General features: G+C 36.6%; 5 protein-coding genes and 2 non-coding genes across 9 annotated transcripts in view; 3 read left to right on the top strand and 4 right to left on the bottom strand.

Annotated features, from left to right (window-relative positions):
• The first annotated feature begins 11,678 nt into the window (after positions 1 to 11,678).
• Positions 11,679 to 11,750, top strand: Trnad-guc. Its single transcript has one exon. It is a non-coding gene; the product is annotated as a tRNA-Asp (tRNA).
• Positions 11,751 to 20,146: 8,396 nt separating this feature from the next.
• On the top strand, positions 20,147 to 24,426 carry LOC123663923 (uncharacterized protein K02A2.6-like). The gene has a single exon (XM_045598565.1). It carries the CDS (start codon positions 20,235 to 20,237, stop codon positions 24,285 to 24,287), a length of 4,053 nt encoding a protein of 1,350 aa, XP_045454521.1. The 5' UTR covers positions 20,147 to 20,234; the 3' UTR covers positions 24,288 to 24,426.
• Positions 24,427 to 45,305: 20,879 nt separating this feature from the next.
• On the top strand, positions 45,306 to 77,072 carry LOC123664092 (transketolase-like protein 2). The gene is made up of 12 exons (XM_045598705.1): positions 45,306 to 45,423; positions 47,109 to 47,326; positions 49,489 to 49,639; positions 53,694 to 53,921; positions 55,125 to 55,312; positions 57,418 to 57,489; positions 58,318 to 58,441; positions 68,385 to 68,533; positions 71,635 to 71,752; positions 74,094 to 74,205; positions 75,494 to 75,613; positions 76,900 to 77,072. The coding sequence occupies exons 1-12, from the start codon at positions 45,328 to 45,330 to the stop codon at positions 77,070 to 77,072; spliced, it is 1,749 nt and encodes a 582-aa protein (XP_045454661.1). The 5' UTR covers positions 45,306 to 45,327.
• A 3,386-nt stretch (positions 77,073 to 80,458) lies between these two features.
• On the bottom strand, positions 80,459 to 121,584 carry LOC123664124. Of its 3 annotated transcripts, none has more exons than XM_045598729.1 (3): positions 121,343 to 121,584; positions 84,503 to 84,572; positions 80,459 to 83,499 (listed from the first exon to the last, which is right to left on the bottom strand). In XM_045598729.1, the coding sequence occupies exons 1-3, from the start codon at positions 121,383 to 121,385 to the stop codon at positions 81,540 to 81,542; spliced, it is 2,073 nt and encodes a 690-aa protein (XP_045454685.1). In that variant the 5' UTR covers positions 121,386 to 121,584; the 3' UTR covers positions 80,459 to 81,539. The 3 variants fall into 3 exon arrangements, with proteins under 3 accessions (XP_045454685.1, XP_045454684.1, XP_045454686.1); XM_045598728.1 differs by lacking the exon at positions 121,343 to 121,584 and adding an exon at positions 98,859 to 98,932; XM_045598730.1 differs by lacking the exon at positions 121,343 to 121,584 and adding an exon at positions 98,127 to 98,547.
• Trnad-guc lies at positions 105,883 to 105,954 on the bottom strand. Its single transcript has one exon. It is a non-coding gene; the product is annotated as a tRNA-Asp (tRNA).
• A 1,184-nt stretch (positions 121,585 to 122,768) lies between the features above and the next one.
• LOC123664068 lies at positions 122,769 to 125,209 on the bottom strand. Its single transcript, XM_045598686.1, has 4 exons — positions 125,063 to 125,209; positions 124,411 to 124,437; positions 123,571 to 123,816; positions 122,769 to 122,993 (listed from the first exon to the last, which is right to left on the bottom strand). Exons 1-4 carry the CDS (start codon positions 125,105 to 125,107, stop codon positions 122,847 to 122,849), a joined length of 465 nt encoding a protein of 154 aa, XP_045454642.1. The 5' UTR covers positions 125,108 to 125,209; the 3' UTR covers positions 122,769 to 122,846.
• A 2,862-nt stretch (positions 125,210 to 128,071) lies between these two features.
• The window catches only part of LOC123663865 (adenosine 3'-phospho 5'-phosphosulfate transporter 1), a 12,118-nt gene continuing 10,992 nt past the window's right edge, over positions 128,072 to 129,197 (bottom strand). Inside the window, exon 9 of the mRNA XM_045598510.1 lies at positions 128,072 to 129,197. This exon is cut by the window's right edge and continues 127 nt beyond it. Coding sequence (XP_045454466.1) covers positions 129,187 to 129,197 — 11 coding nt within the window. The 3' untranslated portion in view covers positions 128,072 to 129,186.

Below are 129,197 nucleotides of genomic sequence, written 5' to 3' on the forward strand. Positions count from 1 at the left end.
GAAGACACTTGTTTGAATGAATAAATAGTGTGTATATAAACATAAGTACTAAGTGCTAAATTAAATAGGATTAATTATATAAATATAAATACTAATTACTAAATTAAATAGGATTAATTACATATAACATAACGTGTACAAATTATTTATATTTAACATGTGTAACAAATTAATTAAGATTAATTATATAATATTAATTTAAAAAAAAAAAAATTACATATATGGTGATAAATATATAAGAATATATATAAAAAAGAAACAAAAAACGAAAAAAAAAAAAAAAAAATATCTTACTAACAGTAACCTAGGCTAAGTGTATATTGTAAGTAGGCCAGTAGGCCATAAGTGTATATATAAGGTAACTAGGAAATAAGTGTACATATATGATAACTAGCATATAAGTGTAAATATAAACTTAGATAATAAAAATAACAGTATAAATACAAAAATGTCAAGAAATGTACACAGCTTCTACCCCTGGATAATTGTAAGATAAAAGTGAAGAAAAGGGAAAAGTAATAATAAATAGTAGTAATTATATATATAAGTAAATTAAGTTAGGATAACTTTAAATTTTGGTCGGTGGACTCACGTGGCATTAGAGATACTAAGCTTAGTTTAATTAGTCTCTAAGTTACATATGTAGGTGCCAAGGTAATCGAGAGTAACAAACAAATAATTGGAATAACAAGAGCACGGGCATTATAAGCCTGTGGATATATATTATTATAAAAAAAAAAAAAAAAAATATATTATATATGGTAATATTATATATTTGTTTAGTATAAATAAATATGTTTGAAATTAGAACTGTATTTTAAATATTCTATGTCATATCAATTATTTCTAATACGAGGCCTACATAAAATATTATTTTCACATATGTTGTTTAATATGAGAACCACTCTGATGTAATGGTGCCTTAACATTGGTTTTCATTCACATATGCATTCGATTCCCTTAAGGCTTGCAGTCTGAACGTCTGTCTCAAAGAGCACGTTCTGCGGTACCAGATTTCATTTTTTGTATATCTCCTTTCCAACAAAAAAAAAATAACATATGAAATAGCATACGTTAATGAATTATAGTTTAGTTCATACTTATTGTAGAATTGAATGTTTCAGGATATGAAACAGACTCCCAGTGTCCTAGACTGTAGAACATTATTTCATATATAAAAAACCCTTATAGATCAATGCTGTATAATGTAAATGTGCTTTTAACGTGACATGCAGATACGAGACATAAAAATGAAAAAAGTGCATTCTTAAATAAATTATAGTTTAAAAAAGCTGAAAAACCACGCTTTTATAGCTAATCGAACTAAAAAGTAGAAAATAAGTTTTGATTACAAAGAGTTTATATTACAGTAGTAGAAGATCGAACAATCGATCATAATTAATTACTTCAAAATAAAATTATAATAAAATTATTATGAGAATAGTTCAATTCAGAGTAAAAACGCGGGGTGCATTTTACTATATTATCATAACTTTTAACTATGTTTTTATAACTCTCCGCACATAGATCGTTGCAAGTAAAATAATTATTACATGTAATATATCAAGCACCCCACGCTTTTAACTCTGACTTGAATGATTCCCTTAGTAACTTAAATTTTATTTTAATTTTATTTATCAAGATAAACACAACAGCTACATAGAAATATATCATGGCTATATCCAAAGCATATGAGTTCACACCATTATTGACGTGAACTTGTGGAGGCCTATGTCTAAAGCACAAGATCAGTTGCGCTATTTCTCTGGTTTTAATCATACCTGCCATTCAAATCAATAAACAAACTAAGTATAAGGAGGTATTTGTATATTTAAAACATAGAATCGGCATAGCGATTCAACGGGGAAATGCTACCAGCATTATTGGCAAAATTCCCCGCGGATGTGATTTGTACCATAACTATCTGTAAATACCTTAAGTTGTGAATTGTAAATATGTATAATGTTTAATAAACTATTGTTATTAAAAAAATACAACATCTATACACTGAAATGTCATTGCTACAAACGAAGCATACGCTATTTGTGCTACATTTCTAGTAGTGAGCGTATTTACCCGCTAACAAACGCACCACGCGTCCTCCAAGCGGCCGCCCATTCAACCCCCGTCAATTAGTACACCTTTACACCCAGCCATTGTACCCTTGTATAAACTTGTATTTTAGTCCTTAGTTCAAGCGAGTAAGAACTCGTTTCCTAGATATTGTGTTCAAATGCAGTTAAATAAGTTTATGGCTTGTAAAACTTTAGCCAATTTATTAAAACTCGATTATATATGTAACGAATCATCATTGTTATGTAAATTTCATAGTTCTTATAGGGTAATTATTATATTATTAATATAATAATTATACCTATGCATAGGCTATAGGTATTTTAGGTTTAGATACGTAGAATCCAGAACCATGTCCATTCAGGTAATTCACGTGCGGAAATCAAGATCGATTCGTTTCGAAAAGTGTGATCAGGCGAGATGAATGGAAGTTGAGAGGTATATACATAAATTAGTGAAGATAGAAAGAGAGAGAGTTACTTTTCGTTTATTTACGTATACTGTAGGAGCTAATAAGTTTTAGTTCAGTCATGTGGTATAAAGCACACTCGTTTTTTTTTTTAAATTAATATGTATAAATATTACTAGAAAGATTGATTATTTCTCCATCTTAATTAATTGTTGCAGATTTTTATATTGTAGAGGTAGCACAGGAAGTATTTATTTATTTTACAAAAATATTGTGCTGTGTGGCTACGGCTCCAAAGAATATAGCCACCCCCTCTCTTCCAGTGGGTGTTGTAAGAGGTGACTAAGAGATAACACAGTTCCACTACCACCTTGGAACTTAAGAAGCCGACCGATAGCGGGATAACCATCTAACCGCTGGCTTTGAAACACACAGGCCGAAGACGGGCAGCAGCGTCTTAGGTGCGACAAAGCCAGCCCTGCGGTCACCAACCCGTCTGCCCAGCGTGGTGACTATGGGCAACACCCATGAGTTCAACTTGTGGAGGCCTATGTCCAGCAGTGGACTGAAATAGGCTGGAATGATCAATGATGATAAAAAAAATATTGAGTGGAGAGAGTATTATTAAGCAATTAGCAAGTTGAAGAGGCAGTGGGCTGGTCATCTGTGTCGCAGGACCGATGACCGTTGGAGCAGACGGGTCCTGGAGTGGAGACCGCGTCTTGGTTAACGCAGTGTGGGACGTTCTCCGGCCCGTTGGACCGACGATCTACGTAAGATTGCCGGTGTAGGCTGGATGAGAATTGCGGAAAACCGGGATGTCTGGCGCGAACTTGGGGAGACCTATATCCAGCTGTGGACTGCAATAGGCTGAACTGATGATGATGATGATGACTATGAAAATACCTATATTTCTTAAGAAAATAATGAAATTTACAAGATAATGTACCCATTAAAGAACCTACATTGCTTATTTTTACTCCAAGGGTTTAGGTCTTCTCTGTACAAACTTTTACTAAGTATGCTGTGTTTTTGTTCGTGTTGATTTTATGTAATGAAGCCAAATAAAATACATTTTCACAATATAATTGCACGGATAACAGGTGTTCTAATTTGGATAGTTATAAAAAAATACAAATAACAATTTTAGCAGATTTGTTTAAATCTCTGTCTTTTATAATTGATCTTATGCTCATACAAAATTAATATTTCTGAAAAAATCTTAGACTTGTGTAAAGCAGTATAGTGAATTATCCCTAATCTACATATTAAAATAATTCTTATAATTTAACACTAAAAAACAAAAACAAAAAAAAAAAAAAAATCAGTGCGCTTTAGACCACACGACTGAAATAAAACTTGTTCAGCTCCTACAGTAATATACGATACGTAACTCTCTTTCTTTCTACCTCACTAACTTCTCACTGTCAACTTCTGTTCGCTTCGCCCGTTCACACTTTTCGCAACTCTCTCGTCACGCATTCATCAGTTCACTCCCCAAGTCAAGCGTGCGTAAAGAAAGATGTTTTACTTCAAAAATCAAATAGTCTAAAGAAGGTGGAACAAAACTAAAACATGTTAATACTTTTCAATACAATATCCGCGAACGTTTAAACTTCGAACAATAAAAAACGAACTTCACAGATATGAGGAATCGACTGTGCCAATCTACGTTTTAGAGTGAAACAGGGCTACGTGTGACAGAGACAGCAGGTAATGGTCGTCTCTGATTGGCTAATAAAGTCGTCTAACACCGCCCGCTCCCGCGAAGCGACCCACGTGTTTTTGTCAGATGTTGTTGTCCACTGTACAGAGCGGACGTGTTTGATATTGCGAACTTTATTAAGTTACGCTTTTTATGTTTTATCTATAAAATAATTTCCTATTGATATACAACATAATTAGTTCGTAATAATAAATACAGTAAAATATACCTACACAAAACGATATGACGTGTCTAAATCATTTTTAACCGACATCAAAAAAGGAGGAGGTTATTCAATTCGACCGTATATAAATATTTTTTTTATGTATGTTTAGGGATAATTCCGTCGTTTATGAACCGATTTTGATAATTCTTTTTTTGTTGAAAGGAGATATCCCTAGTTTGGTACCATGATAAGGAAACCAGGATCTGATGATGGGATCCCAGAGAAATCGAGGGGAAACTCTCGAAAATCCGGATAACTTTTTACTGGGTGTACCAATTTTAATGATTTTTAATTTAATCGAAAGCCGATGTTTATCATGTGGTCACATTTAAATTTCATCGAGATCTGAATACAAGTTTTGGAGTAATCTTTGATAATGCGTATTTACTTGAGTATTTTTTAGTCTACCAACGTTGTACCTATTACTTGTCGATGTAATTGAAGTCGGTTTTTTTCGTTTGCCAGCAAACAATTATAATAAATTAAGTTAAAGGTCTTTTTGAAGCTCATTGCTCTAAATCTATCCAAATCTAGCTCACGCCTCAAGCTTAATACAGTGAACGCTAGTTATTATAATATCTATTTGATAGTATTATCATTACCAATTAATTATATTTCCCTGTCACTCAAATACAGTTTGATAAGGACGTTTTATTTATTTTCTTTTTGAGATCGATTTGCACTAATTCTGGTGTTGCAGGCGTCTATAAGCTACGGTAATGGCTTACCATCAGGTGAGCCGTACGCTTGTTTGCCGACCTAGTTGTATAAAAAACAATCGTTATGTTGTCGTCCAGTGACCAATCGTCGTATAACCGGCATTCGCAATTTCGATTCTCTTTTAAAGATATATACTGAAACTTGCGCAGCTATTTATTTCTGATCTAGGTTTATCTCTTTTTAGTAGTAAAAACGCATTTAATTAAACCTGGAAGCTTAAAAGCTATAAAAAATTACTTAAATTAATATAGAATAATACATAAAAATTTAATGGCAAAGCAACGTTTGCGGGGTCAGCTAGTAATCATATAATATTCTAACACTACTCGTGTTTTTAATTAATGAACAAAACTTTAAATCAAATTAATCTTATCCCCATGAAATATGACACAGGCCCACCATTATCTAAAACCATGTCATTTTCTACATTATTTAGTTTTTATCGTCGCTATGGCGGCACTTACTTAAAACTAAAATATAATCATATCAATGGAGACTGGGCCGCATTTGTTGAAATCAAAAAAGTCCGAACCAAAATCCCTATGTGCCACCAAGGGGCCCCCTGAAAAAAGAGACGATCGTCGAGTCATCAAAGTATTTTAATGACTTATTAATGTTACTGATTTTTTTTATCACATAATAGCGTCCACGTTTTCAATAACGGTTATTTTTATAGAATCAGCTTCATTTCTATAGTTAGTCATAAGTTACAGCGCTATCTATACTAATATTATAAAGCTGAAAAGTTTTTTGTTTGTTAATTTGAGCGCGCTAATCACACGAATCATTGATTCGGTCACCAACCCGCCTCACTGTGTGCCTCGTCTGCCCAACGTGGTGACTATGGGTAAAACACATGAGTTCACGCCAATTTTGGTCCTAAGTTATGGAGGCCTATGTCCAGCAGTGAACTGCGATAGGCTGAACTGATGATGACTGATTCGAATTGAAAAATTATTTTTGTGTTATATCATCATCATCATGTGTGGTTACGGTATTAAAGAATATAGCCACCCCCTCTCTTCCCGTGGATGTCATAAGAGGCGACTAAGGGATAACATGTAACTGTGTTACATGTTATCCCTTAGTCGCCTCTTTACCTGCCCTTTTTTTGCCTGTTTACTACCTTGGAACTTAAAAAGCCGACCGATGGCGGGATAACCATCCAACTGCTGGCTTTGAAATACACAGGCCGAAGACGGGCAGCAGTGTCTTCGGTGTGACTATGGGTGCTACAAAGCCAGCCCTGCGGTCACCAACACTAACCCGCCTGCCCAGCGTGGTGACTATAGGCAAAACACACGAATTCATACCATTAATTTTTGGCGTGACCTTGTGGAGGCCTATGTCCAGTAGTGGACTGCGAAAGGCTGATGTGATTGATTGATGAAAATAATATTTTCCGAAAAATAATTTTACGTAAGTGTCTAAATTTTAATGTACCATATTATTAAATGCATAAAATTTTAAAAAATAATTATTATTCACCGAAACGCCCCGAATACGACAACACAACTTTAATGTCAATCCGGCCCTGCCCGGCGGAGGGAACGATCCCTACAAAAACGTATAATTAAGTTAAGATGGATAAATGAAATCGCGTCGCTCGATTAAACACGGACAAACAAACAAAATGAAATGATATTATTATTATATTAATGTTATTACTTATTTTATGCATTCATTTCGTGTCACAGAGGGGACTTTTGCTGTAGTTTTGTGCGTTTTGATTTTATTTATTTAAAATAAGTTAAGTACTAAGTTGTCCTTGGATTGGTTTAAAGCAACATAGTTTGATGACTAAGTTATGATTACAAAAAAATATAATAACTCAAAATTTTTTTCTCAATATTTTTCCTATAACCAGGTCGGCAAACAATCGTAGGTACAGCTCACCTGATGTCAAGCGATTACCGTAGCTTACGTCTTGGGGGTCAGCAACACGCTTGCGATGCTTCTGGTGTTGCAGGTGTCTATAGGCTACGGTAATCGCTTACTACGAGGTAAGCCATACGCTTGTTTGCTGATCTAGTTATAAAAAAAACCCTAACCAGTATACTTCCTAAGGATAAATAACAGGAATGAACGCGAACCAAATTCCCGGTTGATCGTAATTAATAAAGTTATTGGTCAATTCAAGAGTGGTTCCGTCCGGCTAAACGATAAATACACAGCGCAGGTGCGCGGGTGCTGGCAACTTGCGCAATTAACACGCGGACACCGCGGGCCAGGCACTAACACATGTCGATACTTTTAATTTGACTAGATGTCTCTTGCCATTTCGTTCATATAAATATAATAACAGTACTACACAAAAGAAAGTTTTTTTCAATGAGTACTTATCTGTGAAGTTTTTTCCGATTTTCCTGCCTTTCCGATCCTGCTAAATTTATATTTCGAATCGGTGGTAGCCTCACTTCAAATGTTTTTTTTTATGTCACTAGGTCGGCAATCAAGCGTACGGCTCACCTGATGGTAAGCGATTACCGTAGCTTATAGACGCCTGCAACACCAGAAGCATCGCAAGCGCGTTGCCGACCCAATCCCCAATCCCCCCAGGAGCTCTGGTCACCAACAGGAACACAATAATGCTTGATAACAGTATTATTTAGCTGTAATCTTCTGTAAGGTCGAGGTACTACCCCAGTCGGGCTGCTCCATATTTTGAGCAGGAAATTCCTGCTGTGCCCTACCTAAATGTAATTGATTTATAAAAAAAAATGTAATTTTAATATGTAAAATGACAATTAAAAAGTGCTTTCAAAACACACTTGAATGAAGTCATTTTGATTTTGACTACATAATATATTTGAAGTTTAATTTAACTACTAATAAGGGATAAGAATTTTTACTTTTTTTTCAATAGTTAAATAAACTGTAGGTACAGTGCTTACCTGAGGTTTCTTCTTCTATTATATCGACAAGTTAATTTGTGTTTAGACATTCCATTATAGAAAACTTTAACACTTATTTCATATTTTAATAAATATTTAAGTACGAGTTACGCATATATTTATTTGTTTTATTTCATTTTGTGTATAAAATTTCACATTCGTAGTTTCTACAGATTTAACAATTTAACTTTAAATAGTATTAAAAATAATTATAACGTAGATTCAAATAACAAATATATCGATAACTAACAAAACATTTCACAAATAATTAACTCCCCATCGATACAAAATCTCTCACATCACTAGAACAGTAGAAAGCTACCTAAGCGTTCATTTTCCATCGAATGATCCCAATTCCGCCCCTATTCCGCAGGTATATATCGGTAAATGAAAAACAATAAATATCCTCCCCCATCAACCCCCCTCTACTCTGGCTTCCAAGAAAGCGCCGCGGCTCGATTAAAAAACTTTGATATTTTTTATTATTTATCGATACCTGATGATGTTAATGTGCTAACGAATGTTTGATATTGCATTTTTTTTTTTATTTGTTTGTTTTATTTATCGCCAGTAATAAAATTTTGATTTAAAGAGGTTTTAGTTCTTTATTATTTATTCGTGCTAATTAACGTGGAGAGAAAAATTAATAGTCAAATTTTCATTATCATTATGGAAAACATTTTATAGAAATTATTAACGATAAAAAAATTATAGCTGTGATTTAAATAAATATTTATTTTTGTACTTATCAATTAATATACTAGTATACTAGTATGAGTGTATGATTAAGAGTTTCGTTTTATTTTTATTCATTTATTGATTAAGTGGTCGTCAATACCATCAATAGCAGTTGATATCGCCAATATTCTTTAGAATAAATACACGAAGAACATAGAACGGTGCTGTCAAGATGACCTTCGTTTTATAATAAACACTAGCGACCTCTGTCCGTCCATATTGTTTTACACGAGAAGTAATCACCAACATATCAACATATATGCTAAAACCTCGTCCGAAACACGCTGCATCTTATGGTATAGGTATTATTCAGTTCGCTTCAGCCTGTAATATCCCTGTAATATCATGTACTGTGTGGCTACGGTACTAAAGAATATAGCCACCCCCTCTCTTCCCGTAGGTGTCGTAAGAGGCGACTAAGGGATAACACAGTTCCGCTACCACCTCGGAACTTAAAAAGCCGACCGATGGCGGGATAACCATCCAACTGCTGGCTTTGAAATACATAGGCTGAAGACGGGCAGCAGCGTCTTCGGTGCGACAAAGCCAGTACTGCGGTCACCAACCCGCCTGCCCAGCGTGGTGACTATGGGCAAAGCACATGAGTTCACGTTATTTTCGGCGTAAACTTGTGGAGGCCTATGTCCAGCAGTGGACTGTATAGGCTGTAACGATGTAATGATGTAATATCCCACTACTGGGCATAGGCCTCTTTCCCCGTGTAGGAGAATGATCAGAGCTTAATCCACCACGCTGCTCCAATGCGGGTTGGCGGATATATTGCCTACTATGAGTAACGATCGCTATCAGGTGTACATGATAACAACCGGGACCGCAACTTAACGTGCTCTCCGAGGCACGGTGGGGAGACCCCACAAGAACTGCACAAACACCCAGACCACGGCAAACACCTGTATGGCCAATACAAATGTTTGTCATGTGCGGGGATCGAACCCGCAACTCCCGACGCAACAGGTACAATCCATAGCTGGAACCGTTGCGCCAACGTGGCGTCATTATTATTCAGTTACGATTATTAAAATATCTATAACAAACTCCAGAATCTGAAATAAAAAAAAAATATCAGAGCCTACTCGGTAGTAAGTAGAAGTTTTTTTTTGTAAAAGGGATTTCAAGTATTACGACGCGTTGGCGCAGCGGTCATGGCACTGGCTGTTGCGCTGGCGGTCGCGGTTGAGATTCCCGCTCACGACAGACATTTTTATCGGCCTAGGCGTTGTGCTTGTGTATCGTATGTGTTTTCAGACCCCCAACACAAGAGAAAATCCTACTGGGGGCCGTTTAGTGTGAAGCGTTTATAAATTATTAATTAATTGGAACGAAGTTCCTTACGGCAGGCTTAACATTTGGCTGGGCGACCGAACTGAAAAAATATGATACTAAAACCGTAAGAAAAATATATAATGGAAGTGAAGTAATATCAGTCACACGACTGTATAATATGACGTTTGTAAAACTAAAATATTACTAGTAAACTTTTTTTTTAAATTATTTATGTAATTTTATACTGTCCACAAAAATAAATAAAGACACATGTTTTTTTATTTCACTTAATAGTTTTTATTGATTAAGTATTAACCTTGGTGACAGAGCCGTACTTTTCGTCCTAATTATACGTAATCGTCCCGACAATTTCTTGTCAATTAGCGAGCGAACTCCGGACAGTTCGGTCGAGTCCGCAAATTACGAGAAATAACAACAGTTGCGTCGAGTTTGTTGTTCGCTGTTGTTAAATACTGTTCAATTCGGCGGGATCATTTGCTGGGGTTTATAATTGTTGTTACGACTTGTTTGCTAATGATAACGCGTTGACTCGGAGTTATTGTTGTGTTTTAATGATTTAACGATTAGAATTAACGTTTATCTGTTACATTTTATGTAAATTATTATAATTGTCAGTTTTTCGAACACGAAACAGTCTCTTTTCGAATCTTCTCAGCGGAATCTTTATTCCGTAATTGACATTAATAAAAGATATAATACATGATTATAAAATGACGATTTAAATGTATTTAATATTAATCTACTTATGCTTACAAAATAAATTCTACTGTTGATAATAATAATATTTTTTTAAAGGCATTACAATAATTAAATTTTTTTATTAAGTTGTTTCCATTTAAAAAAATTACAGGACCAGATTCAGGTTCAATTCATAAAATGAAAGCAATAACGGTGTGTTCTTTGCTTTGGGTTACATCGACATAAAATAAAAAACAATAATAATAGAAGATCCAAGCTAGAGGCGAAGTTCATCCAGATGGGTGGCTTAATGGCTAGAAATTGTTTTATACTAGCTGTGCCCGCGACTTCATTCGCGCGAAAGATCTGGAAACTCATTACTTTTTTTAACAGCGTTATCCTGATCCCGTGTGAATTATGGGATAAAAAGCATATTTTGCCATGTGACCTCCTCAATGTTATTTAGCATATATATAGGGTTGTCAGCTAAATAACGCTGCTTTCAAGCAGTGTTGTGTTCCTGCGGTAAGTAAGGTGACTATAGCTCCTGGAGGGATTGTGGCGTGGCATCGGCAACGCGCTTGCGATGCTTCTGGTGTTGCAGACGTCTATGAGCTACGGTAATCGCTTACCATCAGGTGAGCCATAAGCTTGTTTGCTGACCTAGTTGTATATAAAAAAAAGTTCTGGTTTGAAAGACGATTGCCGAATATAATATAGCCTACCCAGAACTATAGAAGGTAATTATTTAATTTTTATCCATTAAGCAGACGGGTGGAGATCACGTTTAGTTCGGATCTTAGACTTATAGAAACTTAGACTATAAGAAAAAGTTGAAAGAAACGTTAAAAAATTTGTAACTTACCAATTTTTTTTTCTTTTTATTAAAACAGTTTCAAGGGTTTATTAATTTCAAACTTTATGATATCATCCTCGGTAGTATAGTGGTCAGTATCCCCGCCTGTCACGCGGGAGACCGGGGTTCGATTCCCCGCCGGGGAGGTTTATACTTTTTTAAACCAATTGAGAATTTATTTGATGTCTTATTCTTTTTTGTCTTTTTCTTTTAAGTTATACATTTTTATTGTATATTATTAGTCATTCTGTCACGTAGACTTCTCTAGATTTTTCTGGTAAAGGCTAATGCGCGCATAGAATAGCAAAATACAGCGTCAAGTAAGTGTGTATTTAGTGCGCCGTGACAAAGAATATCTATCTATCTATAAGAGATTTAAATTAGTACAATAATGAGTAATATTATAATGTAACAATGAGAAGGTTTATAATAAAAAAAAAATTTACACTCAACGGTCCTCAGAGGGATTTTCTCCTGTGACGAGGTCAATTGGCAATGCAAATGTTTATCGTGACGATCGAACCCGCGACCGCTAGCGCAACAACCAGTGATGTGACCGCTGCACCAACGCGTCATCAAAAGCAGGAATAAGAAGAAACACAAAGCAAATTGTGTACGATATTTGTTTAAAATTTTATATCAATGCATAAAAGATAAATTACAATTTTGAAATTGTAGTACTTGTAACAAAATTAAGTAAAAGGTATTGGCAGATTAAATTCAGTTTTGAGCCAAAGTGTCGAGACAAGGGACGACGATTAGCAATATTGTAAGCTTCCGGAACACTAAGTGCAGAGAAGTGCTAAGCGTAGAGCTTGCTAATTTTTAGAGCGGACATTTGTTATTTTGTAAGTGCAGCGACAACATTACCTGTTGTTAAATTGTAAATAGTATATTACAAAAGATCACAGCTAAATAATGCTGCTTTCAAGCAGTGTTGTGGTCCTGTTCCTGTGGTGAGTGAGGTGACCAGAGCTCCTAAGGAGATCAGGGCTAGAGTCAGCAACGCGCTGGTTCCAAAGCTCCTGCTATCGAAGGCGTCCATAGACTACGATAACTTACCTAAGCGCTTGTTTGCCACCGTTGTATTGCCATTATTAAAGGCATTGTCTGCACAGTCAGGGAGGTATAAAGTTTTTTTTTTTTCATTATTATTATAATATCGGAATGTAGTTCTTAATTCTTCTACAACATATAATTATATTTTAAAATCACTCCTATATTGCAATAATTAAGTAATTTTGAGTCGTAAATTTTTATTTTACCGTCACGACATCTGAAAACCAACAAAATTAAAATACTCTATATCATTGTGATACAACAAAAAAAATTAGAATTGTCGACTGAACTTTGGAAAGGATAGCCGTAAACATAGTCAGAGAGGGTTATAAAGTTAATTGGAAGTAGTTATTCATGCGCGATTATGGTACTATCCTGGTTCTAGTCTGTAATATGGATTATCTGTTCCCTCTATAACTTTTTATAGCATTATCATACAAAAAGAAACATGTCGATCTGGCCGCTTAAAATTGCGATTTACGATTAGCGTCCACGACCACGCGTCTTGGCGGCGCCACCGTCGCCACAGACACTAACTCAAGCTCCCTCTAACCCAATTTACGTACACAAGTTAAGTGTTCCTGCGGTTAACTCGGAAATGGACCTCAATGCGCTTTTAATGGGCACTGGGGATATATTTTTTGATTAGCGTACGTACGTCTGATTTAGAGTTTGTTTGTTGAACGTTTGCGAGGTGTTTTTCCAATGATGCCAATCGGCAACATCGTTTGCTTGATGTAGTGCTGGGAGGACTTGATATATATTTTCGAATTGGTTAGACGATCTGTTTCCTCATAAGTTAACCAGTTATGATGCAGCTGTTACTACTGCCGCGCTGCTAAGCTTATGTATGACTAACATACGCTGAGTTGCACGAAACAAAATTAAAAAAGTAGAGATTAAACTAATTTAATCAGAAGAATTTCATACAATTCTTCCGATTAAATTAGTTTTATCACGATCGTGCAACACGACGATAACTAGGTAATTTACCCATATGGCCATAACGTTCGGACTAAAATTTTAATTATTGCCAACACAAAAAACAGTAGGTATATAAAATAAGCAAGTTGCCTACTTAACTAAACCTTTATTTAATAAATTAACATTAATTGCTTCTCACATATCTAAGGGATATCTCCTTAGATACTATAGAAACATAACAAAAATAAAACTGTCACTTCTAACTAAAAAACCACCCACACCCCCTCCCTCTCTCTAATTACAAATTTGCGTTAAGTATCGCTCCAGTTGAAAGCCAATGAATATTCATTAGTTGAGTATTTTACAATATTAATCCCATAAAAAATCGGTTATACCATCGACGACTGTAGCTGTAAATCTCGACCTCTATAACTCAAAGGAAAAAAAACACCTCATCTACGGAATGGATGCGAAATAAGTTTCAATTCTTCGATTTCCAATTTCGGAACAAATTCGTTCCGATATTTATTGGAGAATCGGAATAATCTTTAATTCGCCCTTTGCTCTGTTTTAAAACGGTCGACGTTTATATATTGCGAGCTAATTTGAACTCTATAATCTATGCGTAAAGATATAAAATCGTGTGTAAGTGTCGAAGTGGGAGTAGTAAAAGTGGGATATATTTATGAGCTTTCGAAGGAAATTCTTTCTGAATGTTTGCATTTATGAAAATATGCTCGATTGAAAGGGGCTCGATTGACTTATACAGGTCGTTTAACAGTTTATTTATTAGTAACGATTATAACTAATTTTATTAATATCATAGCTAGCCTATATGTGCCTGCAACACCAGACGCATTTCAAGCACGTTTCTGACCATACCCCCAATCCCTCCAGGAGTTCTGATCACCTCATTTACCATAGGAACATAATACTGCTTTAAAACAGTATTATTTAGCTGTGATCTTCTGTAAGGTCGAGTACTTCCCCAGACAGGTTGCTCCAAATTTTGAGCAGAATATTTCCTACTGTATCCCACCTCAATTAGAAACTCAATGTTAATCATATTTACCTCATTCACCTCACATGTCGCCTTTTTTGTTAATATGTCTCTATCACTCTATGACAACACTATTAATACTTAATACCAACATTATATATTATCGAAATTCGTAACTAGGTAGTCTTCTATTGGATTTCAACATTTTTTTTAGATATATAGTGAAAATGCGTTTTTAATTCAACTAATTTTACATTTGTATTGATTTTTATCACTAAAACAAACTATTTTGAAATGACTATTTAAACATCTTATTTATTAACCTACATGTTTTAATGAATTTATTCTACAAGCAGGAATTGAGTTTCCATTATTCGTGTAAATTACCCTAATATCAGATGCTTCAAAACATCGCCCTGTACACTCAGCAACGTTACCGATCGCTGAGGGTAATTTATACAGGATCGGGGGCTAAACGTACCCCCGCTCATTACTGCTTAAGACTTGTAATCACTTGTGTACCCGGTATTGCATTTGTTTATTAGATTTCTTTTGAACTGTAGTTTTCTTACAATTTTTACCGACTGCAGGCTTAAAGACATTGTTTGGAATGTATGCCTACTTGAATGGCATTATTTTGCTAAAATATAGAATAGTTAACTCTATCCAATTTGCTTTCACAATACTGTGAAAATTTTTGATCAGTTTTTCTGTTAATTATAACAGTTATCTATATATTAATAATAAAAACTTTGTACCCCTTTTTACGAAAATTGCGCGGACGTAGGAGTATGAAATTTCGCACACTTATCTATACTAATATTATAAAGAGGTAAAGTTTCTAACTTTGTTTGTATGTAGGGGGTAATCTTCGCAAATACTGGTCCGATCACGAAAATTCTTTTTTACTAACAGAAAGCTAATTAAGGAGTGACATAGGCTATATTGTATTGTGATTGAACAAAAAATTTAATGAAAAATATATATATATATATAAAGTTCTCGTGTCACAATGTTAGCTACAATAGGTGTTCCTGCGAAACAGGTGGACTGATTTTTTTGTGTGCATATCGGGTAGGTCTGAGAATCGGCCAACATTTATTTTTCATACAGCTAAGTTATAAGGGGGGAAGGGATTAAGGGGGGTTAATGTCATATATGATAAAACAACGTTTGCGGGGTACAATGCTAATATTTTTTTTTAAATTACGCATAAAAAATACATTAAATCAATAAAAAACACTACACACACTACCATGTATTTGACACACGCACGCATACATACTCATTTGTTTATTATTATAGAAGCAGAGTCATTGACAACAGAACCTTAATAATGTTCAAATTATAATTTAAATTAATTATGGTTAATTTTTGACCACTAGGCGACCACTAGTAGATATAGTTAGGTATAGAGAGAAACATGTTCTCGTTGGTTTTCTTGTACTGCTAGTCATATTGTTTCTCAATGTCTTCGCAATAGCTTTTTTATGGTTTCTCGATGGCGTACTAATACATTTACAAATTGAAATTTTTAAAACAATGGATGTCACTGGCCAATTTTATAAGAACACTATCTAGAAAGCAGAATCGCTCGCCTCAAATCGGAGTAGTTTTTATTTGTAATATTTTTACGTATTAACTTTTTATATGCTACAAAGTGATAAGAAGTGCACTATCTATACTTAAGACATAAAAATAAGGCATAAAGCACCATACAAGTGGTATCCATAAAGGCACAAGAAAATTTCTTGTGTTGTCCACATCTTGGCCGCGCATCATCACTACATGGTATAAAACAAAGTCGCTGTGTACGCTTAAATCCTTAAAACTACGCAACGGATTTTGATGCGGTTTTTTTTTTTAATAGATAGAGTGATTGAAGAGGAAGGTTTATATGTATAATACATGCGTAATATAATAGAGGAACATTGCTAGTTTTTGCAACCGTGCGAAACCGGGGCGGGTCGCTAGTAGGCTTATATACTTTTTACCCGTGCGAAGCCGGAGCGGGCCGCTAGTGGTACATAAATGTCTAGTTATAAAGTTATTAATCAAAAATAATAATTAAAAAAAAACAAAAAACCCGCCTGCGTGAAGAACAACTAATAGAAAATCAACTGAAAAAGCTGGAACAAGATAAAAACTCAATATGCACATGAAATAAATAGAAACAATATCAAACATTTTGTGCTTCGAAACTTTATGCAACGTCGTACACAACATGCAGTCGGAGACATGCTCAAAGAGAGAATGATTTGACTTATCCTTCAATTTCATGGAAATATGAGGTAGTAAAGAATATTACATACATACAAGATACGCGCGAAAAACATGACCCTTCCTTGGCAGTCGGGTAATAAAAACCTAGCAAACAATTTCAATTAATTTCAGCACTTAACGAATTTAAAAGAAATCAAATAAAAAGTTAACGATAAAACGTTTAAATCAGCTTCTAATTGTCCATATCGTTAAGATGACAGTCCGAGAAGTGTTTCAGGGGATTTTTTTTCACTCTAATTAAGGGGGGAGGCGCCGCGTGCCGCTGGCGGGTAAGAATAAATCATCTGTACTTATTAAAACTACGAATCGAACCTTGAAGGAACCCACCTCTAAACACGAGACGCGAAAGAAATTCAACCGTAACTTGTAATGAGTAAAGTCGAATTTAAACTGAAGCTATCAAACCAATTGTTTGTAATAAGATTGAAAAAGTAATTCTTTTTAATACAATCGTTAGGTGCGACTGTGAATGATTGCTGTTGGTGGAAATTTACGGCGCGATCGGAGTTACGATATTAATTTTCTTTTTACTAATGCAATGAAAACTTATGAGTTCGGGCGTTTATTTTTTATGATCGATGAGTTTCACTTTGGATCGTAGACTTATACCTATTTTTACTCAACTATTTCACAACTATGTCCTGTTGCTTCATCTGTGATGATTTTTATTATAACTTGTTTTTTGTGTGTCGTAAGGAAGATCATTATCAATCAGTAAGTACCTAGACTTTAGTGCGACAAAGCCAGCCCTGCGGTCACCAGCCCGCCTGCCCAGCGTAGTGACTATGGGCAACATAGATGAGTTCACGCCATTTTTGGTGCGAACTTGTGGAGGCTTATGTCCAGCGGTGGACTGCGATAGGCTGAAGTGATGAAGTATCTATGCTTTCATCAAACAGGGCGTGTAATGTATTTATAATTTCATCAAAACAGTCTAGTTAAAATTATTACCTCAATAAACAAATACTTAAGCTCTTTCCAATATTCATACTAATAATTATTACGTAAGACTTCAACGCTTTTTAGAAATCTATCTTCTTGTACCTACAAAAGACAGACGGGTGTACAAAAATGCAAACTGTCACCGTTTCGGCTTTTATATTGATAATAGAAAACTCTCCAAAAAAAGTTTCAAAATGTCTAGAATGTACTGAATTAGTCTGGATATCATTTTGTTTTAAGTATGATAATTTAATTTAGGTATAATACTATACACGGGTAACTTTCAGTGTATGAAGATACAGATATGCCAAAAGGTAGAACCTTCATAGCTAGCACCTTCATAGCTAGCTACAGTAAGTACTTTATTTGCACACATTACACTAAAGTAGCCTGCGCTCAGTGTTGAGATTTTATACAAATATTTGCAGTTATTTTCTTAGCAGACACCATAAAAAAAAAACAATTTTCCAAATCTAAGCAAAACAACCAAACAGTCAAAGAAAGTAATAAGTAATAAATTAACCTTTGTGTATCAAATATTAACAAAGATTATCAAATCTTTAAGAATATTCAGCGAAGCGTTAACCAAAATCACAATAATTCATGAAGTCACGTCTGGTTCAGACCCTAACATAACATAACATAACAAGATCAAAGCCGCTGATCACGGGCAATCGAATCAAAACACAGGTAAAATATCAAACGTCCCCTTTCATAGCGAAATGGCTTTTTTCTAAATAAAAACATAGCTACCAAACTGTTTCTATTTTCCTAACATCTGTAAAAGGTACCGACTTAAAAATACTCATCAAACGATACAATATAGACTTTAATACGTTAGAATAAGGAGATCGGCGGTGATTTTTAGGTTTGCAGGATTATCGGTACGAGATTGCATGGAGTAGCGTGTGTGGCGACATAAAATTTAAATATGGCGCACGGCGCGCTATGAAATAACGAATTATATTATGACAAATAAAAACAATGGAGCTATAAAACGAAATTATTGTAAATAGGAAGTCGGTTTAAGTTTGTAAGATTTTGAAAGATAACATTTAAATAAATTCTTAAACTGTATTATTAGAGTAAATACCTGGTATGGCTGCGGCTGTGATGAAATGATAAACCTATTGTTTAAATATAAGAGATTCTTTATTATTTTATCAGTTAAGATGTGATTTTGCTAGTTATTAGTTATAGCTAGACTGTTTCATTTACTTCTAAGTATCTTGAAAGTGGTAAACAAAAAAAAATCCCATCTTATTTTGGATTTCTAATTTGGTTACGCTTCAGCCTGTAATATCCCACAACTGGGCATAGGCCTTTTTCCCCGTGTAGGAGAAGGATCAGAGTTTAATCCACGCTGCTCCAATGCGGGTTGGCGGATATATTCCCTACTATGAGTAACGATCGCTATCAGGTGTACATGATAACAACCGGGACCGACGGCTTAACGTGCTCTCCGAGGCACGGTGGGGAGACCCAGAAGGACTGCACTAACACCCAGACCACGGCAAATACTTATATGGCCAATACAAATGTTTGTCATGTGCGGGGATCGAAGCCGCAACCGCCAGTGTAACAGGTACAATCCATGGCTGTGACCGTTGCGCCAACGCGGCGTCAAAGCAGTGGGAATGCACAGAATGAATGCATACTTGCATGAATGCATCTGTATAGCAACTCTTAATTACAAGTCTCTAAAGATATAGTTCCATGATAATTGTGTTTGCTCACAAACGAAAAAAACTGACTTCAATTACATCGACGAGTAATATAACGTAGATCGACGAAAAAATAGTCAAGTAACTACGCGTTATCAAAGATTACTCGAAAAGTGGTTATCAGATCTCGATAGAATTTTAATGTGACCACATGATAAACATCAGCTTTCGATTAAATTAAAAATTATCAAAATCGAAACACCCAGTAAAAAGTTATTGCGGATTTTAGAGCTTCCCTCGATTTATCTGGGATATCATCATCAGATCCTGGTTTCCTTATCATGGTATCAAACTAGGGATATGTTCTTTCCAATAAAAAAATAATTATTAAAATCGGTACACCCAGTAGAAAGTTATGCGGTATAATTCAACGTAGATCGACGAAAAAAGCGTCAAGTAAAAACGCATTATTAGATATAGCTCGAAAAGTTATTGTTAGATCTCAAATAAATTTAAATGGGACCAAATGACACAGACCACCTTTCGATTAAAAGAAAATTTGTCGAAATCACTCCACCCAGTCAAAAGTTCTGAAGTAACATACTGTTGTGTATGCGCTTACCGCGCGCTATATGTATAACGGTCAGTCAGCTGTCAATAAATCAGTGTGCAACTAACTAGCTTGTTTGATTGACGTGTACCCGCTCTGTTTAAGTATCTAACACGTGGCGACGAACGAACTTACGTAGGCGTTGAAAATGGCCACTGGAGGAGTATTTGGTGTTCTTTCCACTTTCGATCACCTAACACAAGAGTGGAGAAGCTACAAATGCCGCATAAACCAATGGTTTATAGCGAACGAGATAAATAACGAAAATGACAAATTAACTATCAAGAGACGGGCCATTTTGTTAAGTGCGTTAAGCGAAGCGAGTTTTAACCTAGTTAGTGACCTGGCGCTACCTCGTAAGGTGGAAGAATTGCGTTACGATGAAATAATTACACTTCTCGACGAGCATTTTACACCGAAAAGGTTCGGGTTTGCGGAGAAATCCATTTTCTACTCCGCAACTCAGCGCACAGGTGAAAGCCACACTCAGTGGGCGGCCCGGTTAAGGGGGTTAGCCGCACACTGTGCTTTCAAGAATTTGGAAGAGGCCTTGCTAGATAGGTTTATCATGGGCATGGCAGCGGGACACGAGAGGGACAAGTTGTTTGCCCAGGATCAGCGGGAGCTGACCTTGGCGAAAGCCATAGATTTGGCAGAAAGCGTGTGCTGTGCGCGCCGGGCGTCGTCGTTGGCGGCGCCGAGTGCGTGTGGCAGCGCCGTGATGGTTCCGGATGGCGTGTTCAACATCTCCAAGAAGGAAAAGTGTAGTGTGTGCGGGTTTACTAATCATAAATCTAACCAGTGTCGCTATAAAAGTTACAAGTGTAAAAAGTGTAACAACAAAGGTCATTTGTATAAAATGTGTCCTAACGACGCGAAGGTGAAGTACGTCGGGGAAGGTACTGTGGATGACGGAGACGACGGTGAGTGCTTATACAATATTCGATGTGTGACGGGCAGGCCGATGACAGAAAGCGTTCGGATCGGTGGGCTGGTTTTAGAGTTTGAAATAGATAGTGGATCAGCTGTAAGCGTTATTTCCCACAAAACATATGTGTTGTATTTCAAACGATTACCGTTGTCAGTCACCAATAAAAAATTGTTTAACTATAACGGCGGAAACATTGAAACTGTGGGCGTGGTTTTATTGCCAATATCGTATAAAGAGCGCACGCGAGTCTTGTCTGTGTTTGTCGTACGATATGACGGTCCATCGCTGCTTGGGCGCGATTTCATACGGGAATTCGACCTCGAGTTAGTGATGACGCACTCGAGCGCACCTGTGCACGCTGTTTACACGCATGCGCTTAAGGGAAGTGATTTTAATGTCGCGGAAGATTTATTTAAAATGTTTCCTAAGGTTTTTTCTGATAGTCTCGGGTCGTTTAATAAATATACAATTAAATTGCATTTAAAGCCAGATGTAAAGCCAATATTTCTTAAAGCTAGACCGGTGCCTTATGCATTAAAAGAAAAAATAGATAAGGAACTAGATCGACTATTAGGGTTAGGTATTTTAAAACCGGTGGAACACTCGGAGTACGCATCGCCTGTGGTACCGGTGTTGAAAAAAGATGGTAGTATCCGTTTATGCGCCGATTACTCGGTTACAATTAACAAACAGTTAATAATAGATCAGTACCCCTTGCCTACTGTAAATGACTTATTATCTAAGCTGTATGGAGGCATTAAGTTTAGTAAAATTGACTTGTCTATGGCATACAATCAGCTTAGGCTATGCGAGGAGTCGCAAAACCTCACATGCATTAATACACATCGCGGTCTTTTTAATTTCACTCGTTTGGTTTTTGGGCTGGCAAGCGCACCAGCCATTTTTCAAAGAGCAATGGAGTGCTTGCTCGCCGGAATAGACGGTATCATTTTTCTATTAGATGACATATTAATAACTGCCAATGATGACGACCAGCACAGACAGCGTTTAATCACCGTGCTTCAGCGATTGGATGACGCTGGGCTGACAGTACAAAAAAGTAAATGTGATTTTTTTAAAGATGAAATATCATATCTTGGCCACATAGTAGACAAAAACGGGATTAGGACATCACCTGAAAAAGTAAAGGCTATATTACAAGCTACTAAGCCGGAGAGCGTGTCACAATTACAGTCGTTTTTGGGACTTACGAATTATTATAGGAATTTCATACCCGACGCATCGTCTGTGTTGAGTCCATTGTATAATTTATTAAATAAAAACGCGAAGTGGGAATGGACCACGGCTCACGATAACGCATTTTTAAAAGTAAAAAATATTTTATCGTCTGATAGGACTTTGGCGCACTTTAACCCGAACGCTAGGATTATTTTGACCGTTGATGCGTCGCCGACGGGGCTAGGAGCTGTATTATCTCAAATCGATAAGGATATGATAGAAAGGCCGATATCTTACGCTTCTCGAACGCTTTCACCGGCGGAAAAGAATTACGCGCAGATCCAAAAGGAAGCGACAGCTATTATTTTTGGCGTAAGACGGTTCCACCAGTATTTATACGGTAGGTCGCAACCCTTCGTGTTAAGGACAGACCACAAACCCCTGCTGGCCATATTCGGACTTCACAAAGGGATCCCCGAAATATCCGCTAACCGTCTCCAACGATACGCTATGTTTTTGGCCGCTTATAATTATAGTATCGAGTATATAAGTAGCAAGCAGAACATAGCGGATTATTTATCTAGGGCTTGTGAGGTTACCAATACAAGTATGCCACCACGGGAAGGTATGTCAGACGAGCTCGTCAATTGTGACGAGAGGGCGGCCTATGTTAATTTTGTTATCGACGGTGATCTACCGGTGACGCTGAGCGACCTGAGGCGTGAAACCGCTACAGACGATTGCTTGTCGCGAGTCAAGAGTTATGTATTAAACGGGTGGCCACGGAAAATTAACGATGTTAATTTAAAACCTTACTTTAATTGCCGAAATCAACTATCATACGAAAACGGATGTCTGATGCGGGGACATAAAGTAGTTATTCCGATTACGTTGCGAGAGACAGTGTGTAAAGAAATGCACAGCTCACATTTCGGGGTCGTGAAAATGAAAGCGGAAGCTCGCAAGCGGCTGTGGTTCCCGGGTGTGGACAGAGCGCTGGAGCAGCTGGCGGCGGCGTGCAGCGTGTGCGCACAGCTACGCCCCGCACCGAAACATGCGCCGCTTGCACCCTGGCCACTGCCGCCGCTTCCATTTTATAGAATTCATTTAGATTTTCTGGGACCGGTTAACAACTTTATGTTTTTAGTTATTGTAGACGCTTACAGTAAATGGGTCGAGTGTTACGATATGACTTCTTCTTACAATTCAAAAGCTTTGATTACTAAATTATACGATTTTATGTCGCGGTTCGGAATTCCACACACATTGGTGAGTGATAATGGTACGTCTTTTACCTCTCATGAATTTAAGCACTTTTGTCTGGTTAATGGTATAAAACATATGTTATCACCTGCATATCATCCCTCTAGCAATGGACAAGCTGAGAGCTTTGTGAAAATTATTAAACGGGGGCTCAAAAGTATAATTTTACAGGGTTGTAATAAAAAAAATATTGCAGAAAAGCTGGCTAAATTTCTATTCGACTATCGAAACTCTAAAAACAGTACCACCGAAAAGTCGCCCGCGGAATTAGTGTATGGACGTACGTTGCGTTCACGGCTGGACCTCTTAAACTCGACAGCATTAGCTTCGTCATCGTCTCCCTCACCCACAGCACTCACTCGAACCGTCGAACACAACCAGTCCTTACAGGCTAAACATTATAAAGGTACAAAGAGACAGAGCTTTAAAGAGAACGAAACGGTTTGGGTTACTAAGAATATAAGTAATAATAAAAAAATTTGGATTGAAGGAATAGTTAAGAGAAAAGTCGGACAAGTATTATACAAAATATATGTACCACATCTGGACTGTGTGATAACAAGACACATCGACCAAATCAGATTACGATTGTGCGACTCGCAGTTAGATAACAGACGTTGGGACCCAGACGTGGTGCCAGACTTAATGCCAGCGGGCGGTTCATACTCCGAAGCTATCGCTCATCCAGAATGTGGAGGAGAGCCTCCGGTGGAACCATGTCAAGAGTCGTCTGCATCGGAGGAAGCGACCAACGAGCCGGTAACACCTCTCTGTACCGCCCGTTCCAGGCGTCAGGCAATAAGTCCGGTCTTTTCAACACCGACTTAATAGTTATAGTTAGATTTAAGTAAACAATATTTTTCTTTATATTATCCTAGCTATAAGAGGGAGAGATGTTGTGTATGCGCTTACCGCGCGCTATATGTATAACGGTCAGTCAGCTGTCAATAAATCAGTGTGCAACTAACTAGCTTGTTTGATTGACGTGTACCCGCTCTGTTTAAGTATCTAACACATACATAATAAAAATATAGTCGAATTGACAACCTCCTTCTTTTTTGGAAGTCTGTTAAAAAGATCTTACTGAGTTATGGCATAGCAAGAAATATCCTGCTTAAAATCTGGAGCTGTCCGATTGGGGAAATATCTTGACCTTACAGAAGATCACAGCTAAATAATACTGCTTTCAAGCAGTGTTGTGTTCCTGTGGTGAGTAAGGTAACCAGAGCTCCTCAGGAGATCTGGGGTAGGTTCGGCTACACGCTTATGATGCTTCTGGCGACGCGGGCGTCTATAAGCTACGGTAATCGCCTACTAACTAACTATAATATGTTTTATATTGATTTATTGATTTTAATATATTTAATTAACACATAAGCACGGTGTACGTAAGTTTTATGAGTCGTAACGCACGCAGGCTGTGGTTTTGTTAAGGTAAATATTTTTGCGCGTTTGTTGTTCGAACATTCGGAGCGCTCGTATTATTCAAATGCGAACCAATAAGAGAGCATTTACGGCCATCCATAAAACTACAATCCAACCGTACGAATAAATATCCGACCTCTGTAACTTATAACCTCAGAGACAAGGAATGAGAAGGAATGGAAGAGGACTAATCAAATGCTTGCAATCATGAAACACATATATTTAAACGCATTTGTTATAAAGAGGGAACGGAAGAAATTAAGTAATCAGTAGAAGAGAGTAGGTTAAGAGGAAGAGAGAAAGGAGAAGATGATGATGAAGGGGAAGAAAAATAAGTAAAAATCAAATTGTTATTTCATTGCAATTTTAGTATCTATTTTTTGTATATTCCGTTACATTTATACCTAGCATACTCAAAAACTTCATTGTAACTTCTAGCGAACTCCTTTTACATATTAAAGTTTTGATGGAATGTGTAGATATTGTTAAAAACAATTTAAGATTTCAAAAAGCCTGACAAAATTAAATATTTGGCTTGCTAGGGACAATGTTTACAGATTACGTCTAGATTTTCATGGTACAGTTTGTATATAAAATATCCCTCTGTACATAAATATCCAAGAATTCAATTAATTCAGACAAAGTCAATCCGGTTTAGACTCCAGTCTAACCGGGATGGTCACGCAGAAAGACATGTGTGTATTTTAGAAAATAGTAGGCTTACAAAATTCCACAAATAAAATTAGTTTTGTTTCGTCCATAACAATGGCGAGAAGTTTTTGACTCTAGGTCTAATTACAATTTGACAATCCTACATCCAATTGTTGTTTTTTACTAGATCGTTCAATAAGTCCCGAGACTAACCTGGAAATGGCGCATATATTAAAAACTCTTTTGATTTTTAAAAAGTACTGGCTATCAATACAAGAATATGTGTCAAATTTTTAAAAATGGAACAATAAAATTATTGATTTTGAAACATTTAAGTGACGCTACGGTTGTAATTTCGATACAATGGAAAAAAACGAGTTTCGCGTGTTGATAAAACATTGTTTTTTAATGGGAAAAAATACCGTTGAAGCACAGCAATGACTTATAAAATGTTATGCAGGATCAACTCCCTCTAAAGCAACCATTTGGCGGTGGTATGCCGACTTCAAACGCGGTCGCATGGACACCAATGATGGGGAACGCTCAGGTCGTCCAAATGAAGCAGTGACTCAACAAAATATTAACCAAGTCCTCAAAATCGTATTGGAAGATCGGAAGGTAAAAGTGCGAGAGATAGCCGAGATAGTGAAGATTTCAGCTGGTAGTGTTTTCGCTATTTTACATAAAAATTTGGCCATGAAAAAGCTTTTTTCTAAGTGGGTGCCGCGTTTGCTTACAACTAATCAAAAGGAACAACGTATCAATGATTCAGAGCGATGTTTGGCGCTGATGAATCATAATAAAAAGGATTTTTTACGTCGGTATGTAACAATGGATGAAACCTGGATATATCATTTCACTCCGGAATCCAATCGGCAGGCAGCGGAGTGCAGAGCGGCTGGTGGTCCAAAGACTCAGAAATCGGCCGGTAAGGTTATGGCGTCTATATTTTGGGATGCGCATGGAATACTTTTCATCAACTACCTTGGCAAGGGGCAAAATATAAATAGTAACTATTACATGTGCTTATTGGAGCGATTGAAGTACGAAATTGCGGATAAACGGCCTCACATGGACAAAAAGAAAGTGGTATTTCACCAGGACAACGCGCCTTGTCACAAGTCCGTGAGAACGATGGCCAAAATTAACGAATTGGGCTTCGAATTGCTTCCTCATCCCCCTTATTCGCCAGACTTGGCCCCCAGCGATTACTGGCTGTTTGCAGACCTAAAAAAAATGCTTCAGGGTAAGAAATTTGACTCAAATAGTGAAGTTATCGCAGCAACGGAGGCTTATTTTGAAGCCAAAGACAAATCGTTCTACACACATGGGATAGAAAAGTTAGAAAAGCGTTGGAGGGACTGTATCGCTCTTGGAGGAGACTATGTTGATGAATAAAAATTAATTTTATAAAAAAGACCTTTTTTTAGTACTTAGTCTCGGGACTTATTGAACCACGTGTTAAAACGCAAGAAAGTTTTTTGACTTCACCATTTCTAGGAGTCAGACATCCGTGTACGGTTACAATAATACAAGCTATAAGGCAGTTACGGGCGGTAACCCGTCGTTGAAACAACCGGACGCGGGTTAATTTTGCACCTGTACATATCCGATCACGATTTTATGTCAAACAGACATCCTAACGAACAATTCTTATGTGTCGTAAAGATTATGTTACATAAAGTATACAAATACAATACAAACGACACCAGGTAGGCTACAATAGGAAATATCTTGCTCAAGAACTGGAGTTTGGTATATTCTCAATTTTACAGCAGATCACTGCCAAATAATGTTACTCACGAGTCACGTGTCTTGTTCCTGTGGTCAGTGACGTGGCTAGGGCTGGGAATGCGCTTTGTTGATAGAAATGGTAAGGTCAATAAAGTGCTTACGATGCTCCTCGTGTGGACCATAAGCTTACTTTCCACCCCAGTTGTATAAAAAAGTTGGAAATGACAAGAGACATCAGCAAATTAAATAGGCTCGGAGCTAAGTAGATTTTAATTTGCGTAGGGGAAGACTTTATCTTTTATCAGACTAAAACGTGTGTCGACAAGATGATTTATAAATAAAATTTTCTTTAGCCTTTTAATTCATATATACAGGTAATAACATTCATATTTTATTACTTTACTACACAAATAAAGCAAACAATTAAATATTTCTATTTTGAAATAATGTTTCAATTTTTTTTTTTTCATTTATATCACTAGGTCGGCAAACAAGGGTACGGCTCACTTGATGGTAAGCGATTACCGTAGCCTATAGATGCCTGCAACACTAGGAGCGTCGCAAGGGCTTTGCCGATCCCATCACTAATCCCCAGGAGCTCTGATCATCTTACTCACCAACAGGAACACGACATTGCTTGAGAGTAGTATTATTTAGCTGTGAACTTCTGTAAGGTTCAATGATTAATTCTTTTGCGATGTTGCCAGCGTTGCTTATTAACTGTGCCCTGCCTCAGTTTTACGTTTTAATGAGGTGTATAATAGAAACTATATTTATTTCTTCGAATACTGCTTTTTGGTATAAAAGAAAAATAGAAACTAAAATTAACTTAATTTATTCAATCAAAATCAATCAATTAATCAATTTATTATATCAATTCTTTATTTCGACAACTACATATTTATGAATTATAATTACAGTATTTGTCGTAACGATTCTGTTAATTCTGTGACTAATTAATCAGTTCTTTTATATTTTTGTAGCCGCCCGATTGCCGGGAAAGGCCTCTTCACTTTATTTAGGAAGGGGTGGAGCTTAATCCACAACGCTGCTTTATTGCGGGTTGGCGGATATTTTCTATCTACTACTATGAGTATCTACTATGAGTAACGATCGGTGTCCTGTGTCTATAAAAAAAATTAAATCAAATTGGATCAAGGATTTTACTTACTGAACGCTATCACGGTAAAACCAGATGGTTTAATGAAATATCAAAAATATTTACTAAAAACTATGGTTGAAACTTTTGAAAGAAATTATGTCAGTCATTAATTAAGGGGGGATTCATGAAAGAATTTGGAGGTTTTCAAATGCCGAGTGTACTGGCATCTTTTCTCTAAAGCCCGGCAACGCACCCACAACTCATCTTATGTTGCAGACGTCCGGGCGACGCTAGCAATTTAGCATTAGATGGCTTCGTCCGCTCGTTTGCCGTCATTGTTATAAAAATAAGATGCTCATGCCCAGAGGTTTATGATAAACAATATTCGTCTACCCTAATAGAATAAAAGTGAATGAGCCTATACAACCTTCTTATAGCTTGGTACGTTCGTGGCAAAATGGTCGCAGTTATCATTTATTGTGACACGCTTTGTAACACATCACCACTTTTCTTTGAGAGCATTCACAACGGCCTTTGGTATGTCCGGCATATGTGTGAGTTGCGTGACCTATAATATTGTCTTAAATCCTTTTTCCTACAAGTCTCTGTACAGACAGCTCTTTACGACCCCAGACCGCACATTTGAAGATTACCCTGTTACACGTCAATCTACGAAATTACTGATTTATCAGCGTGAAGCTGATGTCCAAAGCATTCGCAATATTCTTATCCAGCATCACATCTCCAGAGCGTCAATCTTACTCTCCTCACTCTTTTATAAGATCATCGTCATTGGTCCATAAATTCTTATCGGGAATATCTCGAATATCCTCGAAATATCAGCAATCCTCAAAATTGCACTTGACTCAGTTTTTTAGCAAGTGTTATTAACGTAATGCTTTTAACGTATTCACTTCTCAATGTTACTTGATCGTGAAACTCAATGAAAATAATCGGTAAAGTTTCGTCGGTCAACATACATAATAAAAGTTTAGACGAGTCACACCTGTCGTCTGAATAATAAAATTGATATCTCATAGAGCATACATACAGTTGAAATTGCGGCCGTAAAATTTCAGCTATTGTAATATATAACGTATTCTATATATTTGTATAATAATAAATGGCAACTTACAGATTAAGAGTTAAAAATTAAGTATTTTGGGCAGTTATTACATCACATAAAAAACATATCAACCCTCACTCCTTCAAATTATTATTATTCATAGAGTATGAAAATGTGTTTTTATCTTTTAGCGCAGTGGTCATAGCATCTGATCGTGGCATCTGAAACGTCGCTGTCATTTTAATTTTAATTGACAATAATAGTAATTGCTAACTAGTTTCAGCCTCGCAGTCCACTGCTGGACGTCAGTCTCCCCAAGTTCGCGCCAAACTTTCCTGTTCTCCGCAGTCGTCATTTAGCCTCCACCGGCGGTATTACGTTGTTCGTCAGACCAACAGGCTGGAGGACGTCCCATACTGCGTTTGCCAACACACGGTCTCCTTTCCAGCACACGTCTACTCAATCGGTCCCCGGTCCAGCCCATAGGCAACAGCACAATAATGGACTGTGAAAGCTTAAAACCTTACACCATGATCAATGTTTCCACAGATGGGCCAGATGTGTTGTGGTCTTAAGGATATCCGCCACTGTATTATCAACTAACTGGGGATTTTAGAAGGTGATATATTTATATGATAAAGTCAAACCGTTTTTATACATATATACGAGTATATAACGGCAACAGCTCCCTCTTTAGGCTCGATCGTCCTTTCGAGCTAGTGTGTGTAGATACTAAGGAGAAAATTTACTCTTCTTATGCACAAGTAGCTCAATGGTAAAATTAGTCGCCATTGGATGCCTAATTACTAAAACACAGTTCGAACGCCATTTTTACAAAATGTTATTGGTACTACTAACCCTTTATATAAATAATATTGATCGATAACTTACCCTATTAAACACTAGTATAGTACCATAATAGCACCAGAGATGTGTACACAATTACTGATAAATAGTATCGAAAATTGTCTAGTTACTAGATTCTGGTAATGTGGTACATTACTCGTAGCTATTCTTTCAAACAAAGTCTCAAGTACTTAGAGACCAAATCCCTCATGTCGTACAATAAATTAAAACATTAATTCAAGTAAATACTACAGTTGAACGATAGTTGTAGTCCTCAGTCGGGCGAGCTCCGGACGCGACGCCCAAGTTTTTGCGACGCGACAAGTGTAACACCCTACATGATTCCACTTCACTACTTATTTGAATAATATTGTTTTACATGCGAGTACAAAACGCGTCTATGTAATTAAATAAATAAAATGGTAGAATATTGCCGCTGTATCGTATCATTTATTACTGAGGTAGGGCACAGCAGGAATTTCCTGCTCAAAATATGGAGCAGGCCCGACTGGGGTAGTACCTCGACCTTACAGAAGATCACAGCAAAATAATACTGCTTTCAAGCAGTATTGTGTTCCTGTTGGTGAGTAAGGTGACCAGAGCTCCTGGGGGGATTGGGGATTGGGTCGGCAACGCGCTTACGATGCTTCTGGTGTCGCAGGTGTCTATAAGCTACGGAAATCGCTTACCATCAGGTGAGCCGTACGCTTGTTTGCCGACCTAGTGACATAAAAAAAAAATCAAACTGCTCCAATGCGGGTTGGCATATATTCCCTACTATGAGTAACGATCGCTAGCAGATTTACATGATAACAACCATTTATTTTCATTAATTTATGCATTTTCTATAAGAATTAGAACGTAGACATTTGTATGTAAATTAATCTGTAGCGACATCTATCTACGAACTTAAAAACTGATGTATCCTACTTCGCGGTATTGAAGTTATCCACCCAGTAGCCCACCAGTCTCAACACCTGTCTGGTCGGAGGATCCTCCCTTTGCGATGGCGGACGAGGGGCTCAACACCCCGGTTCTCGCATACCCTCCAAAAATCAAATGCTACACACCTGTTCAGAGTTTTCCTTTATGTTTTGATTGTTTACAGATAATAGCTAATTATCCAGTCTGCCCATCGTACTACCCAATCTGTATTCAAGTTTACATTGAAATATATATGTGGTGTACAATAAAGAATAAATGAATAATTGTGTTTGTTCACCAACAAAAAAGCCAACTTCAAATTACATCGATAATTAGTGAAATGATACGCATTATTAGGGATATAACTGAGGTAGGGCACAGCAGGAATTTCCTGATCAAAATATGGAACAGCCCGATTGGGGAAGTACCTCTACCTTACAGAAGACCACAGCTAAATAAAACTGTTTTCAAGCAGTATTGTGTTCCTGTTGGTGAGTAAGGTGAACAGAGCTCCTGGGGGGGATTGGGGATTGGGTTGGCAACGCACTTGCGATGCTTCTGGTGTTGCAGGTGTCTATAAGCTACGGTAATCTCTTACCATCAGGTGAGCCGTACGCTTGTTGTAAATAATCTCAGAACTACCTCTTTCAAATTTAAACAGGACCACACGACAAACACCAGCTCTCGAATAATCAAAATCGTTACAACTAGTAAAAGTATAGCCATATAATATAATAGCCTATACTAATATTATAAAAGTGAAGTTTCTAACTTTGTTTGTTTGTAGGGGGTAATCTTCGCAAATACTGATCCGATCATGAAAATTCTTTCACTAACAGAAAGCTAAACTATTCAGGAGTGATATGGGCTAAATTTTATTGCTATTGAACAAAAAATACAGTGAAAAATAATAGTATATGTAAATCAAGTCGGAGAAATGCGCGAGTGAGGTGAAAATTTAACTATATATTTATATCACAAAAATAATTAACGCCCAACGAAGTGGGCACGGATCAGCTGGTAAATTATAGAAACGTACAGTTAAATCAAGAACTACCTCCTTTTAGTTAGTAAATAGTAAACATTTTCGCCTTGCCTGTACAAGAAAGTGTGGCGCTGATGTCAAATTGATAGCCCGAGATGGTCTCCACCGTACAAATCGTACCCTCCTTCATTACGCGCTACTTAAAGATGGGCTTATGTTTACTAGTTACATGTGCGTCTTGGAGACATGAGTTTATAAGTCCAAAGTCTTAAGTTTGTGAATACTCTTTAATACATTAAGAATGTTATTTGAACATGCGTACGTTTGTAAGGCTGTGTGGTTACGGTAGTTAGAATATAGCCACACCCTCTCTTCCCGTGGGTGTCGTAACAGGTGACTAAGGGATAATAAAGTTCCACTACCACCTTGGAACTTAAAAAGCCGACCGATGGCGATATCTATCCAACTGCTGACTTTGAAATATACAGGCCGAAGACGGGCAGCTGCGTCTTCGGTGCGACAAAGCCAGTCCTGCGGTCACCAACCCGCCTGCCCAGCGTGGTGATTATGGGCAATACACATGAGTTCACGCAATTTTTGGCGCTAACTTGTGGAGGCCTACGTCCAGCAGTGGACTGTATTAGGCTGAAGTGAGTGAGTGACGTTTATAAGTTACACATTCAGATTGTTTTCAATGACTCTAAATATTTGTAGCGACATATTGTTTATCCTTCATTTTGGAGTAGAACAATCTGTTTGATAAAGTTTTAACATTTCTTACATGCAGGCTTTAATCTACTACTGGAGAATTTAATTTTAGAGGATAGATTTGACTTAACATAAAGTATTGATTCTTTTGGGATTTTTTTATAGAACCGTGTCGACGAACAAGCTTAAGGCCCACCTGATGGTAAACGATTACTGTAGCTTATAGATGCCTATAACACCAGAAGCATCACAAGCGCGTTGTCGAGCCTACCCCCCATCCCCAAGGAGACCTGGTCGCCTCACTCACCACAAGAACATAACACTGCTTGAAAGTATTATTATTTAGCTGTAATCTTCTGTGAGGTGCCCATTCGGACTGATGAACCTTTTTGTTAGTAAGTATATTGCATCATTATACCACCAGATATAGGTACATACACACATGTTCAACTGTATATTGCATCGTTATCGGAATTTTATATTACTAGGTTCCTTAAAATTTAAAAGCCTTAATTTGCTTTTGTTTCTCAATTTATACTTTCATTAGAATCTATAAATATTGTAACATTACATCACAACCAGAGCAAAAACTTTAGAACAGGTAAATATTACAAAAAGAGCTATTTTATTATATGTTATGTTTTACGAGAATTTATCAAACGCGTCTTTCCCATGGTTAAATATAATATTTTCTATACTGCATATTTTTGAATAAACATTATGATACTTATAACATTTTTATTACGATTAAAACCCCAAATCCACCACGTTAACAATGTTTGCTCAATTTGACCTAATGGCTAAGTCTATTTCAAACACTCGATAACATGTGAAACCATAACGGAGCAATGACAACGAATTACATTGTTTACAATCACGTGTAATTGCTTTTAACCCTTTAGTTTATTAACTGTGGCACGTGCACGCACGCGGCTCGCACGTGTCCGCGCGTGTTCGCACGCAGCTCGCACGCGCACGGACGCGGGCTCGGCGTGTCGGCGTGAAAACAAACACGCCAATCATGTTATAACGGGATTACACGAGTGATCGATGTTAGCAAATTAATGTGTAGTTATCGAATTCATTATATTCAATGGGAATGTAATATATTTTTAGTGGAATTGAGGAATTGGTAAATAAAAATATCGCAGTTGTTCATTTTATTATTTTAATTCTTTGTTATACATTACGTAATAATATTACAATAAAATAGATTTAATACTAACAGAATCTCTAACCAACAAACCTAGAAACAAGCGTTGTAGAATATTAGACGTGTTCCGCTTATAGGTACGTAAAGTAGCATTTTGAGACGTTTCAAGACACAAACAATGCATGCGTGTCAAAATGTAACATTTAGAAAATTATGCATTTATGGCAAACGAAAAAAAACCGACTTCAATTACATCGACAAGTAATATAAAGTAAGTAGATGAGAGAATAGTAAAGTAAGTAAGATTACTCAAATAGTTGTCATCAGATCTGGATCAAATTTAACGACAAGCACCAGCTTTCGATTAAAACAAGAATCACCAAATCCTTACACCCATTGAAAAGTTATGCGGTATAATACAACGTAGGCCGACGAAAAAATGGTCAAGTAAATACGCATTATTAGATATAATTCGAAAAGTACTTGTAACCTTTCGTTAAAAAAAAATCATCAAAATTGGTACACACAGTCAAAAGTTCTGAGGTAACATAAATCTGGGGGCACGGTAGTGCCCCCGCCAAGACGAACCAAAAAAAAAAAAAAAACGAAAAGCACTACCTATCTTTTCTCGAAGTGCTTCGTCGTTTTTTTGAACCCTCATAACTTGGGTTTGGATTATACCGGATAAACAAAATTCTCAGGATATGATGTCAATAGTGGACTTATTAATCATATAAAGTTTCAATTGCATAGCTCTTATACTTTAGATTTTATTGATATCTAAAAAACCCCGATTTCGTCACTCACTGATGATCATCAAAATTCTTAGAGTACTTCCTGAAGTCCCAGAAAGCTGAAATTTGGTATGTAAGCTAGTATTAGTACACAAACAACAAAAAAATTCTAAAACTTGGAACTTTTACCCCCTAACCCCTTAAAATAGGGGATGGAAGTTTGTATGAGACTTCCGCAAATTTTGATGCTAGAAGTCTGAAAATTGATATAGGGACTCCTTGTTACTCCTTGTTATAAATAATAATAATAAAATACATAAAAAACAAAAATCGGTTATAAGATAAATATTGACTTTAGTAGTATTAAAGCACAACAGGCAGCTATAGTCGAATATAATCGCCTAAAAGCCAAGTATCGCCCTGATCTATCGCTTATTACAAACAGTAAACCAATTAAGAAAACAGGCAAAGATAGAGAGTGATCTATGAAAAAAGGCACCTCTGATTTGCAAGAAATACACCCCAAAACAAAGAAAGAAAAAATGAACAAAATACCAAAATATTGTCATAAGCAACTTACAAAAAGAAGTGAAATCCCAACAAAAACATTTTCATGTAAAATGTTGCCAAGACGAGATCATATGGCTCACACTGTCAAAAAGTTATCAGATCTCATGTAGAGCCAAGCTTCTAACTCTACACGCCCTAACTCTACAAGCCCTAACTTCACAAACTCTACACCTAAGTCAAAATATGTGGCTTGGCCGTTTCGCTACCGTCACGTGGTTATAAGAGTGGTTATAGGCGTAAGGTGAAAAAAAAAAAAAAAAATATATATATATATATATATATATATAAATTTAATATATATATATTCTCTTTTTATTTTTATTTGTATTATTCTTCTTCTTTTTATTTTTTCTTTAATAGAACTATTGTATAACAGAAAAGTAATAAACAGTGAATAAATTTTTCACCTTACGCCCACGTGACGGTAGCGAAACGGACAAGCCACATATTTTGACTTAGGTGTAGAGTTTGTGAAGTTAGGGCTTGTAGAGTTAGGGCGTGTAGAGTTAGAAGCTTGGCTCTACATGAGATCTGATAACTTTTTGACAGTGTGAGCCATATGATCTCGTCTTGGCAACATTTTACATGAAAATGTTTTTGTTGGGATAAAAAATTACACTCGAAATGACAAATTCCTCCTTTTGTGCAAGTCAATTAAAAAGAAAGGTAATTTTTGCGACACGCTCATTTGTCACTTTCATTCTAGCATTTAGTTCAATCATCAATCAACCATTACAGCCTATACAGTCCACTGCTGGACATAGGCCTCCACAAGTTTACGCCAAAAATAACGTAAACTTATGTGTTTTGCCCATAGTCACCACGCTGGGCAGGCGGGTTGGTGACCGCAGTACTGGCTTTGTCGCACCGAAGATGCTGCTGCCCGTCTTCGGCCTGTGTATTTCAAAGCCAGCAGCTGGATGGTTATCCCGCCACCGGTCGGCTTCTTAAGTTCCAAGGTGGTTGTGGAACCTTGTTATCCCTTAGTCGCCTCTTACGACACCCACGGGAAGAGAGGGGGTGGCTAAATTCTTTAGTGCCGTAGCCACACAGCACTTAGCATTTAGTTAGATTACATCAAACAACAATCATTTTTAGTTATAAAGAGTATAATAAAACAACAATCAAAAACCTTACTACAGATAAATCAACACACGTTTAGATAAAGTCAAATGAGCCAAAGTTTTAGGTATCATATCAATTTCACACGCCCCCAAAACGAGGTTAAAATCACAACAAATCACGTAGTAACCAAATAATAGATCAAGAGAACAATTTCAAATATTTATTATTCAACAAATGACCGGCGAATGCATCCAGGAATGTGGTAATAGTTGGTAAACAGTTCCGGGCGTATTCCCCAACTGACTGTCGAGGCTCAAAAACTTTGCCGTCTTCCAATTCCTAATGTAACCGGATGCGATAAATAGATGTAACGTGGATGAGACTGGTTCAAATCGTACTACAACTTTGAAATGGTTTATTATTCAATTATGGTATAAATCGTGAAGACGAAAATGCTGGCAGAATGACGATTTAAATCTTTGACAGAATGTGCTCGTCGAAAATAATGATTAAAAAAAAAGTTGCATTATACAAATAGAAATTAATATATATAATTAATTTGTAAGAAAGTATAGTAACTGGTAACACAATGGTTTGTTTAGTTTTTAATATTTCTTTAACTACGTTGTCGAAATCGGTCCAATTAAACGAAACAAACAGTTATATATTTCAGAGTATCGAGAATCCAGAGATTAAATACCGACAGTTTTATTCATATCAGAGTTTGAAATTAGCGCTAAAATGTTTTTTTTTTTTTATGTCACTAGGTCGGTAAACAAGCGTACGGCTCACCTGATGGTAAGCGATTACCGTAGCTTATAGACACCTGCAACACCAGAAGCATTGCAAGCGCGTTGCCGACCCAATCCCCAATCCCCCCAGGAGCTCTGGTCACCTTACTCACCAGCAGGAACACAATACTGCTTGAAAACAGTATTATTTTGCTGTGGTCTTCTGTAAGGTCGAGGTACTACCCCAGTCGGGCTGCTCCATATTTTGAGCAGGAAATTCCTGCTGTGCCCTACCTCAGTTAATATTTTAAAACTAAAATGCTAACTTAGTAACTTACGTACTACATAAACTAATTTCTTACTGATAAATTATCTACATAGAATCTAAGCTTGAAATGTCTCTGTCACATGGAGATATTAATTTAAATTAAAAAAAAAATTTAAAAGAACCATCGGATTTTTATATTTACAATAGCCAGTTGCATAATCATAACTGCAACAAGACGTTTAAAACCTGGCATTTGTCATTAGCTGACACGTCACTTTAGTCAAATCAGCAACAATTATTTAAGACCAATTAAAAAAAATGTGACTTCTATTGTAAGTCACAACTAACCGCCTTTGTACATCTTTCTTCGTATGTATCCCTTTTTTGTAAAATTTCTTTGTAGTGTACAATAAAGAGTATTTATTATTATTATTATTATTATTAACCTATGGCATTACGACAACATACCACTTAAAAACACCAGTGAACTAGTTCATAATATGCTATTGAAGAAACTTACAAAAGCTCTGGACTTGTACATAATGTTAAATCGTGAACGTCATTTTTTTCTTTTCAGCAGAAGTAACGAATGTCAACCTAAATAATTACTGTAAAAATCAAATAATAAGCTGCAACAAATCCTTGACTGAAAATAAAAGTTAAAGCATAAATAAATCCACACTAATACTAAAATTTCATCCAAAATAATTTTAAAATATTATTGCTTTTCTTATTTCACAAAAATAAACATTATTAAAAAAAAACATTATCGAAATTTCAAATATAAATGACATAAAATCAAAAGCTATGTCCACAATAACAGTTCGACCGATCTTTGAATTGATATTCAATTCGGGCCGGCGGAGAAAGATCGCCGCGGGACGAGTGCGGGATAGAGCGGGACGGGCGGGACGCAATTGAATTTGAAAACAGAACCACCCTCACACACCCACATCCCCTATACACCCGGTGTAATCATTGTGTGACAAGATTTTTCTAACTATACTCGTAGATATAATTTTAAATATTCACTTTAATACACTTTTAATAATATTAGATTACATTGGAAATACGTTATAATTAGATGTATTTTTAAATCTATTATAACCTAGTAGACCCAACAGGCGCTGATTTATCTTGTGAATGATATTTGCGTTTAAATAATTTATAAATTTTCTGGGCTTGTCCACTTTCTACCATGTATTACAAAACTTATAAAAACAGATTTTTTCCCAGTAGCTCTACATTCAGCGATTCACTTATCGATCACTTCTTTGTTTATATAAATAATTATAAAATTTATGGTATTGTTCTAAATAGCACATTTTTTTTTCTGTATGGTGATTACAAAAAAAAAGTTTATTAAACGTTAAAAACATTAAACAATTTCAAATGTCAAGTATATAAAACAGTTTCACGAAACTAACCCCCTCATCGGTCTCGAGCTCACAGGCGTGATGGTCACCCCAGCTGCCCCCTGGCCAGCGCCATTCCCTGTCCATAGACAACAGTTTTATTGTTTTTATATATATTTATCCGGGCAACGGTGTTTTTACGTTGTTCCTCATCTTTGTTACTCGTTTTATGACGTAGCGAAGGGCAAGGTGGACGGGATATGATGCTATGATAATATTATTATGGAATCATTTATTTTTATTTTATATTACAATTATATAACTTTATCGGTTTAATGTATATTTTATATATATTTAACTAGATCGGCAAACAAGCGTATAGCTCACCTGATGTTAAGCGATTACCGTAGCTTATAGATGTTTGCAACACCAGAAGCATCGCAAGAGCGTTGCCAAGCCTATCCTAAATTTCCCCCAGGAGCTCTGGTCACCTTACTCACCAACAGAAACACAACAATACTTGATAACAGTATTATTTAAGCTATGATCTTCTGTAAGGTCGAGGTACTTCCCCAGTCGGGCCGCTCCATATTCTGAGCAGGAAATTTCCTGCTGTGCCCTACCTCAGTTAATTACCTACGCTTTAGACTAAAGAATAATATTTTATTAGAGATATATTAGATGTTTGACAAATTATGAAGTAAATTAAATAATTATTTAAAGCTCGGGCATTAAGCTGTAACTCTTACGTTACTCTATATTCGTTCAATTTCTTAATTTCTCAATTTCGCAATGTTTCTCTGTTATAAATACCAATAAAAACTGATAATTATCTTGCATCCAAGTGTACGTAGGATCTAATTAATATTACAAAAGGACTTACAATTCAGAAATCCGTTAACAAAGGCTCTTCTTTATAAAGTTCTAGTAGATTTCTAAATGTAAAAAATCGAACCAGATGAAAACAATTGTAATGAGAGAGATATATAAATAAATAAATTATTTATTTCCTTCACTTTAATAAAATAGATAAAAAACGATTGTCCTTTATACCACACGACTGAAGTAAAAACTCTGACTGAAGTAGCTCCATCTAACTTATATTCTCTCAACTTCCGTTCGTCTCGCCCCATCACACTTTGGTAACGCTCTCGTCATGCATTCATCAGCTTACCCCCCAAGTCAAGCCTGCGTAAAGAAGTTTTACTTCAGTCGTGTGGTCTAAAGCACACTTGTTTTTATATTGAACTACCTTCACATGTGTTAGAAAATTATTTAGTAAGATTTCCCTCGAGCCTGTAATATCCCACTGCTGTTCATAGGCCTCTTTCCCCATTTGAGAGAAGGATCAGAGCTTAACCACGTTGCTCCAATGCGGGTTGGCGGATATATTCCCTACTGTGAGTAACGATCGCTATCAGGTGTACATGATAACACCGGGACCGACGGCTTAACGTGATCTCCGAGGCACGGTGGGAAGACCCACAAGGACTGCACAATCACCCAGATCACGGTAAACACCTGTATGGCCTACACAAATGTTTATCACGTGCGGGGATCGAACCCGAAACCGCCAGCGCAACAGGTACTATCCATGGCTGTGACCAAATGTGACCGTTGAGCCAACGCGGCGTCAATACAAATGTAATTTGTAATTATTATAAGTAAAACCTACGAAAACTTTTGTAGAAATGCTTTTTTGTACGTTAACCAGAAAACTATCCTCAATATACAAAGAAAAAAAATCCTCAAATACTGTAATGTCCATACAAAGTCCGTAGTATCAGGTGAAAGAGAGGTCTCGATATGATACGTCAGCGATTCCTAACAGAATAGCCTCCCTTGTTTTATCGGATATTTAGCAAACTTACATTGCACATAAACCACTGCAAAAACAACCTTATATACTAATTTATAAGGTCTAATTATCTGCAAGTGTATATTTGCAAGATGAGATCAGAAATAGCCGTGTTCTTGTGCTTATCAATTCAATATCACGTCGCTTTTGATCGCATCGTTTGACTCGTTTACTTGGTTCTTTTGTTATTCGAGAATACGCGAACATACATTATATGAATATATTATATAATCATAACACTCTCTTGTTATTTTTATTATGAAATATATAATATTTATATATTAAATAATATGAAATATATAATTTTGATAAAATGTAAAAAGTACCTACTATAGATTCATCACTTCATCGCTTCAGCCTATCACAGTCAACTGCTGGACATAGGCCTCCCCAAGTTCGTGCCAGACATTATGGCGTGAACTTATGTGTTTTACCCATAGTCACCACACCCGGCAGGCGGGTTGGTGACCGCAGGCCTGGCTTTGTATTCGGCCTGTGTATTGAAAGCTAGCAGTTTGATGGTTATCCCGCCATCGGTCGGATACACTGTAGGTTAATCACGTAAATAGCGAAGTTTTAGTTCTAACTTCACCCAATTAATAACTAATAATATTACACATTCAGACACCAAACTATAAGATTTAGACAGAATTATAAAAAAGCATCTACATAGTAATGAACCTTGTCTATAACTAAATATGATGTGGATTTTTACAAAAAATATTTCAAAAACTAGTGTGTATAATGTGCTAATTACTAGTAAATGTTAATGATCTATTGTCAGCAATTCGAACATTTTGTAAAATGAACAAACAGGAAGGTATAGACATTCAGAATAAATATGCGAATATTTTCGTAACCATAAATATATAAATACTTCAGCTGATATTTCGTTTTACAGAGAAATTTCTAGAAACTTTTGTTAACAGTAAAATACATATTTTAAAATTTTTTAATTAAAACTACTCAAGAGAGGCAATGTTAAGTGATTTTATAAATGAAATAAATTTTTGTACTACATATTATCAGGTATACCAATTATTTGTATACGCTATAATTATAATAAATGCGTGTACGGTTTTACTAATGTCTAGTAGACGGTAGAATGGAAAAAAAGTCGGTAAATAAAATTTAAAACACCTATAAACACCTTTTAACTGCCTATAAGAATATAGATTATAGAGGTTGACTGGAAGAGATCGCTCTTTTAGCGATAAGACCGTCTTTTGTACATGTCAATATTTTCTTTCTTTCGGTGTAATTTTTTTTCTCTGATAGTGTACAATAAAGAGTATTTGTATTGTATATATTGTAGAGAACGAGGAAAGTTATACGTTTTATTTTCTTACTAAAAACATCAAACGATGAGAATATAATAAAAATTGTTATATGAAGAACCATGATAAAGTTTCAGACGCTACTTGGAACGCCATCTATCATGCCGTGTAGAAACTTGGATATAACTTCCTTGGTAAAAACTGAAGCAATATAATATTATTGCAATGATACGCAACGTTAAATATCAACAAAATAGATTTAACTTTAAATAACTGATACAAAACATAATAAAGTTATTTTAAAACTGCTTAAGAATTAAAATACCACAGTCTCACTCAGATAATTATTATGACTAAGTTACATTTTCTATTTATTTATTTTTATGGGATTAAATTTGTTACCTAAATAATTATACCTAATGTAATTCAGTGGACACAAAATGTTATATATTATAGAATACTTTATCGCTCAAAGATAGAATTAAAACAAACGTTCAACATCAAAAAACAAACTTCGGCGACCCGCTCAAAATATCTAGATACAAGATGGCGCTGCCCGCAGACTAGTCGCCAGTTTTTGTGTCAAAAACTTCGCTCATTTTGTTTTTATGAGGCCACCGCTAGCCGACTGCTGTTGCCCGTCAGTTAATCAATCACTGTTTATCTTGCTGTCATACCAAATTCGACTGTTTTGTGACAAAATATCGCTGAGAGATTCTTGATTAATATTTTACAGCATCTTGTGTCATCTTTCCCTAAGCTAAAAACTAAAAACTAAAAAGATAGTTCATAACTTGCTATACAGTCCACTGCTGGACAATATGCCTCCACAAGTTCGCGCCAAAAATGGAGTAAACTCATGTATGTTGCCCATAGTCACCACGCTGGGTAGGCGGGATGGTGACCGCAGGGCTGCCTTTGTCGCACCGAATACGCTCCAAACCAGTTCAAAACATTAAATTTTTTTTTTTTTTTTTAATTTAAGTAAAGAAGCTTTACTTAGAATTAGTTTTCGATTTTATTCTTTTTAGTAATAATCAAACTATTGTTCAAATTTGTTAGTTCATAATAATAGACTGAAATAGTCTGAAACTATTTGTATACCTATACACTATGTGTTATACGGTCTGCCTAATGGTAAGCGACTAATTAACCTATGGACGCCTGCAACATCAGAAGCAACACAAATAAGTTGCATAGGGTGCATCTAAGAAATTCTGCGTACCTATCTTACTAAACACAGGGACAACACTACTTGGGAGCAATATTGTTTTGCTGCGATCTTTTGTAAGGTTGAGGTACTTCTTCAGTGCTAGCTTCAGATTTTGACCTAAATATTTCATACTCTACCCGATCTAAAAAAAAATTATTCCCAGTACCAATATCCTTATTATTAGGTTTTTAAAAAAGACGATATAAGTAATAATAAGTGCTGTGTGGCTACGGCACTAAAGAATTTAGCCACCCCATCTCTTCCCGTGGGTGTCGTAAGAGGCGACTAAGGGATGACAAGGTTCCACAACCACCTTGGAACTTAAGAAACCGACCGATGGCGGGATAACCATCCAACTGCTGGCTTTGAAATACACAGGCCGAAGACGGGCAGCAGCGTCTTTGGTGCGACAAAGCCAATACTGCGGTCACCAACCCGCCTGCCCAGCGTGGTGACTATGGGCAAAACACCTGAGTTTACGCCATTTTTGGCACGAACTTGTGGAGGCCTGTGTCCAGCAGTGGACTGTATGGGCTGTAATGATGAAGTAATAATAAATATACAAACATGCATACAGAATAAAACTAAAACACTACTTGCTTGTTTTAGTAAGTACCTACCTACTTAATTAAAAAACTTTTAGAATAAAATTACCTATGTTCGAAAGGTATTAACATACTACCTATTAGATGATTAAAAGACAGTTCTAATAAGAGTAATAAGCCTCCTCGATTATAATTTTATTATTTATTAAGAATATAATCAATATATTTAAACTTATTCAAAGTTGACTTGTTTGACCTTGGTAACTCTTACATCATATTAAGCAATTTTTTTATTTCGACGCATGTTCATGTGTTACATTTTTATTTTTACTAAAATACATTCTAAAACAAAATCATATCGAATACATATTGAATAATAATCATAATAAAAAGTTTTTGAATAATAAACGCTGTTAAATATAACACATTTAAAATTTAAATGCATGTATTTTCCAAATATTTTCAAATTGTTTCACCGGCCGGCTAGATTTGACTTATTTGACATTGACAAGTGAAATGACTTGACCGATTGACTCCATCTTTCATTACGACGAGCGCGTGCGTCGTGTGTGATCAGTGGTTAGAAACTTGTTGTTAGTTTATTTGTTTTGTTATTAAAAAAAAATCATTTCAAAATGAAGGGTGACAAAAATGTTGATATCCAAGCCCTTAAGGATATGGCTAACAAGCTAAGGATCGACAGCATCGTTGCAACAAATGCTTCGAAGTCCGGGTGAGCTATAACCTCAATTCTTATTTACCGCTCCATCGAAGGTCTAATGAAGGTTACTAAGTACCAATACTTATTGGAATCTTATTTTTATATTCTTATAGGGCCTTATGATTATTTTTACATTTAAAGCATATTGTTCTTACTTTCGAATAATAATTCAAACTGCACCGGATGCACGTGTGGCCCTTGTATCGAAGTCGTATAGGGTCATATTTAGCAATTCATTAGTATAATTTGAAAAGTATGTATAGAAAATGTCGAATTGGAATATTTTTTAAAAATAAATAACTACCTATCTAATTAGTATTTTTTGTTTTATAAAGTCAATTATACAGCATAGCCTATTTTAATTATAAATAGCATAAATATATAATTTGCATTGCATAACATTTATCTTTTAAATCATACCAGTATCAATTGATTAACTTTTTTACTAATTTACATTCATCCCGTCAAGGACTAGTTTAATAATGTAAATATCTATCTATAAGATGTCAATATCAATAGCAAGAATTTTTTTTTTTATTTGTGTAGCTGAAAAGGCCTTAGGATATAAGGTTCATGATTTAAGAATAGATTCACAAGGATGAATGCCAAAAATTGTATGATGTAGGATTGTCAGTCTTCTTATTTATGAGAGTTAATTGACTATTTTAGTATTGTTCAGCTGAAACTTGTTGTGGATAGAAATATTAAGTTTGGATAGTTTTGTAAAGGAATGAACAGAGGTGGGACAATTGCAAAGGAGACAAAAAGTTTTCTACTTACAATTTATAATAATCTCTAATACATTTCAATAAAATCAAAAATGACAAAAAGAAAAAAAAAACATGTTTGCCAATATTTGTACCATGTGTGGAAAAAATAAATACTGGCCAATAACTAATTTATATTCTCTCCTAGTCACCCCACGTCATGTGCGTCGATGGCCGAGATCATGTCAGTACTGTTCTTTCACACAATGAGGTATAAGATCTCGGCTCCCCGTGATCCCTCCTCCGATAGATTTATACTTTCCAAGGTAAGAAATTGTTATGTACCATTATTTTGATGTATATAATTTTATTTAATACCTTTTAACTGTTATATGGTAAAAAAAAAAAAATTTCTTATAAAAACATAAACGAAGAAAAAATTACTTTATATTAAATATGAAATAAAAATTGTCACTTCACAAATTATAACTCAAAATACAAAATTGTTACTTGTCATTGAGAAAATAAATTAGAAAAATTGAATTGGATTTTGAAAAGTGAATTGGATTTGAAAAATGGAGATTTTTTTTTTATTATTTTTTTATTTTTTTGTTGTAATACCTATTTATTCAACTTCTAATTTGTCTCAACAATATTTTCAATAAATATTTTCATCAAAGATGTCAAGTTTTTTTTACACAATGTTTTAACAGCAATTGAGGAAATAATGTTGTACTAACATAATTGTGTTTGCTCGCAAACGAAAAAAAAAACCGACTTCAATTACGTCGACGAGTAATACAGCGTAGATCGACGAAAAAATAGTCAAGTAACTACGCGTTATCAAAGATTACTCAAAAAGTAGTTATCAGATTTCGATAAAATTTATATGTGACAATATGATAAACATCAGCTTTCGATTAACTTAAAAATTATCAAAATCGGTATACCCAGTAAAAAGTTATTGCAGATTTTCAAGAGTTTCCCTCGATTTCTCTAGAATCCCCTCATCAGATCCTGGTTTCCTTATCATGGTACCAAACTAGGGATATCCCCTTTCCAACAAAAAAAGAATTATCGAAATCGGTATATCCAGTAGAAAGTTATGCGGTATAATACAACGTAGGTTGACGAAAAAAGCGTCAAGTAAAAACGCATTATTAGATATAACTCGAAAAGTAGTTGTTAGTTCTCAAATAAATTTAAATGGGACCAATTGACCACATAAATGGACCACACACCACCTTTCTATTAAAACAAAATTTGTCGAAATCGGTCTACCCGGTCAAAAGTTCTGATGTAACATACATAAAAAAAAAAAAGAAAAAAAAAACAGTCGAATTGAGAACCTCCTCCTTTTTTTTGGAAGTCGGTTAAAAAGAAACAAATGTTTATAATTTTTTTTTTTTTATCTCCCATTATACTTCAATCTGTCGCCACAGGGACATTGATCATAGGGTAAATTGGAATTGTTAAACTTTCTATCCATTTAGAAACTTTTTGTCCTTGATGATTTATTTACCTACTAATTTCAAACAATTTGATGTTCAATTTAATATTACATTTCTTATCATCAAAAGTATTTTCAAATCTAATCTTACATAACTGTGACTGATAGTAAAAATTTCGGCGAAAAACGTAAATTAATGAATAACACAATGTGTTGTAATATTTTTATTTATAATACTAATTACTATCAGAAATTATTATTAGAAATTACTATCAGTATGGGTCCAATTCAAGATCAGTTGGTCCAGTTGGACTCGGCTTCATTACCACAGTGTATTTTGTTTCCTAATATCCAGAGAAGGTTCACCCCCCACCCTCGACCTTCCCATTTTATAATGGACAAAAAATATTTAATAAACAAGTATTTGTATGTACAATGAAAGGTTAGGTTCATCGCCAGTCCTCGGATCAGATGCTAGTACATAAAAATTCCATTAACTTATTTTCTAATGGTTGATTATCTTGGACAAATACAGTATTGTAAAATGAATGAATTCCCCAGGGACATGCAGCACCAATCCTATACGCAGCATGGGCAGAAGCTGGACTTTTCCCCGTCGAAGATTTAAAGAATCTCCGTAAAATCGATTCTGACTTAGAAGGTCATCCCACACCGAGGCTGAACTTCATTGATGTGGGCACTGGCTCCCTCGGACAAGGGTTGGCCGTAGCCGCCGGTATGGCTTATGTGGGGAAGTACTTCGACCAGACACCATACAGGTAAAGTTATAAATCTATACTATTCTTAATATATACAAATTGCATGTTACGTTTTATATTTTCTATTATATATACTGTTACCAGATCATGAATATTAAAATGCCTTCTTTTTTTTTATTACGTAATCAGTCAGCGATGTTATTGACAATACCTTGTTAAAAATAATTTAAGAAAAAAATTGTCGGAATTATAATAGCTATATGGTTTTGAAAAAAAAAAACATGACATTCTTTTTTCGTCATATATTTGATTATTTATTCAAAGATGTTTAAAAAAAATTGAATGTGTGATTATTTAAGAAGTATCTTATGAGAAGTTATTGAATAATTATATCGGAATGTTGACTTTTGTTTCCAATATTACTTACAAGATTAATCCATTTAAAAATATATATAACAAATAAAGCTATATTAATTTTTATTTATACATTTTCATTTGTTTATCTGTTGTAATATAATATGTACTTATATATATTACCTAAATCAATATTATGAAGTGGAAAAATTTGTTTCTAATCTCTAAACTAATTTTGACTAGCCCGTTTGCGCAGTTTGTAGTGACCCTGCTTTCTGTTCCGCGACTTGCGGGTTCGATTCTCACCTGAGTATGGGTGTAATATTTGTATTTATGTATATATTATTTCTATGTATATTCATCAAAAAAATAAATAAATAAATAAAGCCATAGCAGTCAACTGTTACCTATAAGAAGCATTAAGTTTATAAAACAGAATGGAACAGACGACGATTTATTAAACGGTTTTATTTAGCTCACCCCGTTTGTTTTATTTTTTATTTATTATTTATTCTTGGGTCAAATTTAGTAATTCAAATTTCACCCTCTTCCTGTCAACCGATTAATCTGAAATTTTGTATACACTTTGGATTTTGGTGACAATACAATTATGTTTATTCATTATCATTATAAATTCAAGATGGCCGCCGTTACAAAATGGCGGATAATTTATGTTTTATTAATCCCATCAATATGGGTATCAAATGAAAGGGCTCAACAAGCAGAATACAATATACTATAAAAAATTGAAATCCAAGATGGCGCCCGCCACAAAATGGCGGATAACGTAGGTTTTATCAATCCCATCAATATGGGTATCAAATGAAAGGGCTCAACAAGCAGAATACAATATACTATAAAAAATTGAAATACAAGATGGCGGCCGCTACAAAATGGCGGCTAACGTAGGTTTTATCGATCCCATCAATATGGGTATTAAATGAAAGTGCTCAACCAGTATAATCAATGTACTATATAAAATTAAAATCCAAGATGGCGGCCTCTACAAAATGGCGGATAACTTAGGTTTTATCAATCCCATCAACATGGGTATCAAATGAAAGGTCTCAACAAGTAGAATACAATTTACTATGCAAAATTGAAATCTAAGCTGGCCGCCGCTACCAAATGTCTGATAACAATTTTTTATCAATCCCACCAATATGGGCATCAAATAAAAGGGCTTGACAAGAAGAATACAGTGCACTATACAACCTCAATATTTAAGATGGGCCTTGCAATAATGAAGCACTAAATGAATTAAACAGAATGCGAAATAAAAACTAAAAACTAGAAAATAAAAATAGGTAAAAACACTTTTTAAGTTAAACGGTTTTATGTTAAACATACATTGCAATGTTTAAGATAAATGTACTAAAAACCAAAAAATAATAAAATAGATACAGTCGTGGGAATTATAAACATCATAGACTAGACTAAAATAAAACCGTGGGGCACGTCAATTGTCTACAAGTTGAAACATCTCTTTTATTTACATGGAGTGTATAACTATTGGAATTTCCATGAGCAAGAAAATAGTAAGTAATTTCCTCACCGTCTGCGGGCCAACTGCCTATTTTAACGACGAATTAAACGATTCTTCTATCGCACATTAAGTCGATAATTTGTAGACAATTGACGTGCCCCACGGTTTTATTTTAGTCTAGTCTATGCATATGTTTATAATTCCCACGACTGTATCTATTTTATTATTTTTTGGTTTTTAGTACATTTATCTTAAACATTGCAATGTATGTTTAACATAAAACCGTTTAACTTAAAAAGTTTTTTTACCTATTTTTATTTATTATTATTTAGTACATCTATATATGTATAGTATAAATTAAAAAATACCAAGTGTATTTCAGAGTATACTGTTTGGTGGGCGACGGTGAGGCAGCGGAGGGCAGTATATGGGAGGCTTTACACTTCGCAAGCCATTACAAACTGGATAACTTAGTTGTTATCTTTGATGTTAACCGACTTGGACAGTCCGAGCCTACTTCCCTGCAGCACCAGGTAAGATCCGATGTGACTTTTCTAATTAAATTGTAATCAATGCCTACTAGATTGATTTTTGTATATGACATACTGTAAATTCATTTATATATTAGCATTCAGCCTGTAATATCCCACTGCTGGGTATAGACCACTTTCTCCATGTAGAAGAATGTTTGGAGCTTAATCCACCACGCTGCTCCACTTCGGGTTGGCGGATATGTTTCCTACTATGAGTAACGATCGCTATCAGGTACTAATGATAACCGGGATCGACACGGCTTAACGTGCTCTCCGAGGCACGGTGGGGAGACCCGCAAGGATAGAAATCCAAACTAGAAAAAAATATTTGTACAAATACACATATCAATCCCGACCAGGAATCAAACTCGTAAACCATCAGTGCTTCAGGCGACTTCTCGCACCACTACACCAGAGCGGTTGTTACACAATATAATATAATAGTTTACATAATAAAGAAAACATAAAATGAACTTACTATTAGGACCTGTTTGACCAGTTGTGGATAACACTATCTGACGGATGACAGTCTCCCACAGTAAAAAGTTCATTCCTTATTCGTTTTACCATCGAATTCTACCATATTTATGAGATATTTTATTTGCAAATATTAATCTTAAAATTGCAGTATTGAGGAGAAACAACCTACTGACCTATTTTACCTTCCGCTGTCAAAGTCTATTCGTATCGTCATCCGTCAAATAGCATTATGAACTGGTGAAACAGGCCCTCATTAAAGTAATAAATGTCTGTATTGATTAGTTAATCGCTCGTTCGATATATCGGTCGCTGTTTGTACATTTAAATTATGTGAGAAAAAATATTATTGGGACCTTTATCAACGCAAATAGCCCCCAAAACAATGATTTCAGAATTTTTGTCTGTTTGTCTGTGTGTTTGTGCACTCTTATCTCAGAAACGACATATCCAATTCACATGCGGTTTTTAATAATATATCGTGGCAAGCCTACCTTAATATTTAGTGTTTGTTTCATGTCAATCGGTTCATAAAAACAAAAGTTATGCCAATTAAAAGAATCACGTTGAACATATAAAGTCACTGTTCCACGCGGACAAAGTCGCGAGTGCAGCTAGTTAATTTTTTTTTTTTTTTTTATATAATCAGTGTTGTAATACAATGTAATTCAAATGGTGGTACTTGTATGTTGTGTTTTATCACATCTATTATAGTCTCAAGAATAACGAGTCTTTGGCTATGCGTGTTTAGTTACCGTATAAAAATACCCTTGGATTAAATGACATTTTGAAATAAAACCTCTTTACAAACGCTTGCGTGACTTGGATTATTTGTAAGTTAATTTGAATCATACTAATGACAACTGGAATTTAAAGTGTGACAAAGGAACCTCCTTACTGAGACTCTTATTTATTCAACCACCTGCGAAATTGTTCATTTTGGAATCAGAATTAGGAGATATTTAAAAATTATTGGTTATCGTGCAATACTGAACGATCAATTTAATAAAAAAAAAAGACTAGTGTGAGAACTTCATCTAACTTATATCTCACTCTCAACTTCCGTTCACCTCGCCCGATCACACTTTTCGTAATGCTCTTGTCACGCATTCGCCAGGTTACTCCCCAAGTCATCGTGCGTTAAGAATTTTTACTTTTTTTTATGTCACTAGGTCGGTAAACAAGCGTACGGCTCACCTGATGGTAAGCGATTACCGTAGCATCGCAAGCGCGTTGCCGACCCAATCCCCAATCCCCCCAGGAGCTGTGGTCACCTTACTCACCAACAGGAACACAATACTGCTTGAAAACAGTATTATTTAGCTGTGATCTTCTGGTCGAGGTACTACCCCAGTCGGGCTGCTCCATATTTTGAGCAGGAAATTCCTGCTGTGTACCTCAGTTAAAACTTATCTTTACTTCAAAAATGATCGAAATATGTATAAAATATTAAACGCGGCAACCTCTTAGATACAGTGATTAGATAACAGCTGACATTCACCTCTCGACTTTTACCCAACTCACCTTATCGCTAGTCTGTTATTTCATAATATATTGTTTTTCAGTTATTTATCTCGCCGAATTTTTAACCGACTCCAAATAAAGGAGGAGGTTACAATTCGATTTTTTTTTTTTTTTTAATTTAGTTGTGGTAACTTAAAACTTTTTACTGGCTGGATCGGATTCGATAAAAAAAATTTAATCGAAAGGTGGTGCGTGTCATGTGATCTTAAGATCTAACAAGTACCTTTCGAGATAAATCTAATAATGCGTATTTACTATACTTTTTTTCGTGAACCTGCTCTTTATTACTTGTCGATGTATATTGAATTTGGTTTTTTTTTCATTTGTGAGCAAATACAAATCATGATTACAAATGAATAATAGAACAGTATCGAAATTGTCATGTTTTTTGTCAATAAAATCATGTTTTTTTTTTGTAATATAAATGTTATATTTGAATAAAAAAGATAGTTGAAAAGGGATCAAATCTTATCTGAACCATTTTAGTTACTCTTACAATATTGTATGTATTCTATCAATACGAGAATCTAGTTATGTAAAACTTGGTCAATAAAAGCATAAAAGAATGGTAAGTTACACACTTGAATACTTGTGTATGTTTACTGACTTAACGTATATTTTGTAGCAATACCGTTTTTATATAAAAAACTTTTTATTTTTTTAACTGAGGTAGGGCACAGCAGGAATTTCCTGCTCAAAATATGGAGCAGCCCGACGGGGGTAGTACCTCGACCTTACAGAAGATCACAGCAAAATAATACTGGTTTCAAGCAGTATTGTGTCTCTGTTGGTGAGTAAGGTGACCAGAGCTCCTGGGGGGATTGGGGATTGGGTCGGCAACGCGCTTGCGATGCTTCTGGTGTTGCAGGCGTCTATCAGCTACGGTAATCGCTTACCATCAGGTGAGCCGTACGCTTGTTTGCCGACCTAGTGACATTAAAAAAAAAAAAAAAAAAAATAAACTCGAAACTATGAACCAATTTTTATATTGATCTCAATATTTGTTATGGCGAATTAAATGTTTATTATTATACGGCTTTAGTGTGTATTTATCGGTAAGTTCTATAAAATACTAGTAGATGGCGGTTTGGCATATCTAAATTGCACAGATAACCGGTAGATGGCGCCGTATTTATATTTCTAGATTTTAGACAGCCCGTTTAAATATAGAATTTCATCATCATTACAGCCTATACAGTCCACTGCTGGACATAGGCCTCCACAAGTTTACGCCAAAAATAACGTGAACTCATGTGTTTTGCCCATAGTCACCACGCTGGGCAGGCGGTTGGTGACCGCAGTACTGGCTTTGTCGCACCGAAGACGCTGCTGCCCGTCTTCGGCCTTTGTATTTCAAAGCCAGCAGTTGGATGGTTATCCCGCCATCGGTCGGCTTCTTAATTTCCAAGGTGGTTGTGGAACCTTGTTATCCCTTAGTCGCCTCTTACGACACCCACGGGAAGATAGGGGGTGGCTAAATTCTTTAGTGCCGTAGCCACACAGCACAATAGATTATATATATAGAATTTACATATATTTTAATAAATTATAATTATTGAACCACAGTAACGCGTGGCTGGGTTAACTAGTGATATTATAAGCATTGTCACCTATTCAAGAAATATATTCAAGAAATATAGCCACGTGTATTAAATTAGAATGAATTAGTAGGTTTATTCCAATTAATATGACGTTAAACAATGATAAGTAAATATTTCTAATTTATTACTCAAAATAATCAGTATGTAGCAGTAGTAGAGTTTTATATTTGTTTCAAAGTTTGATGTTTATATGTGTTAATAAGAATATAAAAGATCAATCATAGCTGTAAGAAAAATTATTGGTACTAAAATTTATTCCCATTGAAATACCTTTTTCAAATGGAATTAAGCACACTATCAGTAGATTTCTTCTAAATTCTTATACTCCTATCTTAATTGTAATAATTATTCTAAAATTCTAGTTGCTAAATTAGTTATGACTACGAGTATTTAACTTACAAAATTCTAAAATTAATATAATAACTCCAAGATTTAAATTTATTGTTCCTCAGATGGATGTGTACGATGCGCGTTTAAAAGCTTTCGGTTTTCACTCACTGGTTGTCGATGGACATGACGTCAGCGAGCTTATCAAAGCTTTCGACGAAGCAACTACAGTTAGCGGCAAACCCACCGCTATAATAGCCAAGACTTACAAGGGCAAAGGGTTCCCTAACATTGAAGATAAGGAGAACTGGCACGGAAAGGCCCTGGGTGCGGAGGGAGAAAAGATCATTAAGGTAAGAAAAGAAATTATTATTGCAAGGTTGAATAATTTAGTTCTAAAAAAGATTTATTAATTGGTTTTGCTTCAGATTTAATTTGTTTAGGTATTATCGTCTTTACTACTACAGCTATGATGGGTTAAATTGAAATTTATTGACCTGCTTAAATTCCCTAAAGATACAGTCGAATAAATAACCTTGTTATTGATAGTGTGCTACAAACTGACTTGATATCCTAATTCCTTTGATTGTCTTTTACAATTCTGCAGGTGCAGATAAACTTTATTATTTTGAAGTGTGTTAAAATCTAACGTCAGTTGACCTCTGCCCCTCACCTCTAAACCACCTATACCTGCTGGTGAATTTTATTATTTTAATTGTGCTAAAAATCTGACTTCAAATGACCTCTTGCCAACCTCCCTCCTCCCAAAGCACTTGCAGTTTCAAATGAGGAATTCCAAGTTATCGCTGCCGGTGTGGGTCGCTTACAATCTGCTAACAATCTGACCTCGATTGACCTCTAGCCAATTCCGCGTCCGAAATATTTGTACAAAATTGACTAGCCCGTTGGCGCAGTTTGTAGTGACCCTGCTTTCTGCTCCGAGGGTTGTGGGTTCGATTCCCACCCCGAGTCTGGGTGTAATATAAATATTTATTTATATAGTTATATATGCATTATTTATAAGTATGTTTATCGAAAAAAAAAATATATGTAGCTATATACTAGTCAGCTGTTACCTATAACACAAGCATTAAGTTGCTTACTTTAGGAACAGACGACCGTGTGTGTATTGTCTTTAAAAAAAAATACACAAATCCTCCCCGAGCGGGGATCGACCCCGCAACTACACCAGAGCGGTAGCCCGCGTGACACGCACCTTTTTTTTTTATGTCACTAGGTCGGCAAACAAGCGTACGACTCACCTGATGGTAAGCGACTACCGCAGCCTATAGACACCTGCAACACCAGAAGCATCGCAAGCGCGTTGCCGACCCAATCCCCAATCCCCCCCAGGAGTTCTGGTCACCTTACTCACCAACAGGAACACAATACTGCTTGAAAACAGTATTATTTAGCTGTGATCTTCTGTAAGGTCGAGGTACTACCCCAGTCGGGCTGCTCCATATTTTGAGCAGGAAATTCCTGAACTGATTTCAAACTGAACAAATTTCTGAATTCCTGAACCTCAACTGATCTTCCTCCCCCCCCCCCCGCAGCACCTGCAGGCCCAGATGAAAGACCCGCGCGTGTCTCTGCCGGTGCGCGCGCCGGTGGCCGAGGCGCCGCGCGTGCACCTGCGTGACGTCACGCTGTCGTCCCCGCCCAGCTACGAGCCCGGCCAGAAGGTCGCCACGCGCCTGGCCTACGGGCACGCGATCAAGAAGCTCGCCGATACCAACATGAGGTGAGTGCTGAGGTTACCCAGTTTTTTTTTTTTTTTTTTCTACAGCTAGGTTGGCAAACAAGCGTACCTCAGCTGGTAAGCGATTACCGTAGCTTATAGACGTCTGGAGCCAGTACTGCGGCCACCAACCCGCCTGCCCAGCGTGGTGACTATGGGCAAAACACACGAGTTCACGTTGTTTTTGGCGTAAACTTGTGGAGGCCTATGTCCAGCAGTGGACTGTATAGGCTGTAATGATGATGATGATGATAGACGTCTGCAACACCAGTATAAAAGCGCATTACTGACCCTATTTGTATTGTATTGGGCTCGGTTTTCCGCATTTAGACGCGAAGGTGGTCCATTATGCGTGAAAAGAGGGCTGACTAGTTCAGGCAGCCCAGCTCCTTCCAGAAGCTCAGAAGCCTCCTGGGGCGTTCACAGGCTTCTCGGAGCGTCCTTATTTCCTTAAGGATTACTGACCCTATCCCCAATTCCCCCAGGAGCTCTGGTCACCTTACCAACAGGAACAAAACACTGCTTGAAAACAATATTATTTAGCTGTGATCTTATGTAAGGTCAAGGTACTACCCCAATCGGGCTACTCCGTATTTTGAGCAGGAAATTTCCTGCTGACCCTACCTCAGATGTCCATGATAATTAATAAACGCTTCACACTCAACTGCTCCCAGTAGGGTTTTCTCCGGTGTCGGAGTCCGGAAACACAATACACAAGCACAAACACCCAAGCCACGGCAAATATGTTGATATGGCCGATAAAAATGTCTGTCGTTCTTATGCCCATTACTCTGAAATATATTAATTGTTTTATGTAGAATGGTTGTTATTCATTTTCTTTATGTTATATTGAATTAAGAGCCATTTCACAATTTTACGCTCTGCAAGTTTAGGTAAATTTGGTCGCATCGCGCGAGTCGTACGAGCCGCGCGATCTTTGTGCTAGTACGTATAGTGTGACAACCAAAAGACCATCGTGATCATTTTCTGATGTATAATAAAAATTATAACTATGGTATAAAATGTTTTTTACATAATTAATTTGTTAAAAATTTCAAGTATGTTATATAACAACAGTCAATAAATTTAAAATAAAATTAAAAAAATCAATTTTATGAAACAATTTTTTTAAATTGATTTAGTTTTTTCAGTTTACGAATGAATCTAATATTTACGATATGAATAAAAAAGCATTTAATGACATCGACACCGACAAACATATTAATTAACAAATAACAAGACAAACAGATTGAAATGCCTATTTGTATTGATAGTGTGAGAAAAGAAAATTAAATTATACATTTGTTTACAGAAATTATCATTATATTATTTTACAGTCATTTTCGTAATATGTTTATTTTATTTATATTTTATTATGAAAGTATCAAATGCGTTTTATCCGCTATAACAACAGGCGCTTGGCGCGTGTGAGCGAAAGAGACGGCTGCGCAGAATTTGGCGTGGACCTTACCTCTAAGAGCGCTAGCGCTCGACTGATTTACCGGGCTTGATGCGTGGCAATATATACTATCTTTTTATTATTTAATATAAAATGTATTAAAAATAATTACATCTTTTAATTATTTTTTTTGTATTCCTTAATGATGTAAGTTTACTTTGATGAAGATAGTTCGTTAAAATTTCTTAGTTTTCTAAGAGAAATATCGCTTTTAAAATTGTACTTATTTGGAAAATATTCGTAACTTTAAATTTTTTTTATCGTTTAATAGAGATACAAATGGAATAAAAATCTATGATAGTGGACAACAAAATTATATTCCACATATTATGATATATTTTTTAAATGGTTTCAACGTAGAGGTTATTGAAAAGTAGGACTTCAAAGTATACATTGCGACCGTTTACCCAGGGAGGAGGCTGATGAAAAGGTTAATAATTTTATACACATAATATAAATCAAAATTCTGATCTGACTATGGACTACAACAAAGGTTGCTCTATTATATTTCAAGAATATAAATTACATTATTGCATCCAACACTGAGATTAACGACGTCAAAATATTACAATTTCGCGGATTGTTACCGATTTTTGTGAAATGGCTCTTAATAACAAATATCTAATTAAATTTATTTTTTCTCTCACAGAGTAATCGCTCTGGATGGTGACACCAAAAATTCTACATTCAGTGACAAGCTACGCAACGCTTATCCAGAAAGGTATTTAAACAAAAAAGTGCTTGAGTTGAACCCTGTTTTTAAAGAAAAAAGTAAATTATATATGTGTGTGTATGTGTTTATGTGTGTATGTATTTGTGTGTATAAATATGTATGTGTTGGTGTGTTATGTGTGTGTATATTATATTTACTATATAATTTTTTTTAAATTTGTTTTGATGCTGCATTTTAGTCGCCTTATATCTGTTATACTGTTATTATTTTGTTATTTCCTACCATAAGTATATTCCTGTTTTCCTGCTGTTTATTATTTGTTTTTAATATGTATATACATTTTTTTAATGTTATCACTGTCCGTGCTGCACTTCTTATTCTTATTGTCTTTATATACATGGTGCTCACTGAAAGTTAGTGTTGGGACAACGATGTCTCAACGATACTGAGTCCGATTGGTGACATCATATTTTTTTATTTTATGTATAGCTTTGAAATAATAGAATATTAAGATCAAATTTTGTTGTATTTTTACCGCATGTAAGCAGTGTTTATTGTTTGTTACCAATAAAATTTATTTTATTTCTATAAAACGAAGTCTAGTTTTATGTATTTTATTTGATAACGTTGGTTTTTAATCACAAGTACAATATGAGGCATCAACTTGTCTGTCTGAAGGAAGCTTGCCTTGTACAACTCTAGAAATAAAAGTTTAAATGATAGGCTGCTAAGTCCGCTGCGTTCAAAAATGTACAGATAATATGCCTTATAACTCAGAATGGCTTAAATATGCAAATATGCAATTGCATATAATCCGGTCATTATTTATGAAACACATAATACATATGTTTCTTAATCCGAATTTCACACTAACAGGTACGTGGAGTGCTTCATCGCAGAACAGACGCTGGTGGGCGTGGCGACGGGCGCGGCGTGCCGCCAGCGCGCCATCGTGTTCGCCTCCACCTTCGCCGCCTTCTTCACGCGCACCTTCGACCAGGTGACTAGTGACCCCCCCCCTGCATGAACCACTACTGCACCTAACTCACTAAAGGCACGCGGCGTGCCGCCAGCGCGCCATCGTGTTCGCCTCCACCTTCGCCGCCTTCTTCACGCGCACCTTCGACCAGGTGACTAGTGACCCCCCCCCTGCATGAACCACTACTGTACCTAACTAACTAAAGGCACGCGGCGTGCCGCCAGCGCGCCATCGTGTTCGCCTCCACCTTCGCCGCCTTCTTCACGCGCACCTTCGACCAGGTGACTAGTGACCCCCCCCCTGCATGAACCACTACTGTACCTAACTAACTAAAGCCACGCGGCGTGCCGCCAGCGCGCCATCGTGTTCGCCTCCACCTTCGCCGCCTTCTTCACGCGCACCTTCGACCAGGTGACTAGTGACCCCCCCCCTGCATGAACCACTACTGTACCTAACTAACTAAAGCCACGCGGCGTGCCGCCAGCGCGCCATCGTGTTCGCCTCCACCTTCGCCGCCTTCTTCACGCGCACCTTCGACCAGGTGACTAGTGACCCCCCCCCCTGCATGAACCACTACTGTACCTAACTAACTAAAGCCACGCGGCGTGCCGCCAGCGCGCCATCGTGTTCGCCTCCACCTTCGCCGCCTTCTTCACGCGCACCTTCGACCAGGTGACTAGTGACCCCCCCCCTGCATGAACCACTACTGCACCTAACTCACTAAAGGCACGCGGCGTGCCGCCAGCGCGCCATCGTGTTCGCCTCCACCTTCGCCGCCTTCTTCACGCGCACCTTCGACCAGGTGACTAGTGACCCCCCCCCCTGCATGAACCACTACTGCACCTAACTCACTAAAGGCACGCGGGGTGCCGCCAGCGCGCCATCGTGTTCGCCTTCTTCACGCGCACCTTCGACCAGGTTACTAGTGACCCCCCCTGCATGAACCACTACTGTACCTAACTAACTAAAGCCACGCGGCGTGCCGCCAGCGCGCCATCGTGTTCGCCTCCACCTTCGCCGCCTTCTTCACGCGCACCTTCGACCAGGTGACTAGTGACCCCCCCCCTGCATGAACCACTACTGCACCTAACTCACTAAAGGCACGCGGGGTGCCGCCAGCGCGCCATCGTGTTCGCCTTCTTCACGCGCACCTTCGACCAGGTTACTAGTGACCCCCCCTGCATGAACCACTACTGCACCTAACTAACTAAAGGCACGCGGCGTGCCGCCAGCGCGCCATCGTGTTCGCCTCCACCTTCGCCGCCTTCTTCACGCGCACCTTCGACCAGGTGACTAGTGACCCCCCCCCCCCTGCATGAACCACTACTGCACCTAACTCACTAAAGGCACGCGGCGTGCCGCCAGCGCGCCATCGTGTTCGCCTCCACCTTCGCCGCCTTCTTCACGCGCACCTTCGACCAGGTGACTAGTGACCCCCCCCCTGCATGAACCACTACTGCACCTAACTCACTAAAGGCACGCGGGGTGCCGCCAGCGCGCCATCGTGTTCGCCTTCTTCACGCGCACCTTCGACCAGGTTACTAGTGACCCCCCCTGCATGAACCACTACTGTACCTAACTAACTAAAGGCACGCGGCGTGCCGCCAGCGCGCCATCGTGTTCGCCTCCACCTTCGCCGCCTTCTTCACGCGCACCTTCGACCAGGTGACCAGTGACCCCCCCTGCATGAACCACTACTGTACCTAACTAACTAAAGCCACGCGGCGTGCCGCCAGCGCGCCATCGTGTTCGCCTCCACCTTCGCCGCCTTCTTCACGCGCACCTTCGACCAGGTGACTAGTGACGAGCAAAGTCATTTATAATATCCTCAATTATATATAATAACGCTTTCTTTTTCATTTAATTTTTTGTGTTATGCTTGAAATTGTCTTCCCTCCGTTTTATAATTAAATGGCTATCTGTGTCCAATAATGTTAAGGCGTTTTTCATTGTGGTGTTTTGGGAAATACTCGACTACCGTCAAAAGACGGAAATTTTCTTTAGCTGTTTGTAAATGTCCTGCCTCATTCGTGCCGTTGATCTTTGATCAAAACTGCTTGATATGATTCCTACAAGAAGGAGTTTAAGTCGTTTTTCATTGTGGTGTCCAAAAAAAAATTCGACTACCGTCATATCACGAAATTTTTAAGTGTTAATAAATGTTCTGAACTCATTCGTGTTGTTGATCTTCGATTAATAAGGGCTCATTCGGTTTGTAATCGTTACTCTACAATATACCGCTTCATTCTATCGCTACACTAACCTCTGACATACTGCACTAACACTCTTCTAGAGCTCTGGCTCTTAAGCTTCCACAACCGCCATCATAAGACAAAAATATTCTTTAACTGTTTGTAAACGTCCTGTCTCATTTGTGTCTTTGACCTTTGATCAGAACTGCTTGATATGATTCTTACAAGAACCTACCGCTTCATTCTGTCGCTGAGCTCACCTCCGTCATATCGTACTAACGCTCTTCCGGAACCACGGTTCCGCCGCTTCCGCAGTGGCACTATACGCCTTCTAGGATTGCAGCTCTTCGCTGTATTTCAACGCGTCAGTGCGAGAGTAAGTCGTGTGTCGTACTCACGCGGCCGTTGTCGGCCGACGTGGCCAGTAGCACTCGGACAAACGAGCTTTCTGACTAAACCAAGCGCTTAATGCCACTAACATTGCATAATTATTGTGTTGTAAACATGGGTGCTATTCTATGTGGTGTTTATTAATGGAATCAAAACTTAATCAATTCACATTTGTGCTTTATCTCCATTTAAAGTTTGTACTTTCTGAGCCTCATTATTTTTACTGATTTTTGGCATATGTCGACTAACTCGATGTACTATGTCAAAACTAAGTTGTTATTTTTCCATACTCTGGGATTTTCGCTTTCCCCTTTGTTTGTCTGTCCTTGTGGGTCTTCCCGCTGTGCCTCGAAGAGCACGTTAAGCCGTCGGTCCCGGTTGTAATGAATTTTCGTGAATTAAAATTTTATGTGAGAAAAAAACAACAATCCTTTCATTGTAAATTATAGCGTTTCTAGACGTTTTATGCATAACTAGTTTACTAGAGTAGCTCATATATTAAAACAAAATAAAATTTAAAAAGGACCAAAATAATTTTTCAATTGGAACGTGATCTATAACAGCTATAGGCCTCCGTTTGAAGGGCCGCCGTTAGCTGTCGAACATCTTTTATTTAGCAAATTTAACCATCTCTATCTGTTGACGGCGATAAGGGTTGTTTATTGCTTGTTAGGTTTAAGCACAGTAAAACGACGTGTGGACTCTTTGACTGTTTATTTGTAACTGATGAAGTTCAAAAATTTAGAGATGCAGTGGACTGTATACTTATATATAATTATAACTAGGATTAGATGCTATGCTTTTAAACATTCCGCCCACCAAAGGATCTATCCTTTCAGTGACATTACAAAAATAAAACAAAAAACAATAAACTATAGTTGAATAATGTGCGTATGACATATTTTGACTTAATAACAAATGAAATAGAAATCACAATAAAAACAAAGATATTATAAAATAAAGATATAAACGATAAGTATTAATATTGTGTTTGTAGTATTGCATTTACAGCTCCTAACCGCCCACCGTGCGATATTGTTTAATATTAATTTACTTATGTAGTTTTACGGACAAGTAGGTTATTGCGAAGCTAGGAATGCTCACTACGTACATAAAAAAGTAAGTAACTTAAGATTACATTACATCTACATAACTAATATAGGCACATTATTGAAAATGTATACAATTTATAGGAATTAAAACTAATTTTGTTTAGGTAACATACATAATTTACTCACTGGTCGTTTATAGACACCGTTTTTACATTTAACTGTTACAACACGAGTAATGCCATCTGGGCCTACATGCTTAAGAATGATTTTACCCAATATCCATTTACTTTGAGGAATATTATCTTCCTTTAGAATGACTATGTCATCGATTTCTGGTTCAGGATTCTTTTTATTCCATTTATATGTTTGGTTCAAGTTCACAAGATATTCTTTGTACCATCTGTTCCAGAAATCGTTAACTATTTTTTGTGTTAGCCTCCATCTATCTAAACTAGAAATATTACTATTTGTATAATTTTCATCACTTAAATTTATTAAAGGTTCGCCAATCAGAAAGTGACCGGGTGTCAGCGGAAGGGGGTCATTAGGGTTATCACTTAGTAAAGTTATTGGTCGAGAATTCAAACAGGCTTCGACTTGTGCTAGTACTGTGGCTAGTTCCTCATAAGTAAGGGCAGTATCCCCAATGACTTTTCTAAGATGAGTCTTGGTGCTACGCACGCCAGCTTCCCAAAGCCCGCCAAAATTAGGTGCATGAGGAGGTATAAAGTGCCACGTAGTACGCTCTAGCGCTAACAACTCTGCTATCTCACCAGGAATGGTAGACTTGGTATTATTAAACATATCTCTTAGCTGTTTATCTGCACCTACGAAATTAGTACCGTTATCACTGTAAATATCGTGGCATTGCCCTCGTCTCGACGTAAAGCGTCGGAATGCCGCAATGAATGCCTTAGAAGTCATGTCGGTGACGGCTTCCAGATGTATGGCACGCGTTACCATGCAGATAAATAGGCATATATATCCTTTGTAAGATTTACTTCCTCTACCTGGTGAGAAACGAATGTTGATGGGACCTGCATAGTCCACACCGGTTGATTTAAAAGGTCGGTCGGCCTTTACTCTTACGTCAGGTAACTGACCCATTAGTTGAGTGGTATTCTTCTTAGAATACCTAATGCAAGTAATACACTCACGGTAAATTTTCTTTGTACGGTCTTTTGCTCGTAAGATCCAGTATTTTGATCTCAAATAATTAAGCATAACTAGAGGACCACCATGCATTGTCCTAAGATGTGCTTCTTTGATTACTAATTTACTAAGATGACTTTTCGCAGGTAAAATGATCGGATGCTGTGTATCATAAGCTATTTGAGATCTTTGAAGACGTCCGCCAACTCTTAGTATTCCATTGTTGTCTAGAAAGGGACAAAGGTTGCGTATCTTACTCTTTTTCATCACGTAACCATGAGACTTTAACTGCTTTATATCATCGCTAAATTCAATAGACTGGACTTGTTTAATACAGTTATTTAAAGATTCTGTTAACTCCTTTGGGGTAATAAATTTAAAATAAGTTTCACGTTTGTCTTTAGGTAATTTTAAATTAATAAATCGTCTGCAATATGAAATTACTCTTAACATTTTTGATAAACTAGAAAATTTTGTCCAAATAAATTCTTCTTCGGTATTGTGTATAACATTTAAAGACCTAACACGTTCTTCTTCTTGTGTATCTTCGATGTTAGTAACACCGATGCTCATATTTAGGTCCGACAACCATACCGGTCCATTCCACCATAGTGAATGATGTAACAATTCTGAACCTTGTAAGCCCCGTGACGCACAGTCAGCTGGGTTGATATCTGTAGATACATGCCCCCATCGCTCGAAATCTACAGTGTTTAATATGTCTGATACTCGGTTGTTTACAAAGGTACTCCACCTGCTGGGTCCACCCTTCAACCAAGCTAGTACAATAGTGGAATCGGTCCACGCAAATAACTTATTTTTTGGTACACACAGCACTTGTGATGTTTCTAAAATCAGTTTAGCTGCTAATGCCGCTCCGCAAAGTTCCAATCTAGGAATCGAGATTTGTTTTTCAATTGGAGCGACCTTTGTTTTGGACGTTATTAGATTAACGTACACTCGTTCTTCGTCTATGACTCGCATATAAACTGCTGCTCCATATGCGGCTTGAGATGCATCTGCAAACACGTGCAATTCTATACTTATTGCGTTACTATAGTGTAACCATCGTGGTATACTCAGGTTTTTGATGTACGCTAAATTCTCACGATATCGATTCCATTCTGCTAACAAAATTTTATCAATAGGTTCATCCCATTCTAATCCTGACTTCCACAATTTCTGCATGATAATTTTTGCGATTACTACAACGGGAGCTATCCAACCCAAAGGATCATATAGCTTAGCTATTTCTGAAAGAATATGTCTTTTAGTTATAGGTTGTTTAGGCTCTGGCAAGTTTACTGTGTATTCAAAACAATCGGTGTCTCGATTCCAACTTAGCCCTAATACTTTAACCACACTATTAACCTTTAAAGGCAACTCATGATCATCACGCTTATTTTTTCCTATGTACTGTAAAAGAGCTTCACTGTTGCTACTCCATTTTTGTAGCTGAAATCCCCCAGAGTTCATTAAATTGTTCATCTCGTTGTAAATATTCATAGCTTGTTCCTCTGTGTCACAGCCTGATAATAAATCGTCCATGTAGTAATCCGTTTTTGTTATTTTTGCAGCAGTAGGATATTTTAACTGCTCCTCATTGGCAAGTGTCTGTAAAGATTTAACTGCAAGGTATGGTGCACACGCTGTGCCAAAAGTCAATCTTAAGAGTTTGTAGTGTTTAATAGGTTCTTGGGGTGAAGACCTCCATAATAGTCTCTGATAGTCTGTATCTTCATCTGCCACACGAACCATTCTGTACATTTTAATTATATCTGCTGTAATACAGATTCTGTGAGTTCTCCATCTCATTAATATATGACGTAACTCTTGCTGCAATTGAGGTCCAACACACAAGTCATCATTTAAAGAATAGTTATTAGACCCCTTGCAAGATGCGTCGAAGACTATACGAAGCTTTGTGGTTGACTTGTCCTCTCGAACCACGGCGTGATGAGGAAGATAGACAGCTGTAGGCTTATCAATTTCTGAAGAATCGACCTCTACCATGTGCTTTAAATTAATATATTCGTCCATTACCTTGTAGTATTCTTCTCGAAGCTTAGGATTTTTAGATAATTTTCTTTCTAAGAAATTAAACCTTTTAGCAGATATTTCTCTTAATTCACCGTACTGACATTGTGGATCTTCGTTTTTAAATGGTAACCTTACTACAAATCTTCCTTCTTCGTCTCTCACAGTTGTGGCATCATACAATTCTTCACATTTTTCTTCTTCTTTTGAGAATTTCTTACGTATATTGTTTGGTTCCCTCTCTATTTCCCAAAATTGTTTCAGCAGATCATCGTCTTTTACCCGTGTATGTAAACTTGTGATTTGTTTTCTTGCTGACATAGTTTCTTGTGTCATCCTGCCAGACACCACCCACCCTAGGATTGTATTTTGTGCCACTAACTTTCCCTCAGGGTGCTTGATAATACCATCTAACAGTACGTCGCCATAAACGTCAGCTCCAAGTAAAATGTCAATTTTACCCGGTGTTATGAAATCTGGATCTGCTAAATCCAATTTCCGAAGTTCTAACCAATTAGGATGTTTAAGATTACTGGTAGGTAGCAGTGTTGTTAGCGTACGCATGACATACGCGTTTATTCTAATAGGTTCATGGGGATGATGACGTGATTTCACACAAAACGAAACCATATGTTTGATCCTCGTTTGCCCTTCACCTACACCGGACACCCAACCAGTCACTGATTTACGTGTAAGACTTAATAATTGAACGGTTGCCTCAGATATAAATGACCCTTGTGATCCCTGATCTAGCAAGGCTCTGATAATATGTTTACAACCATTCTTACTATTAACTAACACCTTAGCAGTAGCTAATAACACAGCATTGGTTTGTATACGCTCACTTAAAAAATTAGACACAATATGCGAATCATTAAATGTAGGATCGGACTTACCTATCGTCGTGTCACGAACTGTACCTGTAGCCGTGTTTGTTACTTCGTTAGGCTTCTCGATGATTTCTTCTCTCTCGAAGTGAAGAAGAGAATGATGCCGACGACCACATCGTTTGCAGCACGTCGACTGTCGACACTTGTTCACCGAGTGCGATGGTACGAGGCAGTTGAAGCAGAGTTTATTTTTCTTCACATTCTCTTGTCTTTCTTTCATTGACATATCGACGAATGCTTTGCATTGATAAATGTGATGCTGGCTTCCACACAGTACACATTTAATTTCACGCTCTTTTCCTTCCTTGGTGACATTCACGTGAAATGTTTTAGGCTTAGATGCTGGTTTCAGTTGTGATGTTTTTGACTTACTGATCTCGATCATCTCCAAAGATCTAAACCTAGACTCCAAAAAATTTCTCAAGTCTTGCCAAGTAGGTAGATCGCTTTTGTTAGTGCTCAACTGTTGTTCCCACAGTCTTAGTGATTCTGGATCGAGCTTGGACACGGTTAAATAGTTAATAATTAAATCCCACTTATCGGTCTCAACGTCTAAGTTCTTTAACGCCTTTAAGCATGTTGAAGTTGTGTCTACCAAATGTCTTATAAAACTCGCTGACTCCGTATGTATGTATTTTTGCGCAAAAAGAACTTTTAAAATTGCATTACAATTATAACGCTTGTTGTTATAACGTTGTATTAACTCGTTCCAAGCATCGGCGTAGTTTGCATCTGTCGTAGAATAATTGCGTAAGATTACTTCTGGTTCTCCTGTTAAATTGCTTTTCAAGTAATGTAGTTTCTGTGCTGGAGATAGTTTTGTGTTTTTATTGATTAGAGAATTGAATAAGTCATAAAATGTTTGCCACTCCTCATATTTGCCGCTGAATGTTGGTATTTTGATTTGTGGCAATTTAATATCACTGTTGTCTGAGGAAGAGGAGGATGACCCTTGACCTACAGAAGTACTAGGTATTGGAGCTTGTCCTGCAGCATCCAGGAACGGTTGAAGAGCTTCTTTCATAGCCGACTTATATTGCACGTACATTTCTTGAAATAGTTCGTATGACTTTTCTATAAAGTACGGATTTTTTCTTTGTTCGTCACTGGTAATGGATAAAATAATATTTTTATGTCCGTCTTTAAAGTGAGTCCAAAGCTCTTCAAGCATTTCTAGTCTCGTTTCTAAATAAGGTCTCTTTATCCTATCCTTCGGTGTCTTTTTGTAGTTTTTCTCTGCATTCTTTAAGTTATTTAATAATTCATTTTGATAAATCAAAAGATCTTCCATCGTAATATTCGTAATATAATTTCACACGGTAAAAATATAAAGTTTTCTATTTATAGATGTGGAATGTTCACAAAAGTCGGTTGAGTTACACACTGTTACGTAGCACTTATAGTTAGTTTTTTACCGTAATCCGGTCACACACTGAATATTATAAGCACTGCAGTAACGTTCTTGTTTTTGTAGCCGTTTAATATTTTAAAACGAAGTCAAAGTCCAACCACTAATATAACAACAAACAACGAACGCCTTTTAATTTCTTATCGCTATTTTTTTGTGCGCGCTAGTCTGCCGCAGATATGCAACAAAAAATCCGAATCGAAATAGGACCAAATGCTGACGGCGATAAGGGTTGTTTATTGCTTGTTAGGTTTAAGCACAGTAAAACGACGTGTGGACTCTTTGACTGTTTATTTGTAACTGATGAAGTTCAAAAATTTAGAGATGCAGTGGACTGTATACTTATATATAATTATAACTAGGATTAGATGCTATGCTTTTAAACACTATCAGCGACATATTTTGCAATAGTTACAATTTTTCGATACATTTAGGTCTAAAGTGAAGATATTATATAACATAGGTCCGAGTTCCTATCCCTGTGATACACCACCCTAAATTCCTGAGATAGGATTGCGATCAAGAATTTTTTCAATTTCTGAGATAGGATTTAATGATACGTAGTTGAACATATTTAAATTCTTTCTCTTAATTTAAAGTCTTTGTTATAGACTACCAAATGCTTTGGTACCTTAAAAGGTAGTGTAATGGTATTTTTTTTAAAGCAGTGCCTAGTAGGTGTTTCGTAAAGGATTAATGCATTGTAAAACGTCATTTTCAATGTCACTGAGAGTTAGCGTCAGTTGTTTCATACGATTTCACGCTCCCTATTTTTCTCATATAACGGGCCTCGTATAGTTGTTAGCGAATCAATTCTAATAAATATCCGCGTCAACTACTCAGATCCGCATGGGAGCCATCAGCCAGAGCGACATGAACCTCGTGGGCTCGCACTGCGGGGTCAGCATCGGCGAGGACGGGCCGTCGCAGATGGGCCTCGAGGACCTCGCCATGTTCCGCGCCGTGCCCACCGCCACCGTCTTCTACCCCTCGTGAGTGTTCACAACCCTTCACTCTACTGTACACCGTCGCAGATGGGCCTCGAGGACCTCGCCATGTTCCGCGCCGTGCCCACCGCCACCGTCTTCTACCCCTCGTGAGTGTTCACAACCCTTCACTCTACTGTACACCGTCGCAGATGGGCCTCGAGGACCTCGCCATGTTCCGCGCCGTGCCCACCGCCACCGTCTTCTACCCCTCGTGAGTGTTCACAACCCTTCACTCTACTGTACACCGTCGCAGATGGGCCTCGAGGACCTCGCCATGTTCCGCGCCGTGCCCACCGCCACCGTCTTCTACCCCTCGTGAGTGTTCACAACCCTTCACTCTACTGTACACCGTCGCAGATGGGCCTCGAGGACCTCGCCATGTTCCGCGCCGTGCCCACCGCCACCGTCTTCTACCCCTCGTGAGTGTTCACAACCCTTCACTCTACTGTACACCGTCGCAGATGGGCCTCGAGGACCTCGCCATGTTCCGCGCCGTGCCCACCGCCACCGTCTTCTACCCCTCGTGAGTGTTCACAACCCTTCACTCTACTGTACACCGTCGCAGATGGGCCTCGAGGACCTCGCCATGTTCCGCGCCGTGCCCACCGCCACCGTCTTCTACCCCTCGTGAGTGTTCACAACCCTTCACTCTACTGTACACCGTCGCAGATGGGCCTCGAGGACCTCGCCATGTTCCGCGCCGTGCCCACCGCCACCGTCTTCTACCCCTCGTGAGTGTTCACAACCCTTCACTCTACTGTACACCGTCGCAGATGGGCCTCGAGGACCTCGCCATGTTCCGCGCCGTGCCCACCGCCACCGTCTTCTACCCCTCGTGAGTGTTCACAACCCTTCACTCTACTGTACACCGTCGCAGATGGGCCTCGAGGACCTCGCCATGTTCCGCGCCGTGCCCACCGCCACCGTCTTCTACCCCTCGTGAGTGTTCACAACCCTTCACTCTACTGTACACCGTCGCAGATGGGCCTCGAGGACCTCGCCATGTTCCGCGCCGTGCCCACCGCCACCGTCTTCTACCCCTCGTGAGTGTTCACAACCCTTCACTCTACTGTACACCGTCGCAGATGGGCCTCGAGGACCTCGCCATGTTCCGCGCCGTGCCCACCGCCACCGTCTTCTACCCCTCGTGAGTGTTCACAACCCTTCACTCTACTGTACACCGTCGCAGATGGGCCTCGAGGACCTCGCCATGTTCCGCGCCGTGCCCACCGCCACCGTCTTCTACCCCTCGTGAGTGTTCACAACCCTTCACTCTACTGTACACCGTCGCAGATGGGCCTCGAGGACCTCGCCATGTTCCGCGCCGTGCCCACCGCCACCGTCTTCTACCCCTCGTGAGTGTTCACAACCCTTCACTCTACTGTACACCGTCGCAGATGGGCCTCGAGGACCTCGCCATGTTCCGCGCCGTGCCCACCGCCACCGTCTTCTACCCCTCGTGAGTGTTCACAACCCTTCACTCTACTGTACACCGTCGCAGATGGGCCTCGAGGACCTCGCCATGTTCCGCGCCGTGCCCACCGCCACCGTCTTCTACCCCTCGTGAGTGTTCACAACCCTTCACTCTACTGTACACCGTCGCAGATGGGCCTCGAGGACCTCGCCATGTTCCGCGCCGTGCCCACCGCCACCGTCTTCTACCCCTCGTGAGTGTTCACAACCCTTCACTCTACTGTACACCGTCGCAGATGGGCCTCGAGGACCTCGCCATGTTCCGCGCCGTGCCCACCGCCACCGTCTTCTACCCCTCGTGAGTGTTCACAACCCTTCACTCTACTGTACACCGTCGCAGATGGGCCTCGAGGACCTCGCCATGTTCCGCGCCGTGCCCACCGCCACCGTCTTCTACCCCTCGTGAGTGTTCACAACCCTTCACTCTACTGTACACCGTCGCAGATGGGCCTCGAGGACCTCGCCATGTTCCGCGCCGTGCCCACCGCCACCGTCTTCTACCCCTCGTGAGTGTTCACAACCCTTCACTCTACTGTACACCGTCGCAGATGGGCCTCGAGGACCTCGCCATGTTCCGCGCCGTGCCCACCGCCACCGTCTTCTACCCCTCGTGAGTGTTCACAACCCTTCACTCTACTGTACACCGTCGCAGATGGGCCTCGAGGACCTCGCCATGTTCCGCGCCGTGCCCACCGCCACCGTCTTCTACCCCTCGTGAGTGTTCACAACCCTTCACTCTACTGTACACCGTCGCAGATGGGCCTCGAGGACCTCGCCATGTTCCGCGCCGTGCCCACCGCCACCGTCTTCTACCCCTCGTGAGTGTTCACAACCCTTCACTCTACTGTACACCGTCGCAGATGGGCCTCGAGGACCTCGCCATGTTCCGCGCCGTGCCCACCGCCACCGTCTTCTACCCCTCGTGAGTGTTCACAACCCTTCACTCTACTGTACACCGTCGCAGATGGGCCTCGAGGACCTCGCCATGTTCCGCGCCGTGCCCACCGCCACCGTCTTCTACCCCTCGTGAGTGTTCACAACCCTTCACTCTACTGTACACCGTCGCAGATGGGCCTCGAGGACCTCGCCATGTTCCGCGCCGTGCCCACCGCCACCGTCTTCTACCCCTCGTGAGTGTTCACAACCCTTCACTCTACTGTACACCGTCGCAGATGGGCCTCGAGGACCTCGCCATGTTCCGCGCCGTGCCCACCGCCACCGTCTTCTACCCCTCGTGAGTGTTCACAACCCTTCACTCTACTGTACACCGTCGCAGATGGGCCTCGAGGACCTCGCCATGTTCCGCGCCGTGCCCACCGCCACCGTCTTCTACCCCTCGTGAGTGTTCACAACCCTTCACTCTACTGTACACCGTCGCAGATGGGCCTCGAGGACCTCGCCATGTTCCGCGCCGTGCCCACCGCCACCGTCTTCTACCCCTCGTGAGTGTTCACAACCCTTCACTCTACTGTAATGAACCTTGTTCTTTTTTGCTTTGAAATTGAAAATTAAATAATCGTTACATTTCCAATTTTCTGCGCAGTTTTTATAATTTTTATAACCTTCGATCGAATTTAGGTTTTGTATTTTTAAAATAACCTGAAGAATGAACATCAACAACCGTGTTGCAGCGACGCGGTGTCGACGGAGCGCGCGGTGGAGCTCGCCGCCAACACGAAGGGCATCTGCTACATCCGCACGTCTCGCCCCGAGACCGCTATCATCTACAAGCCGGATACTGTGTTTAAGGTCAGATACTGGTTTTTATTCCTTAACTAGTAATACCAAGCTTACTTGAAACACATTAATGTATCAATATCGAAATTTTAGAATATTTAGTGTACGGGTTAACGCACATTGAGCAATATGATTGTTTTGCTAATTAGTAACCTCTTTAATTTAGCTGATTTATTACGAAATTGTTATTTGACTGATGCAGATTTCTAATGAAATTGATATTTGTTTGCTACGAATGACGTCAAATGACGTCTGTACTTCTGCCCTTTATATACTCAAAATAATCTTAATAAATTTAGTGTTTGATCGACTTTCATTGGGTTTGGTTTCCCTCATAACCTTTCCTCACATGTCATCTCTCCCTCAACCATAGACTGTTACATACATTTAGAGTGAAGTTTTTGATTTGAATAAACTAAATATGCGGTAATGTGATATTTACACAGGCTTAATGATTTGCAATTGTAGTCATAAAACAAAATGTAATGCACCTCAAAATTTCACAAAGGGAAGTGAAAACTGTTACCGCCGTTTAGTCTAATCACGGCAGTACTGCTCTGTGGTAGCTTGTAAATGACCCTTCTTAGAAGCCTTCTCGTAAAACCTTATAACAACTCTGTATGAACATCTGCCATGCTTGGTGATGGAAAAATATCGTTAGAAAACATGCATGACTTGCCAAATTTTGGCAAAATTTCACGTAATAGTTACTAGACCTGTTACATACTTTATCTGTTACTAAGTCTTTAGGTATATTAAAGCCGCATTATAGACTCATCATCATCACATTATCATCACACCAGCCTTTCGCAGTCCACTACTGGACATAAGCCTCCACAAGTTTACGCTAAAAATGGCGTAAAGTCATGTGTTTTGCCCATAGTCACCACGCTGGGCATTATAGACTGCATTAACTAAGTTTAAGTTGTAACTTGATTGTGATTTCATCTGTCAATGATTTAGTACTTTTCATCTATACATAAACAAACATGATCTAAATTGTATTTGCAATCATTTTTCTGTTACCTTTTATCATTATCCTTGATTTGAGTCATCAATGTACATTAAACTTTTATTTAATTTCTGCGTTACGACCTTGCTTTATTCTATCATATCTTGCATGTAATAAAATGGGTATATGTGCATAATGGTGTCTATTGGTTTTCAGTCTTCAACCTAATGTCTTGTGATTTAAATTAACATTCTTCGAAACGTTTCTTTTCTTACAATAAGATTGGTATGTTTATGTCCACTAATATTAAGTCGCTTTTCATTGTGGTGTCCAAAAAAAAAAATCGACTACCTTCATATCACGAAATTTTTAAGTGTTAATAAATGTTCCGAACTCAATGTGTTGTTGATCTTCGATCAATACGGGCTCATATGGTTTGTAATCGTTGCTCTAAACATACCGCTTCATTCTATCGCTACACTAACCTCTGACATACTGCACTAACACTCTTCTAGAGCTCTGGCTCTTAAGCTTCCACAGTCGGCATCATACGGTGAAAATATTCTTTAAGTGTTTGTAAACGTCCTGTCTCATTTGTGTCTTTGACCTTTGATCAGAACTGCTTGATATGATTCCTACAAGAACCTACCGCTTCATTCTGTCGCTGAACTCACCTCCGTCATTACCGTACTAACGCTCTTCCGGAACTACGGTTCCGCCGCTTCCGCAGTGGCACTACGCCTTTTAGGATTGCAGCTCTTCGCTGTATTTCAACGCGTCAGTGCGAGAGTAAGTCGTGTGTCGTACTCACGCGGCCGTTGTCGGCCGACGTGGCCAGTAGCACTCGGACAAACGAGCTTTTTGACTAAACCAAGCGCTTAATGCCATTAACATCTCCATTTTACGTAACAAATGCGTCTAATTTTCTGTACTTATCTGTCTAATATGGGTGGGGTTGTGGCTACGTCTAAGTTATCTTGCTTTTTAAATAACCTATAAATTATTAATTTTTTAGTTTGTATTCTATTAATCAATTCCAGATTGTGAATAGGTACGTTTTTTGTCCATAAATTGTCTTTTTTTATGATGACTTTCCGTTCATCTTTGTTTCAATAAACAGAAGGAAGTGTTCTGGATCTGTGCTCAAAATGGGCATTCCACAGGGATCAATTCTATGTCCTTTTTCTTTTTTAATATCATTATATAAGTGATCTGCCATTTCATGTGAAAAATGTTTGTGATATTATAGTATTATACGCTAATGATACATCGCTTGTTCCTAAACTTGACATGAAAAAAAGAAATTATAACGACCAAGAAAATCAACTGAACAACGTTGCCGTCAATTCAAAAGCGTTTATCGTGACTGAGAAAATTTAATAATTGTATAATAAATTGTAGGTGGGAGAGGCGAAAATAGTACGTGAAAGCCCTCAAGACAAAGTTCTATTGATCGGCGCTGGAATTACTTTACACGAAGCCCTGGCTGCCGCTGACGTCTTGCAAAAGAAGGGTGAGTGCATTTTATGTTGATATAAACGATATGTGTCAAAGTTGCTTTGATTGGAAATTTTATTTTAGGTCTTTAAAATTTCTCGATAGATTTTTTGTTTGGTATTGTTGTGTAAACAGTTAATTGGTAATCATTATTTAAAACTAATCTCATGTCTTGTGTGCAAAGTAGAAAGTTCCTTTTTAGGGTTCCGTACCCCGTCTGTCTGTCTGTCTGTCTGTCTGTCTGTCTGTCTGTCTGTCTGTCTGTCTGTCTGTCTGTCTGTCTGTCTGTCTGTCTGTCTGTCTGTCTGTCTGTCTGTCTGTCTGTCTGTCTGTCTGTCTGTCTGTCTGTCTGTCTGTCTGTCTGTCTGTCTGTCTGTCTGTCTGTCTGTCTGTCTGTCTGTCTGTCTGTCTGTCTGTCTGTCTGTCTGTCTGTCTGTCTGTCTGTCTGTCTGTCTGTCTGTCTGTCTGTCTGTCTGTCTGTCTGTCTGTCTGTCTGTCTGTCTGTCTGTCTGTCTGTCTGTCTGTCTGTCTGTCTGTCTGTCTGTCTGTCTGTCTGTCTGTCTGTCTGTCTGTCTGTCTGTCTATCTGTCTGTCTGTCAATCCGTCCGTCCGTCCGTCCGTCCGTCCGTCCGTCCGTCCGTCTGTCTGTCTGTCATGATCTGAACTGCGATAGCTAGACAGTTAAAATGTTCACAAATTATCTATTTCTGTTGCTGGTATAACCACAAATACTAAAAATAAAATAAAAATTAAGAGGGGTTTCCATACAACAAACGCGATTTTTTGTCTATTTTTGCTTGATATCAATAAATGGTAACAGGTAGGCACTTGAAGTGTTCACAAAATGCTCAATTGTATATTTACTTTAATAATAAATCATAGTTACGATAAAAAAAAATATTTAATATTACTACAAAAAAATATTTTATACTCTCATACAACAAAAAATATTTTCATGCCGCTTTTTGCCCGATATTAAAATCAGCATCAGGTAAACGCTTGAAATATTCACAAAATATTTAGCTTTAATTAACAATTCAATATTTTACAGAACATTTATTTATATTTAGTGCAGTCAATGGTACGGAACCCATTGTACGCGAGACCGACTCGCACTTGGCCGATTTTTAACACTTTAAAATGAAAATAATTGATAAAAATTATTTACAATATAACATTGAAGCTATAGCTGTGATGATTCTTTAGAAGATACAATCTTGCTTGATATTAATGTGACAAGAAAGTAAATAGTCGTAAAAGTTATCAAAAATACATGAGGTAAATTATTTTTTTCCCCTGTGCAGGTATCTCGGCTCGTGTGATGGACCCCTTCACCATCAAACCTCTGGACGAGGAAGCCGTCCGCAAACACACCAAGGCGGTCGGTGGCAGAGTGGTGGTCGTCGAAGATCACTACCAAGCCGGTGGGTAGACTTACGCTTCAGCTTGTAATATCCCACTGATGTTCATTTTTGTTCTGCAAAGCATATAGAAGATGTTTTTGAATATCATATCAAAAATTGACCGCTCCAGCGGGGATCGAACCCGCGTCTCCGACTGGCCGTGTCGGCGCTCTAGCCAATTAAGCTATGGAACGATGTACCCGCTAGATCGAAATTTTTGATATGATGATTTTTATTTTCGGTTTAAGCGAACCGTGGCGCCGTCTATAGTGAGCTCTTTACAGAAACCCGTAAATATAGATATGAAGAAGAATATAGAATATGTCTGGAATACTAGAAGCTTCGAAAGCGCGTTTTCGACCCTACCTTAAATCCGTCCAGGAGCTCTGGTCATCTTACTCACCACAGGAACACAACACTGAACTGAAAGCAGTATTATGTGGCTGTGGTCTTCTGTAAGGTAGAGGTACCTCTCCGGTTGGGCTGCTTTAGATTTCGAGCTGAATATTTTCTGCTGTGTCCTATCTTAGTTAAAATAGAAGCATAGGTCTCTATGTAGGAAAAGAATCAGAGTTTATTTCACCACGTTGCTCCAATGCGGGTTGGTGGATATATTCCCCTACTATGAGTAACGTTATGAGGCGTATATGATAACAACTGGGACCGACGGTTTAACGTGCTTTCTAGGCTCGGTAGGGAGATTCATAAAGACATAAGGTCTTAAATATAAAAAATATATAATAAGAACGAATTCGCAAACCGGTTGGTGTTTTAGGTGTCTATTCGCAACACTGCACTGGTGGTTGCGAAACATGAGGCTTACAAATTTGATGTGAATATTTATTTGTGGCGTTGTATTTCGATGTTTTTTATTTTTTATTTTAAATCAAGTTTATTGTGGTGATGTCAATTTTGTGTTAAACGATTTTCGCATGAAATAGTTTAACTTCGAGTTTTTATTTAGTTTAGTAATTATTTAATTATTATGTATGCGGAATTTTAGTAATTTTCAACCCTCCCTCTTCCCACTGCTTATGCAAACTTTATTATATATATATATATATATATATATATATATATTATCTATTCAGATATGATAAATGAATATTGCTCACGTGACCACCACCTAGACCCCTCGGCATGTCGTCTAAAGTAAGCTAAAACAAACTCTCAGTGTTAACGCAATACTTGAACGCCTCTAACGTGACCACCACTCAGAACTCCCAGTATGTCGTCTAAAGTAAGCTGAAACAAGGGTCTTTGTTAACGCGATACTCGACCGCCCTCTAACATGTACCCCTGTGCAGGCGGGCTGGGCGAGGCGGTGTTATCAGCGCTGGCTCTGACCCGCGACGCGCTGCTGCGGCAGCTGTGCGTGCGCGCCGTGCCGCGCTCCGGCCCGCCCGCGCAGCTGCTGGACCTGTTCGGGATCTCCGCCAGACACATTGCAGCTGCTGCCGAGGAGCTGCTGCAGCTGTAGGCCGCGGGCATGCAGCTGGGAGACACTTGTAAGGCATTTCAATCCAGCTGTAGGCCGCGGGCACAGCTCTACGACCACCTATACCTACCTACGGGACACTTTTAATAAGAATTTTAATCCATCGCACAACTCCACGACTATCTATCTATACTTAGGAGACACTTTTAGCGGGCATGCAGCTGTAGGCCGCGCTCTACACCGGGAGACTGCCTACCTGTCTACACCTACCCTCGCTCTACACCGAGGAGACACTTTTATAAAGCATTTCAATCCAGCTGTAGGCCGCGGGCACAGCTCTACGACTGTCTATCTATACCTACAAGACACTTTTAATAAGAATTTTAATCCATCGCACAGCTCCACGACTATCTATCTATACCTACGAGACACTTATAATTTTATCTTACAGCTCAAACTTGCTAATTGAAATTTATTATTAATTTTACTGAATCGAATGTCGTATATAAAACGTGTAAAACTCTGACAGCTTAATATGTGGGTGGTGTATAAAGAGGAATTGTGGTATGACACTTTCTTTATAAATGTGTTGAAAATTACAAATCTGACGAAACATAATTAGGGTATCGTATAACATATGTACCCACATTTAAAAATTTATTTTTTGTGACATTTCAAAATTCATCCCATCCTCTTTATAACCATACAAAATATCGTTTATATACTTAAAACTATTATGTTTAAATTTATATTGCCTCAGTATGACCGAGACGCACATATAATTGAGACAACATAATGCACACGATGACGGCATCAAATACCAAGTTTCCGTGGTTTTGTTACTGTTCTGTATGATTTTCGTGTCCTATATCAATCGTTTACAATCTACTATCACATTCAACTATTAAAGTAGTAATAAATTTATTTATTTTTTAAACCATTAATCAATAGAAAATCTATAGTCTACGGAGTCTCTAGATTTGATCGTCCTAAACAATATAAGGCTGATTATATGTGATACTGTAAAATTATCTTGTGATAACAATGATCCGATGAACCAACGTTTAGTGTCTAATATAATACAAGAACTGTAACATCACCACTGACGCCATGGAGGAGATTGGATTGTAACATTCCTGAGAAATCATTCCTAAACATCCATGAACACTTGATTCTACGGGACTTGGAGTTTTCTATTATCTATAATCTATAATATATATAAAAGCGAAAGGTCACTCACTCATCACGAAATATCCGAAACTATAACACCTACAAACTTGAAATTTGGCAGGTAGGCTCCGTAGGCATCCGCTAAGAACTGATTTTACGAAACTCGACCCCTAAGGGGATAAAATGGGGGTTGGAAGTTTGTATGAAAGTACTATGTTTTTGAAGAGACTTAAAATTTAAAATGTATGCTCTATAGATGGTGAGGAGGTGTCCAAATAATGCATCGTAATCTATATATATATAAGAAAAAAATCACTGACTCACTCATCACGAGAACTCAAAAACCACTGAATGTTCTATCCATCCAGGTTGGACAAAGATAAAATTTGGCAGGGAGGTAGATTATAGTTAGCAGACGTCCGCTAAGAACGGATTTTACGATATTCCACCGCTAACGGGATTTAATTAGGGGTGGATAGTTTGTATGAAACATATACAGCCTGAAAATAAAACTAAAAATGTGGTGTATAAAAATAACTATTAAATTATACGTGTGCCTTTCAAAAATTTACTCAGTTTGATAAGCATTTCAACTGATTGATTTCAACTTGAACGATTGACTGAAATAAAAAAAAAATTGCGTTAAACATCTTAATAGTAAAGCATATCTTTTCATTATAAATCCAAGTTCCCAAAAGTGTATGTGATCGATTCGCCCAAAATCTACTGAACGGATTTTCATGCGGTTTCACCATTGGAGAGAGGGCTCCACCATTGACAAGAGGAAGGTTCACGGAACGGCTAAGCCGATTTTGATGAGAGTTTCACTGGAAGTTTGCCGGGAAAACTTTGTGACATACTAATTTCAACGCGGGCGAAGCCACGGGCACAGCTAGTTCAAGCATATTTTTAACAACTGTTTTAACCCCCTCCTAACCCCCCCTAGTGAAATTTGGTGATCTTTTAGACTACTAAACATTCCCCTAATACAATTTTGTGCAAAGTTAAAATTTAAATACAGATATATTACATCAATTTTTCAAAATATAATGTTATTAAATTTTGAAAAATTGAGTATCGTGATATAACCGTGTTATATATATGTAGGAATAATAGCCATTTATGTTTTAGTCGTAGTGATCACAAGCCTCAAATATAGCACTCAGGAACAGCCACAAATTAATATTTCCTAAATGCCGGCTCAAGAACAAAAGTAATTCCTTTATAGGAATGTCTATCTTAATATATAACAAGATTCTGGCTGCGGTTCAGTCTCTGCCTTTACTGAAGTTTAAAAAAATTATCAAGCGAGCTTTATGTAGTAAAGCCTATTATAATATCAATGAATACCTTAATGATGAAAAGGCTTTTTCATTTTTAATAGAGTACCGAAATTTTTTTCCCTCCGGCCTTTCTTCTCTCGGTCGACACTAGGGACATTATTTTATTTATTGTAATATTTAATAAAGCCGAGGACATATAGGAAGGTAATGTCTACCGAGACATTAGAAATTTTTGAGTAATATTGTGACTAAGTTAAGGTTGCCTATAACACTGGGTACGCTACCTACGTTTGTAATGTTCCTAATGTTAAGATGTCAATTTTTATTTTATTGCTTGATATTTTGCTACTTTAACTTTCTTTTATTATTGTTGTATTTGTTTTGTAAATTATATTATTTTTGACTTTCGCTGTTTGTATCACCTTATAGCGATATAAATGTTTTCATTTAAATTTCAGATATCATTTTTGAAAATCCTAATTATATCGATAAATCCCGTAGGATAAAGTGTTCATATTAACTGTGAACGTTTTAAAATAAAGTTTTAAATTGGTTACAATGTTCCTCTTGTATGGTTCGTTTTATAAAAAGTTTTATATTATTGTATGATACTAACAGAGAAACGTGAATTTTGTATAAATATTACATTTGTAAGACAAATGTTTATGAATCATGTTACATCGCTAACTATATTGTTATATTTTATGTTCCTTATAAATCAATCATATCACTAAAATCGGTTTGTTTTTACTATTAAATGTATGTACCGTTGTTATATATAATATATTTTATGTACCCTGGTGGAAGGTGATGTTTTGTATAATTTTATAAAGTGCCTTCGTACAGTTCCCAGCGGAATATTCTTAAGGGTTAGTTTAAGGATAATTTTATATACTTTTATAATCACAACGTCGGTGTTGTGATGGCGTTTTATAATAGGGACCAAAGTGAAAATGAAATAAACCACGAAATGTAAATCAGGTTAATTTATTGGTTCTCTTACATTCCTGTTGCATTTCTCGTAATCACAGAACTGTTTGAGTTTTCTTTTTTTTTTCTTAATAAAGTTTATCGAGTACAAAATTGTGTCTTATTTTATATTTAACAAATTACATATGTACATTATTAATAACTAACAACAGTGACTAGAATAACTCGATTTTATGTACATTTGACGATGTCTTGGAACTTTGTCCAAAAGTAGCGTTCGATCCACGAATTCGGGGACTTCTAATACAGCTTTTTCAACTTTTTAATTTAAATGTATTTATTAACTATTCGATTATAAAATCACTCTTCAAACTGTGTTGCAATTAAAAGATTACATATTATGCCATTCCATATTGATTCACTGATAATGCGCTGTATTTAAAGGAACTTCTTGCACAAGTCTTTAGTTCGCTACTTTTGGACAAATTCCCAATGAGTCGAACAGTAATGTCCAAAGAACAGTGTGAGTAAACATTTCAAACAAAACTAAAACAAGTTATTCTTAACCGAATCACACTACACATTAAATGTAATCTTGGAGTTAATGTTACTATAATATCGAAACATTCCTTCGATTTTGGCGAAACATTTAATGTAACTATTCAGCCTTAAATATATGTATAAAAACTTCTTTGTACAAATCTGAACTCTACATAACGTTAGAGGTGTCATTTGACTAGTTAGTAATATAGTAGATAGGCACAATAAGTTTGATAAAATTGTGTTACTCAACAACCTGGCAACACTACCTGCACAGCAGTTAATATTAATAATAAATATCACCCATTCAACAAAACAATCACAACAATATATTAACTATTACATACAAGAATAGACGCCGAAAGAATTTTATGTTAAAATCTGGACGGATGCGAACGAAAACTCCGAACTAATTAATCTATACCGATTATTAAATGCAAGTCAGCTCGCAAAGCTTTATAGTCTTTGGCGATAATATTATATATTTTTGTAACAAGGAGCAAACTACCGTCGCCCGGGCATAGCAACTTCTGAGTTGCGATTGTGTTGCTGGCCTTTATACAATATTTATTCAAAGTAAGATGTTTCACGTCCACTCCCCAGCTGTGGGCTCGCCTGAGGGCGTCGTCTGAAGGTCAGTGGTAGGGTCACTGTCTCGAGGGTCCGTGTCCAGCTCGCCTGGTAGATAGTCTTTCCAGCTTCGGAAAAGGTAGCGCGTGAACTTGCGCAGTTGCCGGAACTTGCAATACGTGGCGCCCTCCGCAGACTGTAACTGCTGCGTTTGTATCAAAAAGCCCTTTTCCTTAAACGTCTGTTCTAACTTCTCCCTCTGCAGAGTCTTTCTGGATTTTCTTTTCTTTTTACTCATATCCTCTTTGAGCGTTACGTTTTGAGCGTCAGCTTTAGGTGTCGACATCGAAGCTACGGTTTCCGCGCCTCTCTCTAAGTTGGGATCTTTCTGTAAGTACTCGTAGCCCTTGTTCCCCCTGCCGCCCGTTCCGCTGTAGTACCTGAAGTTTCCTCCCGAGTCCACCGATAACATTTTCTTTTCTTGCAGAGAAGGTTTCGAACCGCCGGTGAACTTGAATTTGCAGATACTGACTTCCGTGGTCGGCGTCGTGGAACTGTTTTTAGTCGGCATCGGTGGTATGAAAATAGCCGATCGCTTTCTTTTAACGGGTCCCTGGGCGGGGTTGGGTGACGCTCTCTTTTTCATCAGTTCTGGACTCTTTCCTTCCTCGACTTGTTTTATCACTTTTGGGTCTAGAAGCTCTGTAATTTGTTTCAACACCAGCTTATTCTTGCCTTCGTCTGGAGATGCATCGGCCGCGCTCTCACTTCCCGGTGTCGATAGTTTGTCGCGATCTTCAGGTAGCTGTCCCGACGCTGCTAGCCTTTGATAGTACAACAATTGTGTTTGTAAAGCTAGAGGGTGCATATATACGCCCGCGTTTGGCCAATATATGTAGCCAGGAAATTTCTCATCATCTGGACTGACAGTAGACAGCACGGGTTCCGATAGAGCAGGCGATATATTTTTCGATTTTCGCGAGAGGTCTGGTGAGCTACTGGCCGTCGGAGGCACGTTCGTGTTCCTCTGTATGACAGAGATGGCGTTAGGTTGCTCGCTCTTTACGTTTTCCTGCTCTGAATTGTCGTCAATTTCAACTTTAACTTCGGGCGTCGATGTGTAAATATTGCCGAACTTCTTTTGAATCTGTAGTTTCAAATCGTGCAGATCTCTAATGCAGAGGTTAAGCGGCTCATCATCACTGTGCAAGGGCCCGGCGGTCGTCATCGGCGCTTCCGGCATCGGTTCGTCGGGACTACAGAATCTCGGTGGAGAGGGATTCTCTAATCGCTTCTTCTGTTCCTGTGATAATTTTCTTTCGAGAAGACTGGATATTATTTTATTCTGCAAATCTGTTTTGGGAGTAATGAGAGGCGGGTCGGTGTTCCTGAACACCGGACACACGTTGGTTTGGTTGAGCCGCTCCTGAGGGGGCGGTTGCCCCGGCACAACGGTGCCGTAGTTCTCGTAGATGAGGTGACATATGTCGGCCTTCTTTGGTTTGCGGCCTCGTCGGGGTTTCGAGTTGTTCAGCGTCATCTCACCCATATACGGCAGGTCATCGTATGTCATAATCTTGCTCGGCGTGATAGCCGGAGCCCTTTTCTTTTTTTCTTCTTTGTTTCTGGTCGCCATGCTTAAAACCGACGCCTGAGGGACGGTGAGCGGACCGATCTCTTTCTGCACTCCCGCTAGTCTCTGCGCCCAAATCTTGAAAGTTTCATTGGCGACATTGGTGTCAACGTTCTGATCTTTTGGTTTTTCTGGAATCTTCTTCTTGTTAGCCTTCTGCAGGCTCTGCTCGTAGTGGTCAAGGTACTCTTGCGGCAACGCTTGGTGGTGGAATTTTAACTTCCATCGATTTTTTTGTCTGCTTCGGGTGTGCTTCACTTTTGAGGATTCGGACTTTTCAACGTTTCGTTCCTTGGTCGCCGAAAGCAGCTGTTGACGCAGCAGTTCCTTATTTTCAGATGATCTGGAATAAGTGAAAATAAAAATCATGTTAATTTAAACGAATCTTATTAACCAGCCGAAATCAACTAACATAATCGACCGGAAAGTAACGATTTAAATAATTCTCTAATATTATCCTGTTATTTTGGAATGTCCGATATTGACGACGCAACGGACAATCCCTTGTAACAATCTACATCGACAACAAACATACATTAACATTAAATACATATCTCCTCTATACAGTGAAATCGGCAAGATATTTTTATCAAGCTATTCACTTCCTAGTCTACGAAATCCTTGGGCGATGTGGCGATCACGATTGACTACGATTCAGCCTGTAATATACCACTGTTGATTGGAGCTTAATCCGAAACGCTGCTTCAATGAGGGTTGGCGGATATATTCCCTACTATGAGTAATAATTAGTGGGTCTGATAACAACCCGGACCGACAGCTTAACGTGCTCTCAGAGGCACGGTGGGGTGACCCATAAGGACTGACCGGAAAGAAATATTTGTGTAAACACAAATATCAACTCTATCTGACGCCGCGTTGGCGCAGCGGTTACAGCCATGGATTGTACCTGTTGCGCTGGCGGTTGCGGGTTCGATCCCCGCACATGACAAACATTTGTATTGGCCATACAGGTGTTTGCCGTGGTCTGGGTGTTTGTGCAGTCCTTGTGGGTCTCCCCGCCGTGCCTCGGAGAGCACGTTAAGCCGTCGGTCCCGGTTGTTATCATGTACACCTGATAGCGATCGTTACTCATAGTAGGCAATATATCCGCCAAGCCGCATTAGAGCAGCGTGGTGGATTAAGCTCTGATCCTTCTACACGGGGAAAGAGGCCTATGCCCAGTAATAGGATATTACAGGCTGAAGCGAGAAATATCAACTCCAAGTTTCGACACCTAATGGTCACAGGCACCATTAGATACACCGTCAATATGCACCGCAGTGTATCAGTGGGTACATGTATAGCGAGTGGTCCGTACTGTGTACTAGACTACCAGCGGTACTCACGCGGAGGGTCGCTGCGGGCGCGGGGCGGGCGCGGCACACACGTCCCCACACGCCGCGCGCCGCATCACTTCTGTAACAAACAAAGATCTTGTTTAATTTTATTATAAGCTGTGCCCTGCGGTTTAACCCGCCTTAATATATAATAACTATAGCCTTCTTTGGTAAATAGGCTATCCAATACAAAAATAATTTTTCTATTCGAGGTAGTAACTCCTGAGATTAGCGCGATCAAAGAGAGCAACTTTTCAGCTTTATTTATATTATATAGATATTGATACACAGTAGAGTACAGTTGTGAGTGTACTAGAAATATACACAAATTGATAATTAAATTTCAAAGCTATACCTATCCGACAAAAATGTATCCATTTTGTACCAAAATCTGAAAAAATAAAAAGTAAGTATTCTACAAAAATATATTTGTTTTCAAGTTAGATCATATAAGCCATGTTAAGTAAAAAGTAAAAATAATCTTAACGGGACCACATCACAAGCTTTCGAATAAAAAAAAATAATCAAAATCGGTCCACCAAGTAAAATAATATAAGTACTGTCGAATTGAGTACCTTCTCAATTTTTTAAGTCTGTTAAAAAAACGATTCTCTCCATAAAATATAAATAATTGTTCACTTAAATTACAATCAAACTATATTAAAAATAGGAATGACAGTCAATTACAATGGCACAGTCATTTTTTACTGGAAATTCAAACAAGAGGTATTTCAAGTCACTCGTATAACGAGGTAAGCGATACTCTCACATAGTCTGTTACGTTTCAAAGTTGTAATAGAACGATGAATCTTATTCATGAAACTAACTGAAGTAGCGCACTGTAAGAAATATCCTGCTTCAAATCCGGAGCAGCCTGTGGGGAAGTACTTCGATCTTACAGAAGATCACAGCTATATAATACTGTTTTTAAGCAGTGTTGTGTTAATGTGGTGAGTAAGCTGAGATCCTTGGGGAACTGGGGCTATACGGTCGGCAACGCGCTTTACAATGCTTAAGTATTGCAGGTATCTATAGACTATGGAAATGCTTACCATCAGGTGAGCCGTACGCTTGTTTGCCGACCTAATAAATATATATGTATATAAAAAATTTGAGTCACGATGTACTCGTACCTATATTAGCGATAAACTCCGAAACTACTGAACAAATTATTATCAAATTTTGTAAGCATCTGTAATTTGGTCCATTTTGGGAGGTGGGGTATGGGGGGGGGGGAGGTGGTATCGATATGTAATTTGATAATTTGGTATTAGATTGATGATGCTGCTGTTGTCCTACTCTGTCCGCTAGTTGTATATAAAAAAAAGAAAATCTTATATACTCGTAGATATTATATAATTACAAAAGGTTATAAAATATTTCTGTTATATAAAACTACGTTTTTCTCTTGTGACAATTCTGTCTTCGTTCATACGAATCTCACTTTATTTCTAAACTCAAATAAAAATAACTCTGACATCCGCATTCATCTTTTCATACTATCAAATTGTCATCTTGCTCGATACAAACAGTACCACTGCCTAATCGATTAATTTATGTAAATAGTCATTTCCTAATTGTTATTAAACATTGATCTTCTTATGTAATTGTTATACGTTACTGTGTGCAATAAAGTTATTTATTATTATTATTATTATTAACTTCTGGAATTTCTGAAAGCAAATTTTTGAGATTACTTGTTTCATTAACTAATATATTATGTAATTATTAATATAATATAATTGTTTTAAAAATGGAAAAAAATATATCTTATAGCCATCCAATATGACGTAATACTTTGTAGCAACTATTTTCATTTAAACTATAACTGTATACGTATGTACATTTAAAAGATAAGCAGTTTTCAAAAATAGCGAGATACTGGTAGATTTTGATGACATGTATACTTATTATGTACACGTATATTGTACCTCCTTAATGACCAGTCCTTATCCATTCGTTTGTCAACAATAATTAATTTTTCTTGTTTACGTTTTTTTTCTACTCAAATCTACTCAGTGTTTTTAATAATCTTAAAATTTCTATCATATTCAAGCACGTGTATTTCACTCGTTCGTTACAAACACTGACAAAGGTTCGCCAAGACGTAACCAATATCAGTCCCTATCCGGAGCGAGTCGGCTAGCGCGTCTTAAATCGGTCCCGTAACCCGAGCGGCTAGTCGTCGCCAGAAATATGCAGCTCACGGGGTTTCGCAACTACACTCCCGAAGATGGTAAGCGCTATTCACACCACCGGCTAGAATTACTGCCGGGAATACAGTTGTTCTAAAAGTTCCAGAACGTTGTTCTAGAAGTCGAAGAAACGATGCTCTACAAGTTCCTAAACAATCTATACACTATTTAATATTGTCCTCTTTCTGGTAATGATCAACCGAGCTAGGGATCACTTCTGTTAAGGAATAATTCCTTATCCGCTATAATAATATATTGGTGGATGTTCAATTTTCTGAATTTATTCTTAGGCGTTTTTGATTATTTTAATATAAAAATATGAATCAGCTTTAAGCTAATTGATGACATAAATAATGTTCTCATGCAGGTACACCTGCTAACTATCACTTCAGCCTATCGCAGACCGCTGCTGGACATAGGCCTCCCCAAGTTCGCGCGAGACTTTATGGCGCGAACTCATGTGTTTTGCCGATAGTCACCACGCTGGGCAGGCGGGTTGGTAACCGCAGGGCTGGCTTTGTCGCACCGAAGACGGTAACTATGCCTGCTAATTATGTAAAATGAAAATAATTGATGTTACAATAACTAACTAAATATAGGACGAAACATCTTTAAAAACTGATAATATTGTTAACAAGTTCTAAAATATGGTATCTTATAAGTTTTTCCGCATCCAGTGTGAACATCGAAACTAAATCCAAATCGGAAAAAATAGAACTTTGTATGAATTTCGTCTTTTGCCCGTTAACCTTCACATCGAATACGTAATACATTTTTGCGTATATTCCAAATTATTCATGAAAAATTTCGAATGTAAAAGTATGAACAACAAATTGCTTACAGTGCGTAGGTTTAATTTAGTACAGAGCCAAAAACGAATTCACACAACGCCATAAAGTATTTAACCCATTGTATTTAGGCAATTATGACGGTAAAATTATTTTAAATTTGATGACCTGACTGGCTTTTCCTATTTGCATAATATACTTGGTGTACTTTAGCTTTTTAATTAAAACGATGTCGTATAACAAGTTGTGTATAAGTATATAAGTGTCTTGTTGAATTGAGTTATTTTTTTTTTATACAACTAGGCCGGCAAACAACATACATTCAAACCGGAAAAAGATATATATATTTTTAATTTAAAAATTAACATCCACGCGCTCAAAATGCCCATGCCTTTTGTTAAACATGCATTATAATTATATTAATACTACAGGACCAATTACTGGGACCAACGGCTTAACGTGCTCTCCGAGGCACGGTGGGGAGACCCACAAATACAGACATGCAAACTGGAAAGAAATATTTGTACAAATACAAATATCCATCCCGAGTGGGAATCGACCCCGCAAACCGTCGATGTTTGAGGCGAGTACTCGCACTATACTTACACCTGAGCGGGGAAATTTGTAAAAGCAAATTATGCTGAAAAGAATCATATTGTTTTCTAATGTTAACGCAAATTTCACTGATTATAATTAAACGGTCACAGCCATGGATTGTACCTGTTGCGCTGGCGGTTGCGGGTTCGATCCCCGCACATGACAAACATTTGTATTGGCCATACACGTGTTTGCAGTGGTCAGTGTTTTAGAAATATTTTTGTTTTGTAACTCTGTGAGCTGAACAATATTTTTTTTAAATCCACGCGGACGAAGTCGCAGTCACAGCTCGTAAATAAATAAAATAATACTCATATTCTAAGCACAGCGTGTCAACTGAACAGTATGTGCGTCATAGTTATGTTTGTTATTAAATACCGCTGAGTCACGCTCATCGCTCCAATGACCACTAAATCACCGAGCTCAATACTAAATTAATGAACCACACTGCGAGCATTTGATCACGCCGACCGATTGCAAACGAAACTCATAAATTAATTAATCGATGGTACGAAGTCTTTCATTGTGAAAAATCTATACATTTAATGAAGAAAGATATAATGTCGAAAATTACTTTTTAATTTGATATGAATAAAATTAAAATATTGAATAATTTAAAGGTATACAATTGCAAAATATGTACACTAGGTATCTGAGTCAAATAATCGCGAATTGTGACGTAATTTATGAATGGCCCCTAAGTCAAAGGAAACTGTTATTTAGTATGAATATACGTAAAACAATATATGAACCATTATTATACGGTTAGACTGTTTTGTTTCTTTCGTACTTAAATCTGGTGACTCACAGGTGCGTATGACATAATATAGGCACTAAAAATAATTTCCATAACATTGACAGTCTTCGTTTACAATGTTATAACTAATGGTCTAATGAGAATTAATAAAGCAAGCTATGTATTAAATATATTACGTGTGTACGTGTACTCCTGAACAGGAGATGATTTTCATTGATATTTTTCATTTCCAAAATATTTTTTTCTAATTTAATTTTCAAACCATGTCTAATATAACTTTAAGTTTTTTTTTAAATAGCCTAGATCAAACGAGTCTATGTTTTCGTAGTTGGAATGGTGGAAATGTGAGATTGTAACTATTGGCCCCCTACATTATGTATCAATCCGCTCCAACCCGCAGTGGAGCAGCGTGGTGGATTAAGCTCCGATCCTTCTTATACATGAAGGAAGAGGCCTATGACCAGTAGTAGGATGTGACAGGCTGAATCGTTATTATATAGCAAACCTATTCGTGGAATGATTTACGGAATTCACGTTACTAGCACAAATAGTGTTCACACTACTTGCCCATTCTATTTGTAATTTTATGTAACATCATTCTTCACAAATAGGAAGAGTTTGCGAATGATGGATCCAACCATAAAATACTTGGCTAATAAAACGTGGTCTTGAGCTTTCGAAGCGAAACATCAAAGGGACGGTAATATATGATCGAATTAGTTAAACCCAGACAATATTTTGACAGTGGTAAGTGATATATGCGACCTAATTAAAACTGTCCATCTATATTTTATAGAACTTCATAAAACAGTTAATTATGTTAAGTAAAGACACTGAAGATGTTTGCGTTTCAGAATTCTTCTGAATTTAATTACTTCTAATGTACCTACTGTCAAGCGACAGTGAACAGTGAAGCAGTCTGGTGATTTCATCCAACCTATCCGATCTTCTACTAGATAAGATTTAATAGCTTATCGACTAGGGATATAAGACAGAATTTTGTTACAGGATTTTTTTTGTTTCTTTTCCTCAGTTTCATGAATATAATTTTTTTTTGTGCAGTGCGGCAAAGCTGCGTGGCCACGGCATTAAACAATATAGCCACACCATCTCTTCCCGTGGGTGTCGTAAGAGGCGACTAAGGGACAACACAGTTCCACAACCACCTTGGAATTTATAAAGCCGACCGATGACGGAATAACCATGCTGGCTTTGAATTACACAGGTCGAAAACGGATACTGATAGTTACCGTCTTCGGTGCGACAAAGCCAGCCCTGCGGTCACCAACCTGCGTGCCCAACGTGGTGACTATGGGCAACACACATCGGTTCACGCCATTTTTTGGCGCGAACTTGTGGAGGGATGTCCAGCAGTGGACTGCAATAGGTGATGATTTTTTTTTGGTTGTTGGTACCTCTAGTTGCTATCAGTCTTGACATGTGTCCTCGAATAGAGAGTTCATAGGTTTACAGAAGTCAGATAGCTGCTATGTGAATATGTAAATCTACTGTGAACAGGTGGATCAAGACTAAAATCTGGATAAGCTTTGGAAAAAAGGCAAAATATTTTTTTTGTAGGTTCCGAGTATTATTTGGTTAAGGTGATATACAACCTTTTTTTTTTAGTTACGTGTGTCTATTTTATCTTATTTTCATAACTTTAAGGTTGACTTTATGTAAAAAAATAGATTGTTATATATAAAAAAGGCTACAAAATTGAAAGTCAATAATTATCTATAATTAATTTGATACACAGTCGATGCGTGTGGTCAGCTAACGCGGTAATAATTGCGATCGAGAGATTCTCCGTTATTTTTGGACTAGTCCGCGCATTTGAGTGAATCATCTGACTCCGCAGGTATACACGAACATGTCGCAGTCGCCGTACAAGGAGCAGATATCCAATATTACATCTTATTGTGTTTTGGTTTTATATTTCCTTTTTGTTATATTTTAAGAATTCGATTTCATAGCAGCTTAATTTGGTAAAGGTCTAAAGGAAAATTGAAATAATGTACTTGAATAAAGATGTTGTCTTTTTTGTATAAAAGAATTGACATCATGATTATGTGTTCTTATGTAATTTTTTTATTAATATACCTACCACTGAGTTACGATTCGCCTGCTGACGGGCTTTTACCGTAGTTTACGCAACAGGGGCATTGCAAGCGCTTCGCCGACTTTCCTCAGGAGATAATGTGTCATTTAAGTTTTTTCATTTTAAGTCTGTATCTATTTTTTGTGCACTTGCATGTAATAGCTATTTGCATTAACTTATTATGTAATTTGGTTACGCTTACTTCTAACAGTATTTGAATACTCATTACATGCCATAAATTATTAGTTCCTTGCTACCACGTAACTTGGCAGAAGTTTTACATTTAGATACGGATGTTAAAACTTACAAACGACGCCATTTTAATTTACTATAAGAAATGGATTTATAATAAATATAATTAATTAGCTTCCTTGTTCCCAAAAGTATTAAGTTCTTTCTTTTTTCTTTAAATCTAAAATCCTATATTTCAGGACGTGTATTTATCTACGTTTTAATTGTAAATGTATAGTTACAATCGTTCCTTTTTATGTCCTTCATTCTGTCCCAAAAGTAATAATTTACTAACGTAATAGTTGCTTAAATTATAATAGATTGCTATTATCTGTATAATTCAGCGTTATCATTGAGCTTTGATTAACACCAGATGTAACATTATAAAATACTGTCCATCAACATTTTAAATTACGTTCCGAGATAAAAGTGTGCCCGACAACTGGGTCAGTCGAATAGAGCAATGGTTATAGAAATACGTAATGCTATGGTTACAGGACCCATTTAGTAACATTCAGAAAAAAAAAATATTTTAATGCCCTTGATAGGTACTCATTGGTATTGCTTGAATTGCGCCTGATATGTGAAGGTCTTACGACGTTTTCTTTACTTTTGAGTTCTAAGAATCTATTGAAACGCAAGTCTTACTATTAATTAAAAAAATGAAAGAACAAAAAGGACTTTCCAATCAATTACTTATCCAATCTGTTATTTTGCAGATGCGCGCAAATTCCTTTTGCTTATTTATAAATATGTATTTACATAACAAAAACCACAACTCGATCAGAACAATAAGCATAAATAAGAAGCAAAAAATGTTAGCTACAAAATTAAACTGTAGCATTTGGAATAAATATAAAAAGTGCCGTGATGTAATCGTACTGTACGCGGAGTATCGCGTTACGTATTCTTTGGCTCTCGGCCAGACCACGCGACAGCGCTTACTAATTACTGCTTGATATGGAATAAATTTTTTTACGGAATCTCGATTGGGTCAAGTAGACAAATTCATACTTAATCATAGCTAACTTATTTCCCGAGTCTATGTTGTTTATTATAATAAATACATTTTACTTACAGAGAGAAGAAATTTTGATCAGATTTTGAATGCTCAACGCTAACAAAATTAACATCATTTAACGTTTAGTCAAAATCAAAATCATAATCAAAAACAGCTTTATTCAAATAGGCTCCAAGAGCACTTTCGAATCGACATTTTACAAATTATTACAGTGTATAAATAATTACAGTGCTTATAAAATCATTGTTTCATAAAATTTACCAACTCACTGGCTTGAATGGTGAAATAATATGTTTGTAAGTAATGATAAAATGTCTAAGAAATAAAATTTAAAAGCTTAAGACTTGGTTGAAATCTGTAGTAGTTTTGTGTGACGCGCGTTCAATAGCAGAGTTCTGCTGTATGGTTTTATTTATGAATAAGATACAACAAGTTTTGCACGTGCACACCGCAACCCAAAGTTTAACGACATGGCCTTAGATCTAAATTTTATAGACAAAGAATGGATTTTGACTAAGAATTTTATGCAGCTCCCTAACCGTAACTAAAATTAAATTTTTGGATAATTTCGGATAGAAGAGCTGTCTAAATAAAACATTTCATGCTAGGTATCCCCGTCAACCAACACACTAGCCATCCAAATTGCACCTGTGCATCCTTGTGGGCCATCGAAACTTTATGTAAAGTTAGTTAAAGTAAAATAATTGAAGTGAAAGAAGAACAGATAAGTAATAAATGCGATCTTGATCTTATTGTTCTTGTTGATATTTTGCGACATTTCATCTCATTCATTTTATTTTGTAGTTGTATTTCTTTTTATAAATTACAAGAATAATTGTTTTGCTGAGTCATTTGTTACCTGAAATAAAGATTTATTTATTTATTTTGTTTATTTTTCACATAAGATCTCGGGAGGTGAGTACATTATAAATAATGTTATATACTGTTGTTTTGAATGTATTTCTCACCAAGAGTATAAAAATTAATACACTTATATGTTGAAAATGGTGGATTTTTCGTATAAACTGTAATTTTACATAATGTGCGTAATTTTATTATTTTGTTTGATATATACTATCGACATGTATTATTTTTTTGTATAAGGTTGTGTTTTAAATTCCAGGTTTATAAAATCATCATCATTCATCAATTTTTTTTGTCATAGATCTATTCACGATATTTTATATTTAGCACCTTCATAATTTGCAACTGTAACTGCATAAGCTTCCTTTTTAGCGCAGCGGGTTAATTGTATTTGTATCATAATTTGCAATAGTTGTTAAAATCGCAAATTAATTCAACCAACCGAAACGCAAGATTATTATTACACTAAGCGAGAGAGAAAACTAGAAAAAAGATTTTTTTTTGAAGATTTTGATTTGAAGTTCCTTCTAAACTTTCGCGCTATCGTGCTCTGGCTAAAATCAAAATATTACAATATAATTTTCAAAGTTCTCTAACGCTTCAAATCGATCTGCTTCTGGTTGATATAAAGATGAATAAACAGTCCAAATAAATACAACACTGTATAGCATACTTAAATATAAATGCCCCGATATAAAATGATTTAGCGCTGTAACGAATTGGTAAACATATTTTCATTTTCTACGTTCAGACTCATAAATGTATTAAAATAAGTGGGAAATAGTTTTGCTAAATATACTAGATGTTATATTATTTAAATTTAAGTTCCTCAAGATAAATTATTATTATACAAAATCGTTTCAAAGTTATGTAAACACTTGAGTGAGTTCAGAATGCTTTCCGTTCGCGAGCCGTTTTCGTCAACGGAAAACTAACTACCGAATCTATATGTTATTCAATTTCAGAAGATTATTCAGCTAAAATATAATTCGCTCGTATTATTTGTAGCATTTTGTATGGAAAAACTTTAGAAAAATTGGCTTTTTTTAAATACATACACATGTTGACATGTCTCCTTAATTTCCATTTACATAACAATAAAAATAATGTTAGTACGAAAAGGTCGTCAAAAAGCGTTTGAAAACGAAAGATCACTGAAAAAAATTTGTCACATTTATTTAGCATTTATATTCTTACAAGTAATATGTAAAGGAAAGATGGTCCGAAAAAGTTTGAAATAATTCCAATTGTAATTATTTCAAATAATTGTAAATAAAATAAAAAAAAAAAAATGTATAAAAACTTTACACTTTAAATCGAAGGTAAACCTTGTTCAAGTCAATTTTCTCTTATTTTTTAAAAAGTTTCCGTATTATAATAGAGTCAAATATCTTAAAGGGAATTTTAATAGCATCCAAATATGGGATTCAGAAAACGGAATTTATCGCGTGAATCATAAGGAGAGCGTAGGACGGGTACGGTGGACCAACTTTGTTATTAGTGCAAACGAAATTAACATTTATTTGTAATGATTTTAACACCATCTTCCAATAAACAGCTTGTAACGTAAGTTGATGTAGCTGTGTAGCTCTGAGATGAACTAACGATGCGTTATTTATAACTTTACTACGAAATCGAACCGAATACGTAAATACATTCTGATTTGGTGAATAATTTAATTGTTTTATCGCATCCTATTGTTTTTTGATAACTTATCTTTTCCATTTTCAATTGTTACTTGACGTCGAATGTGTCAATTTATATTATTTTATACATCATACTGTAAGCTAGTTGTGCGTCAGTACTATTAATGCCATCAAATCAAAGTAATCAAGCGAATACCTTATATCAAAATGAAAAAAACAATATTTAACAAAATATGTTCTATAATATTGAAGACAAATGTATAGCTTCATATAAAGTGAAAAACTTCAAAAGTGATTTATAATCCAGTAATAATTACATCAACGCCTTCTAGATGTATATCACGAAGGGGCGTTCCAGAGGGAACGATTCTAGGTCATGTTTTGTTTTTAATATTCATTAATGATTAGCTTTCTATTATAAACTACATTTAATGATTTTGTAAACAATAATGATATATTGTTTACATTATTATTAAAGATCTTCAGTAAGAGTTGCATGCTGAGAATGTGCAATGATTGTGTAATTTCTTATGAGTAATGTAAATAAGTAAATATCATTTTAATTGTTTAGTTTGTGAAACTAGCTTCTACGATAACTTAGTCTGTTACATCTATACGTTTTTAAAATTTTTTATAATTAACAGTTTTTCATAATATTATATCATTTGAATCATTTGTATAATTAAATATAGTATGTGTATAATTACGTACAGTATGTGCAAAAAAGTACAACAAACTGTAAAAATATATTTAGTCTTTCTTATTAATTTTCAATTTTTACTTCATTAATTTAACTTTTAAATTATTTCAATAAAAAATAATATTCTGATTGAAGATGAACGTTGATGATCATGTTGTAATTGTACTCGCATCATAAATTATTAAGTTATAATCATTTCTTTCGTGATCACAGTTCCTCATAAAACGTTAAATTATGATTGAAGTTGTCTTATTCAAACGAGCTTTTAGTTCATTTGGATAAAGTACATTTCCTATTGAGATTGCTGCATATAATAATAAACGTTTTTTATTTATTATATACTTTATCATTTGATGTTGTATTTTTATATTTCCGAAAAGTTTATAGGCCGTAGTTATAATAAAAAAAATATCGAGAAAACGGAGCTATGTAGAGAGCTTACTTGCACGTGAGTCTTATGAAAGAAGCCTACTTGCAATTAGTAAAATGAAAATATTAATAAGTAAAAATTATAATTGTAACATGTACAGAATAGTGAGCGTGTACATGATTCACATTAATTAACATATATTATCGTGCACACATACACGACGCCTTGGCGCAACGGTCACAGCACTGGTTTGTGACTGTTGCGCTGGCGGTTGCGGGTTCGATCCCGCACATCACAATCATTTGTATTGGCCATACAGATGTTTGTCGTAATCTAGGTGTTTTTGTGCAGTCCTTGTGGGTCTCCCCATCGTGCCTCGGAGAGCACGTTAAGCCGTCGGGCCCGGTTGTTATCATGTACACTTGATAGCGATCGTTACTCATAGTAGGGTATATACCCGCCAACCCGCATTGGAGCAGCGTAGTGGATTAAGCTCTGATCCTTCTCCTACATGGGGTAAGAGGCCGATGCCCAGTAGTGGGATATAACAGGCTAAAGCATACCGATTGTACAGTGACAGTTTGAGTGAATAGAAACCTAATGAATTATAATGTATTTTGAACTAATACATTTTATTAGTGATTATTCGATGTAAAGTATACAGTACTGATATATAAGTAAAATAAATGATAAGGGTTAAAATATAATATGAAATGTTAAGAATGTCACATGATAGAAGAATGTTGACTGAAATATGAATGAATAGAATGTACAATAAGTACTCTGTTTATTTTTTATTTTTATTACTGGAGATAACTTAGCTTACTTTATTAACCGACTTCCAAAAAAGGAGGAGGTTCTCAATTCGACTGTATTTTTTTTTTTTTTTTTTTTTTTTTTATGTATGTTACATCAGAACTTTTGACCGTGTGGACCGATTTCGACAAATTTTGTTTTAATCGAAAGGTGGTGTGTGCCAATTGGTCCCATTTAAATTTATTTGCGATCTAACAACTACTTTTCGAGTTATATCTAATAATGCGTTTTTACTTGACGCTTTTTTCGTCGACCTACGTTGTATTATACCGCATAACTTTCTACTGGATGTACCGATTTTGATAATTCTTTTTTTGTTAGAAAGGGGACATTCCTAGTTTAGTACCATGATAAGGAAACCAGGATCTGATGATGGGATCCTAGAGAAATCGAGGGAAATTCTCGAAAATTCGCAATAACTTTTTACTAGGTGTACCGATTTCGATAATTTTTAATTTAATCGAAAGCTGATGTTTATCATGTGGTCACGTATAAATTTTATTGAGATCTGATAACTACTTTTTGAGTAATCTTTAATAACGCGTAGTTGCTTGACTATTTTTTCGTCGATCTACGTTGTATTACTTGTCGATGTAATTGAAGTCGGTTTTTTTTTCGTTTGCGAGCAAACACAATTATTGTAGACCAATTCAGATTGATACCAATATAATGTAAGCGCTTAATGATTATAACTGACCTATTCCCTCCATCGACAATATTGATTATTAATTGAATAACACTTTTGTAAATAGTGAAACCAAAATGTTGAACTACCCGTTTTTAACACAAATCCCCTTGATTAATCAATTAATCTCGATTAATCTACCGGTAAGTAACACAACCCTGTCTTACAGTGATAGCATGAGAATATATTTAGATCAACTCTTCAATCCGATGTCACACGAAACATTGTATCAATTGCCATCGTACAGAGGTGATAATTACATGCACTTGTCGCTCCGCGGGAGTCGTTTTGACACTTGCCGTATACGGACGACCCGCTCGCTGGAACTTTTCCGATGTAATCGAATAACAAACAACATTTCACAACTGTAAAATTTCGTTATTTGCGTTTATACTTTATTTGTGTTAAGAACACTTTCTGAGAATTTATATTCGCTTGGTTTTGGTAATTGTTAGTACGATACCGTGTCTAACAATTTGGACGAAATAGAAATTTAATAACGCTATGTAAATTGTAATATATACGCTTAAAGTAAAACAAAATATTTATGTACTTTTACGTTTCTATATAAGTCAAACAACTAGTAACAATGGTGTTATTATATAGATTTTGTGTTAGCAATAAAAAATGTATTGTAGTCCGAGATTTCACTCGCGGCAAATTGTAATTAGCAATAACTTGACGCGATCTCGTACATCTGCATTGATAATGATTCAATATAAACATCGATTACGCAGACTGCTACGAATTCGCAAACACCCATGTGAAACGAACGCACACAGTCATGTATCATCAACATTTCTATATCAAAATCGCGTAAACAAAACACTGTTACAGAGAAAAACGAATGCAATTTCATAATCACCTCCGGCTTCGGGGAGCATTTGCGACATCCAAATATCTGTGAGACACAACACTCGCGAGACCGCGCACCGACGCGGGCCGTAACGGACACTGGCGGACGATGACGGACGCGGGCGGACGGTCGGTGACCGGTGGGTGGCTGGTCTGCGGGCTGGATGCACTGCCGATGCGCCTTATCAGAACAGGGGTCGGAGGCGAGTCGCGCGCGCTGCGTCCGCGCCGTCTAATCTAAATACAGACAACGCGGCCCCGACCAAAATCGCTCGTATTGCTTTCCATACGGCCTAAATTTAGAGGCCGCTCGCTACAGAAATAAATGCGTTTTTACGTGTTTTTCACGAGTATTAGACGGGAATAGAGAGCGTTTTCGCGGAGGCTGGTTCCGTGCCAGCGCGCGGGAAATCCGAGATTCATGCCGTATTTGGCAGGCGGTGCGCGATCAGAGACGCTTTTGGATATTTAGTTTCGTCGAGTGCGTCCCGAGCGCCCGCACCGCGCTAATTCGAGCCGCTTCCTGCTGCGGATCGTGCCTTATATGGACACGCGTTTTCACGCTACGAATAACGGGACTACGCAATCGGAAATAAAACTCAATACCGTCTTATTTTTAGCGTCGATTTATACGCGTCAATAACGATGAGTAATTCCCACTAGATAAATAGTAATTTTAACGATTAAGCAATATTGGAAAAAAAATAATAAAGCAAATATACGAGACGCGCGGAGTACTGACCTATATTCGTCATTATAGACGATCGGCGGCGCGCGTACATTAGAAGTAAATTATTCATCACTGATAAGACGCCGTTGCGTCAGCTGTTCTCGATACGGCAATACATAAATCACGAGATTGTAATGATTTGAACAGAATTGATACTTTCATCAAGGATTTCCAGTAGCGTTCCTGGCATATCGAATGTTAATATAATAATTTCGAATAATAAGTACGTATATGTTCATTATCATTCAGGTAATATAAATATGAATGTTTATCACATAGTTTACGGTTCTTAAAATTTTAAAATACAAATTTTATAGCGTTTTATTAAGCTGTACAGGTTATCAACGAGAAATCATAAAGAAGATATGTCGATAATTGCGAACGCAGAATGTAAGGAAGCAGAAGTCGCCGTCCAATTAAAGGCATAGCTTTATTAAAGGCTGTATTATCGCGGTGTACTCGCACTGGCTCGCTCACATTTCATATTATAATTGTCAGCCGCTTTATGCATAACTCGGCCCAATTAGCATAAGCTTAAGTCCCTATAGGCCCAACATTTGCATGTCGATGTACAGTGATATTGATAAATTGACGATGAAATTTTTGTTTCATACATTTTAAAGTATGAAAATCGGTGTTGTTCTGTTTTTAAGAATATTGTTTAAAAAAATATATTCACCTATATTATGTAGTTTCTATTATGAATATGTAAACGTTGAAGTTGAAAATTTAGAAGCCACTCTGTGGCGTACAGCGATTCTTTGACATGTGAAATTCCTAGGATAGACAAATCAGTTTATGATTGGAACAGTGTCTTTATTATCTAGAGAGAGGTTGGGCAGATTAGCGTATAGACCTGTTGCTAATACACATTATTTCGAGTTTCCTTAAATCATTCAATATGTTTTTGCTTCTGATTACGCCTGGTGAAATATACCGTCATATACAATTCAAATATTAGGTCATCGTATTAAATTGTATCACATCTACCACCGGCTCACTGGACCGACGATCTACATAAGATTGCCGGTATAGGCTGGATGAGGATTGCGGAAAACCGGGATGTCTGGCGCGAACTTGGGGAGGCCTATGTCCAGCAGTGGACTGCAATAGGCTGAACTGACTGACTGACTGACATCTAAGTCTGCATTTAATGTTCTTTATTAATTTGGTACTTATTTTTAAATATTCTAGTCTGGAAATCTATCGTTTGGAAAATAAATTAGACTTAAAATAGTGTAAGGAATAATATAATAATAACGTGGATAAGGTTTATCCTGCAAATAAGTTACTCTTTTGGACTTGTTTCACATCAATTAATAAACTACAAGATTTAAAATCATATTTGCGAATAGAAATATCTCCTAAATATAGTGAAATTACACATATAATATATCAAAAACTTTTATTCGTTGGATGTCATCATCCATCAAATAGCGTTAACCAAAACTGGTGAAACAGGCCCTAAGGCTTAGATGATGCGCTGGCGGCCGCGGGTTTGATTACAGGATATATTGGTTAACAGATATTTTTCATCGTCTTGGTGTTTGTTCTTGTGTATTTATTGTGTGAATTTCCAGACTCTCGATGTATGTATCAAAATAAATAAATTCTCTTAAATTTAATTCAATTAGGCTTCAGAAACTCTTTTAAATCGTCCTTTTACAAATTAAAATTAATATAATTAAATATCTGACTAACCTTATAAATACCACTGAGGGTAAATATTTATGTCCGTAAAATCAGACGAGTTGCTTCATTGAAATTATATTTTAAGTAGCCTATTATATATATTGTTGTTATGAAGCCGATTGTACGCACCGCTTTGACCATATTTAATTGTTCGCTTACGTGGGTTTGAGTACAGGTATTAATAATAATCTAACGCCTCTGGCCTCCGGTGACACCATTACGGATTACGTTGGCAACTGCAGTATCTCGCTAATGGACCCACCTAGCGCACTGTGATCAATACTATTACATTTATTCGTACATATTTGAAGATTTTTTTTTACTTGTCTTTATTAATGATAAAATATTCCGACAATCAAAAATTACAATATTACAATTTTTTTTATGTATTTTTCTGGATCTTAATAAAGTATCATGCCTATCATAGAGGGCATTGTTATGAATAAATAAACAAACGCTTCACACTCCACAGCTTCCAGTAAGATTTTCTCTTATGTTGGGGGTTCTGAAACATACACAATACACGATCACAAACGTCCAGACCACGACAAACATCTATATGGCCAATATATAATGTCGTGAGCGGGGATCGAATCGCTGTGCCAACGTCGTCTTGATTGAGAGATCTTTTTATATTTTTATATTTGACTGGAGGTAAATCAGCCAGCTACGGACAGCATTGTAAGGTTCTAGCAGTAATTAAATCTTACTGTTTATTTGTATAGTTCAAGATATACCAATATGACAGGAAAATATATAATTACTTTTTTTAGTAAAATGAACTAGCTGGAAAATTCACTTCTAGAATTTATAGGTATGTTGGGTGATTCAAGAGAATGAACTACTAGCTACATCCATTGCTTAGTCACTAGGATAAACACTACTCTATCGATTTTCACTTAAATTTTATAAGATTATAATAATTTGTGGAAAATAAGGTTTATGAAGCGCTGGTCAAAAAGATTGCGTAAATGAAACGTATGTTAAATGAATCGCGTCGTGAACTGAGGCGTGCAAAACCTTGTACTCAAAATATACATCATTCTAGTTGATTTCTTCAAAAACTTAAGAATTGATATCTTTTTAAATATATACTAAAAATAGTGTATAATGATATCGTATATGTATCGCTTCAGCCTGTAATATCGCACTACTGGGCCTATGCTCATGGGAAAGAGGCCTATGCCTCTTTCCCCATGCAGGAGAAGGATCAGAGATTAATCCACCTCGCTGCTCCAATGCGGGTTGGCGGATATATTCCCTACTATGAGTAACGATCGCTATCAGGTGTGCGTGATAACAACCGGGACCGAGGGCTTAACGTGCTCTTTGAGGTACGGTGGAAAGACCCACAAGGACTGCGAAACACCCAGACTACGGCAAAAACCTGTATGGCCAATACAAATGTTTCCCATGTGCGGGAATCGAACTCGCAACCGCCAGCCCAACAGGCACAATCCAGGGCTGTAACCGTTGCGTCAACGCGGCATGGTATATGTAGATTACCATGTTATGCCTCAAATGCCTCCGTTTCGGAATGTTGATATTATTTTACCGTTTATAATAATCTTTTAAAAAAATATCTCTTAAGACGAAAAATAATAAGGAATTTATATAAAAGTCAAGCAGTGCAATACACAGCTAAAGTAGAGATAGCCGTTGAACAGAATTCTTGCGTTTAAATAGCTTTACTTTAGCGATCTAGCGCGACACTAAATACGCACACATTTTAAGGAAGGCCTTAAAATAATAATATAAATATGGAATAAATACAAAATCTAAACATCGATCTATGTTTAAATTACGGCATATTTATAAATAAAAACTTTTTGTTTTATAAATTTTTATGTAACATATATAACTGGTAAAATAAACATAATATTAAAAAAACGAGTGTGCTTTAGACCACACGACTGAAGTAAAACTTACAAAACGTAAGTCTCTCTCTTTCTATCTTCACTTACGTTCGCCACGCTCGATCACATTTATCGTAACGCTCATCACGCATTCACCAGATTACTCCCCGAGTCAAGAGAGCGTAAAGAAGTTTTACTAAAATAATTGAAGTGTTTGATAATGTACTTAACCAAATGATAGTTTTCATAAAATCTTTGACAGTAAGACAGTTGAAATAATGCCCTATATATTTCAAAATAGACACGTAGGAAGGAGCACCGTGCCAAACTCAAGAGTTATTATTAGTACCTACATATTACTATAAAGCGTGTAATGTAACATACGCACCCGTGTTCTTCCTTGAGCCCCTTGGCTAAAAAAAAAAAAATACGGATCTTCAATAATCTAATATATAAAATTCTCGTGTCGCGGTGTTTGTAGTTAAACTCCTCCGAAACGGCTTGACTGATTCTCATGAAATTTTGTGTGCATATTGGGTAGGTCTGAGAATCGAACAACATATATTTTTTATCCCCCTAATTTATAAGGGGGGAGGGGGAATAATGGCTTAATAAGATATATGGCAAAACAACGTTTGCGGGGTCAGCTAATACCACATTATAAAAATAAATATTTTATTGCGACGGACCTACGAGTAAGTTGAAAGTGAAGTATCCGAAGTAGCTCATAGGCTAGGATCAAGTAAGCATACTTTACCTTACTCATAGTATAGTCACTCATATATACTCCTCTTTGTTTTATTTCTAAATTGTAACACATGTAAAGCCGAACTACGCTTGGCAACAAACAACAATCCTTTAGATGTTCTTACAACAAATAATAATCCTTGTTTATTGTGAACATAATTTAAATAAAACGATTTATATAAATACATTAAAAAAAAAAAACTTTTGTCCGCTGAAAATGTCGCAATGCTGGTGTTTCTATTAGAACAGTGAACGTATCAGAACTTCTGATACGTTCAGAAGTAGTACAAGATACATTAACAATAAATAAATTATTAATAAATATCTTATAACATACCCACACGGTCTGTTCCTAATGTCAGCAACTTAAAGCTTATAATAGGTAACAGCCGACTGTTATATCTAAAAAAAATTTTTAACGTCTTATAAACATAGAAATAATACATATATAAATAAATATAAATAATATATACAAATATTACACCCAGACTCAGGCGGGAATCGAATTCGCAACCCGCGGAGCAAAAAGCAGGGCCACCGAAACTGCGCCGACGGGCTAGTCAGATAAACTGCTTCACGATTTTATATGAACTGTAATTTTGTTTCCTATACTATTAAGATAGCAAACAAGCGTATGTTCTAATACTCAGCTAATGCTCAGAGGTTACCATAACCAATTGGCACCTGTGACACCATAATTTTATTTGCTCGCAAACGAAAAAAAACCGACTTCAATTACATCGACAAGTAATACGACGTAGATCGACGAAAAAATAGTCAAGTAACTACGCGTTATCAAAGATTACTCATAAAGTAATTATCAGATCTCGATAAAATTTAAATGTGACCACATGATAAACATTAGCTTTCGATTAAATTAAAAATTATCAAAATCGGTACACCCAGTAAAAAGTTATGCGGATTTTCGAGAGTTTCCCTCGATTTCTCTGGGATCCTACCATCAAATCCTGGTTTCCTTACCGTATTACCAAACTAGGGATATCTACTTTCCAACAAAAAAAGAATTATCAAAATCGGTACATCCAGAAAAAAGTTATGTGGTATAATACAACGTAGGTCGACGAAAAAAGCGTCAAGTAAAAACGCATTATTAGATATAGCTCGAAAAGTAGTTGTTAGATCTCAAATAAATTTAAATGGGACCAAATGACACACACCACCTTTCGATTTAAAAAAAAAATTGTCGAAATCGGTCCACCCAGTCAAAAGTTCTAATGTAACATAAAAAATACAGGCGAATTGAGAACCTCCTCCTTTTTTGGAAGTCAATTAAAAAGCATCACAAGCGGAATGCGGACTCTTACCCGCTGTGAACATATACAAAAAATATACAACAAAAAAAAACAAAGAGATTCTTCCTCAAAAAAAAAAAAAAAACGAGTGTGCTTTGTGCTTGTGCTTTTTCTCTCTTTCCATCTTCATTACCTTACATCTCCCTCATAACACATAGCACATTGTTTCCTTCAATGATACCACTTTTGGCTTACTTGTAGTTCAGTGGGTCGTGCTCGTATCGCCTTTCCCAGCGCACGCGCGGGCGTGTCGCACTCCATCGCCACTCCCCCGCAAAAACGTGGACATGCATTTAATCCATTAACTTCACACATATATTAAAACTAATAATACGATTGTATATTATGTTTTATAGTGTTGTGTGGAAAACATATTAATATTTTAATACCATACCCGACTTTAATTCGACTGTATTTTTTTACGTGTATTACCATAACTTTTACTGGTTGGCACTGATATTGATGATGCTTTATTTTAATCGAAAGCTGTTGCTTGTCATGTTTCATGAGTAATTTTTTGAGTTATCCCAATGTATAAGATAATCTTGTCACAATGTTAGTTACCATACTCCTCCGAAACGTCTGGACCGATTTTTATGAAATTTTGTGTGCATATCGGGTAGGTCTAATCGGCCAATACTTATTTTTCTTACCCCTAAGTTATAAGGGGATTAAGAACATATATGGCGATACAACGTTTGCGGGGTCGGCTAGTCATGTATGATTGACTGTTATTTCTGCTACCTACGTTGCATTACTTATTCATGTCAATTGAAGTCTTTCTTTTCATTATATAATTATTTTAACAATTGCTGTTTATTGTATTAGCTTGTATTCTGTTATCAGTCGCTGCATCTTAATATAAGAAAATAAACATATACCTATGATAGGTACACGTAAACCTACATCCAATATACAGTTACGAATAAAATTTTAATGTGTAAAATGTCGATTCGAAAGTCCTTTATTGAGTAGGGTAATTTTTGATTCTTGACAACAACATTGATATTCGTATATTTACAAATTCATTTTTATTGTAAGTATATCTAACAATTAAATAATAATAATAAACAGGTATATATCCAAATCTTAATTCGTATTACGCTGATTTATTGAAATGTAGTTAAAAGCAGACTAGCTATGCCCGCGACTTCGTCCGCGTGGAATTTTACAAAACAGTTATTGTTCAGTTCGCAGAGCTATAAAATAAATAAATTTCTAAAATAAAAGTTACTCTTTATTATATCAGCTATCTGCCAGTGAAAGTCCGATAAAAATCGGTCAATCATTGTAAAAAAATGTTATTTTGGTATTATGTAAAAAGCGGTTATTTTAATATTACCAATAGACACTCCAATTTTATTTATTTGTATAGATTTAAAAGTAAATGTAATAAATTTGGGAAACAAAAAAATTAAAAAGGATTTTCTCTCCGGCGGGGAATCGAACCCCGGTCTCCCGCGTGACAGGCGGGGATACTGACCACTATACTACCGAAGACTGTAAGAGATACTGCGAAATTGGGATTCACATTCAGAATAAAAAAATTTAAAATTAAAGTCTAAAAACAACACTTTTCTATACTCCCATACAAAAGATTTGTGATAATACTTAAAAGTCAATTTGCACTTTAATACCATACGATAAAGTTTGTGTTAGGCGATACGAAGTTCGCCGGGTCAGCTAGTATTTTATAATCTGCAAGACAATTGTTGTATCTTGTAGAAAAAAGTAATAAGTAGTAAAGTGAGAAAAGTGTAGTTGTAAAGTAAGTTCTTTATTCATATCATTGATGTCTCTCTTATTAATGATACGTTTGAGGACATTTGGTCGGTATCGGTTATAAGGGAAACTGTATTTAACCTCATACAAGACTATAATTATTTCATTGATTTATAAAAAAAAATTATCATAATTTTTTTTTTTCAAAATCAAACATGTGGATTGAAAATTGACTAGCCCGTTGGCGCAGTTTGTAGTGACCCTGCTTTCTGCTCCGAAGGTTGTGGGTTCAATTCCCACCCCGAGTCTGGGTGTAATATAAATATTTATTTATATATGTATTATTTATAAGTATGTTTATCGAAAAAAAATGTAGCTATACCAATCGGCTGTTACCTATAACACAAGCATTAAGTTGCTTACTTTAGGAACAGATGACCGTGTATGTATTGTGTAGATATTTATAATAATAATAATTATTATTAAAATTGTTATAGCCGTGTCAACAAATCTTAGTTTTCTATATTCTACATAACATTGAAAGAAAAATTAAATGAACGTGAAATTAAAGAAATTGAATAGGTTCGAGGTGGGAATATAACCTACAAGCCTAGAGCGGGAAGTCACTACCAACTGTCAACACCTACGTGTCCATCTCATTTACTCCATCAAAGCTATCTCCAGCGCGTGTGGCGCGTGGGCGCGTCTATTGTTTAGTTCCGTTTATAATTATATGTTATATCTTGATAGGGCTATAGATTTAGTTAAACTATAGTTATATTGCTGACGTAATAGATATTGATTTTAGATTATCAATAGAGTAAGGCGACCGTCAAACTACATGCCTACTCAGTGTTTCTCTGCACGTCAAAGTGTTGTAGTTACGGGACGTAGAGCTAAATTTTTTCTGGTAATTTTTTTTAAAAGATGCCATTTTGACGGTCATTCTTTGTTTATAAATTACCAAAAAGAGCGTAATTTAAGGTAAACCCCAGCTGTAAACTGTTTGCTAACTTTTACAATAATAATAAGAAATAAGTATTTATAACACACACACACACACACACAAACGGTCGATTGTTACTACGGTAAGCAACTTAATGCTTGAGTTATAAGTAACAAACGATTGATAAAGCTACATTTTTTTTCAATAAAACACACAAATAGTACCTAATTATCTATATAAATAAATACATATAAACACCCATAGTCGCGGTGACAATCGATTCCACAACCCTTTAAACAGAAAGCAGAGTCACTTCTCAATGCGCTAATGAGCTAGTATTATTATAGTAACATCTATATTTATTTCTGACTATATGTACATTGTTCAATTGTAACTTCTCTCTTATACATTGTTCATGTATTTTTGTCATTCGCCAGCCTACATGGGGTCGACGCTCGTCAGGCGGTACAATGAACGCCGATTAACATAATGAGCTAATAGACGATTAGAACAAAAAGTGCGGTAATTTGTGCATGTCGACACTCGGGCACATAGCGCTGTGGCTGTGTCGTGTCGCGGGGGAGTCGCTCGGGCTTGTGACAGGGCTGGCGCTTTACGTTTTCTAATTTATTTTTAGGGCACAAAATTCGCTAGGTGGTCGGAGTATATAACAAACTGTGAAGGTAGCATTTCAATAAAAATTACGAGAAAATAAAGGAAATAAGTAATCAAAATGCTACTTAAATATATTTGTAATGATTTTCTCGTTATCTTATTAAGCATAATTATTTATATTGATTATTATGGAACTTCCAGAGCTTGTGGCATACGAGTTTCAGTCAGTTGACTACATTGAAATTTCACTAAGTCTAAAAAAAATTCGAATACCATAGAAAATTTAAAGTTTAATTTAAGTTATAGTTTTAACTAAACATTTTTTAATATCATATCAAAAATCGACCGTTCCAGCGGGGATCGAAACTCCATCTCCAACTTACCGTGTCGGTGTCCTAGCCAATTAAGCTATAGATATATATTTTTAACTGTTAAAAACGAGTGTGATTTAGACCACAGGACTGAAGTAAAACTTACAAAACGTAACACCCTCTTTCGTTCGCGTCGCCCGATCACACTTTTCGTAACTCTCGTCATGCATTCACCAGCCTATTCCCCAAGTCAAGCGTGCGTATATAAGCTTTACTTCAATAATTACAACTAGGTTTTCTAATTATTTGACACACACACCGCCAGCCCTACCGCCTGTCCGCCGAGGACGCGGGCGCAATGCGCTCGTGGGCGCTCTTCGAACACCATCCATCAGTCGCGCGCCGTATTCGGAAACAATGGAAACACTCCGCTGAGTACAGTAACGACTCAATACGAGTCGCCGAAATACGCCACTTATGTCAATCTGTGATTGCTTATTTTACTTTTATAAGTTGCTTTTTATAAATGGTTTAATATAGATGGCATTACTCTTTAGGAAATGGAAGTCAGTGGTATGAAATACATTTGAGGAGCGAAATCGCGAAATAGTAACGCTGATCAGTGACTTTAAGGCGAGAGAGAGAGAGAGAAAAGACAGAGAAAGAAAGAAAGGAAGACGTTTTACCACGCAACGTATCTTGCACGTGCCGAAGCTGACAAACGCTCTTTGTGGGGAAAATCCATCATGGATACCCTCCAGCGCGCGGGCGCCAGAGGGTTATGTCAGACTCCTACTGACGAAAAACCACCACGTGTGAGCAGTCGTCCGCCTGAGTGGAGCGAGATGGGGTCGCGCATTCGCCACCTCGCCCTGGCGGTAGGCCCGGGCAAAGCTTCCGGGCCCCGGCACAATGTGGCAAATCTTACTGTGAAAACTGTCGTTAATTATACTACCATCAATAAAAGTCCAATAAATAAACATTTCAATCAATCAAATAAATTGCTTATATCAATTATACCTAGAATAAATTAAATCTTAATCCAATCAATTAATTATGGCGACATGTAATTTTTTTTTCTCGGTCAGCACTCTTGTTAAAATGAGGTAGGTTTGGCGGTGTTTACGGCCGGTTGTCGTCGATATGTGTCAAACGCGTGGTTAAAGCCCACAGGCAGTAGCCGCCCACCTGGGTTATAATATCTGCCCTTACAAGGAATTTGTCGCAGTAGGCGAACCTTGATTGTACAATCGTAATTAATTTTTGTATATATTTTTTTAAATTTTATAGCGTTTTTATTTTGGCAGTAATGATTGTGTTGATTTATGATTCGGATAAATTATGACTTGAAATTGATAAATTAAGAGTAATTTTATTACAGAACAGTTAATTGATTTAATCTGAATGACTCCATTTATTTATTTATTTATTCTTAATGTACACCGAAATACAGACACATATAAAGAAAGATACAATACATGATGTACAAAGGCGATCTTATCGCTAATAGCGATTTCTTCCAGATAAGCTTTGGGTACTGGACACGATACAGTAGCAGCGGTTAGAAGTGTGCACAAATTAAGGAGGAAAAATCAATAATAAACAGATAAAAACTACGATATGATAGACTTAAATAATTATTAAAGAAAAAAAAAACATCCATTCAACCCAAACATCTATTGTTTAATTGTTAGCAGGTGTTCAGATTATATCGATAAATATCAATAACTTGAAAACAATTAAAACTATAATTTAATTATTTTAAGGAATATAATTCTTAATATACTATTCATATCAACTTTACCGTTTCTGTTTAATTACCATATCTAAATATTTTTTGTACGTTAAGAGATTCGATTCAGCCTGTAATATCCCACTGTTGGGCATATGCCTCTATCTCCAAAGAACGATTAAAGTTTTTTTTTTTTTTATGTCACTAGGTCGGCGAACAAGCTTACGGCTCACCTGATGGTAAGCGATTACCGTAGCTTATAGACGCCTGCAACACCAGAATCTTCGTAAGCGCGTTGCCGACCCAATCCCCAATCTCCCAGGAGCTCTGGTCACCTTACTCACCAACAGGAACACAATACTGCTTGAAAACAGTATTATTTTGCTGTGCTCTACTGTAAGGTCGAGGTACTACCCCAGTCGGGCTGCTCCATATTTTGAGCAGGAAATTCCTGTTGTGCCCTACCTCAGTTAAAGTTTAACTTTCCTAAATAATGTATTAATACTTAAATATGTTAAATAAAGGATAACTGGCAAAATCAGACTGTGTCTTAGTGAAGATTCTAAATTAAAGTTAAAGCTTAGGACGGACATCTTTTTTTAACCGACCTCCAAAAAAGGAGGAGGCTCTCAATTCGATTGTATTTTTTTTTAATCAAATAATGGTGCGTGTCATGTTGTCCCATTTAAATTTGACTGAGATCTGACGACTCCTTTTTGTGTTATCATTGTTAACGCGTACTTACTTGAATATTTCTTCGTCTACCTACGTTTACGGGTCGATGTAATTGAAGTCGTTTTTTTTTTCGTTTGCAAGCATGCACAATATAATTAGGTCCACAAATAAGCGTACGGCTCACCTGATTGTAAGCAATCACCGTAACTTATAAACGCCTGCAACGACAGTAGAAGCATTGCAAGCGCTGATTTATTTTGGTGTCTCCAACCCAAACTAAAGCTTTCCAATACTTTGTAAAGTAAATTGATGACTAGACCTTCCTTTGAAATAACACTTCTATCTAGAACTAACTAGAACTAGTTTTAAACTTATACTTTAACCATATATTTACGTTTAACATTTACATAGGCATATCAAAACGTGAAAAAAGGTAAATAAAAAATAACAATAAGGTTTTTGGTCATAATGTGTCATAAACAATAAAACTATATTCGTATCGTAATATTGTTTATATGATGCGATGGGCAGTGTTTGCGCATGCGTGGGATATTCTTATGGAGTCTAAATACCCTGCATGGTTAGTACCAACCTGATACAATGTTACTCCTTCTGAGGTTGAGTTTTATATTGTATCTTCTGTAATGTGCACTATATATACACTTAAATGATGGAAATGTAACTTAAAAAACGAGTGTGCTTTAGAACCTACGACTGAAGTAAAAAAAAAATTAGCTCCTACAGTAATATACGAAACGTACTGTATCTTTCTATCTTCACAAACTGAACTTCTGTTCACCTCGCCCGATCACAATTTTCGTAACGCTCTCGTCACGCATTCACCAGCTTAATCCCCAAGTCAAGCGTGCGTAAAGAAGTTTACTTCAAAATATCTGATGGAGTCATTATTCATTTATGTTATAGGCTTTAATTCTATAACATTGTCTTTATTTTTTGTAATTAAAAAAAATTGGTTGCCTGTAAAGTAGGTATACGGGCGAAAGTTTTACGTGACAACGACTTTGAGTGGTAAAATAATTTTAATGTGAATATTCATTCGTATAGTAGGAAGAAGGATGAAATAATAGTAACAATTTAAAACATTTATTTATACAAAGAATTATATTTAAAACATTAATTTATACAAAGAATCTCGCACTGAATTTCATTCACTTTTTATGTCTGTCTCTCTCGCTCTTAGGCGGGCTAACCATGCCCGAGTGGAAGGGACGCGTGCCTCTCACTCGCTCTCATTGTGAGCGCATAACGTGAGCGGAGCGTAACGCAGTTTCTTGAAGTGTCACCCGGCAAACCAATTTATAAGACGTTGTCACGTCAACAAACGTACTAGTAGATAGAAGATTTAAATGTGGCCTATTTCCGTTATTTTATATATAAACATATAAATATAAATTAGGAATAATCCCTGTGGAATACCCATTTTTATAAGTTCAATTAATTTTGAATTTTATAATTTTTGATGAGAATATTTCGAAGGATATTCTCATTGTTAACTACCAAATGTTCAAGTACAAACAATATTGACGTGTCACAAGTGAATCATAACAAGTCAAGAAATATTAGAACAATTCTCGTTAATTCATTGTATCAACATAAAATACAATTGTTACATTTATAACGAAGTAGAGTAAACAATTAGGTACGACTACTACCAACGCTTATTGAACGCTGTCATATTTTGTCTGAGCACCGTAATAACGCCAAACGCGCGTGAGAGTCGATCGGTCCAAAATTAGTATTCAATAAATTAATACAATTTTAGTATCGACTAGGGATGTGACATGTTGTAAAAAATAGATTTTATTAATCGATTTTTTTAATAAATCGAGTACTGAATAATTCGATGAATGTTCACAATAACAATTAGATATCTATACTAATATTATAAAGCTGAACTCTGAAGCGTTTGTTTGTTTAACGTGCTAATCTCAGGAAATGCTGGGTCGAATTGAATAAGTATTTTTATTTTGACTAGTTCACTTACCGAGGAAGGCAAGTAATACCACGCTACCACGAATAGAATGAGCATACATGATAAATTACTACGAAAACAGAAAAATATTTTTTTAATAGCCTTCGTTCCATACGCTGCGTAAAGGGTTAAAGCTACACTAAAACTATGAATCACAGAATTGATTGCAATTAAAAGTTTAAAAAAAAATCCGCGATGGCATATTACGGCTATCAAGTATCTTTTTATGGTAATCAAGTTTTTTATGAAATAATGCACTATTTGCGATAGTGGTTTTATAGAAATGATATAAATCGGATAAGGATCCGCATAAATACGTTATTCATCACAAATATTTATTATTGAACAAAATTGTCCTTGACATCATTAGATTTCAATGAATACCTTAGAAGATATCACAGAGTTTAAATAACTCTGCAACGACTTAATGATCACAGAAAATGAAAATAGATTTTATTGCATTATTTAATACTAATGCATATGAAACCTTGCGAACGAAAATAACTTCATCAACAAGGCAATATAATAAAGATAAACTTTGTCTTTTGTAGCGTTTATCATATTTTTTCCTCGAACTCACGCGAGTAAAACCACAGGGGATAGCTAGTTGTATAATAAACAATCGATTAATTTTAAATCGTTTTTTCGTATTTCGATAACTCATTTAATAAGGTGGATCACATCCCTATTATCGACCAGAAGCGGTCGTATCCTCGTCTTTATTTCCTTATAACCAATAATACCATATCCATTGAGATCCGCGGATGGCGTTCTCTGACCATTTATTGTTTACGTCCGCCATATTGTCGACGCCATCTTCGGTGAGGTGTTATTAGTTATTTTGGCGCGAATATGCATCGCACTGACCTACGCAATAACAAAAACTTGACATAAATGTATAAAATGATAAAATTATTGATTTAACTAATAGTTCTTAATTCTTATGGACTCGTAAAAAGTATGACAGGCCAAATGTCACTTTATATTTCATAGCAAACCTTATTTGTTTAATGTTATGTTCAAAATAAGAAAGAGGTATATGAATAAACTTGAAGGCTGTTCAATTTATCTGAGCAGGAAATATTCTGCTCAAAATCTGGAGTAGCCCTACTGGGGTAGTACTTCAAACTTACAGAAGATCACAGGTAAATAATACTGCTTTCAAGCAGTGTTGTGTTCCTGTGGTGAGTGAAGTGACTACCGTGCCTCCGAAAACACGTTAAGCTGTTTGTCCCGGTTATTATCATAAACAAATAATAATATTCATAGTGGGAATATACCCGCCAACTCGCAGTGGAGCAGCGTGGTGGATTGAGCTCAATCCCTACTCCTACATGGATAGAGGCATATGCCCAGCAGTGGGATGTCACTGGCTAAATTAATTAATCAATCATTTTACTCCCTTAGGAACGTAACCTTATTACCAAAAATCCATAGAACTTCACACTATCCTTCACTTTGGAACCGTAGGATTAGATTATTAATACATAGCAAGTAAGTGTATATATAAACCTACCTTGCCTAGTTTCAATTCACTGGAAGTTCGCCGTACATTAAAAGATCAAATCTTTCTGTATAAACTAGTCAATAATGTTGTCGATAGTCCTTATTTACAGTTGTTTGAACTTTAATCTCCCAAAATTTTTTAAACGTAAAAATGATCTTTTTTTTTATTTGCCCAATACTAGAACTAAATATGCCCAAAATGATTTTATTCGTCGTTCCTGCAATATATATAATAAAAATTTTTATAACGCTGATATATTCTCATGTTCGTTATTAAGTTTTAGACGTAACATTAATCAATTAATGAATCAATGAATTTAATTATTTTATGTTTTATTTGCTTTTTATTATTTTTTTGATTTTCATTTTATTTATTAACATTTTCAATTGTTAAGTTACTCAATTTTGTGTTTTAATTCTAAATTAATTTATTTTTATTTAAATTATAATTTGATCTTAATTTGATTTTAATTTTAATTTTATTTTGATTTTAATTTAATTTTGATTTTGTATTTGTATTTTATTTTTTGTTTTCGATATTTTATTTCTAATTATAAATTTTTTTGCGCTCTGCTTACTGTGTTAGTTGTTAGTGGAAACTTAACTGGTATATGCACTATCTTGTTGATGTTCTTTTTTACTTTGTGTTATATTTTACTGTTTGTTTCCCAAATAAAAATAAATAAATAAATAAATAAATAAATAAACATAGATCATAAAAATAATAATGATAATAATAATTAAGGTAAGGTGCAATATAACAAAATAAATAAAAAAATTAAATAAAAATAAAAATAACAATATTTAAAAAAAAGCGAAAAAAATTATCTATATCTTTTTGCGTGTAAGATATCAATTAAGTTAGCGTAATTTTGGTCGGTGGACTCACGTCTGCATTATGGACACTAAGATAGAATAATTTGTAAGCTGCAGTAGTGTAGGTACCAAGTGACGATTAATAACAAAAATAAAAATTGGAGTAACAAAAGCACAGACATTGTAAGTCTGTGGAAATATCTTTAAAAGTATTAAAAAAAAAAACATTAAACGGAACCATTTATACCGTAGGAGTTCAACTCGAACTTTACCATTGTGTACTTAATACCTACTCTATTGCACAATATACAAAATACATGTATTACAATATGGCAAGATTATTGCGAAAATCGTCCTCTTTAAGCCCTTTAGACCTTAGAACCTAGGTACTAAATTATTTGACGCGTACAGAAACAAGCTTTAGTGTTCTAGTCGTGAAACCGTTCAATATAAAATTGTTATTAAAACCAGTAATATAACCTTTTTAATGAAGCAATTGAAAAAAAAATTAACCTTTTTAATGACGCAATTGAAAAAAATATTATAAAAGATATATAGTTCTTAAATTGACATTTCTAAAGCGTGATTGATACGTTCTTGACTATAGTTTTTGATTTTGATTTTTAAGTATTTAGTCGTTCTGGTCGCAAGTTTTTGTTTCTGGTCTGGCTAAACTTTCTTGTTGGTCTCCAACGGTGCCAACAAAACTGGCAATTATGAACTTACCCGTCAAAGAGCAATGGAGCAGTATAGTGGATTTATCTCCAGGCAGTGCCTTATTGACAGGCTGACTCAATTTTCGTTTTCAAAATCATTCTCACCAAAATAATCAACATTTTTTTCGTAATCAAAAAAGGTACAAAAAAAATTATTAACAATACACTAGCGAGATAATGACACGTATATGTTTTAAAATTATCATAATAGTATAGATCGGTTTGACACATTAAGAATAATTATAGTGTAGTTGACTCCTACACCAGTGATTCAAGTGAATCTTCCGCGAACAAAAAAATGTACAAATTCGCCGAATGATTGGTCGTACATGGTTGTCGAAAAATTAATTTTCCTTAATTTTGATCCTAAAATATAATAACAACTTCTAGTTGACTATTTTCTGTAACAATGGACACAAAAAAAAATATATTTTGAATCTGTTAATTTCTAGAGTCTGTGATAAGTAAAATAAAACAACTAATTGTTAGATTTTATTTTATATATATAAAAAAAAAAAACATAATTCTGCGTGGTTTCGATTTCTAAAGTTAATTCTCAGATACCTGAGGTAGAGCACAGCAGGACTTATCCTGCTCAAAATATGGAGCAGCCCGACTGGGGTAGTACCTCGACCTTACAGAAGATCACAGCAAAATAATACTGTTTTCAAGCAGTATTGTGTTCCTGTTGGTGAGTAAGGTGACCAGAGCTCCTGCGGGGATTGTAGAAGGGTCGGAAACGCGCTCTCGATGCTTCTGGTGTTGCAGACGTCTATAAGTTACGGCAATCGCTCACCATCAGGTGAGCCGTACGCTTATTTGCCAACCTAGTTGTATAAAAAAACTATTTTGATTAAGTAAGATTCCAGATCACTTCTCTATCATTATTAAAATGTTCATGTAATATAGCCTGCTACTTTCCTTAATGAGCATGCTCTTTGACAGATTTTTTTTTTTTATTATTACATGTAATTTTAGCATCACGTACAATTTAATTTTTATCCAGCTTATCACTCGAAATATAGTTTTTACAGCACACAACGTTAAAAATAATTATATTATTCGGATAGATAAATAATGATTCAGTTTTAGTTCTGTTAATACAACAGTGGTATGAAAGACAAAGTACATACATTTTTTTCTTAAAAGTTAAACGAAATAATGTTAAATAAGTGTCTAGTTATTACAACAATACTTCAAAGCTCTTGATCCCTTAAAATAAATAGCGACTAAGTATCAAAGATCAGACCATATCGTGAGCCCCCGTGCCTCCCACGCGGCACTCATACGGTAATGATGTAGTGTCATAGGACATCGAGCGCCTACTTGTAACTCAACGATTGTAATGATGAGAAAATGCGCACCGTTTGTCCGTTTATTGAGTGGAAATTTAACTAAACTAAACTATAAGAACTATAATATAACAAGAAGTCAACGCATACGAATGTCGAGTGACAAGTTAGGATTTTGCGGCTTTTCAAAATAATTCTGTCTCAGTATTTACAAACGCTATATAAAGTTGTAACGCTTTTTGGCTGTAACGCTGTATGTACCATCACCGTCATGCTATCAGCCTGTGGTAACAATTAAAAAAAAATATACGTATTCAAGATATCTTTAGAAACACTTTAAATCATACAAAAATGACAGATTCCAAATTCAAATGTAATATTCTGTTTAATTTTAATTATTTGACAGTATTTATGATCTATGTATACTTATATCTTGTAGACCTGATACAATATAGCAATTTGTGTTAAAAAAAATTATAAATCGTCACTTTATAAATTATTTCCTAGTATTTAATTAATTAGGTGTAGTTAATATAAAGCTATACAAAATAGGAAGATAGATTCTGCTGACAAGAATAATAAGAAAACCCAAAAGTTTTTCTCTTAAAAGCCTTAAAAACATTGAGTGCTCAGTCAGTCAGTCAGTCAGTTCAGCCTATTGCAGTCCACTGCTGGACATAGGCCTCCCCAAGTTTGCGCCAGACATCCCGGTTTACCGCAATCCTCATTCAACCTACACCGGCAATCTTACGTAGATCGTCGGTCCAACGGGCCGGAGGACATCCTACACTGTAATAGGGTGCTCAGTTAATATACATTCAGTTACACATTCCGTAGGAAAGCGCTGATGACCGAACCCACACTTATGGAACTTACTACTCACTAGAATGGACAATACCGTGATAATGCAATGCATCTTTATGTTCATATTGTTATCACGAGTTAATTTATATTCACTACTAGCTTCTGCCTGCGACTTCGTCCGCGTGCAATAGTTACTTTGGGCTAACGCCAACTTGAACCCGCACTTAAACTGTTTACGCAGCGCACGCAGCGGAAGCTCTCAAACGGAAAAAATACCAGATTTTGAAACATTCTTCATTCCGATCTCCGATCTAGCTCCGATCCCATTGGTCTTAGCGTGATGATATATAGCCTATAGCCTTCCTCCATAAATGGGCTATCTAACACTGAAGGAATTTTTCAAATTGGACCAGTTGTTTCTAACATTAGCGCGTTCTAACAAACTAACTAAAAACAAACAAACTTCAGCTTTATAATATTAGTAGGTATAGATGATTGCCATGAGTGGAATATTTTTACTATTCTAAACCGTATTAAATAAGATATCATAATAATATAATTTAAAACAGCTTTAAGATATCTATCTTATTACAACACGGTAGGAAACGAGCCACAGGATATCTTAGCACAGAAGCTTGGGTCACAATCAATTTTGATTAGTTGAAGTGCTTGCACCATATTGACCGCAGGGATGCAGATCCTCATCCTCAGTTAGTAACTTGCAGTCGGAAGAGGGAAGCTAGTTAACCGTCTCATTGAGACAACAGCGCAATATAAGCCACTAAAACAATTTGAATATTTTGTAGTTAGGCAGGCAAGCTTTATGCAGTCACAATGGAATGTAATTTATGAATATTTTACAATATGTTGCGACTGTTGCGTGTTATGCCTATATTATTTACGTTTTAAAATAAATGATTGTTAATTATAACTTTGCATTTTAAAACATTTACAAATAAAATAACGGCATTACAGCTAACGGCTAGTACAGGCATTTGTCATTTTACGGACCAGACACAGAGGAAAACCCTAGTACCTTTTAAGTCTAAGGCATTTGTTATTATAGAAGTAAAACTTTTACGCGCGCTTGACTTGGGGAGTAAGCTGGTGAATGGGTGACGAGAGCGTTGCGAAAAGTGTGATCGGGCGAGACGACCGGAAGGTGAGAGGGAGAAATAAATTAGTGAAGATAGAAAGTGAGTTACGTTTCGTATATAAGGGGCAGTTAAGGAAGTTTTACTTCAGTCGTGTGATCTAAGGCACTCTCTTTTTTATAAGGTATTTTTGAAATAACTGGCAGATTGTAATATTTTATCGAGTACAAGATAAATTGTAAGCAAGAATTCAACACTTATGCTATTTGGTATTCAGGCTGTCTCGGTTCTGATTTTTATTACCTTAGAAATTAGACAAGCACTAACTTTCACGAAGAGTCATTATATTTGACTTTTAACCTACACAACTTTCATAATTTCACTTCTTGGACTTGGATATTGCAATAATAAAATGTAATTTATTGTATCATTCTTTTCTTTGGGTGATGTATTTGCCTGAAGGTTTTTTTCTTCTATAACTAGGTCGGCAAATAAGCGTATCGCACACCTCATGGTAAGCGATCATCGTAGCTTATAGTACCTATGTTTATAACACCAGAAGCATCGCAAGCGCGTTGCTGTCCCCAATTCTCCCAAGAGCTCTGGTCCCCTTACTCACCAATAGGAACCAAACACTACTTGAAAACAACATTATTCAGCTGTGATCTTCTGTAAGGTCGAGAGGTATAGTCCCAGTCGGGCTGCTCCAGATTTTGAGCAGGTTATTTCTTGCTGCGCCCTACCTCAGTTGAACTGTACGCTAGAGGATATTTTACGACATATAACATTTAATGATTTATTAAAACAAAAACAAAAAAACGAAAGTCACATAATTGTACCTAAAAATATACCTATCGGAGAGACAGTCTCAAAACCTAGAGACTACGAAAAAATAATCAATCAGAAGGTAAAAATGCGCAAATATTCGTCATTTATCCCAATTTGTTTAATTGTACCTTTTCAAATTTGTCAATAAGAAAATACAATTACGTTTGAACTTCTCTGAACTGACAATAGAGAGGGTGAACTTTGTGGCCTTTATTAGACTTTTTAACCGAATTCAAAATAAGAGGAGGTACTTAATTCAGCTGTTTTTTATGTAATAAGGAATAAAGAAATCGGTTATTTTTTCTTTTGCAAGCAAAGACAATTCTTACACCTATACTCTCTGGACATTTAAATGCACTTTTGACCGTAGGCGTACTATACTCATTTATATATAGTTAAATTATCGATATTATAATGTATAGTAAAAAAATAAGTTTCTTAATAAGCAAAAATTATGATTAAATTCCAAGATGAGATTTAATTTTTTGTCTTATATACAACATCGACACCGCTCCGGTGTAGTGATGCTTGTGCTTGTGAACGCCTGAACACTGGCGGTTTCGGGTTCAATTCTCGCTCATGATGGATATTCATAACTGTAAAAATATATTTTTTCGGTCTGAGTGTCTGTCCCAAATGTTATCATTAACATCCGAAGCCGTTACCCACGGTTAGAAAATTACATAAAATATATCTACGAGTAAGCCTTCTTCGTTATGTAGGTTTTGCCCATCATTGGGACTTTTAAAATCCAATTTAGCCCAGTTCACCCATAAGCATTCAAGTACCTTATAACACACAGCCTAGTAAAGCCCGATCGAGTTTAATCAAAATCAAAATTAAAAACAACTTAATTCAAATAAGCTTCAAAAGCACTTTCGAATCGTCATTTTACATCGGATGTAGATTCTGCAGAGAAGAATCGGCAAGAAACTCCGCAGTTACTTTTTTAAAAATAATATATAAACTGTGTTTTTGTACAAAACTAGTAACATGTTGCATAAAATACAGCGTTACTGAGTCCACATATCTTTGGCAAATAAACAATTTTTAATTATTACATGTAATTTTAGCATCACGTACAATTGAATTTTTATCCAGCTTATCACTCGAAATATAGTTTTTACAGTACACAACGTTAAAAACAATTATAGTATTCAGATAGATAAATAAGGATTCAGTTTTAGTTCTGTTAATTAGTAATATCTTGCATGAAATACAGCGTCAATAAGTCCGCACATCTTTATTATTGATTATGTATTATAATTGTTATGCAGATCTAAGTATACAGGAAAATTTCTGGACAGGACTGCATTTTATAATAATTAAAATTACGCGGAACACGAGAATAAATGCTTAGAAATGATAATAACCGCCCACTTGCAGTATTTTTATTGTCAATTCTGAATTAATGGCTCGGCGCGGAATGCATTAATATGGTAATGGAAGATAATTTAAAACGAGAAGTATTAAGTACGCAAATGAAGGTTTTTGCAAATGAATTGTGCGCTTATTGTGGTCAAATTAAAATAATCTTGCAAATGAAACCGTAGCATAGAGAATCGTTGATACAATTGCAGTGTTTTAAAAAAATCGAAGTCGGTAAAAGTAAAACAATATGAATATACCTATAATATAATATACATTTAAAAATGTTAAGTTTTTGTTATGTTATGTTATGTAAAAACATAAATAAGGTATTAAACCTTAATATATAAGGCATTTAACCGTATTTGTGTCTTTTTTTTTTTCTTAATAACAAACATTTTGTTTTATAATAACTTAAACTAAAACCGTAATTTGTATAATTACATAATAATAAATATCAAAATAATTACGCTTAATTGCGATCTCTGGAACTCTCGCTCGGATTCCACACATTAGATAACACTTTTACAAAAACACACAATACAACACAAAAATTAATAACACGTAAAAATTATTCATAAAAACATTGCGTCACAGTATACTAAAACGTCACGGTAATTTCGCGCCGAAATGTACTCGTATATATTTGTTATAATTTCGCTTCGAGCGGTGAGGCGAAGGCGTCCGTGCATACTGAGGCAGCGCAGGCTCCACACTTGTGGGTCAACGCCTACAGCCTCCGTGAGATCAGCTCTGTCGAACATAATTTACACTTACGCGTAATGCAACTAACTAGCTTGCAATGAGATCATTATGACGGGCATATTTGGTGTTTTAAATCTTAAATTATGTTCAATTTTTCACTCAGTATCATGATTTTTGATTTGTTTAGCTGAATTTAATTAATTATTATTTTTTTGAAGTAATACTTCTTTACGCACGCTGGTGAATGCGTGAGGAGAACGTTACGAAAAGTGTGATCGGGCGAGGAAGTTGAGAGGAGATATAAGTTAGGTAGATAGAATAGAAAGAGAGAGTTACGTTTCTTAAGTTTTACTTCAGTTATGTGGTCTAAAGCACACTCGTTTTTATCACAGATTTTTACATTACAGAGGCTTCATATTTGTTTGTGTTCCACATTTATTTTTAAACTTTTCAATGTCAAATCAATATATAGTCTCAAGTTACCAGAAGAAATGAACAGATCGTGTCTAGATTCGTTACACAAAAAAACCTTATTAGTATGAGAAGAGTTTTAAAAGTCCAATATTCAAAAAGTATAATCATTTTAAGTTTTGTAGATATTTGCTGGAGCACCTAAGTTATCTGACAACGCATGACTTTGGGATGAGATTTCGTTTGGATGAAGTAAAAGTGTTTTTTAGCATAAAATAGCCAAACAATTTGTAGAAAATTGTTATTAAAATTTATATACAGATTTGTAATTGATATTTTTTTCCAGCAACAAAAGGTTCACATTTCGCATCTATTGTTTTAGGTAAACTTAATTCAAATATATGTATGACAAATACCCTTCTTTTTACTTTATGTACATAAATATACTCTAGTGAGTAACTGAGGTCGGAGTAACAACATAGTGCACCGTCTAGAAGTGGATTTATTATTCAGTAAAGACATCACATCAAATTAAGCAATAACAAACATATATATAGATTATGCCTAATTTTTTCATGAACAGGGATCAAACCCGTGATAGATTTTTCAACAGCTAGATACGGTTTTGGCCACCGTACCAACCCATATAAATAAAAAAATGTCTTTCGTGGTTTCCTTATGCTACTTTATGGATTATGAATCATATCGTCATCGGTTAAATAAAAAACTTGAACTTTTAAAATATTTATTGATAAAAAATCAATTAGTATTCAAACATAAATAATTTTTCATATAATTAAATACACTGTAAAGTTTACATATATTTTTATTAGCGCCATCTATTGACGCATAGTTAAACTACTTAGTGTCATTGTCTTCGGTGCCGCTTGATGCTGCAGGCATGTAGTCAAAAAGGACCGCCTTCTTATCATACCCACAACGAAATATATTCCAAGCGAGATCCTCTGGACTCTCTCCTTGCTGGTTCGCACAATTTTCCAGAACCTGTTAATAAAATAATGCTACAATATGTAAATAACAAATTGCGCTTTTTTCTACGTAGGCACAAAATAAATTGAACAGTTTCAGTTTTAATCGAAATTCAACAAGTATTTTGACGCTTTAATTAGTGAAAATTAGTGTAAATTTATTTAAATGTTTATGGACAAAATTGTGCTGTGTGGTTACGGCTTTTAAGAATATAGCCATACCCTCTCTTTCCGTGGGTGTCGTAAGAGGCGACTAAGGGATAACACAGTTCCACTACCACCTTGGAACTTAAAAAGCCGACCGGTGGCGGGACAACCATCCAACTGCTGGCTTTGAAATACACAGGCTGAAGGCGGGCAGCAGCGTCTTCGGTGTGACAAAGCCAGCCCTGCGGTCACCAACCCGCCTGCCCAGCGTGGTGACTATGGGCAAAACACATGAGTTCACGTTGTTTTTGCTGTGAACTTGTGGAGGACTATGTCCAGCAGTGGACTGTATAGGCTGTAATGATAATCTAATAAAATATCTTTTGCTTCACCACAAACTAACTCATTGTCTACTCTCCTTACTATACCTACTCCATAACCTTTACCTTTGTGACATTCTTCCCCTCTCCGCGCGTCGCTAACTTCCCCAGCACCGCCGCCTTCTGCAGCTTGCCGTCCTTACTGATCATCTTGCACTTGAGCAACACGCAGTACACGTGTCTCTTTAAGCGAGGATCCTCGACGAGTTCGCCACGAAGCAATCCGTCCACAAGCTTGGGCTCAACTTGGGACTGTGCGAGGCAAGCCTCGGAATGCGCACGGAACATTGCCTTCTCAGCTTTACCGAGCACCTACGAATACAGGAAAAGTACTATTTCGATAAACAGGTGTGTGAGTCTTAGCGTCAAATTTTACAGTCCAAAAAAACCTTTTTTAAAACTGTATTCTTATAACCAAATGTGTATTTTATGGATGTCTAAAGCATACATTTTTTTTTATCCACTCAACTTCAGCCTATCGCAGTCTACTTCTGGACATAGGCATTTGTGGGCATGTGTGTTGCCCATAGTCACCACGCTGGGCAGGCGGGTAGGTTTCGGGCCGCAGGGCTGACTTTGTCGCACCGAAGACGCTGCTGCCCGTCTTCTTTTTTTTATACTTATATCTTATAACGTACACACGGTCGTCTGTTCCTACGGTAAGCAACTTAATGCCTGTGTTATAGGTAACAGCCGACTTTTATAACAATTTTTTTTTCATAACTATACATTAAAATAATACATACATAAATACAAATGTTACACCCAGACACAGGCGGGAATCGAACCCGCAACCCGCGGAATAGAAAGCAGGGTCACAACAAACTGTGCCAACGGGCTAGTTGCAACAAAAATTACAATTTAAACGAAAATATTGAAAGCACCTTGAGTTCCAGGAAAACTTACCACGCAATTTTTACAATCAGCTCTTATCTGAAATAGAAAAATAATAAGTAGTACGACCTACAACTTCTAAATTGTAAATAGCAAAGCTTAAATCTCCTGATATTCCGACCCATTTGCTTAAACCATAACAAAATTAAAATTATTTCTCAAGATAGCAGAAATAAAAATAATATTGATTTGATTTAAAAATATCTTTTTTCCTATTTTTTTTTTTTTTTTGAATATATAATATAGACTATGTCATCCGCAGATAGTGTAGCTTCTCAAGAATGAAAGAATTTTTCAAATCGGTTCAGTAGTTTCGGAGCATATTCAATGCAAACAAACAAACAATCAAATCTTTCCTCTTTATAATATTAGTATAGAAACTATAAGCTATTCAATTCATTCAGTTACATTTGTGTTTACAATAGCATTTAAATAAGTGTTAATTAAGATTAGATTATTACATTTATAACGAAGTTATTGTGATTTATTATCTTTGTTTTTTATTGTTTTTTGGAACCACGAACTTAAAAAATCCAAAGAAATAGAATAAGTTGCCTGTAATTGTAATACTTCGTAATGTTTTAGTGTGTAATTATATTCAGTTAAAAATGTTTTCTAAGTGTATAACGTTGGTTTCTTAATAAATAAATAATAATTTTGTAACCTGATGAATTCCAAAGGATACAGCGAGCAGCAGAACGGCGATCATTGTTCTTCCTTATAACAGGAACAACGACACGAGCAACAGCAGAGCAACCAGCGACAACCGAAGCAACGCTTGCAGTAACACTCACGCGCGCACCGCCTCACATTTTGCTTTATGCGCTTGCGCATCTTAGTTCACACGCGGAGCGGTACCAATGTATCGACTACGATGTCATCGTTTTTATATCATATTAAATATATTAGGGAAATGCAATTTCCGTAGCTAATTTACTGATGATTTTACAGACTAACAGTTTCATTTCATCATTACATCATTACAGCCTATACAGTGCACTGCTGGACATGGGCCTTCACAATTTTACGCCAAAAATAACGTGAACTCATGTGTTTTGCCCATAGTCACCACGCTGGGCAGGCGGGTTGGTGACCGCAGGGTTGGCTTTGTCGCACCGAAGACGCTTCATTTACATACAAAATAAAAGGGAAAAAGAAACGCAACATTTTTTGGGCAGAAAATTGAAAAACTTCATGAATGAAGTAAATGTACAAATATAATGAATAGCGATAGAAGTGTTCTGTGTCATAGTTTATAAAAGAAAATGAAAATGTATTATGATATATAAGGTTCATAATTTTAATCTGAAATCGATGGTAGTGACGAAGTAGTATAAAATAATGGACAATACGATGTTTGGTAAACAGGCGTCGGACCGTCAGTCCGACACCGACGCTCACTCACCGAATATTTCCGCTTTCCATAATGTTTACAGCTCTTTTGTGTAAATATAATGTGCAAGTGCACGCGGATCCAATGATTTTAGAGGAAAGCAACTTAAAATTTAACATTTTCTCGAACATTTTATTGAGTGTCTGAAACAAAACGATTAATTGAGCAGTTTCATTCAGCTGAGATTTTGTGTAAGTTTGTTACTTTCTCAGTCGGGCTGCTCGAGATTTTGAAAAGGATATTTTATGCGGTGTATTGCTTCAATAAAACTTTATTTACTTTATCTAAAGTAGTCTAATCCAATCAAAAAATTTGGAAAAAATATCTAAAAGTATAGGTCGTATCACGTATATTAATATGTAAAAGGTAGGCTTTGAGATATACATAGCTGGAAATATCATGCTCAAAATTTGGATATCACGGAATTTACAGAAGATCACAGCTAAATAATACCGCCCTCAAATAGGTAGTTTTGTGTTCTCGAGGTGAGTAAAGCCAGAGCTCCTGGGGAGGATCGGGGGTAGCGTCGGCAACGCGCTTACAATGCTTCTGGTATTGCAGGCGTATAGGCTACCATCAGGTGGGTCGTACGCTTGTTTGGCGACCTAGGCGTATAAAAAAAGTACTTTGGAGGCGTTCATAAAATACGTGAGATGTTTGGGGGGGGGGGGTTCGAGTAAAATCTCATCTAATCTTACGTTGAAGAGAGAGAGGGACTCGGCAAATATCAAGCAATTTTTTTTCTGATTGAAAAGTATTATTTAAGTATTCTATTGTTAATTTTTTATTAGACTTATATTTAAACTCCCCAATAAACAGCAATATATAAAGATGTATCTGTAACTGGTCGTGTGGCTGCAGGCGGTGCATGCAGACGTTGGAGGGCGGGCGCGGGGGGCGGGCGGGGCAGGCGCGCTGCAGCACGCAGGGCGCCGCGCCCAGCGCCAGCAGCGCCGTGAGCACCAGCTGCAGCAGCATGCCGCGGTGCTGGTGCGCTACACGAGGGTTACCAGGTCATCACGTGAGGCTCGAGGTGAGGGCATCACGAAATATAACAGAGGGAGGGAGGCTATATTGAGCTATCACTTGTAGTTTTATTTTTACCTGTATGCACGATTTTTAAATCAAAGAAATAACCAAAAACACCCTGCAACCCTGATGCCTATCTAGAAACTTGTGTCACGTTTTCTCTTATATTTTAATAGACTTTTTATATATTTCATGTTTTTTACCTGTTCATATAAGGTTACTTTTCGATTCGATTGTTTTGGAATGTTAAAAACTCGTTATAGCTGTTGATACTGACAGGATTTTCAAACCACAACATGGTGAACACAAAATCTACACAAAAATTTGTAAATTATGACCCATGTAAACGTAATAGGTAATGTCAAGTTGTTTTTTTCATAATAATAAGTAATAAAAAACATGTCATGCAAACCAAGGAGACTATGTTTCTTCCCGTCATTGAATAAAAAATAATCAGTCATTAGTGCCTGTAAGCCCTAGGTTACCTGAGTTTTGAATCGAGTGATGCCTTATAGTAGCCTTTCCCAAAGTGGGCGATAACGCTCCCTTGTGGGCGCTTAAAGCCTAAAGGGGTAAGAGAGGCTTAGGGGGCGATTTAAATCATCATTCACATTAGTTTTATTTTGAATAAAAGATACTCTGTCTAAATGCTACAAAGTTGCGTTTCAATAATCATTCTCTTTGGCAGGTGTAGCCCGTAAGCGCAGTACTACCTGTACACAGCGGCGCTCAGGTCTCAAGTTAACTCTTGCGGGTTATTGTAAAAGACTAGTTTAGAATAATAATTAATGTTTAATCTCTGTTAATATAGCTCACAATAATTAATTTAATTTGAAGTTATAGTGGTTTTCAAGTTGGTGAAAAAATGGGGGCACTATAAAATAATTTATTCTCAAAGTGGGCAGTAGACAAAATAAGTTTAGGAACCTCTGCCTTATACATATTATTTATTTAAAATTTTATTCAATGTATCTTATACATGTATTATATTATTTTTGATAGTCTATATAAGCAACATTTACAAGAATCTAGTCACCAGAGATAAGCCTAGATATATAGATAGAAATAGACAAATATTCGCAACTTATGTCATAAATCAATTTTTAGATGGACGCTCGGCCCAAAGAGGCTTAAAACGAATGTTTATAAAAAAAATCTTTCCCCACTCAACACATAAATTCAGGGTAATACTGTATATTTTACAGCCGAGGAAGGGAATTTTAAGGGAATAATATAAAAAAAAAACAAACATACTTTATAAATTTTTACTACATTTTGACGAAGTTCAAAAGAACCTAACTCGTTATGTACACCACTCTACATACTATGTAGTAAAGAACAGCTACACAGAACACGATTCACGCACGACATCCCCAATATAACATTATTGGGTGTTTTACATCTTCCGACACTGTTATTTGGTCCGATACGATATCGTATAAAATATATGCAAAGATTTGAAGGATTTACAAATACCTTATACGGTAAATGCTGACTAAAAGTATGAATATTTGACAATAATAGACAAATAAACTAAACAGAAGAAGAGTAAGGAAGCGTTAATATTAGACAATGCTATGTAATTAAGTCTATATTTTATTATTGTATCGACGAGTCGCACATATCTCAGATATTCAGTTTGTAAACATGTATATTTTTTACATCATCACAGAGCAAATTTAATTGATTTAAGACAAATCTAGCTCTTGAAAATTCAACGCTGAAAATCTAGATTTGAAGTCGTATCTGTCTGTTCTGGTCATGTCGGCTTCGTGATTCACATTAACAATATTCACATTCATACGAGTATACTTAATACATTTTACAAGTTGAAAGACATGAAAACAGCAGAAAATTAAATATGCAGCATTATTACAGATATCGTATGGTTAAGATTTTATCGATATCGTGTCGTAAGATGTAATATTTTATGCCACAATTATCTGCCTATGAGAATGTTATCTAGGGGTTGATATAATCTTATATAATACCGTCGTTCAAATAACATTGTCTACAAAAAATAAACATGTATAATAAAAATATTTTCGAGTTTATAATAAATGCCTACATCAGTACATTAAGTTAAAATAATTTTGTGTCCTTGGACATTACTTAAAATAAATAAATACATTCAAACAAGACACATTTAACTATAATGAGATATTTGAAAAAAACAACTTTTAATCGTAAAAGCTAAAATATAAAATATTTTTATTACACGTCAGAATTATTATTAACAAAAAATAAAATTGGTCTCGCACGTTCTAATACATACAAAACAAGTCTAATAAAGTCTAGACATGTCCTCACAGTTGGAAGCCTATACATCTAATGGACACTATTTCGATGAACAAGTAAAAATAAAACTATTTAACTG

Source organism: Melitaea cinxia, chromosome 21, assembly GCF_905220565.1.
Source record: "Melitaea cinxia chromosome 21, ilMelCinx1.1, whole genome shotgun sequence".
NCBI classification, from domain to species: domain Eukaryota; kingdom Metazoa; phylum Arthropoda; class Insecta; order Lepidoptera; family Nymphalidae; genus Melitaea; species Melitaea cinxia.

Bases quoted from the DNA above. Each gene is read 5' to 3' on its own strand.
- LOC123663923 (XM_045598565.1), top strand. From the start codon at position 20,235: ATGGCCACTGGAGGAGTATTTGGTGTTCTTTCCACTTTCGATCACCTA.
- LOC123664068 (XM_045598686.1), bottom strand. From the start codon at position 125,107: ATGATCGCCGTTCTGCTGCTCGCTGTATCCTTTGGAATTCATCAG. The intron at 123,817-124,410 runs GTAAGTTTTCCT...CTGTATTCGTAG, and splicing joins CTGATTGTAAAAATTGCGTG to GTGCTCGGTAAAGCTGAGAA. The intron at 122,994-123,570 runs GTAAAGGTTATG...TTTTATTAACAG, and splicing joins AGGGGAAGAATGTCACAAAG to GTTCTGGAAAATTGTGCGAA.
- LOC123664124 (XM_045598728.1), bottom strand. From the start codon at position 98,916: ATGAATAATTTACTTCTAATGTACGCGCGCCGCCGATCGTCTATAATG. The intron at 84,573-98,858 runs GTCAGTACTCCG...TGTTTGTTACAG, and splicing joins GTCTATAATGACGAATATAG to AAGTGATGCGGCGCGCGGCG. The intron at 83,500-84,502 runs GTGAGTACCGCT...CACTTATTCCAG, and splicing joins CGCCCGCAGCGACCCTCCGC to ATCATCTGAAAATAAGGAAC.
- LOC123664092 (XM_045598705.1), top strand. From the start codon at position 45,328: ATGGCCGAGATCATGTCAGTACTGTTCTTTCACACAATGAGGTATAAG. The intron at 45,424-47,108 runs GTAAGAAATTGT...TGAATTCCCCAG, and splicing joins ATAGATTTATACTTTCCAAG to GGACATGCAGCACCAATCCT. The intron at 68,534-71,634 runs GTGAGTGTTCAC...ACCGTGTTGCAG, and splicing joins GCCACCGTCTTCTACCCCTC to CGACGCGGTGTCGACGGAGC.